Genomic DNA, 144,179 nt, shown 5'->3' with positions numbered 1-144,179 from the left:
AACCACTGAAGTATTTGGCCCTTTTAGTTTTACCACTGATCTTTCAATTTTGTTAATCCGACCACTTAACTAGTTAAATGATGTTAATCAAGCCCTCGCTGTTAATATTTAATGGACGTGAAATTTTACAAAATTTATATATTATATTAATTTCGTCCTAATTTTTATTAGTTTAACAAATTTGATCATCTATTCATATGGTGATAAGTTTTCTTTCGGGGCCATGACACCCTGGCCGCAATCTATTCTATTAATACTCAAGTTGACATTACAATTCACAACCTATTTCCTTTAGAACCGTGATTTTTTGGGGCGTAACCGTTTCTATTTTGCCTAATTGTAATACTTTGTGCGCTTAACCTATTTGTTTGTCGTGCAAAACACCAAAGCTCCATCGACTAAAACTTTCATAAAACTTTACGTGCAATCGCTTTTATTTTTTAAAATGATAATATTCCAAATTACAACGTACTTTCTTTGGGGGCCATGACACTATAAAGTTATCTATTCTGTTAATACACAAGTTGACATTACAAGTCACAACCTATTTCCTTGAGAACCATAATATTTTGGGGCGCAACCGTTTCTATTTTGCCTAATTGTAATTGTAGACACCCATTTTTGTCTGAGTCTACAAAATCATTTTATTATATTTATTTATTATTTATTTATTATTTTTACAGTCCCCACACTTAACAACTCCGATTTAATGAGATTCAGAAAATAAACCAACGTATTTGAGTCCTATTGAAACACTAAAACCGAAGTATTTTGAGTCCAAGTAGGACTCTAAATCTGAGCTAAAAATAGGTTTCTTTAGATTATAAATAGACTCAAACATCAAGATAAAATCACAGAGAGAAAAACGTGGAACCAAAATAGGAGGAAGGGGCAACGATATGAAAAATCCGAGGGAGGAAAAGGCGAAACCTACCGAGCAAAAAATTGATAAAGCGAGCAGAGATGTGGCGCTGTGTTTCTCGTAGCCTTCGAGTTCCACACTTGAAGAGATCAGTTGCCAGTGATTCTCTTATATCTCACATTTCCAGATTATTATCCACTGATGCTGGAAAATCCCTTTATACAATAGTGGATCATACCTATGATGCCGTGGTGGTTGGTGCTGGTGGTACGGGGCTAAGAGCAGCCATCGGTCTTTCAGAGCATGGATTTAATACTGCTTGCATAACTAAGCTTTTCCCCACTCGTTCGCATACTGTTGAAGCTCAGGGTGGCACATGTATGACACAGTTAAAGGAAGTGATTGGTTAGGTACATGGCTTGTTTGAACTTGTATCGTTTTTTATTTTATAGGTGGTACACGGAATGTATATAAGCATATCCTTTTTCTTGATATTTGGCGGTGTAAGAATAGTTTATTTTTAATAGCTTTCTCTTCTCCAGTAAAGTTGCATGTTCCCCTTAAGTACACTTTTGCCATGTCTGATGTAGTTTATTATATCTCCATGCGTTTGTGGAAGCGGTTACCATATTTGTTAACACCGGTTCATATATATATATATATATATATATATTATCTATATTCCCTTTTTATTTTTTGGGTTCTGTTTTATTATCATTATATATATATATATATATATATATATATATATATATATATATATATTTCTTTAGTTTTCTTGATCTTTATTTATTTATTTATTTTTTATGTAACGATATTCATATATATTTTTACCTTTTTATATGTATATATTAGTTTTGCTTTATTTTATTTTATTTTTGTCTATTATTATTATTCCTCTTATTTTTTAGGTAGTTATTCGAATTGAACTTTTAAATTTAAATTTAAATTTTGATTTTCGTGATTAAGACAATCGATGAATTAATTGGTACCGAAAGGGCAGTTCAAGGGTGCTAATTCTTCATTGACTGTAACCGACTCCCGAACCCGACACGTTTATGGTAAAACACAGATCAGGTAAGATGGTGTCCGATCCACCTAAATGTTTTTAAAGTGATCGGTGGCAACTCTAACTCCAAATCATTTTCCTAAGTCGAAGCCCAATTTCGTGCCCAACCGAAAGATAGTTCCGACAGCTTGGCGACTATGCTGTGGAGAGGTAACTGAGTCAGGCCGAAATTAATTTCGGGTTGTCTTTTTTAGCAAAAAGTAAAAGTTTAAATTTTAATTTATTTATTCGACTCTAATTATTAATCTTTGATTATTTTTCAAATAAATAGTTGTACTGACATTTTTTTTCAATGATTTCAGATTTTCAAAATTTTCATCTCAGGTTCTATACCCGAGCTCCAAACCCTTTTTAAGTAGGGGTGAAAATGACGCATTCGTGAGAATTTATTCTCCGTGTGGGCCTAGCAAGTAACCTTCGAGATTCATATACCTTATGTCTTCGTGTGAATTTATTCACCATGCGGGCATAAGGGAATGTTTCCTCTCGAGTTTAACTTAGTCCACATAAGCTTGTAATGAGCTTAGGGCTAAGGGTCTGGCAAGCCCAAGTGGGCACCAACAAAGAGAACTCGGGCACCTTTTTTAGAACCTAAACCGGGTGATTGCAAAGAATTAGAGCCCACCCAAAACCTCATTTCAAACCCTAGAATGCTTGAATTATTTCATGCTTTATTTTTTGTTCAAATCATATGAACTAGAAATTTATGCGGTTAGGACTAGTTCAAAATTAACATGCGGGATAGAAATCATGTTCGGTAGGAATACTAAGTATGTTCGTGTATATATCATGTGGGTATGCTTTTTTTATCTTCATTATTGTTTTGGTTATTATCCTTATCTCACTAACTTTTTCCTTTCATTTTTTGTTTTCTTTCATTTTATTTTTATCATTTGCATCATTCAAAAGAGGTGTTGATCCACCAAACACATGTTTGTTAAACATGAATAATCTGCATTAATGGAAAAATGAGTTATAATAGAATAGATGAAAAGCTCAGAAGTCCAGTTATGGCCAGAAAGGATTCAGAACAAACCGGGATTAAACCGAGCACACCAAAAGTCAACTTTTTAAGTTAGCCAAAAGTTGCAGGGGTAGATGAAAAGGTTGCAGAGGCAGATGAAAAGGTTGCTGACCTGGAGAGTCCTTTCAAAGACAACAAGATGGCGAAATCCTAGCTGAGCTGGAGTCAATTATTGACAAATTCAAGAAACAAACAGCTAAACTTTGAATAGTTCTTATCGATGGAGGTTTCCAATGGCGTTGTCGTTAGGAACAGACTCAGCAGAGAGTGAAAGACGGAGATGATGTCATTCGAGACTTTTAGGAGAAAGCATCTCGTCACTTGTACAATTTAGCTAGAGAAGTCGGAACGGTTCTACAGGGCATTCAACTAGTGACAGAAAAAAGGAGGAAGATGAATCAACCTGTCAGAAACTGTTCGGGGTCTATACCTTTAAAATGTTTTTTGTCTCCTAAGACGTAACACTTTTGTCCCCAATAAGGATTATTTATAACAACAAACACATTTTTGGATCAATGCCTCGAACATTTCATGCATCATGCATTCTTGCATATTTCACATTTTTTTTTATTTCATTCAAGAGTTGGACACACCTCATCCACATAACACTCATTCAAATAGAAAAGAGCGGAAATTTTACGATGAAAGCAAGGACACTTCCGAAATAGAAATCTGTTCATCTAATAGTACATCAAAAGGAGCCCCGGCAAATGAAACAATTGAAAGATGGGAGCAAGTACATATGAAGGCCCTAATCCTCGACATTTTGGAAATAGCAGGGCATCCTAATGAGGATTTATTCTATTTTTCAGCATCCTATTTGGACTTGTTTATTTTAACTTTCTCATATTTCTTTTTGTAACATGCTTTTGAACTTTGACATATTTCTTTTTATGAGGATGTTTCAATGAATTTATACTGAGCATTGAATCAAATTTACAACTTTCAATTCTTTTAATATCAACTGAATTAAAAAACTCTGTAAATGATTTAAAGTTACAGATCTTTGACAAAGTAACACGATTTAAAAGTGGTAGAAAGACCTTACCCTAGAAAATACGCTCAAACATCGTACCCTTCTCCTAAAAATAATCAATATAGCATTCTCCTTTCACAAAGGAATAAAAAAAGGCTTCGTATTTAGATGTGCATAGGTGCGGACAACATGGGACATATTTTGCATATGACATTATTATACTTTTTGTTTAAGACGTTTGGTGATGATAATGATCTTCACAGATGGAATAGTCGAGTAATCAAATCTAGTTTAGGTCAGTTGTTTGGAAATTGAACTCTAAAAATGAGATTCCTTGACTTTAAGAAACACCTAGACTATAACAGGTTCTTCTTGACAATCTTAAGAAAGTAAATCCGTAAAGATGAGCTATTCCACTAAGGCAATTGGTTATAGAGGAAACTTGAAAGCCCTGGCTTTATGAATAGATTACATTCAAACCATAACATTGCTCGAACTCTTGGCAATTCAGTGTTTGCTCCACTGCTATTGTCCGGCCGAAGACTTTGTGATGAGATGAACCCATCAGTTAACTTGATAAAAGTGATTATAATGTTAAGTTGTCCCTCTAAAGCAATTGGTTAAACACCCCGGCTTTATGGATTCAGCTAGCCAGATAATGGCAAATTAAATCAAATTTATCTAAGCAAGAAATTTTTGATAATGATGGGCTAAGGGAGTTAAGGAACACCTGTTATAGTCAACTTCACAAGAGCACTCAGGAATTTCATTTTTAGATTGATATTTCTGCACTGTCATTGTTAGAGGAGCCTACGAAGCTCGAACAAATGAAATGTTTTAGAGAACCGAAATAGAAGGTCTAGTAATTGATTATGCCAGTTGCATCATTTTGTCCGCATCCAATTAAAATGCCAAGCCAAAGAAAAAACATGTTGCAATAACCGAAAAATGACATTTTTATGGTTGAAACCTTAGGTCAACCTAAAGGTAACTCATCCACTTGAATATTTGTCAAAGAGCTATAACTCTGAAAGCATTAAAAGAGCCATTGATTCCTTTGATATTCTTTGAACTTATGTTTATAATTTGATTCGATTCGATTGCGAGCCAGAATTAAGAGGCAATGTTTTACAGAATTCTTGCATTGCGAGCCTGAATTAAGTGGCAATGTTTTACAGAATTCTTGCATTTTTATATCTTTTTTATTCCCTCCTGAAATAAGAGAAATGAGAAAAACATTTTCAAATAAGACAGTCTCAAACATGAAAGTTCATGGAATGTGCTAAGGCTCATTTTGCCTCTATTGAAGAAAGAACAAACAATATCAAATCTCAAGCATTTCACAAGACAATCAGTCCGAGAGATCATATAGAACTTGTGACATTACCAATAACTTGAAGAGAAAATGGGGCATGGTCGATTCCAAGGAAAATATCAGCAGACAAAAATGAGGCCCCATCCAAGAGATAAAACATAACTAATTCATGTTGCATGCATCTTAAACAACTTAAGAGCATCACATTTATCATTTTTAGCATACATAATTTTTTGCAGAGTTTTGAGTCAAGTTTGAACTTCAAGACGAAGTATACTCGATTCAAAAGCACATTCAAAAGTTGATGGTGGTTGCTCTACCTCACAGCGAAGGGGCGACTGTCTGACGATAAAACAATTTTCCGAGTCTCATTCAGAGTCAATTTCAACTTCATAGAGAAGAATATTGAACTCGAAGCGACACAATTTGTTTGAAATTGGATTTCAACTCCACGACGGAGGATATCCAACTCAAAACCAACTTTCTCAAGATTGGATTTCAACTTCACGACGAAGGATATCTAATTCAAGGCTCAACTTCACGAAGAAGGGGCCATCCATAATTTCAGCTCCACGATGGAGGATATCGTGCCCACAAATCCATGATTTCAACTTCACGAAAGAAGGATATCGTGCCCATCTACACAAGATTGGATTTCAACTTCACGATGAATGATATCAAATTCAAAGCCCAACTTCACGGCGAAGGGGCTTCCTAGTTTCATTCAGAGCCAATTTCAACTTCACGGCGAAGGATATTGGACTCGAAACAATAAAAGCTTGGATTTCAACTTCAGGACGAAGGATATTCAAGTCAAGGCTCAACTTCACAACGAAGGGGCCATCCACGATCTCAACTTCACGACGAAGGATATAGTACTAACTCTATATTGGATTTCAACTTCACGATGAAGGATATCCAATTCAAAGCTCAACTTCAAGGCCAAGGGGCTTCACAGTTTCATTCAGAGCCAATTTCAACTTCACGGCGAAGGATATTGGACTCGAAGCAACATTCATCTTTAGATTGGATTTCAACTTCACGACGAAGGATATCCAATTCAAGGCTCAACTTCACAACGAAGGGACCATTCACGGTTTCAACTTCACGACAAAGGGAATCGTGCTCACCAGTAACATTCATCTTTAGATTGGATTTCAACTTCACGAAGAAGGATATCCAATTCAAGGCTCAACTTCACAACGAAGGGGCCCTCTACAATTTCAACTTCACGACGAAGGATATCAAGCCCACAAGCAGCAATGTCATCCACGATTTCAACTTCACGATGAAAGATATTGTGTTCATTTGCAAAATAGCTCAAGAAAAGAAGTGATATTTTCCAACAAAAGACCTTCGAATTCGACTACGCTCAGCTCCAAGGCACATCATTTGCAACATAGCTCAAGGCAAGAAGGGTTATTTGCCAACAAAAGACCTTCGAGTTCGACTACGCTCAGCTCCAAGGTACATCATTTAAAGCATAACTCAAGGCTAGAAGGTTTATCTGTTAACAAAGACCTTCGAGTTCGACTCCACTCAGCTCAAAGACACCATTATTTGCAGCATAGCTTAAGGCAAGAAGGGTTATCTGCCAAAGACCTTCGAGTTCTATTTCATTCAGCTCGAGGGCATATCTACCGCATTGCATCAGCAAGAAACTACTTTCCAGTCAAATTTTTACACCCAGATCTTTAAATCGAGAAGAAGACCAATGTCGACCAAGTTTGGAAACAAAGAGTCATTTTCCGATTCACCCACGATTTCAACTTCACGAAGAAGGATATCATACCCAATGGATCGACTTAGTGTCACAACAAACACTATCAAGTCTCAAATCAAAGAGAACCTATAACAACCCGGAAAAATTTAGAATAATATTAAATTAAAATTGGAGGTTAATTGTGAAAATTGGTAAATTTTGGGGACTAAATTGAAAGATTTTAAAACTTGGAGCTTGTTTTAGAGTTAAAGGAAATTCAGGGACCAAGCCCTAAATTTATCCTAAAAGTGTCGGCAGCTTTGGTGATTTAAGCGTGTTTCTGGTTTCAAATCAGAAACCACAAATGTTAAATTGCTTAAGTTTTTCTCCTCCCGTACTCTTACTTCCAAGTCCGATTCTGAAGTTGTTCGACCTCCAATCGTAAAATTGAAACCACCGTCGTGTTCATCTTCGACCCATGAACAAAACCCAGTAAATCAATTATAGCGAAACGCTGCCAAACGACGTGAATTTCGAGTCAAAGTCTCGACGTTTATTTAGCACTACCGCCGAGAAAATATTAAATTCATCTCCGATCGTTGATCGGTTTTCGACACCTCCTGCACCATCGTGTTCCTTGTGCCGTTTCGAGTCCGCCGGTGTCAACTTTGTTCGCCGTCGAAGGCGGCGCGTGAGGAGGTGGAACAATCAAAGATTCGGCCGAGTTGAAATTCGTGCTCTCCGCCGTTCAAAAATTTGAACCGATCGTTGTAACTATCTCGAAATCGCTCAAAATAATTTTTAGAAATTTTTTCGGAATTTTTAGACCACCGGAGGAGTCCTCACGCGCCACACGCGCCGCCGCAAGGAGAGTGAATTGCTGGAAAACCGGTTTGACCGGTCTGACCCGACCCGACCCTACTGACCCGACCCGACCCGACCGTTGACCCGACCCGACCGTTGACCGTTGACTTTCTTTGACCAAATCTTAAAATGGCTTTGACAGAGCATTAAACGACCGTTAATCTTTTCCGAGTATACATATCCTGATAGTTTTCGACGTGCCGAATTTGTTTCCACTGTCCGTTTCGTCAAATTCGAACTCGAAGGCCTCCAAATCGACGGTCAAAGTGGTTGACTTTGACTTTGACCAAGAATCCGAATTTTCAGAAAGTCATACCTTATGTTTTTCGATATCCTTATTCCGATTCCGCAATCCGTTTGGCCAAATTCAGACTCGAAATACCCCAAATTGATAGTCAAACCCAAAAAATGCTTATATACTTAAGAATTCTAGCTTTGAACAATTAAATAAGATTTGAGGCTGATTAATTATTATTGTTTGAAGGTACAAGAGCCTCTCCGAATCGTTCGACAGCTCGACCCATCCCTTCTAGACCAGTTAAACCACGTGTGCCAGTATTCACCCGTAAGACCCATTAATTTTATGATTTTAGAGATCTATTTATATTACTCATAAGTAATATAGTGTTATTGTAAAATAGGTTCGAAAACTGTAGCAGAGCGTGGTGAAACCAGCAATCAGTAGATTTGCTATTTGAACCTATTGTCGAGGTGTGTTCCCTACTTATTACTGAACTGTTTTATTGTTTTAATATGTGGTACACCGAATTCATTGGTTATGGTTTTATGGATGCACCAATTTAATGTGACAATGTATGGAATATGGCTGTTATCTAATTTTTGTTTTGAAATGGTATATGATTACCATGTTTTTGGATTTATGGAATTTATGTCACGGTGCAATTGAATTTTGGAATTGAATTACGATGGAATAGCTTTGATCAAGCTAAATGGGCCTAATGTGACTCTTGAGGGCCCAAGATGTTTCATTAAGTCGGCTTTCCTTTGTTGTGTGCTTAGGGTAAGCTATATGGACTTATTGACTTGGGCTTAAGGATACAAGCTTCATAGCCTATCCTTAAGTCGGCTTTCTTTTTTGCTATGTGCATAAAGTAAGCTATATGGAAAATAATTTTGGGAACTACTGATGGTGTACCAGAAAAGGGTTTAAACTATGATTTTCAAAAGTTAAACTCTTTTACGAATTTGTGAGATTTACTGGACTATGATTTGTACCTATTATGATTTTATGGAAATGTTGGGACACACTGAGCCTGGCTCACCTTTCAAAAATGTTTTCCCCTTTCAGATACTGTTGGTTAGATACCTCGGTTCGAGCACTTGGAGGATCAACATATTTCTTGAAGTAAATCAGATTGTAATGTTTTTATTTTGCAAGTTGACTTTATTCTGGTGACATGGACCTATTTTAAAGTATTGGATTTTATAATGATGATTCTTTTGCTATTACTATTCAGTTTATCATGGTTTTGATTTTTAAGATATGTTTTAAATTAATTTATTACTGATTGGTTTTATATTTAAGAGTTGAGTTTTAATAGTATAATTTATTATAATTTCATGTCATGAATAAATGTGATTTTACATTGATTGGATAACGGTTTTGGAAAATGTCTTTGTGATCCACTAGACTTAGTCGAAACGCATAGGCCGGGTCTAGGGGGGTTATATTTATTGGTATCAGAGCCTTTGATTTTTAACCCTCGGACTGTGTATGAGTCCACATTGAAAATATGGTTTTGAAATATTTTACAAACAAGTTACAAAGGCAATGTCACAAAATTATTAAGATTTTTAACTGTGTTTGAGACTCCAAGTGCTTATCTAACCCTAAGTTTTATCTTCTATAGTAAACTTGAGATCCATCAAAATGAGTGCTAGACGTGGTCGTCGAATTAGCCGTGGACGAGGTCGAGTGGCTAGATTTGCAGATCCGATCGATGAGATACGGGTAGATCCCCCACCTCCGATAGGTGATCATGCTCCTACGACCCCAACGGATCTGCCCTCTGCCACTGGTATTGGTATGACTACACCGAACATAGGAGCAACGGATATTGAGCCTGAGTCTACCAGAGTTGCATTGGATGATAATTTTAGTAGACAGTTTCTGTAATTAATACAGGGAGTAGTCAGAGCTACTGGTGTTTTATCTGAGGTTCCTATTTCACAGACGTTGATTGCCAATAGAGTTAGAACTTTTGGGGGACAGATTGGTGGAGCTCCTACTGAAGCTGAGGATTGGCTCCAGGATACAGAGAGACGCATGGATCAGTTGGGTTTGGACTCAACTAAGAGATATCAGGGTGTTGTGGCGATGTTAGATGGTAATGCCTACACTTGGTGGGAGTCAGTGACCAGTAGTGTTCCTACCGATCGTTTGACCTGGAATTTCTTTAAGGCTCGCTTTCGGAGTCATTTTCTGGGAGAGCGCTACTTAGCTCAGAGACGACAACAGTTTCAAGACCTGGTTCAGGGAGACATGACTGTTTCTGAATATGAGATCGAGTTCCTGAAGTTGCTGAAGTATGGATTCAGTATGGTACCTACGGAGAGAGATCGATGTCGTAAATTTACCCTTGGACTCAGATACGAGCTGCATAGGCAAGTTGTAACCCATCAGGATGAGATATTTGATGTGCTGGTGGGCAGAGCCAAAGATGCGGAAGAGGTTGAGGTTTTAGCTTCTGGTAGAGAGCGTGTTGATCAAGAACGATCTAAGAAATTTTCAGGCCCTGTTGAGTCATCAGCACAGTCCGGGAAGAGGACTCATACTTTGGCCCCTCAGAGAAGCAATACACGTTTCAGGCCTGCAGCATCCTCACCTTTAGCTGTCAGTCGAGGCAGTTCCTCGTCATATTATAATGAGCCCCTTTGTGAGTATTATGGTAAACAACACACAGGAGAGTGTCGTAAGAAGATGGGTCTATGCTATCAGTGTGGATCTAGTGGTCATTATCGGAGAGATTGTCCTCAGCTAGCTTCGTTTCAGCAGACCGCTACCCAAACTTCTGTGCGTTCGCAAACTACAGTACATACCCCAATTAGAGATCGTAGTCAAGGAAAGACTCGAGGATCAGCGTCTAGGACAGACAGTAGAGCCCGACCTCAGCAAAATAGAGGGCCAACAGCTTCTGAGGCTAGACAGCCAGCTTTGGTTTATGCCACTAGACGTCGTGATGACAGAGATGAGTCTGAGGTTATTGCAGGTACATTTACTATTTATTCTACCCCATACTTTGCATTATTGGACAATGGCTCCACTCACTCCTATGTATCGAGCTCGGTATCTCGAAACCTTCAGATTTCGATCGAGAACACTGAAAATACTGTTACAATTACGAGTCCAGTTGGATAAGTGGTATTAGTGAATAAAGTATTTCGACGTTTTCCTCTCGAGGTTCAGGGAGAAATTTTTCTCGCTGATCTTATGGAACTTCCTTTAGAGGAGTTTGATCTAATTCTTGAGAAGGATTGGTTGAATAAACACAAGGTAAATCTGGATTGCGAATACAAGCGGGCTACTATAAAGACTTCAGATGGTCGGACCATGGTGTTAATTGGTGAACGGCGTGGCTATCTCTCCAATATAGTTTCAGCTATTGAAATTGATCGTATGATCCGGAAGGGGTATGAGACTTTCATTGCTTGTATTTTGAACACTAAAGGTTCATTGTCCACGATCGAAGAGATCCGTACAGTTAGCGAGTTTCCTGATGTCTTTCCAAAGGAGTTGCCTGGTTTACCTCCTGATAGAGAGGTAGAGTTCGAGATAGAGACTTATCCGGGATCTGCACCTATTTCTATGGCACCTTATCGCATGGCTCCAAAAGAACTTACGGAGATAGAGGCTATTATGAATTGGAAACGACCTAAGAACGTATGTGAGATCCGTAGTTTCTTGGGCTTGGCTGGTTATTATCGACGTTTTGTTGAGGGCTTCTCGATCATTGCTTCTCCTTTGACAAAGTTGTTAAGGAAGAATGTGTCGTTTGACTGAGGTGAGGCACAACAGGAGAGATTTGAGAAATTAAAGGCAGTTGTGACTCAAGCACCGATGTTGATTCAACCAGAGTCCGGGAAGGATTTTACAGTGTATAGTGATGCGTCACATTCAAGACTTGGTTGTGTTTTAATGCAGGAAAGTAAGGTGGTGGCTTATGCATCCCGTCAGCTGCGACCGCATGAGTGTAACTATCATACTCACGATTTGGAGTTGGCAGCAGTAATTTTTACCTTGAAGATTTGGAGACACTATCTTTATGGAGAGAAATGTTACATTTTCATGGATCATAAGAGCTTAAAGTATCTTCTGACCCATAAGGAGCTTAATTTGAGACAGCGTTGCTGGTTAGAGCTTCTAAAGGATTATGATTGCGTGATTGATTATCACCCTGGTAAAGCTAACATTGTAGCGGATGCTTTGAGTCGAAAGACGGTATCGGAGTTGAGGTCTTTAATGGCCAAGATGAATTTATATGACGATGGCACTTTGTTAGCAGAATTGCAAGTTAAGCCGACCTTGGTTGATGAGATCAAGGCTAAGCAGCCCCTTGATAGCTCCTTGCTTTCCATTTTAGAGCAAGTAGAGCAAGGGACAAACTCAGATTACACCCTTGATCAGGATGAAGTTTTATGCTTCAAAGGTCGGTATTGTGTGCCTAATGATGTTGAGTTGAGGCAGACTACCCTTACTGAGGCTCATAGTAGTCCATATGCTATGCACCCCGGTGGAGATAAGATGTACCGGAATTTGAGAGAGAGGTATCATTGGGTCGGCATGAAGAAGGACATTTCGAATTTTGTGGCTAGGTGTTTGACTTGTCAGCAAGTTAAGACAGAACATCAATATCCATCAGGTTTGTTACAACCTATCAAGATTCTGGAATGGAAATGGGAGCGTATTACTATGGATTTTGTTACTGGTTTACCTATGACTCATTCGAAAAAAGATTCAGTTTGGGTGAATGTTGACAGACTTTCAAAGTCAGCTAACTTCATTCCTGTGCGGGTAAATTATACTTTGGACAAGCTGGCGAGATTGTATATTTCAGAGATTGTCCGATTACATGGTGTTCCATTGTCAATTATTTCTGATCGAGATCCGAGATTTACTTCGAGATTTTGGAAGGCGATACATATGGCTTTGGGAATAAGATTGGATTATAGCACATCCTTCCATCCATAAACTGATGGTCAATCTGAGAGAGTGATTCAGATTCTGGATGATATGTTGCGGGGTTGCATAATCGATTTTCATGGTAGCTGGGAGAACTTTTTGCCTTTGGCTGAGTTTGCTTACAATAACAGTTATCAGACCAGCATTCGTATGGCACCTTATGAAGCACTCTATGGGCGTAAATGTCGCACTCCGATCTGTTGGACTGAGTTACGTGATAGGAAAACGTTGGGACCTGAGTTAGTGCGAGAGACGGAGTACACAGTCAGATTAATCCGTGACCGTCTGAAAGAGGCATTTGATAGGCAGAAATATTATGCAGATCAAAGGAGGAAGGATATACAGTTTGAGGTTGGAGATCAGGTCTTTTTGAAAGTTTCACCCTGGAAGAAAGTATTGAGATTCGGGCGTAAGGGTAAATTGAGTCCAAGATTTATTGGACCATTTCATATCTTGAAGAGGGTAGGACCTGTTGCATATCAGCTTGAGTTGCCTTCTGAGCTAAGTCGTATTCATGATGTCTTTCATGTATCAATATTGAGGAGATACCATCCAGATCCAGGTCACATTATTCAGGTTGAAGAAGTAGAGCTGAGACCTGATTTTTCATATGAAGATGAGCCCATTCAGATCTTAGAAAGAGATGAGCGAGTTCTTCGGAATAGGCGCATTCCAATGGTCAAAGTTCAGTAGAGTAATCGTAGCCCCTCAGAAGCTACTTGGGAGACATTGGAGTCAATAGAGACTCAATTTCCTCATCTATTTTCATAAGGTAAATTTCGAGGATGAAATTTCTTGTAGAGGGGGAGAATTGTAACAACCCGGAAAAATTTAAAATAATATTAAATTGAAATTAGAGGTTAATTGTGAAAATTGGTAAATTTTGGGGACTAAATTGAAAGATTTTAAAACTTGGAGTTTGTTTTAGAGTTAAAGGAAATTCAGGGACCAAGCCCTAAATTTATCCTAAAAGTGTCGGCAGCTTTGGTGATTTAAGCTTGTTTCTGGTTTCAAATCAGAAACCACAAATATTAAATTGCTTAAGTTTTTATCCTCCCATACACTTACTTCCAAGTCCGATTCTGAAGTCGTTCGACCTCCAATCGTAAAATTGAAACCACCGTCGTGTTCATCTTCGACCCATGAACAAAACCCAGTAAATCAATTATAGCGAAACGCTGCCAAACGACGTGAATTTCGAGTCAAAATCTCGACGTTTATTTAGCACTACCGCCAAGAAAATCTTAAATTCATCTCCGATCGTTGATCGGTTTTCGACACCTCCAGCACCATCGTGTTCCTTGTGCCGTTTCGAGTCCGCCGGTGTCAACTTTGTTCGCCGTCGACGGCGGCGTGAGGAGGTGGAACAGTCAAAGATTCGGCCGAGTTGAAATTCGAGCTCTCCGCCGTTCAAAAATTTGAACCGATCGTTGTAACTATCTCGAAATCGCTCAAAATAATTTTTAGAAATTTTTCCGGAATTTTTAGGCCACCGGAGGAGTCCTCACGCGCCACACGCGCCGCCGCAAGGAGAGTGAACTGCTGGAAAACCGGTTTGACCGGTTTTCAACCGGTTTTCAATCGGTTTTGACCGGTCTGACCCGACCCGACCCTACTGACCCGACCCGACCGTTGACCCGACCCGACCGTTGACCGTTGACTTTCTTTGACCAAATCTTAAAATGGCTTTGACAGAGCATTAAACGACCGTTAATCTTTTCCGAGTATACCTATCCTGATAGTTTTCGACGTGCCAATTTTGTTTCCACTGTCCGTTTCATCAAATTCGAACCTGAAGGCCTCCAAATCGACGGTCAAAGTGGTTGACTTTGACTTTGACCAAGAATCCGAATTTTCAAAAAGTCATACCTTATGTTTTTCGACGTCCTGATTCCGATTCCGCAATCCGTTTGGCCAAATTCAGACTCGAAATACCCTAAATTGATAGTCAAACCTGAAAAATGCTTATATACTTAAGAATTCTAGCTTTGAACAATTAAATAAGATTTGGGGCTGATTAATTATTATTGTTTGAAGGTACAAGAGACTCTCCGAATCGTTCGACAGCTTGACCCAGCCCTTCTAGACCAGTTAAACCACGTGTGCCAGTATTCACCCGTAAGACCCGTAAATTTTATGATTTTAGAGATCTATTTATATTACTCATAAGTAATATAGTGTTATTGTAAAATAGGTTCGAAAATTGTAGCAGAGCGTGGTGAAACCAGCAATCAGTAGATTTGCTATTTGAACCTATTGTCGAGGTGTGTTCCCTACTTATTACCGAACTGTTTTATTGGTTTTAATATGTGGTACACCGAATTCATTGGTTATGGTTTTATGGATGCACCAATTTAATGTGACAATTTATGGAATATGGCTGCTATCTAATTTTTGTTTTGAAATGGTATATGATTACCATGTTTTTGGATTTATGGAATTTATTTCATGGTACAATTGAATTTTGGAATTGAATTACGATGGAATAGCTTTGATCAAGCTAAATGGGCCTAATGTGACTCTTGAGGGCCCCAAGATGTTTCATCAAGTCGGCTTTCCTTTACTGTGTGCTTAGGGTAAGCTATATGGACTTATTGACTTGGGCTTAAGGATACAAGCTTCATAGCCTATCCTTAAGTTGGCTTTCTTTTTTGCTATGTGCATAAAGTAAGCTATATGGAAAATAATTTTGGGAACTACTAATGGTGTACCAGAAAAGGGTTTAAACTATGATTTTCAAAAGTTAAACTCTTTTACGAATTTGTGAGATTTACTAGACTATGATTTGTACCTATTGTGATTTTATGGAAATGTTGGGACACACTGAGCCTAGCTCACCTTTCGAAAATGTTTTCCCCTTTCATATACTGTTGGTTAGATACCTCGGTTCGAGCACTTAGAGGATCAACATATTTCTTGAAGTAAATCAGATTGTAATGTTTTTATTTTGCAAGTTGACTTTATTCTGGTGACATGGACCTATTTTAAAGTATTGGATTTTATAATGATGATTCTTTTGCTATTACTATTCGGTTTATCATGGTTTTGATTTTTAAGATATGTTTTAAATTAATTTATTACTGATTGGTTTTATATTTAAGAGTTGAGTTTTAATAGTATAATTTATTATAATTTCATGTCATGAATAATGTGATTTTACATTGATTGGATAACGGTTTTGGAAAATGTCTTTGTGATCCACTAGACTTAGTCGAAGCGCATATGCCGGGTCTAGGGGGTTACAGAACCAGACAAAAACTGGTTGTCTTTTACATCTTTGCCCTATTCTTGTTAACATAAAAATATGCAAAGAAGGGCAGCTGTAGACACTCATTTTTGTCCGGGTCTACAAAACATTTTATTCATTTATTTATTATTATTATTATTATTATTTATTTTATTATTTTTATAGGACCCACACTCAATAACCCCAATTTAGTGAGATTCAGAAAATAAACCAATGTATTTGAGTCATATTGAAACACTAAAACCGAAGCATTTTGAGACTTTAAGGAACAGGCTCAGCAGAGAGTGAAAGACGGAGATGCTTTCATTCGAGACTTTTAGGAGCAAGCAGCTCGTCACTTGCACAGTTTAGCCAGAGAAGCCGGAACGGTTCTACAGGGCATTCAACCAGTGACAGAAAAAAAGGCGGAAGACGAATCAACCTGTCAGAAGCTGTTCGGGTTCTATACCTTTACAAAAAAATTGTCTCCTAAGACGTAACACTTTTGTCCCCAATAAGGATTATTTATAACAACAGACACATTTTTGGATCAATGCCTCGAACATTTCATGCATCATGCATTCTTGCATATATCACATTTTTTTTATTTCATTCAAGGGTTGGACACACCTCATCCACATAACACTCATTCAAATAGAAAAGAGCGGGAATTCTACGATGAAAACAAGGACACTTCTGAAACAGAAATCTGTTCATCTGAGAGTACATCAAAAGGAGCCTCGGTAAATGAAATAATTGAAAGATGGGGGCAAGTACATATGAAGGCCCTAATCCTCGACATTTCGGAAATAACAAGGCATCCTAATGAGGATTTATTCTATTTTGCAGAATCCTGTTTGGACTTATTTTTTTAACTTTCTCATGTTTCTTTTTGTAACTTGCTTTTGAACTTTGACATATTTCTTTTTATGAGGATGTTTCAATGAATTTATACTGAGCATTGAATCAAATTTACAACTTTCAATTCTTTGAATATCAACTGAATTAAAAAACTCTATAAATGATTTAGAGTTACAGATCTTTGAAAAAGTAACATGATTTAAAAGTGGTAAAAAAAACCTTACCCAAGAAAATACGCTCAAACATCGTACCATTCTCCTAAAAATAATCAATATAGCCTTCTTCTCTCACAAAGGAATAAAAAAAGGCTTGGTATTTAGATGTGCATAGGTGCGGACAACATGGGATATATTTTACATATGACATTATTATACTTTTTGTTTAAGACGTTTGGTGACGATAATGATCTTCATAGATGGAATAGTCAAGTAATCAAATCTAGTTTAGGCCAGTTGTTTGGAAATTAAACTCTAAAAATGAGATTCCTTGACTTTAAGAAACACCTAGACTATAACAGGTTCTTCTTGACAATCTTAAGAGTGTAAATCCGTAAAGATGAGCTATTCCACTAAGGCAATTGGTTATAGAGGAAACTTGAAAGCCCTGGCCTTATGAATAGATTACATTCAAACCATGACATTGCTCGAACACTTGGTAATTCGGTGTTTGCTCCACTGCTATTGTCTGGCCGAAGACTTTGTGATGAGATGAACCCTTCAGTTAACTTGATAAAAGTGATTATAATGTTAAGTTATCCCTCTAAAGCAATTGGTTAAACGCCCCGGCTTTATGGATTCAGCTAGCCAGATAATGAAAAATTAAATCAAATTTATCTAAGCAAGAAATTTTTGATAATGATGGGCTAAGGGGGTTAAGGAACACCTGTTATAGTCAACTTCACACGAGCACTCAGGAATTTCAGTTTTAGACCGATATTTCTACACTGTCATTGTTAGAGGAGCCTATGAAGCTCGAACAAATGAAAGGTTTTAGAGAACCGAAATAGAAGGTCTAGTAATTGATCATGCTAGTTGCGTCATTTTGTCCGTATCCAATTAAAATGCCAAGCCAAAGAAAAAACATGTTGCAATAACCGGAAAATGACATTTTTTATGGCTGAAACCTTAGGTCAACCTAAAGCTAACTCATCCACTTGAATATTTGTGAAAGAGCTATAACTCTGAAAGCATTAAAAAAGCCATTGATTCCTTTGATATTCTTTGAACTCATGTTTATAATTTGATTCGATTCGATTGCGAGCCTGAATTAAGCGGCAATGTTTTACAGTATTCTTGCATTTTTATGTCTTTTTTCTTCCCTCCTGAAATAAGAGAAATGAGAAAAACATTTTTAAATAGGACAGTCTCAAACGTGAAAGGTCCTGGAATGTGCTAAGGCTCATTTTGCCTCTATTGAAGAAAGAACAAACAATGCCAAATCTCAAGCATTTCACAAGACAATCAGTCCGAGAGATCATATAGAACTTGTGAATTACCAATAACCTGAGGAGAAAATGGGGCATGGTCGATTCCAAGGACAATACCAGCAAACAAAAATGAGGCCCCATTCAAGAGATAAAACGTAACTAATTCATGTTGCATGCATCTTAGACAACTTAAGAGCATCGCATTTATCATTTTTAGCATACATATTTTTTTGCAGAGTTTTGAGTCAAGTTTAAACTTCAAGAAGAAATATACTCGATTCAAAAACACATTCAAAAGTTGATGGCTGACGATAAAACAATTTTCTGAGTCTCGTTCAGAGTCAATTTCAACTTCACAACGAAAGATATTGAACTTGAAGTGACACAATTTGTTTGAAATTGGATTTCAATTCCACGACGGAGGATATCCAACTCAAAACCAACTTTCTCAAGATTAGATTTCAACTTCACGACGAAAGATATCCAATTCAAGGCTTAAATTCACGAAGAAGGGGCCATCCACGATTTCAACTCCACGACGGAGGATATCGTGCCCACAAATCCATGATTTCAACTTCACGACAAAGGATATCGTGCCCATCTACATAAGATTGGATTTCAACTTCATGACGAATGATATCCAATTCAAAACCCAACTTCACGGCGAAGGGGCTTCCCAGTTTCATTCAGAGCCAATTTCAACTTCACGGTGAAGGATATTGGACTCGAAATAACAAAAGCTTGGATTTCAACTTTACTACGAAGGATATTAAAGTCAAGGCTCAACTTCACAACGAAGGGGCCATCCACGATCTCAACTTCACGACGAAGGATATCGTGCCAACTCTAGATTGGATTTCAACTTCACGATGAAGGATATCCAATTCAAAGCTCAACTTCACGGTGAAGGGGCTTCCCAGTTTCATTCAGAGCCAGTTTCAACTTCACGGCGAAGGATATTGGACTCGAAGCAACATTCATCTTTAGATTGGATTTCAACTTCACAACGAAGGATATCCAATTCAAGGCTCAACTTCACAACGAATGGGCCATTCACTGTTTCAACTTCACGACGAAGGGAATCGTCCTCACCAGTAACATTCATCTTTAGACTGGATTTCAACTTCACGAAGAAGGATATCCAATTTAAGGCTCAACTTCACAACGAAGGGTCCCTCCACAATTTCAACTTCACGACGAAGGATATCGTGCCCACAAGCAGCAATGCCATCCACGATTTTAACTTCACGATGAAGGATATCATGTTCATTTGCAATATAGCTCAAGGTAAGAAGTTCTATTTTCTAGCAAAAGACCTTCGAGTTCGACTACGCTCAGCTCCAAGGCACATCATTTGCAACATAGCTCAAGGAAAGAAGGGTTGTTTGCCAACAAAAGACCTTCAAGTTCAACTATGCTTAGCTCCAAGGCACATCATTTAAAGCATTACTCAAGGCTAGAAGGTTTATCTGTCAACAAAGACCTTCGAGTTCGACTCCACTCAGCTCAAAGGCACCATCATTTCCAGCATAGCTCAATGCAAGAAGAGTTATCTGCCAAAGACCTTCAAGTTCTATTTCATTCAGCTCGAGGGCGTATCTACCTCATTGCATCAGTAAGGAACTACTTTCCGGTCAAATTTTTACACCCAGGTCTTTAAGTCGAGAAGAAGACCAATGTCGACCAAGATTGGAAACAAAGAGTCATTTTCCGATTCACCCACGATTTTAACTTCACGAAGAATGATATCGTGCCCAATGGATAGACTTAGTGTCACAACAAACACTATGAAGTCTCAAATAAAGAGAACCAGACAAAAACTGGTTGTCTTTTTCATCTTTTCCTTATTCTTGTTAACATAAAAATGTGCAAAGAGGGGCAGCTGTAGACACCCTTTTTTGTCCGAGTCTACAAAAACATTTTATTATATTATATTATATTATTTATTTGTTTATTATTATTATTATTATTATTATTATTATTTATTTTATTATTTTTGTAGGATCCACACTCAACAACCCCAATTTAGTGAGATTCAGAAAATAAACTAACGTATTTGAGTCATATTAAAACACTAAAACCGAATCATTTTGAGTCCAAGTAGGACTCTAAATCTGAGCTAAAAATAGGTTTCTTTAGACTATAAATAGACTGAAACATCAAGAGGAAATCACAGAGAGAAAAACGTGGAACCAAAATTAGAGGAAGGGGCAACGATTTGGAAAATCCGAGGGAGGAAAAGGCGAAACCTAACGAGCAAAAATTTGATAAAGTGAGCAGAGATGTGGTGTTGTGTTTCTTGTAGCCTTCGAGTTCCACACTTGAAGAGATCAGTTGCCAGTGATTCTCTTATATCTCACATTTCCAGATTATTATCCACTGATGCTGGAAAATCCCCTTATACAATTGTGGATCATACCTATGATGCCGTGGTGGTTGGTGGTGGTGGTGCGAGGCTAAGAGCAGCCATCGGTCTTTCAGAGCATGGATTTAATACTGCTTGCATAACTAAGCTTTTCCCCACTCGTTCGCATACTGTTGCAGCTTAAGGTGGCACATGTATGACACAGTTAAAGGAAGTGATTGGTTAGGTACATGGCTTGTTTAAACTTGTATCTTTTTTTATTTTATAGGTGGTACACGGAATGTATATAAGCATATCATTTTTCTTGATATTTTTAATAGCTTTCTCTTCTCCAGTAAAGTTGCATGATTCGGGGATGTCTCAGGAAAGGCGGGTTAATATACGGCTAATATACAGCATTACCGGATACATTAAAATGTATTTAATAAATTCGGTTTAGCGGTACCTATTATGTTGACAACTAATAATGTTTTAGGTAGAAAATATGAAAAACTATTAAAAAATTTGGTAACCAGTAAACTTTGGTTATCGGTAAGTATCTATCCTTTTTATAAAAGTGTCCATACGTTTAACATATCAAGTAAATTTTACCGGTTTTGTCATAATGAATCTGGTTTTGTCATATTTTTACTTGTTATATTGTAAATTATCTATCCTTTTTATAAAAAGTGTCCATACTTATTTCACTGTGAAAATATATTTATTATTATCTTTAGTTAATATTGTTAAATTTAAAATCTAAATAATATTTTATAAAATATCAAAACAATCAAATAATTTTTTGTGTAAATGAAATTATTAAATTAATATTGTAGGTGGAAAACATGAAACACTATTAAATAAATTGAAACATAAATTACATAACTTTAAAAGCAGTTTTAAATCCTAAAAAGTGTCGATACTTTTAAAAAATATATCGATCCAAAACGATATACCAGGTAAAAATATGATAAAACCGGTAACAAAATGATAAAACCGGTAAATTTAAAAGTGTCGATACGTTATATAAGGATCGACACTTTGTGAATTTAAAAGAGAAGCAATTATAGCGCCTATAATGTGTCGATACTTTAAAAAAAAATATCGATCCACAACGATATAACAGGTAAAAATATGATAAAACCGGTATCAAAATGATAAAAACGGTAAAATGATACCGGATATATTGAAAGTGTCGATACTTTCGTAAGTACGTGTAATAAATTATCGACACTTTCAAAGAAATAGGTAATTATCCTTTCGAAAGTATCGACACCTGACATAAAAGTATCGACACTTTTGTATTTGTATCGATTAAATATAAATAACATATCCGAAAATATAAGCTAAATATCCTCTGAAAATAGATAGAACGGACGAGTTTTTGAAATCGAAGAGTAATTGTTGCTGCATTTCAGAAGGCGTTTCTAAAGCGAAGTTTGTTTGTTTGTTGCTGCAGTCGAATCGAAAAGTATGTTGTCGAAACCCTAATTTTTTATTATTACAGTAATCGCGATAGGGTTTTTTATGTGTTGTTTAGGGTTTTGGAGTAAGGAAGCATTTGGGACCGATTGCAGGTAGAAATAGATATTCAAGGAAAAATATAAATGTCGATACTTTTATTAAATATTATAGGTAGAAAATGATATTATAGGTTGTATAAATGTGCCGACACATTTTGGTGTGGCCATTCAAATTCTTTTGAAGAAAACCGTTTTACCACAAGAGTAGTTATCTATATTTGTATATTGAAAAGTGTATGTAACAAAATAATTTGATTTGCGTAAACTGATATATGAAGGAAAATGGAGTCAATGGGTTGGAAAATTGTTGGTGGAGCAGATGACTTTGAAATTGAGGCCGAGACTCGAAAGCAACCAAAGGGTGGATATATGTACTTCTAGTAAGTATCAATGTCTTTTTGTTATTATTGTTGAAATGGTAATTGGATTAAAGTATCGATAAACTTTAAATTGATTACAAATTTTAAATGTTAACAGTATGGCCGAATGCAAAAGGATGAAGGGAGATGGCACACAGAGCGGTTCGGTATGTAAAATGAAATTGACATTGAGTAGTATTAGTATTTAGTGTTAATGTATTGATTAAGAAACGTTTATGTTTAATATTAGGTGAAAAAAGATGTGAGGTCCAAATGGAATTCAATGAGTGATGCTGAAAAGGAACCTTACATCACACAGTCAAGGAATGATAGTAAAGAATACAAAGAACGGAGGAAAGCACATGAAAATAAGGTATTCATTAAACTTGTAAATACGTTGATACAAAATATATAAGAACTATAACATTATATATTGTTAAAAAATGTAGGAAGTGTCGACAAGATGCAGCATTAAAAGGGTGAATTTATTAATTAAACACCTTAAGGAGAAGGGTCAGTTGAATGTGCTGGGAGAAATAGGTTTTGGATCGTTGATCGGAGTAAGGGATCGACCTATTCGGAGGGAATTGTGTCGATCCTTGATGGCACAATTTGACGTCAGTCAATGTATGGCTAAGTATGGTGATTATTCATTCCCTCTGGGGGTATCGACTGCTGCAGCCGTATTGGGGGTACAAAACAAAGGCAAAAGTGTTATAGAAGTCTGTAGGAGTAAGAACTGGAAAGCACTTGCCTCCAAATATGGTTTGAATCATAAGGTGACATATACTGAAGTTGAAGAGGATATCAAAAGTGGATATTACTTGGGGGATGAGCTGAAGGCCCGAGTTCTATTGTACCTTGTCGGTATATTTCTATTGTAATAGGTAGCCCTTATATAATGTAATAGGTATCGTTTATATAATGTAATAGGTATCTATCTCGCATGTGAGTACTTTATTCCAACCATGTGACAAGTGTGACAACTCCATCAACTCACAACTCAGCTTTGAACTCAATCAATATTGTCTTTTAGCTTGATGGTTCATAAAGCATGTTACTTGAACAGTATGAATCAATTATGCAATTTTCATGTTCAATTTAACACTGCATTTCAAATTCATTTCATATGTAATTGGAGTTTGAATTTAAATTTCAATTTGAGTTTGAATTTCAATATATATTTCGGCTCCACTATAAATATTAGCCCAAGCCAATATGCATGTTATCATTGATTATTCCTAATTTCCATTGTTTTTTTTCCAACGTATAAACGCGAGGGAAATCCCGACCATTTTATTTTTTGGTCAACTTTAAAGCGTCAGAAACGTTTCGGGCGTATGATCTGGGTGGTATACAAGAAATGTAACAAATAGCAACTAAAATCATAAGTTGAGTACCACCCAAATCATAAGTCTGAAATACTTCCGATGCTCATCAAAATCCAAAGCTCATATGGTGCCAAGCAAAAGGAAATCAAAATCCAAATCTCATATGATGCCAAGCAATAGGTAGTGGTTATATTGTAAAGTGTCTATCCTTTTTATAAAAGTGTCCATACTTTTTTCACTGTGGAAAACATTAATTTAAGGTTATCTTTTGAGTGAGTTTTAAGATATTAATTTAGTAATTATAGGCGTCTAATGATTTATTTTTTACGTTACGGTATATATTATTATTAAATTAAAAATTCTAAATAATATTTTATAAAATATCAAAACAATCAAATAATTTTTTGTGCAAATGAAATTATTAAATCAATATTGTAGGTGGAAAACATGAAACACTGTTAAAGTATCGATCCTTTTTATAAAAAGTATGGACACTTTCAATATAATATAATGTAATAGGTAAATTTGCAATGCTATCGGTATAAATATACCGGTTTACTTATAAAATAGGTAAATATAAGCGCTACCTATTACATTATATAAGCGCTACCTAGTATGTTATTGTACTTTATAATATTTCCGGTTAAATAATATAACATAACCGGTCTAAATTTTAACCGGTCACTTGTTTAACCGGTCACGCCGTATATTAACCGTTTTTTAGGCGCCGCACCGCAGAACGACCCGCATGATTCCCTTAAGTACACTTTTGTCATGCCTGATGTAGTTTATTATATCTCCATGCGTTCGTGAAAGCGGTTACCATATTTATTAACATCGGTTCATATATATATATATATATATTTATTATTTATATTCCCTTTTTATTTTTTTGGGTTTTATTTTATTATCATTATTATTTTATATATATATATATATATATATATTTTCTTTAGTTTTCTTGATCTTTATTTTTTTTATGTAACGATATTCATATATATTTTCACTTTTTTTTTACTTTTTTATATGTATATATTAGTTTTTGCTTTATTTTATTTTATTTTTTTGTCTATTATTATTATTCCTCTTATTTTTTAAGTATTTATTCGAATTGAATTTTTAAATTTCAATTTATATTTTGATTTTCACGATTAAGACAACCGATGAATTAATTGGTACCGAAAGGGCAGTTTAAGGGTGCTAATCCTTCCTTGACTGTAACCGACTCTCGAACCCGACACGTTTCTGGTAAAACGTAGATCAAGTAAGATGGTGTCCGATCCACCTAAATGTTTTTAAAGTGATCGGTGGTGACTCTAACCCCAAATCATTTTTCCTAAGTCAAAACCCAATATCGGGCCCAACCGAAAGACGGTCGCGACAGTAATACTTTGTGCTCTTAATCTAGTTGACTGTAGTGGGGAAAGCCAAGGCTCCTTCAGCTAAAACTTTCATAATACTTTCATAATACTTTAGGCGCAATCGTTTTTATTTTTTAAAATGTTAATATTTTAGATTGCAACATTACAAGTCGCAACATATTTTGCATAATCGTAATAATTTGACATATTTCCTTTAGAACCGTGATATTCTGATGTGCAACCATTTCTATTTTGCATAATCGTAATAATTTCAACTCAGTGAGTCATCTTTTCAACTCAATTTGCTTTATTCACAATATCATAATTTAATTTTGATTTTTATTCTTTGAGTGTCTATCTAGATCGTAACGTTGCGAAGTATCTAAAAAGAAAATAGTAGAAAGATGAAATATAAAGCTCAATGAGATCAAAGGGTGGAGAGAAAGAGAATAATTAGAATATCAAACATGCACACATGGAAAATTCAAAACACATGTAATCGTAATGTTTACAATTAACACATGTAATCTCAAATAAATAAACATTGGATTCCAATTTCAAAAAAAGGTAACGACACCAATAATATCAAAGTAAAACAACGTTTTATTAAAGATAAACCTCGATGACAGATTTTGTTGATGGAATCAAATTGAGTTCCCATGTGGCTGACTGTTTATCCAGTTTTATTTAGACGGAGAGCTATAACTTTATTATCAAGGATAAACCTCAATAAGGGATCTCAAACCTATAATAGGAATGATTTTGTAACCACTAAAACCAGCAGCAGAAAACAGCGTAGCCCATTCTTCCTCGTGTCTCTCTTTTCCGGCCTTAGATCTTTGGTGGATACATTGTTTCCAAAACAATAATAAAATAAGCCTTAGATCTTTCCTGTCTATGGTATATATTCTATATGAAGGTTTCTTTACTCTTTGTTTGGGAAAGTTGTCTCTTTGTAAAATTTGAGGAAATGTTCTAAAATTTACGGAGTTATCTCATAGGCTCCTCCAAACTTTGTGTATTTCCTTATTAAGGGCAGTGCCTTTGGAAAATATTTTTCAATTTTTAACTAAATGTGGCAAAGTTATCTTCAGGAACATATGTATTCTTTGGGGATGATGCACAACATTTTTTATTGGGATGTTTTAATTTAGAGTAATTAAGGTAGACAGAGTTGCCTTCAAGACCTTATGCGTTCCTTGAGGAGGATTCTCAATGCTTTTAGGGTGTCTTGATTAATTTGGGCGGAGTTGTTTCGAAGCCCCTATGCGTTCCTTGCTGAGGATGCTCAACGTTTATGGGGTGTCTTGACTAACTTGGGTGGAGTTATTTCCATGCCCGCATAAATGCCCGTAAGAGGAGTAAGAAGCGTTGTCCGATAAGTGGTAACGCACTCTTTCGATATTTGTCAATAACCGGTTATTATATAATAGCCACAATAGCATCTGAACCCATATAGTCCCATAAAATCCGTAATTCTTCTCCATACTCTAGCCTCCACCTCATCGGGGATTTGTATGCGATTTCGGAGGACACTTTTTAAAGAGAACAAGTCACAACTTATTTCCTTTAGAATCGTGATATCCTGGAGCGCAACTGCTTCTATTTGTCTAATTGTATTACTTTGTGCTCTTAAACTATTTGATTGTCGTACGGAACACCAAGGCTCCGATGGCTAAAACTTTCATAATATTTTACATGCAATCGATTTTATTTTTTAAAATGATAAATATTCTAGATTGCAACGTGCTTTCTTTAGGGGCCATGACACTTTGGGCACAATCTATTCTATTAATACACAAGTTGACATTACAAGTCGAAACCTATTTCCTTTAGAACTGTGATATTCTGGGGCGCAACAGTTTCTATTTTGCCTAATCGTAATACTTTGTGCTCTTAACCTATTTGATTGTTGTGGGGAACGCCAAGGCTCTATCGGCTAAAACTTTCATAAAACTTTAAGCACAATTGCTTTTATATTTTAAAATGATAGTATTCTAAATTGCAAGTTGCTTTCCTTAGGGGCCATGAAACTCTTGGTTCAATCTATTCTATTAATACACAAGTTGACAATACAAGTCACAACCTATTTTCTTTAGAACTGTGATATTCTGGAGTGCAACCGCTTCTATTTTGTTTAATTGTAATACTTTTTGCTCTTAACCTATTTGATTATCGTATGAAACGCCAAGGCTCCATCGGTTAAAACTTTCATAATACTTTACACGCAATCTCTTTTCTATTTTAAAATGATAATATTATAGATTGCAACATTCTTTCTTTGGGGGCCATGACACTTTGGGTGCAATCTATTCTATTAATACACAAGTTGACATTACAAGTCTCAACCTATTTCCTTTAGAACCGTGATATTATGGGGCACAACCGTGTCTATTTTGCCTAATCGTAATATTTTGTGCTCTTAACCTATTTGATTGTCGTGTGGAACGCCAAGGCTCCATCAACTAAAACTTTCATAATACTTTACGTGCAATCGCTTTTATTTTTTAAAATGATAATATTCCAGATTGCAATGTGCTTTCTTTGGGGGCCATGACATTCTGAGCGCAATCTATTCTATTAATACACAAGTTGAAATTACAAGTCGCAACCTATTTCATTGAGAACTGTTATATTTTGGGGCGCAATCGTTTTTATTTTGCCTAATCGTAATGCTTTGTGCTCTTAATCTATTTGATTATCATAGGGAACACCAAGGCTCCATCAGCTAAAACTTTCATAATACTTTAGATGCAATCATTTTTATTTTTTAAAATGTAAATATTTCAGATTGTAACATGCTTTCTTTGGGGCAATGACACTCTAGGTGAAATCGATTATGTTAATACACAAGTAGAAATTACAAGTCGCAACCTATTTCCTTTAGAAACGTGATATTTTGGGGCGCAACCGTTTCTATTTTGCCTAATCGTAATATTTGTGCTCTTAACCTATTTGATTTTCGTAGGGAATGCCAAGGCTCCACCGGTGAAAACTTTCATAATACTTCACGTACAATAGCTTTTATTTTTTAAAATGATAATATACTAGATTGCAACATGCTTTCTTTGGGGGCCATGACACTATGGGTGCAATCTATTCTGTTAATACACAAGTTGACATTACAAGTCGTAACCTATTTCCTTTAAAACCGTGATATTCTGCGGCGTAACCGTTTCTAGTTTAAATAATCATAATACTTTGTGCTCTTAACTTATTTTATTGTCCTACGAAACGCCAAGTCTCCATCGACTAAAACTTTCATAATACTTTAGGCGCAATCACTTTTATTTTTTAAAATGATAATATTCCAGATTGCAATGCGCTTTCTTTGGGGGGGCATGACACTTTGGGAGCAATCTATCTATTAATACACAAGTTGACATTACAAGTCGCAACCTATTTCCTTTAGAACCGTTATGTTCTGAAGTGCAACAATTTCTTGCCTAATCGTAATACTTTGTGCCCTTAACCTATTTGATTGTCGTGGGGAACACCAAGGCTCCATCGGCTAAAACTTTCATAATACTTTAATTGCAATCGCTTTTATTTTTTAAAATGATAATATTCCATATTGCAACATGCTTTCTTTAAAGTCCATGACACTCTGGGAGCAATTAATTATAATAATACACAAGTTGACATTACAAGTCACAACCTACTTCCTTAGATCCCTGATATTCTGGAGCACAATCGCTTCTATTTTGTCTAATCGTAATACTTTTATCTCTTAAACTATTTGATTGTCGTACGAAACACCAGGCTCTGACTGCTAAAACTTTCATAATACTTTACATACAATAGCTTTTATTTTTTAAAATGATAATATTCCATATTGTAACGTGGTTTCTTTGGGGGCCATGACACTCTGGACGCAATCTATTCTATTAATACATAAGTTGACATTACAAGTCGCAACCTATTTCCTTTAGAACCGTGATATTCTGGGGCGCAACCGTTTCTGTTTTACCTAATCGTAATACTTTGTGTTCTTAACCTATTTGATTGTCGTGGGGAACACCAAGGCTCCATCGGCTATAACTTTCATAATACTTTTAGTGCAATCACTTTTATTTTTAAAATGATAATATTCCATATTGCAATGCGATTTCTTTGGGGCCATGACACTCTGGGCACAATCTATCTATTAATACACAAGTTGACAGTTCAATTCGCAACTTATTTCCTTTAGAACCATGACATTTTGGGGTGCAACCGTTTCTATTTTTCCTAATCGTAATAATTTGTGCTCTTAACCTATTTGATTGTCATGGGGAATGCCAAGGCTCCATCGGCTAAAACTTTCATAATACTTTAATTGCAATTGCTTTTATTTTTTAAAATTATAATATTTCATATTGCAATGAGCTTTCCTGAGAGGCCATGACACTCTTGGAGCAACCTATTCTAATAATACATAGGTTGACATTACAAATCAAAACCTATTTTTTTAGGATCGTGATATTATGGGGCATAACCGTTTCTATTTTGCCTAATCATAATACTTTGTGCTCTTAACCTATTTGTTTGTTGTGTGGAATGCCAAGGGTCCATCAACGAAAACTTTCATAATACTTTACACGTAATTGCTTTTATTTTTTAAAATGATAATATTCTAGATTGCAACGTGTTTCTTTGTGGGCCATGACACTTTGGGCGCAATCTATTCTGTTAATACACAAGTTGACATTACAAGTCGTAACCTATTTTCTTTAGAACCGTGATATTCTGGGGCGCAACCATTTCTGTTTTACCTAATCGTAATACTTTGTGTTCTTAACCTATTTGATTGTCGTGGGGAACGCCAAGGCTCCATCAGATAAAACTTTCATAATACTTTAGATGCAATCACTTTTAATTTTTAAAATGATAATATTCCATATTGCAGTGCACTTTCTTTGGGGCCCATGATACTCTGAGCGCAATCTATCAATTAATACACAAGTTGACATTACGAGTTGCAACCTATTTCCTTTAGAACCGTGATATTCTAGGGCACAATAGTTTCTATTTTGCCTATCGTAATATTTTGTGCTATTAACCTATTTGATTTTTGTGGGGAACGCCAAGGCTTCATCGACTACAACTTTCATAATTCTTTAATTGCAATTGCTTTTATTTTTAAAAATGATAATATTACATATTGCAACGTGCTTACCTTAGGGGCCATGACACTCTGGGAGCAATCTATTCTAATAATACACAAGTTGACATTACAAGTCATAACCTATTCCCTTTAGAACTGTGATATTTTGGGGCGTAACCGTTTCTATTTTTCCTAATCGTAATACTTTGTGCTCTTAACCTATTTGTTTGTTGTGCAGAACGCCAAGGCTCCATCAACTAAAACTTTCATAATACTTTACATTCAATCGCTTTTATTTTTTAAAATGATAATATTCTAGATTGCAACGTGCTTTCTCTGGGGGCAATGACACTCTGGGCGCAATCTATTCTATTAATACACAAGTTGACATTACAAGTCGCAACATATTTCCTTTAGAACCGTGATATTTTGGGGCGTAACCGTTTCTATTTTGCCTAATCGTAATACTTTGTGCTCTTAACCTATTTGTTTGTCGTGCAGAACGCCAAGGCTCCATCGACTAAAACTTGCATAATACTTTACGTTCAATCGCTTTTATTTTTTAAAATGATAATATTTCATATTGCAACGTGCTTTCTTTGGGGGACATGAAATTGGGTGCAATCTATTCTATTAGTACACAAGTTGACATTACAAGTCGCAACCATGATATTATGGGGCGCAATCGTTTCTGTTTTGCTTAATCGTAATACTTTGTGTTCTTAACCTATTTAATTGCCATGTGGAACGCCAAGGCTCCATCGACTAAAACTTTCAAAATACTTTAGGCACAATCGCTTTTATTTTTTAAAATGTTAATAGTCCATATTACAACTTGCTTTCTTTGGGGCCATGACACTTTGGGTGCAATCTATCTATTAATACACAAGTTGACATTATAAGTCGCAACCTATTTCCTTGAGAACCATGATATTCTAGGAAGCAACCGTTTCTATTTTGCCTAATCATAATATTTTGTGCTCTTAATCTATTTGATTGTCGTGTGGAACGTCAAGGTTCCTTCAGCTAAAACTTTCATAAAACTTTCATAAAATGGCTATGAAGGGAATTGTACCTAAATTATAATGAACATCTAGGAGTACTAAGCCATTCAAGCAGATCATACATTTGGTTTGGTTCATTGTTAGATAAATATATATAATTTTAACCTATTTCCTTGAGAACCATAATATTCTGGGGTGCAACCATTTCTATTTTGCTTAATCGTAATACTTTGTGCTCTTAATCTATTTGATTGTAGTGGGGAACGCCAAGGCTCCTTGAGCTAAAACACTCATAATACTTTAGGCGCAATCGCTTTTATTTTTTAAAATGTTAATATTTCAGATTGCAACATGTTTTCTTTGGGGTCATGATACTATGGGCGCAATCTATTCTGTTAATACACAAGTTGACATTAAAAGTCGCAACATATTTCCTTTAGAACCGTGATATTCTGGTGCATAAATGTTTCTATTTTACCTAATCGTAATACTTTTCAACTCAATGAGACGTCTATTCAACTCAATTTGCTTTATTCACAATATCATAATTTAACTTTGATTTTTATTCTTTGAGTGTCGATCTAGATCGTAACGTTACGAAGTATCTGAAAGGAAAATAATAGAAAGATGAAATATAAAGCTCAATGAGATCAAAGGGTGGAGAGAGAGAATAATTAGAATATCAAACATGCACACATGGAAAATTCAAAACACATGTAATCATAATGTTTACAAAAATATAAACGTGAACTAATAAGTCACTAACTATTCAACCATCCGCTAATCGCCATAAGATGAATCTCACAAAATTCATAGCCAACTGGACGCAGAAAACGATAAAAAAAGAATTACATAAACACGAGTGGTGACTTTAAAGCGTGGATGTTACCATCCAGTACATAAAAGAATTCTGTTTAAGCCTACATTTTCAAAATTAAAGAACTCCAAAGTTCAATTAATATTTGGGTAAATATTGACTTGGGAAGATATTCATGTGCTTGAAGTTTTAATAATCTTGTTAAAGTTGCTAGAGCGTATAAAGTGGTTGTGCAAAGGTTGAATGGTTACAAAGTGTGCTTTAGGTGGAGAATGGTTCTGTGTAAGTAGCGTTGGTATTCATGGCATAATTTGTGCTAGCACTTATATAGGGTAGGGGTGTATTTGGTTTGGTTCGGTTCGTTTTTTTTATCAAAAATTGAACCGAACTGAAATAAACGGTTTTTTTAAAATTTAAACTGAAACCGAATGGTTAAAAAATCAAAAAAATCGAAACCGATTTTTTCAGTTCGGTTTTTTAACGGTTCGGGTTTTTCGGTTTGGTTCGGTTTATCGGTTTTTCAATGAAAAAATCACTTGAAACTATAATTTTTTTAAAAAAAAAAATTGCATATTCGGTTCAATATGGAACAAATGGGTTCCATATGAAAAACCCGAAACGAACCGAATCAAAAGAATTGAGACTTTAAACCGAACCGAAAACCAAACCGTATAATACCAAACAGAACCGAATCGAACCGAACCGTTTTACTCGGTTCGTGTCGGTTTTTCGATTTTCTCGGTTTCGTTGCTCAGCCCTAATATAGGGTATTTTTCGAAATATTCACGTGCACTCTTTTTCCTCTATTTAGGTTTAGAGAGGTTTTTTAACGAGACCCACGTTTCTGAGTTGTTTTGTATAGTTTTCGTTAGTGATGCTTATCGCTGCTCGTCGAGCACGGTAGAATCCATAAATAACCCCTGATCATTGCTATAGGTTTACAATTAACACAGGTAATCTCAAATAAATAAACATTGGATTCCAATTTCAAAAAAAGGTAATGACACCAATAATATCAAAGTAAAACAACGTTTTATTAAAGATAAACCTCGATGACAGATTTTGTTGATGGAATCAAATTGAGTTCCCATGTGGCTGACTGTTTATCCAGTTTTATTTAGACGGAGAGCTATAACTTTATTATCAAGGATAAACCTCAATAAGGGATCTCAAACCTATAATAGGAATGATTTTGTAACCACTAAAACCAGCAGCAGAAAACAGCGTAGCCCATTCTTCCTCGTGTCTCTCTTTTCTGGCCTTAGATCTTTGGTGGATACATTGTTTCCAAAACAATAATAAAATAAGCCTTCCTCAGGTTATTTTTTCTGAACTTGTTGAAACCGTAAACCTCGTTCCTAATAAGAAAGTTTGTACATCTCTAGTTTATGGTTGTATTCTAAGTAATCTGTTTGCCAAAACCGAGCTTAGGGTAGGCCTTGATGCCGCCATCCCTCTGAAAAATCAAATCAACCTCTTTTCCTTAACTAAATCGGGATGGAAGATAAATGAAGAAACTGGCCAATAGGTTCGTACCAGTGAGCAAACTTCGGGAGCTAGTTCTTCAAGAGCTCCACCGGCACAAACTGAGGACGATGATCCTGAACTTCAACAATTGATGCAAGATATTGACGAAGTTCCCGACGATGAGCCGAAGTAGCACGAGGAACAAGCACAACAAGAGGATCAAATGCCTCCATATTTTTCGATCTTTTATGGAGACATTTGACTTCTGGTATGCATCAATGGATTCTCGGTTTACATCTATAGAGTCCCACTTATCCGCTATGGGGGCTCAACAATTTAAGCATCAACAAGAGACTCGAACTAACTGTGAAGTAATGAATAATCAATTCAATGCTTTGGACGAGAGGATCGATTCACTTTCACACGATGTGGCCAACATTTGGACATATTTATCTCCTCATGATCCACCAATGGACGATTAGGCTTTGTTTCTTGCTTAGCTTTATTAGATACATCTTTGAACAAACATTTTGATGCTTATGGATGTTTGAATTTGTGGATGTTTAAATTTTTTTGGATGTTTGAACTTATTTATATAAAATTGGTTTGTCTTAAATTTTCATTTTGTGCATCATTTACATCTTTTTAGATATACGACACCCATTTTTCCATTTCACATTCATTTATGAATATTGAATTATGAAACTAATGGCTAACATTTCTATTGCTTGTGATCTTAGCAGCTTAAGCTATATTATAAAAATCAATTGGCTAAGTTTTTCAAAACCTTGTTTAAACAGCGTTTTAGAGTCTTCTTTTTGATTTAACAAAAAGGGGGAGAAGTGTTAGAGTAAGGGGAGAAAATTTTCAAACTTAATTTTTGTTTTTCAAAAATGATTTTCTTTAAAAATCTTAAAATTACACAAAAGTTTTGTTATATCAAAAATGGGGAGATTGTTGAAAACATTTTGATGTTTCGATATAACAAATTAAGTTAAATGAATTTTAAGATTTTACAAATGATTTTCTAAGTATATTCGAATATCAAAATATTACTCCAAGTTTTTTCAAATAACAATTTCAATCATTACTCAAGTGTAAAAGTGTGTTTTAATCTTTTAAACAATTTTGCAAAGTATTTCGAAACCTTAATCGAACCAAAAATATTTTGTTAATAAATATTAAATTGAAAATTACAGTTTACTCAAAGGGTACTGATACCCCCCCCAAGGAGGTACCGATACCCCCTGAATGGTTTTGGCTCCGAGAAATAACAGATTACTCGAAGGGTACCGATACCCCCCAGTAGGTATCGATACCCCCCATCTCATAATGGTCGAAATATTTGAATTTTACATGGAAGATATCGATACCCTCCCACGCTCCAAGCTGTTTTATTAATTGTTTTTACACACTAACGGCTCTATTAAGTTCTCTAATTATCCCCAACGTTCAGAACTGATCCAAGGAGTATTTAAACAAGCTTAGAAGCCATTGATCAACAACAATTATCAAGAATCAAGAGAGAATCAAAGAGAAAGCATCAAACCTCAAGTTTGAGCATTTCAAGCCAAATTTTCATTCAATATTCATTTTACTTTCAAGAACACTTGTTCTACTCAATTGTATTATTCTTGAGTGTTCTTTCTTTATTCTAGAATTGTGCAAACATCTTTCCTTGTGAGGATTTTCTTGTAAGTTTGCAAAATTTGTATTGTTCTCTTTGGGAGAGAGTGTTCTTAAGAATTTGGGGTATAATTCTTGAGGGATTTGTAAGGTTACTGTTGAAAACATTTTGATGTTTCGATATAACAAATTAAATATAAATGAATTTTAAGATTTTAGAAATGATTTTCTAAGTATATTCAATTTTATTACTCGAATATCAAATTATTACTCCAAGTCTTTCAAGATCAATTTCAAACCTTACTAAATGTGTAAAATTGTGTTTTATACTTAATATATTTTTGAAATAATTTTCACAGAGTATTTTGAACCAAAATCAAGCCTAAAATCAATTTTTCAAAGGAATGCACCGATGCACCAATCCATGCATCGATGCACTAATGAATAAATTGAACATCAAATACAGTTTATGCATCGATGCACTTTCTATGCATCGATGCACTCAGGTTTTAATGAAACATCGAATGCATTTTATGCATCAATGCACACACCATGCATCGATGCACTTAGGCTTATTCAAAACATCGAATGCATATTATGCATCGATACACACTTAATGCACCGATGCACTAAGTGTTCCAAAGGTTAAAATATTTGAAATTTACACTTGATGCACCGATGCACCTTGTGTATGCATCGATGCACTGACGCTCCCAACTGTTTTATTAATTGTTTTCACACTTAAACGGCTCTATTAACTCCACTAATCATCCCCAATGTTCATAATCAATTGAAGAAGTATTTAAACAAGCTTAGAAGCCATTGATAAAAAAAAGAAACAACAAGAAACAAGAATCAAGTGAGAATCAAAGAGAAGGCATCAAACTCATTGTTTGAGCACTTCAAGCCTATTTTTCATTCAATATTCATTTTTCTTTCAAGAACACTACGTGTAATCAATTGTATTCATTCTTGAGTGTTCTTTCTTTGTTTTAGAATTGTGCAAACAATCTACCTTGTGAGGTTTTCCTTGTAAGTTTGTAAATTTATGTATTTCTCTTTGAAAAAGAGTGTGCTCAAGAATTGGGCTTGAGGGAGTTGTAAGGTTACTCTTTGTCCTCAAAAGAAAGAACAAATTAGTGAATTTGTTGGAAAATCCTTAGTGTGGATAGCTAAGGTAGTGGACGTAGACTTTGGTTGAGAAAGTCGAACCACTCTAAATCGCTGTGTAACTTTTTTCAATTTTCTGCAAAAGCTTCCACCAATTTTTTAATTGCTAATTCACCCCCTCTTGGTCGATTCCGTCGATCGATTAACTCAACAGTTACTCTTTGTCCTCAAAAGAAAGACAAATTAGTGAATTTGTGGAAAATTCTTAGTGTGGATAGCTAAGGTAGTGGACGTAGACTTTGGTTGAGAAACTCGAACCACTCTAAATCGTTGTGCAAATATTTTCAATTTTCTACAAAAGCTTCCACCGAAATTTTTATTGCCAATTCACCCCCTCTTGGCTGATTCCTTCGATCGATTAACTCAACAACGATAGAGATGGAGAAAGGGATGAGAAATTGAGAATTTTATGAAATTGTAAAAAATTAGAGGCCCTAATTATAAAGGTAGAAATAGAGATTAAAAAATAGTGGCCTCAATTATAAATGTATAATTGAGATGCAAAAACTTAGGGGCATCAATTAGAATGTTAGAAAGTGAGATTATAAAAACTTAAGGCCTCGATTATAAAGTTAAAAAAGTGGGATTAAAAAATTAGGGACCTCAATTATAAAGGTAGAAATTGACTCAACATTTCTCTTCTGATTCACAATAAATTACTACGAAAATCACGTTTGTTGTTGAATTATTAATGTTAGAGAAAATTATGTTAAACATCATTAGGTTTTTCTTGATGACTCATTTGTACCACTAAACTTTCAATTTTGTTAATTATAAAATTAAATTTTAGTTTTACATTTAATTTTGTAATTATGTTCTTAAGTCACTATCGGGACGATGTCATAGTTAACAGTTGTTGATGTGGCATGCCACACCAAATGACGTTGTTTTGTTATTGTTGTTATATTATCTAAATCATCGTCATTTTAAAAACTAAACTTTAAAAGTGTATCAATTTTGCTGCTAAACTTTTAAATAGTTTATATTTTGACATTGTACTTTTATGTCGCCTCTGGCAACCAATCATCTCCCATCATCGACTATCTTTCGTGGAAAAATTGGTGCAAAAATATTTGCATTTCACTCCTCATTGTTCACTTATGATTATATTTCTATGAAACCCACTCAAAATCAATGAAATTAAACAAAAAATCTACCAATTTTAGATGTTTAAAAAATTTCTTAGATATATAGAATTTGTAGTGTTTGTTGAAAATATGAATAGTAAAAAATATTATATTGAAAAGATGAACAACATACCTCAAAACTAGTCACATTGGATTATCATTGAAAGAGATTGGAGTAACTAGTCACATTGGATTATCATTGAAAGAGAGTGGAGTATTAATATAATGAACTTTTAAATGAGTTTTCTTCGGTTTTTAGTTCATTTCGTGGAAAACCAATCTTAAGAGAAGAAACAGAAGTAAAATACGAACATTTTGATTCGATCTTGCTATGAAATATGATCGATGATGGGCGATGCTTGGCTATTAGCAACAGCTAAAAAGTGCAGTGTTAAAAAAGAACATTGTTTAAAAGCCCAGTGATAAAACTGATAAACCCCAAAGTTTAATGTCTAAAACAACGTCATTTTAGGCATCATAATAACCACATCAAAACAATGTCATTTTGGAGTAGCAGACCACGCCAGTAACTATTAGTCATATCATCGACATGTTACTGATCTAACAACGGTGTGATATAATTGAATGTAAAATTAAAATTTAGTGTTGTAATTGAAAAAAATGAGAGTTCAATGGTTTAAACGAGTTAACGTGCAAAGTTCAATGGTATTGAAATAATTTTCCCTTAATTTTATACGTTTGGAACGTGATGCCAATGACTCATTTTATAATTAATTCTAGGCTAAAATATATAAATGGTCCCCCAACTATAGGGTATTACTTTTGTAAAGTCCATTGACTATTAAAAGTTACAAAATGATCCTCTGACTATATGGTGTCCCTCAACTATTATAAGCTATAAAGTGGTTGACTAACATCTTTAATATTATTTTAGAGACTGCCAAGATGCCAGAGGAGTGGAGAGAGTCTACGGTGATACCAATCTATAAGAATAAAGGAGATCCCCAATGTTGTGGTAACTACAGAGGTATTAAACTACTCAGTCATACCATGAAGCTATGGGAAAGAGTGATAGAGGCTAGGTTGAGACAGGTTACAAGGGTTTCGAAAAACTAATTTGGCTTTATGCCAGGCAGGTCTACTATATAGGCGATTCATCTACTTTGACGGCTTATGGAGAAATATAGGGAAAAAATAGAGATCTTTACATGGCGTTCATTAACCTTGAGAAGGCGTATGATAGTGTACCCCGCGATACGATCTGGAAGACCTTGGAAATGAGATGGATCCCAACTGCTTATATCCAGGCGATTCGTGATATGTACTGTAGATCTATTATATACGTTAGGACTACATTTGGAGACACCGAGGCATTCCCGGTGGAAATCGGACTCCACCAGGAGCCGGCTCTTAGTCCTTACATCTTCGCCTTGATTATGGACGGCATTTATTGTGCGACACCAGACGATGTTCCATGGTGTATGTTTTTCGCTGACGACATTGTCCTAGTTGCTGAAACAAAAAAAATGAACTGGATAGTACACTTGCTACCTGGAAGACTGTTTTGGAAGAAAAAGGTCTAAGGATCAATATTGAAAAGATAGAGTATTTATGTTCAAACTTTAGTGGGAACCAAAACGATAAAGATGTAGAAGTATGCATCGAATGACACGTTCTCCCCTCCAAGGATTGTTTCAAGTACCTAGGGTCTATGATTTAAAGATGAGGGTCTAGATGATGACGTTACACACCGTATAAAGGTGGGATGGCTAAAGTAGAGGGCTGCTACTGGAGTTTTGTGTGACAAGAAGATGCCTCAAAAACTTAAGGGAAAATTTTATAGAATGGCAATAAGACCAGCGCTGCTGTATGGATCAGAATGTTGGGCAATCAAGAAGGATCACGTAAGAAGGATGGAGGCCGCAGAAATGAGAATGCTTCGATGGGCATGTGGTAGGACTCTGTGGGACATGACACCAAACTCTGCTATTATGATGTCCTTGGGGGTGGTGCCTGTATCCGAAAAATTGAGGGAGGGAAGACTACGGTGGTTTGGGCATGTCCTTAGGTGACAACCGTCAGATGCGGTCAGGAGGGTAGAGTCGATTACAGTCGACAGTGCCAGAATGAGAGGACGACCAAGGAGGAAGTGGGTAGACTGCTTGAGATCTGATTTGAAGGATTTATCCTTAACGAGGACATGACATCTGATAGAAAAATATGGAGACTTAAGACCAGGGTAGCCGAGTTGTGTGGGTCACAACTATAGGGTGTAGCATCTCTGTCTTCTTTTTAATTGCCTTTGTAGTAATTTCCATGACCTCTATTTTTTATACGTTTCTGTCATTGGAATTTATGAAGGCTTAGAACTAGGGTAGCGGAGTAGTGTTGCCTTAGTTTAGGTTTTAATCCATTTTGACTTTATTCATTTTCGTAGCTTGCTATCGCTGACTTCTGTGTATCCTTCTCTTCATGTTTCCTCTTTTTAAATTTAGTCGGGATTTACGTTTCTGTCTATATGCAGAGATTTTTATGCAAGGATTTATTTACAAGGATTACTTCTCATTACAGACGCGCATATGAATGACTGCATATGAAGACTGTTCAACTATGTATTTATTTATTTTTTTATACATGCATTGTATTTTATCTTTATTTTTAATTTTCTGACTGTTAGAGGTCTTCCACGGAAGTTGCTCTCAACCTGCTGTTGGGGACAACCTACTAACCTACCTCCCCCTTACCCCATTGCATATGGGAATAGGGTTTTGTTGTTGTTGTTATTGTTTGAAATGCGTTTGTCGTTATTTTAGAAATTTCATATGATATGTTGTGAAAAAGCAAGGGAGCGTGTAAATTATTTAATGCTGATTTTGAAATGCGTTTGTCGTTCGTTCTTTTAGAAATGTCATATGATATGTTACATCAAGCTAGATTTACTGAGGGGTTGTTTGTTTACTGTTGAATGGAACCATTCAGCGCTGAATGTTGAACTGTTCAACATTCAGCGTGTTTGATTCTCACCTCTGAATGAAGACTATGCTGATGAAACAACAAAACACTGATGAATAATTCAGCATTAAAGTACATTTTGAATCATTAAGCACCTGGTATTTCACCATAATACCTATTTTTTCACATGTTATCTTATTAAACAATCATATCTTATAATATAATAAATCATTATGAATGTAAAAATGAAAATATTTATAATTCAAATTATACATTCAGAACCATTATCAAACAACATGTCACATTCAGAGTCAATTCATACAGAGCCTTTGAATCATACAGAGTCTTTGAACCATTCAACGCTTAATCATTTTATTTTATCAAACAACCCCTAAATCATTTTATTTGCGACTACTTTTAAACATGTTTTCCATTGAAAAAAACCAACATATTTCCTAAATCTTTTCATTTGCTCGTCCTTTTTGGTGTTGTTCATTGTTCGATGTTATGTTTTATTAAATTAATCTGGGATAAGTAATAGATAATATATGTTTAAAGGTAATTCTCGTTATTTGATGTTATGTTTTAATTATATTTTTATGTACTTATATTGCGTATTAAGTTAAAAAAAATTAATCAGTAAATGAATATAAGTTGAGTGATCAATTATTTCTATCATATCATAAATTCCGTTTAATCCTTAAGGGTGCGTTTGGTTCACGGAATGTAAGATTACCAGTGGAAATAATAGATTACTAGAGAATAGGATTACTGGGAATGATGTATTTTGTGTTTGGTTGGTTTAGCAGGAATGTAAGATTATCGTGTTTGGTTAAAGGAATAAAAGATTATTGGAATGTATATTTGACCAAATTGTCCTTATTATATATTTGTATAGTATTACAAATTGTAAAATATTTATATATTTTCTTTAAAAAATTAAATTCATAATATTTATATAATTTATTTTACAAAATTAAAAATATAAAAAAGGTTTAATGAAAGGATAATTTTTTTTAACCCCTAAACTTCATATAAAATTTTAATTATAGATTTTTTTTTGTAAATCTAAAATAATTTAAGGATAAATTTGTAATTTAACCTTCGTAGAATTTTTATTATTCAATGACAGAAGAATGATATTTTTGAAATAAAAATAAAAATTTAAGGGCATTTTAGTCCAAAACGCCGGTAATGTTACAATACCTAAAGGAAGGGAGGTAATGACATTCCTGGTAATATACCCCAAAAAATCTACTATTGGTAATAAAACATTACCGGGAATGAGATTTCCGGCCAACCAAACATGGGAATGTGGGATTCCCATCCCATGGGAATCCCACAATCCTTGAATCAAACACCCCCTAATAAGTAGGTAGTTTTTAGTTGTTTACCGTTAAAGATTATATAAAAATGTAAATGATAAAAATATTATTATGATAATATTTATTGTTTTTTAATAAAGATATTTTTTAATTTTATAATTAAATTAATATTTGATAAATCGATAATACCAACCCAATTCAACTCTTATGTATATAGTACATATGTATTGATTTTAAAACATTTCCTCTTGTGCAGGGCGGATGTACATGGTTCCTTAGGAGAGCTATTGCACACCCATTATTTTTAAAAAAGTGTTAAATTTAGTTTAATTTGTTAATAGGAATAGAAAAAAATAAGAAAATTTACATACCTAAAATTTTTTAAAATAGGGTATTAAAATTTTGGACCCCTGTTTTTTAATTTCTAAATCCGTCACTGCTGCTGTGTGTATACAAATAATGTGGTAAGATCGGTTAACATAACGTAAAACTTATAAATTTATATTGTGAAAGTAGACGTTAAGTTATGTATATATTTTTTATCTTAATATTTTTCAATATTAGGTAGATTTTATAGACTTAAAATTATTTGTATAATTTATATTCGAGATTCATGTTTTTTTTAATTATATCATTTCTAAGATTTAGATTTAAATTTAAATCTTCTTTTAAATGTAATGCATCTCACTATTATATATACTATTTATTGATTAGATTGACACTTAATATATTACCTAGACTATGAACAGATCTCAGTGGTAACCATAAACTTGGACACGTAATCTGTGCACTATACAAATATGCCATGATTATAAATAATTAAAATGTGTATCTTTCCTAGGGTAAGGTTGGTTATGTCCATTCATAAAATTTTATTTTTTCATATTATTTTAGGATTTAACTTTTTAAATTTTATTTCGATAAAATAATTTTATTTTATAATTTTTAGACATTAGTTGGTAAAGTTTCCATGTTATTTTCATAAATATTTTTATTTTTTCAAGATAAAAATAATTAGTTAGTATTTTGAAATCTTAAATATAAAATATTTATTTTAAAATTATAAAATATTAAAATTCTATAAAACTTATATTAAAATTCAAACTAAATAACATATTAGAAATACATCTTAATATAGTAATTAAACTATTTATATTCCTCCAAATTAAATTAAGATTTATAAAGGCAAGAATCAAATAATTTCAATGGTTAAGAGATTGTTATTATCGCTTAAGATTTCGGATTCGAGCATCGCGTATGTCATAATATAAGTATTCATGCTCAAATTGTTGAGAGTCTTTAAACATATATTACTTTGTATTTATCATAAATTTATCCTTTTTATAATAAAAACAATTGAATGAAAATACGCCTGCAAATAGATCTCAAATACAATTGAATGAAATAAAAACAATCAAAGAAATTGAATTGCTCTTACATTTGGACAAGACATGGAGACATGGATTCCGGTTTGATAATTTTGGGGCTTAGAGATTGGAACAAAGGTTCTGATATAGCTGAAACTGGTGACGAAGAAGGCGATCGATTGGAGGAAGAGGAAGACGAAGTAGCTGTTCTTTCCGCGAGCCATATCGTAGCAGCCACATTAAGAAGAGGTATGCCCCGACACCAAGCTCAACCAAGTGAAGCCTGTAAATGTATGTTAAAATATATTCATTTTAGATTGTGACTCGATCAAGATTGTAATTGTTAATTGGTTGAGAGTAATTACTTGTCTGATTAGGACACGGGTTTTCTTCGGAGTTTTTGCAACTAGTCTAGTCTTGAGAGCATCTCCGAGTTTTTCGGACCCATTTGTTCACTCTTCCGACCTCCAGCAGACCGATAAAAGTCCCCTTCGTCCGATGTAGAGACGTGACCATCTCGAAAAGAATCCAGAACACCACCAGATGCAATGACCTACAACATCTTAGTAAACATGATCAATCAAGCTGATCACTCGGAGAATCTTACTCCGATTTATGTTTGAATATGCATTTGACAATTGACACAGGTCTTGAATACGTTAACGATCGAGGAAGTACCTCGGAGTTCCGACGGCATTGAGAATAGTGATGATGGAAGGAATGTACACAGCAGCCCACTTAGGAACATGGACTTCAGGAACGAACACAGTCGACGGTAAAACGACACAGTAGAAACTAAATGCGACAAGGTGAGCTTATTCAATACAGTAACTTTCTGCAATCAAAATGCAGCTTAATGAGTACAAAACAATCGATTTCGATCTCTTTTTCATTAACTCATAATCATTAAGTTAATCGGCTGAAAATGGAAGACCAATGCAGCATCAAGAAAAGTAATGGGTTAATGTATCAACATCATGTGTCTTTTTTTTTTTTTTTGACAAGTCTCTTTTTACATTTTTTTTAACTACGTGTATCTAATTTATTGATTAACTAATTCGGATCGAATAATGTAGAGATCCACTATGAGACGATCCTCCCAACCCAATGACCTCCATCCATAACATCAAGATTCGAACCAAGTAGTTTTTGGTCAAAGTATGTACTCTCACATGTTAAAATTGTAACAAAGAGTAAAATATTTATTCTCTTTCATTTCATATCAATAATTACACAAGGGTAAACTATTTATATACATACTGCTCAGCTAACCAACTAACAGAAATGCATGGATACAAAATAACTGAAATTTAACTGAATAACTACTAATCAACTCCAAACTTCTAACATCACATTTTCCATCTAGGTATCTAAAGTATTTTGGAATTACCATGTGTTAACTTTTAAATATATAAATAAAAAGAGGATATACTTTATATACCTATTTTAGTAAAAAGATACTTTAGATACCTAAATGAAAAATGTGATATATTTCATGTACCTAGTTTGAAAAAAAACCCTTAAAATATCTAAATGAAATTTAGATAACTTTTTTTCTAAAGAAGCCTACTTTAAAGGGTAAATTACAACACATCACCCAATTATTATTAAGATTACAAATGGGAGAATGAATGTCAAAACATTACAAATGGATCATTTTTTGGATAATTAATTTTTATTACCCAAGGAAGCAAAAACTGCTACATAAAACACCGATCTCAAGAATCAAATGTACATCCTAAAAACATAAGAAGATCAGTTTAAGCAATGTCCCAAGTGTTACAAAGGATAGTATTAATACTATCATATCTATTAATAGTTTTCCCCCTCAATTTAAAACCTACGTAATCTTTGATACAATTGAAGAGTTCTTCGGTTGTTCTTGATCTTGTTTGAAAAATTCTTCGATTGCGCTCTTCCCACAAAACATATATTTTTGCAGCCCAAGCAAGTTTAAGAATAGTTGTGAGGAGGGACCTTCCTTTCCAATTGTTGCTAGCCCAGTCAATCATGTCATCCCAAGAACTAAAATATTTCATGATTCCATTTTTGCATAAGATTTTCTCCCGTAAATGAGTGGCAGTGGGGCAATCAAAGAGAAGGTGGGAGTGTGTTTCAAGTGCTGCACTACAGAGAACACATGTTCCAAGAGTTGAAATTCCCATTCTTTATAGTCGGTCCCTAGTTGGGAGACGTTTGAGTAAAGCCATCCATGCTATCATACTGAGTTTAGGGATATGAAGAGGAAACCAAATCAAGGAATGCCAACGAACTTTGTCCCCATTAGTCCTAATTTCATGCCATATTTCCCTTATTGTGATAGTCCTATTCGATATTGCAAGTAAAGCTACAGCTCTTAGCTTGAGAAGTTTGATGAAACTCCAGCTGAAAATGGAGCGTTTTTCGATCTGCCAGAAATTATTTTCCTTTAGGACATATTTCTTGATCCATGCCACCCATAACGTTCCTTCTCCTGGAAGGATATTCTTGATGAGTTTTATCATGCATGCTTGATTCCATGTTTTTAAATTCTTCAGTCCCAGGCCTCCCTCGGATTTCAATGTGCAGATTTTTGCCCAGCTGATTCTCGCTCCTTTAGCAGCTGAATCGGATCCTTTCCAGAAGAAGCGAGAGCATAGCTGTTCGATCTTGTTGATAATAGCCTGGGGTAGGAGGAGTTGTCTGCACCAGTAGTTTGAAATGTTGAACATGCCAGATTTTATGAGCTCTAGTTTGCCAGCAAAACTCAATAATTTTCCAGACCACAGGTTTATCCTTGACTTAATGCTTTCTATAAGGTTATCACAATCTTTCACTGTAAGCTTTCTTGTAATAAGTGGAATTCCGAGGTATCTAATAGGCAAATATCCAAGATTGAAAGTGCTTGATAATCTCCACATTTCTATTCGAAACTCCAGCAGTGAAAAATACACATTTCGCTACATTAAGGTTCAAACCAGATATTTCATAGAATTTGTCAAGGACTGAAATAACACCTGCAATGGACTCCACATTACCTTTACAAAATATCACTAGATCATCAGCAAAGGATAAGTGTGTGAGCCCTATTTGCTTATATTTAGGATGATAACTATAAAGTCCTTTAACAACAACCAAATTAAGCAATCGGGTCAATACATTCACTGATAAAACAAATAGAATTGGTGAAAGGGGATCACCTTACCTGATACTTCTTTCTCCTTTGAAAAATCCTATCAGAGTCCCATTGAAAGAAATTGAGAATCTTGCCTCAGTGAAGCATGCTTCAATCCAGCCAATGAATAATTGAGGAAGGCCTAGAGATTTCAAGACAGTAGTAATGAAGTTCCAATGAAGAGTGTCAAATGCCTTTTGAATGTCAATTTTCATAGTGCATCGAGGGGATATGTTCTTCCTTCCGTAGCCTTTAACCACTTCCTGAGCTAGAAGTGTGTTGTCAACGATGCTTCTTCCCTTAATAAAAGTTGTTTGGTTGAGAGAAATCATTCCAGGGATGAGGCTATTCATTCTTTTAACTATAATCTTGGTGATAGTCTTATATATAACTGAGCAGCAAGATATTGGCCTAAAATCTTTGACTTTGCAAGGGTTAGGGGATTTGGGGATCAAGGCAAGAGTAGTTGTATTGAAAGCTGGCAGCAGAGATGAGTGATGGAAAAATATTTTATGGCAGCAATTACATCTTCTCCAACAATAGACCAAGAATGTTTGAAAAAATAAGGGGTGAATCCATCAGGACCAGGTGATTTTTCATTTCCCTGTCCAAAGGTTGCTTCTTTTATTTCTTCAGAAGTAACTTCTTTGACTAGAGAAGAGGTTGATTCTTGAGGAATTGAGTAATTCAGAATTTCCTTAAGAAAATTCTGGTCAATTTCTTTGATTCTAGGATCTAATTTCCCGATCAAGTTAGTAAAAAAATTTAGCACTTCAGCAGCCATAGAATCGAAAGATTCCAGTCTCGAACCCTGTTCATCAATAAGCAGTCTAATAGTGTCTTTTTTTGTTTTTGACAACTATAGCAGAATGGAAGAACTTAGAACACTTGTCACATTCCTTGATCCAATGTAATTTGGCTTTTTGCTTTAGGAATAGTAGCTCAGCTTCTTCAAGGGCAAGTAAGTCTTGTTGGATTTGCAATTCTTTATCAATAGTATCCTCTCCTTTTAAAGAGAGCAATTGTTGTTGTTCAAGATCAATTCTCTTTTGTTTAACCCGAGAGGAGATATTACTATAGGAGGACTTGTTTAAGGTTTTGAGGCTTGACTTGAGATGCTTGAGTTTGAGAAAAAGGATCTTCATGGGATTTCCATGGAATTCGGTCTGCCAGGATTGGTTAACTTCTCTTAGAAAGTTAGGGTGAAGAGTCCAGAAATTGAAGAATTTAAAAGGTTTTGGGCGGTTGGTTGGAATTTCTTTATCTAGCCAAGTGATAGCCATACAGTGATCTGAAACTCCCGAAGCTAGAAATTCAACAAAGGATTTATGAAAAGAATTAATCCAAATGGGGTTAACAAGGACCCTGTCGAGCTTCCTTGCAAGAAAAATAGCAGTTTGTTTGTTGCTCCAAGTGAACATTGGACCTATAAAAAGGGTGGTCTTGAAGATCCAATTCTTGAGTTACATCCTGAAAATATTTCATTTCAGATGTGGGAGAAGGGTAAAAAGCTCATAATCTGAGCTTTCATTAGGATGGAGAGTGATATTGAAGTCTCCTCTCAAGATCCAGGGGATGTGACCTATCTTACTATCCAATTCGTGCAACTGTTGCCAAAGCTGTCTTCTGTTGATGTCATCGTTGCTCCTATAAACTGCTGAGATGACAAAAGGATTTCCCATGAAACTTCCTTTAACAAATAAGATTTGATCAGAAACAACAATAGTAGTTAAATCCATATTTTTCTTCCAAAGAACCCATATTCTTCCGTTGCCAGCGAATTCGTAATTAACATTGACATTCCAGTTGGAAAGTTTACTGCAATGATGTCCCTGTATTTTTCATGTTTGACTCTAGTCTCTAATAAGCATAAAATGTCTACGTTATTTTGAGCGGCTCTTAGAAGAACTTTATTTTGTTTCAGAGGATTGTTAAATCCTCTAATGTTCCAGAAACATAAGATCATTGAGGAGGGATTACTGAGGATGAACCTTCACCCCCTACTGTAGAACTCTTGAGGTTATCCAGCTTACTCTTCTTTTTTTTGTTTGAGTTCTTTGACTATTTCACTAACACCCAATGAAGCCGTGCGGATCTTCCTTTGATGACCTTCAATGATAGAGAAATTCTCATCCATATAATTAAGCGCCTCGAACCTGATTTTTGACCCAGCTAAAGAGGCCTTGTCTTTTGTAGGCTTACCTCTTCCTTGTCGAGGAACTGATGAAAGGTTTGCTGGGTTAACTTCTTCGATTATAACAGAATTATCTGTTAGTTTAGACAGGATATCAACTTCTGGGTCTTTAGGTTCATTGATATCTTTAGAAAAAGGTTCTAGGATTTCTTCATTAACTTGTGGAACCTCAATTTGTGTTGGTTCAGAACTGGAATTGTCCTGCACAAGTTATGTAACTTCAACATTGGCATTTGATTTAGAGACGTCCTTTTTCACCCAAACTTGGGTTGAAGTTGGATTATGGTTGTGATTCGCCAAGTATCCCTTATATGTGTGACCGAAGACCTTGCATTTCTTACAACTGTGCGACATCCATGGTATCTCAACAAAAATAGTAGTAGAATGGCCATCTTGAAGGATAACTTCAATTTACTTTGGAATTTCATCATTAAAGCTGATTTCAACACATAACTTAGCGAATTCAAGTCTGGTTTTGGAAGCGGTAACTGAATCCACAGAGGAATTTTTGAAAAATCAAAATGTAATTGTTTTAAATTGGGTTCCCATTTTCTTAGGATAATTGGCTTGTTCAATATGTGCCAGGGTCCGTTTTCAAGGACCCAATCCCTAGCAGATTCTGATGTAAAAGAAAAAATGAAAAGGTTTGAACCAGTTTGACTGACCTGTAAGCGAGAACCTTGCAAACCCTTCCTCCATTGGTTTTCGATGATTCGTTGCACTGTCTGGAACTTTGGAAGCCGACCCAAGAATTGACCCACCAGTGAAAGTCTCCATTCTGAAATGCCAGCTTCAAGAATCTCTGATGGTAGGGAGATCGTTGGGGTTCTGTTTTTTATGGTCAGGGGATGGTAGGTTAGGGTTTGGCTATTGGAACCCCCGAACAAATTTCTCCAATCCATCAAGCAGGGAGGAACGATAGCAGGGAGAAAATAATTGCACAGTGACAGAAAGATTATCTTGATGATAAGGAACAGGTGCACGGAGAACCGCCGGAGACACGACGGACGGAAATCTCAAGATCCGTTAGACCTGCTAACGTGCGCCCATAGAGAACCAGTATCGTGCGCCAGAGAAAATAATAATATTGCAGGAGGAAAAAGGACGAGAAAATCCAAATGGATCATTTAATTAATTGATTGTCACAAATAGATTACCATGACGTTAAGTGTATGATAAGCGTTAATTTTTTTAATTATAATCAACTTGATTATGGCAATAGATAATTTAAGCAACACCATTATAACTAAAGTTTAATGTTTGTATCATTTTTAACAACAAAATAATTTATCTGTAACAATCGATTAATTTTAGTGACCCATTTATAGTGTTTTGGAAGTTTAGTGATATATTTATAATCATATTGCTAATTAAGTGACATCTGATGTAATGTATCCTAATTTAAAAGGAAAAAATTAAATATTTTGGCAGACAGCAGGACAACCGACACAAAGAGAGAGAAATTTAGTGTACAGCAAAAGTTACTGAATAAAGTTGAAGAAATTAAAGGCGTGGTAATGAATGTTACCAAATTCCCATCGTGCTTGAACAAGTGCGATCTCAGGGTTGTTGACAAGGAAAGGGATGGTTCACCATAGGAAGTCCGGTTCGGGCTGGAAATCAGCATCGAAAATGGCCACAAAATCGCACTGTTTCACCTAGCTACGCTTCATCCCTTCTTTCAAAGGATCCGCTTTGTATCCATTCCTGTTGTCCCTTGTCTCGTACTTTATGTTCATCCCTTTGCTTGTCCATCTTCGGCATTCTTGTTCCACCATGCTCTACGATCTGATTCGAACATCAAAATTCGAATAACCGCTGCTAATATTATGTATATATGCAACGTCACTCGAAGTACCTTGATGTATATGAGTTAAATTATAAAATAGAAATTAAATAACTTAAATTTTTTATTAATTAATAGATTGATTTTTAAATTTGAATCAAATTCATCAATTATGGTATGTGTATCACATATGAATAATATAAAGATATATAGTTATAAAAATTGTTTAAATTAGAATCAAAAGGTATCATAATATTATAGTATTTTGGAACGATTATAATTTTATAATATCAAATAAAAAAATCAAATAAAATTTGATTTCAAAAATAGAGACTTATCAACTCAAATAATTTGAAAAAAATTTACTCGACTTAATCAAACAATCACTCTTCGAAAAAACAATCTTAGGAACGAAGCAATCAAACTGGAGCCCAAAATTACAAAAGCCCAGCCAAGTAAAATGCCCCCTTTACCAATTTAATCCTTCGTTTGGTCTTAAATATCGAAAATGCCACTAAAACCACCACCCAAGAAAGCCTCATAAACCCTAGATGAATCTCCAAACCCGGCGGCTCTTTCCTTTCAATTGCAGAAACGACACTCTCAAAGGTTACATTTTCCATCACTTATTCAAAAGAAATTGTAAAATTAGAAACAATCTTTTTGTTAGATTTTGATGGCAAAAGGAGATGATTCAGTGAGAAGAAAGAAAAACAAAGTACAAAGAAAGAAGCTAAATAGGAAAAATGATTCTTCAACTGTCACGGCTCGAATTGCTTCCATTATCGCCGCCAAAAAGCGCCGAAAATCCGGTAAACGCAGCATGTGCCAGGTACTCGAATGACCCTTTTATTATACCTCATTGACTTTTAATGTTGGGTGTTTTTTTTCTGGGTAAAATTTGGTTCTTTTTTTTTTCTGTGAAGTGAAATGTGAAAAATTTGATTATCATATGCTATAGTATTGAATTTGTAGAGTTGAAGATAGGGGAACTGCTCATGAATGGTTTGCTTTCTTTCTTTAAGAATTTCTTTCTCCAATTTAATCTTATTATGTGGGAAATGTAGAAACATTATTGGTAGGGTTTATTATAAATTTTCTTAATAGCAGTCGGGGTTGAATTAGTAGTTTATCAGCATATCTGTTTTAGGACTGATGGGAAAGAACTAAATATTGATTTGTTTGTAATATAGAATGGGAATTTTGCATGACGAGCTTGAATCAGAAGTGATAGTAGGTTTGGGGATGGATTTTTTCATAAATTATAAGTGTTCAGGTGGATATGACTCATATGACTCAGAAAGGTTGTTGCGAATTTATTCTGTTTTCAATTGTTCTTTCTCTTTTAGTGATATGTAATTCTCTTGTTATCCTAATGATTTTAACTTGTTATTCAGGGGATGTGTTTTAGCCTTCCTACTCCTGATGATCCCTTCAACGATAGACTTGATAAGAAGGATGTCAGTAAAAGGGAAACCATCAAAACCATGCCTTCAAAATGGGATCTGAAAGTTTCAGCCAAGAGGGGGGACAATGTTCCAAGAAAGGGAGATGTTCTTGGGCATAATGTGAAAGTAGATAGTTTTGGAAAGATGATGGCTTTGAAGGATGGACTGAAAAAATCAGTTACATTAATTACAAATGTGGGGAACGAGACATATAGACACTGGAAGATTGGAGATTCAGCCAGATATAAAGAAGGTGGGTGTCCATAGTAATCGGAAACTAGCCTGTGAAAGTTCTGATTGTCCATCGAAGTATCTTATACTCTGCCTGGAAACAGTAGAGGTTTCATTGTATCCTGATGGTACCTGCAATGGAGAAGAGGGAAAGCGTCTGTTTGTAAACCCATGGGGTATTGAGTTCTGGAAATGTTATTATGCTGGAAAGGATATACTTGAGACAAGTGGACCACCTTCTGATTTTGAGCAAATTGCATGGATAGCTTCAACTGCTGCTGATAGTATTTCTAGGAGAGAGAAAGAAGGTCACTTATTCACTGGCCCTGCCCTTCTTTTCATTGTACCATCCAAAGAAAAAGCTCTCAAGGTTTGTATAATCCTCTCTATACCTTTCAATTATAAACTTATTTGTTTTTATATTTTATGGGTTTTTTTTCCTCCAGCAGTTTTTCCTCCATCATCTTTATCTGATATCTTTAGAAGCCTGACACAGTTCAGTAATTTAATATGATTGGCCTACTGTGATATGGGCTAATGCCAAGATATTCAATAGAAGGGACTTTGTGGCTACATTAATATTTCATCATCTGCTAAGATAAATGGAAATAAAACCAATTGAATGTAAACATATATATTCAAGTGTTACGAAGACACAAGCAAATTATCACATTTGAATAGAGGCTGTTTTGCTAATTTAATTGTTTATGCATTTGATGGGGTAAGCCTATTTTTTGTTAATTTGTTTATTTAATAATTTCTCATCAATCCTGCTCAGGTACGTTCACTCTGCAAGCCCCTGAAAGCTGTAGGCATACATACAGTGAGTTTACACCCAGGTGCTTCCATAAAACATCAGATCAGTGGGTAAATATAATCTAAATCTTTAAACCTTTTGCTGGAAAAGATTAATGTGGTCTTGTTTTACTCAGTTTCTGTGGTTTTCTTCTGTAGTCTGCTGAGTTCTGAACCTGAGTTTCTTGTGTCAACACCTGAGACTCTTGGAGCTAGTTTCCTTGAAGGCCATAGATATATCTGGGGTCTCCATGCTGGTAAACCTGTCTTTTTTATTTTAAAATTCTCTTGTTGGCTTGTTGCATATGATATTCTCTCTCATTACCATGCTCAGACTGTAATGTTATTTATGCAAACAAATATCTAAAAATGTTGGTCAATATTTGTGGTTATCAATTTGTCTTCTTAATCCCTTCTTTTTACTGAAATTTCTTATGTCATATTTTTTTCTTAGTTCCATTTGTGCAGGTATTGCTTGGTAGTTTGATTTTCAAATGTTGTTCTTGTGCATCAGGAGTAGTGCAATTCAAGCTTGTTTTTGAATCATACGTATAGGAAGTTTATATGTTATTTGATTTTTTTTCTATTTTGGAATGTTATCAAGTTTCATTCTGAAACATAACTTTTTGATCCATTCACTTCTACTTGTGTACCCATCCTTGTTACCTCTCTCCCTATACATATCTACATGTATGTTTGTTGGTATTTATGTTGCAATTAATAATCGTTTCTATCAACCTACTGTGACGGTCTTAACCATCAAATCACATTTCATTCAAGTTATTAAATTTTACTGTCTAATGACTAAATTCTTTAATAGGTTATTGATGGTATGGAGTCTACTTCTGGCGGTTGTTATCTTGATGCGGTAAAGTCCATCAAACAGGCTATTTCAGGAAAACCCCATACCACAGTATTCTTTAATGCCTTCTGTAATACTTCTGTTCCTGCTGTGCAAAATCTACTGAATGGATCAGTCTATAGATTATCACTCAATGGTTCTGTCGTCAGTCAAAGCGCTTGCATCATCCAGTCTATACATTTGTGCTCCTCAAAGGAAGAAAAGATAATTAAGGTGGGTTTTTCTTTAATGTGTTTGAACATTTGCATGCTGACTTTAATATATATTGTTGCTGAAAAATGAAAATAATTTATCCTTGAGTTTGCTTTATTTTAGAAAATGAAAACTGAAATTTATTTGGTCTCTAAACTTTAAACTAAAGCAATATGAATCAAGCAAATATTTTAGCGTGATAGAGGTTCCAACTGAGTTAAATTGGTTTGATTTTGAATGCAATTCACCGACCTCTGTTTTTCCCACATTGGCTGTCGGTAACTTTAGGATAAGACCAGTCAATATTTTACTGCGATTAGCTTTCTGTTTTTGGAAGGAAGATTTTAGAGATATGATTAGTTTTTTTTAATAGTTTAGAGATACGATTAAACTTCTTGATGTTGGGAGTCGTTCTGAAATATCTGATCCCATTGGTAATTGGTTATAGATGCTTTCCATTTTATCTCTGTTAATTCGTCACCTTGTTATCATCAGTTTGCTGTGCTTGATGTAATGGTTACTATTTACCATTATGCTTCCTCGGGTTTTCTACATGATATGCTTAATCGTTTTTCTATTTCATCTTCTTCTTTCCTTTTCTGGTCATTGGACAACGAGGAGTCCAAAAACCATGGCTTCAGTGAAGTGTGCTTTTTTGTGGCCTTGCTTTGAAGCCTAAGGCACACTAAAGCGTCAAAAGGTGAGAACCCCTTTAAACTCACCTCAGTTAAGTACCTCTGAAGTGCAATCCTCGTTTATCGCTGTGCCTTAATGCCTAGGCACGATCCTTGTGAAGAGTAGGGTAATTTGGATCATCATGGGACTTGGGGATGCCAAAAACACGTGGTTGCTATTTTTATCAAACAATGATAACAGATTTGTAGTTTCACTTGACATTGATCCGTATTTTGGATGTTAAGATTTTACTTTCAGTTTTCCATAACTTAGTATTCTGAAAAGCTTGTTAATAATGATATTTTACAGGGTATTCATGCTTTGGATAATGCATGTTGCAATCAAATAATACCACAACCTTTGAAGGTGCTGTACATAGTTGGAAAAAATAATAACGTTCAAAAGTTAGTGTCAGCTATCAAATTCAAGGGATATTCCATCTCAACCACCTCCTGCTCGAATATTATGGAATCTGAAAACAGGTAAATTCTGAATTATATGTTCCTTTTTGAACGACATAATGTCATGAAGATTCAACTTAAAAAATTTATGCATGTGGGTCTCAATCTAAAAGTCATGTTTGACTTTCTATATTTTTCCATGATACTTGTGCTTGATATTCAATGGATGTTATTGTTCTTTTCAAGGGGTTTGCCAACTATTTCTGGTGCTTGTATACATAACTGATATGCTGTTATTTCTTCCCCAGTCTTGATTGTGGCAACCAAATGAGACCTGCAGTCTCCATTATTGATACTGAACACATCAGTTCTGCAGATTTGGGAGAGTATGATGTTGTAATAGTTCCAGATTTTGTACCATCAGTTAATGATTATGTTCAAATTCTCACAAGGATGGCAAGGCACACAGTCAATGGTATGTTGCATAGCTTTTTAACTAAAGATGATGCACGGCATGCCGGTTCATTGATCAGAATCCTTGAACAATGTGGGCAGACAGTACCAGAAGAGCTAAGAAACTTGTGATTTTACCGATCACGTTAGCATATTCGAAAATTAAGTCTTGGTTCTTTCAAGACCCTCCAATCTCTTTGCAGGAAATGTTGTAAGGTGAACTGGTCATTCTTTTACATTTAGCGTGCACGTTTTGCGAAGAATTTGTAAAATTAGGATTGATGGGTCTGGACACGGACATGCCATGTTGAAGCTTCTTGAAGGAAAATTTTCCTGTGATAACGTGGCAACAGTTATTTTAACATATACTTTTGAATATTCTATGGTTGAGTTGACAATTAGTGGCGTTCTACCATACAACTACAATAGGCTATGTTTGATTTTTTTTACGTGATCAGAATGTAGTCTATGATGCATACACTCTGCTGCAGCGGTTTGAATTCGGGTTCTTTAACATTCCTTCTACAACTGACTATTTAACGTGTTCCGTGTGATGGAGATCTTGAATGTAGCCAAACTTTACAGCACTCCATTGTTTCTATCTATGATCCTCCTCTTCCCACTTTTAACTTGTGTTAAACTGGAAAAAAGGGAAAACTTGAATCTGCCTCCACCCTCACCGCTCTCTCTGAGACCTCTCGAGGAAATATGGTTCTCTTGCTTCTGCCGTCGGGGTATAATCTGACTTCACTAGTTTCATCAGTCGACACGGTTAGAGAGATTGTCAAAAACTATGACATCATTTTCTCAGACCGGCCAAAGATCACGGCATCGAATATCTTGCTTTACGGGTGCAGGGATCTGGTTTTTGCACCCTAAGGTGAGTAATGGAAACAAGTTCGGAAGATGAGTGTTGTTGAGCCCTTATGCCACAAAAGAGTCCTGCTTGTCTCAAGGGAGAGTCGATTAATCTGTCAGAGATGATCGTTATCAGCTGATTAAAATGTCTTTTTTTTTGGATAAATTTAGTGATTACATTATAATTTTTAAAAATCTGATGACAAAATAAAAAAAAGTTAAATGACTAAAATATGCGAAATTTACCCTAAAATATTATGCAATTGTATAACCTTTGAAAAGTTTATATCATTTTATCTAACAAAATAGAAAAACTGAAGTCTTTTGTGTTCTGATGCAGTTATTTTGCATTTAATTTTTTCTGTAAGCGCAGCAGTTGTGGGTTTTCCCGGTCATATCTCTGTATCATTTTTTTTTACTTTTCAATTTCTTGGTTGCTTATTTTCTCGATATTTGATTTCTTTGTTCGTTTGTGTATGATATTCCATTGGTTGTCAGTTTTATATTATTTTTGTTTTCGCTCATTTTAAATTGGTATTACATAATCATGTTTATCGTGCATTATTAAAATATTGGACAGCTTCATGTATCATATTATGTCTCCATTATAATTATATTAAAAAGATTGTATATTATTATAGAGGCCATAAAAGAGGCAAAGCAGTGAAGAAATTTCATCACCAAAATTGCAAATGGAGCTGTCTAAACTTTCCATCATCCCATTATTTCCATCTCTAATTCTCCTCGTCTCCCTTGTATTTTATTTCAAACTATCAAAAACCAGAATTCTTAACCTTCCTCTGTCACCCCAAAGCTCCAACATCCATCAACTCGGCAAACTCCCACATCGCTCTCTCCGAGACCTCTCAGAAAAGTACGGTCCCCTCGTGTTTCTGCAGTTGGGGTACAATCGAACTCTAGTAGTTTCATCAGTAGAAATGATCAGAGAAATTGTCAAAGACCATGACATCGTCTTCTCCAACAGACCAAGAACCACAGCCGTACATCACTTGTTTTATGAATAAAAAAGTTTTGGTTTTTCACCCTACGGTGAGTACCGGAGACAGGTGAGGAAGATGAGCGTCGTCGAGCTTTAGAACCCCCAGAGAGTTAAATCGTTCCAGTCTGTAAGAGACGAAGAAGTTGAAGCTCTTGTCCACAAAATCCGTCGTGCTTGTCTTAGAGGAGAGGCTGTTAATATGACGGAGATGCTCATGTCTGTTTTGATTAACATAGTCTCTCCATGTGTTTTTAGCAACAAGAGTGAAGATGGTTGCAGCAAGTATGGGCCGTTGGCAAAAAGTCTGACGACTACCTTCACCGGATTCTACGTCGGCGATTTTTTCCCTTGCCTGAGGTGGGTTGATGTGGTTACCGGACAAATTCCGCGCATGAAACAATTGTTTGCAGAATTCGATGAATTCCTTAATGGAGTAGCACGGGAGCATGGAGCTGGTGCCGATGAAAAAGATCTCTTTTATGTTATTATGCAACTCCGGAAGGATGGTACGTATGAGATGGACCTCACTCCGGACAACGTCAAAGCTACGTTACTGGTAATTCAACATGACAGTCAAAATTTACTCCTACGTTAGATTTTCAGATAAAATATCACATATTTGATAAAAATCGTTAATTAATTAATTGTCAATAAATGTTATGAACCAAATGCCAACCAAAGCCAAATCAGCATTACCAAGTCATCAACAAATTGCTAGTGAAAATACACGTCAAAAAAGGTATTCCAAGGCTTTGTTGGTTAGTCATAGTTGAAATCTGTTATCCTCTCTCCTCTCTAATTCTCTCTAGTGTTCTCTCTATTTTTTGTATCCTATATCCCTTTTATCTTCTTAGTTACTGTAATTCTCTTGTTCTTCAATGAAAATACAGCTTTAGCATTTTCAATTCATATCAGTGTGTTCTTCAGTTCATAACACAATACATAATTTTAACATAGCACATGTCATGTATTAATTGTAATGATATGACATATATCACGTGTTGATAATAATAACATGACACATATTATATGTTGACATGATATATATTATGTATTGAAAATGATGATAAGTCACGTATCTCGTGTCAAAAAATGATTGTATGACATATTATATATCAAAAGTGATGACATAAAAAATGTCACGCATTAAAAAATGATTTATGATACATGTCACATATTGAAACGATAATATAATATATATTGTGTCAAAAATGATGAAATGTCAATGTCGCATGTCGGTGACATGATAGTTTCACATTAGCGACAAATGTTAATTTTTGGTCATCTAACAGTTTTATCCAACCAAAAATCATTTTATCTTAAAATGAAACATAAACACCAAAATAATTATACAGTCAAACTTTTGTGGCCATTTTTTTCATATTATACATTGTTTCACTTTGTTTATTTTCATCCACACCTTCTTCACATTGATCTAAGTGTTTAATTTGAATGATCTCAGGACATATTTGTTGGAGGAAATGATACCAGTGCAACAACAACAAAGTGGGTAATGGCTGAGCTTTTAAACAACGCAAGTTCCATGAAAAAGGTCCAAGAAGAAGTAAGAAACGTAGTGGGAGACAAACCCAAAATAGACATGGAGGACATCAACAAAATGGAATACTTAAAATGTGTAATCAAAGAAGCTTTGAGACTACATCAGCCTGATGTTTTTGTTATTCGAAGAACATCAGCAAGTGTCAAACTGGGAGGCTACGACGTTCCATCAGATACCACGATCTGGATCAATGCATGGGCCATTAACAGAGATCCCAAATGGTGGGAAAAACCAGATGAGTTCATCCCGGAGAGGTTCCAGAAGAATTCCATTGATTTTCAAGGTCAGGATTTTCACTACATCCCGTTTGGTTTCGGACGATGGGGATGTCCCGGGATGTCGTTTGCAGTTACGTTGGTTGAATATGTGATTGCGAATCTTTTGTATTGGTTTGATTGGAAGTTGCCTGCAAGTGAACACTTGGACATGACTGAACTTTACGGCATTACAGTCGCCAAGAAAATCCCTCTTCATGTCCTACCTATATCTCGTTCATCTTACTAGGTGAATCACACGTACCGAATTACCTTTAAAAATCTTGTGTTCTAATTTGATATCATATTAAGTTGTAAGAGAAATGATAAATATATGCAAATTGATTAGCTTTTTATTAATGTAGATTAGTATGCAGTTAATTTTCTAAGGAAATATTAATCCTTCACTCGTGTTTAACAAGATCATATAATAAAAAATGAGAAAAAGACACTCGAGGTCCCTAAACTTTTTTTTTTAAAAACCAATGTGACTCTCATCCTATTTTTTTGATCAATGTGGCCCTCCAACTCGAAAAAATACCTCAAGTGGCTCTTTGACCAACATTTTCTGTCATTGATTAATTCCTGATGTTATAATTGGGTAAATTACACCATTCATCACTAGACTATTTTCTTCTCTTCTATTTTGGTTAATAAACTCCAAAAGTTTTCAATTTTAGAAACTTTAGAGACTTCAGGGACTAGGGATGTAGTTAACCCATTTTATTTTAAGGGTAAACTACACAAATGATCACTTTTGTTTCAAGGATAAAGTACTAATCATCGGTCTTTTTGTAAACCTAAAATATCATTTTATTTCAATTTCAGAAACTTTAGACCTTCAGGGACTAGGTTTGTAGTTAATCTGTTTTATTTTAAGGGTAAACTACACAAATGATCACTTTTGTTTTAGGAATAAAGTACTAATCATCGGTCTTTTTGTAGTTAACCCATTTTATTTTAAGGGTAAACTACACAAATGATCACTTTTGCTTAAGGGATAAAATACTAATCATCAGTCTTTTAGAAAACCCAAAATATCATTTTATTTCAATTTCAAAAACTTTAGAGACTTTAGGGACTAGGGTTGTAGTTAACCTATTTTATTTTAAGGGTAAACTACATAAATGATCACTTTTGTTTTAGGGATAAAGTACTAATCATCGGTCTTTTTGTAGTTAACCTATTTTATTTTAAGGGTAAACTACACAAATGATTACTTTTGTTTCAAGGATAAAGTACTAATCATCGGTCTTTTTGTAAACCCAAATTATCATTTTATTTCAATTTTAGAAACTTTAGAGACTTCAGAGACTAAGGATGTAGTTAATCTATTTTATTTTAAGGGTAAACTATACAAATGATCACTTTTATTTTAGGGATAAAGTACTAATCATCGGTTTTTTTGTAGTTAACCCATTTTATTTTAAGGGTAAACTACACAAATGATCACTCTTGTTTTAGGGATAAAATATCAATTTACCCCTTTCTTCGCCTATGTTTTCTTCCGCAAACCCATCTTCTCCGCACCCATCTTCTCCACCGCACCGCTTCACCTGCTTCAACTCCAAACATGCTCAGTCTAGCAAGGCCTTACAATACTTTAGTGAATTTCACAATTGAAGGCTTCGAGCACTTCTCAACCATCTTATTGAAGAAAAACAAAGCATCATCAACATTATCAAAATGATCATGCTTTTTTTGGGTTTTCCTTTATAGGCACTGAATTCTTGTTTAAAGCTTTAATGTGGGAAGCAGTGGTGTTAAAAGAAGAGAAGAAAATATTAGATTCCTTCCACCATTAGCAATAGAACGAAGGATTAATGGAGAATAAAACTTAGAAAGAGAGGATGGGGTTCTCTCTTTCGAAATAAGTGTACTATAAATTTAGATTATGGGTTAAGAAAAAGAGAGCAAAATTTATATGATGAAATTAGTATAGTAAAATATACTGCCGCAAGACTAAGCGGCTTTGGCTTATCCCTATCAGAAGAAGCGTCTCCGGTGAGAGCTAAATGTTTGGCGAGATCATAATTAAAGGGAGAAACCACAAGGGCATAATTCTCTTGCAAGCAAACTGTAAATGGTAAAACAAAACAACTAAGTCATCTCCCACATTTAGTCATCATTTCCCAACACAATCCATCAGCGAAGAAATCCCATTTCCACCATCACCAACAGAAGTCATCTCCATCTGCGCCTTGGCTAAAAACCAGAAAAAGAAGCCATTTTTGGTGGGATGTAAAAGCTCAACCTTTCTCTAAATGTGGAAAAGTGGAGATGAATACGAGATGGTGGGATAAAAAATGGATTTTGGTCGAAGAAACGGTGAAAGGACAAAAAGGATTGAAAAAAACCTTTAGTGACCAAAATAGAATAGAGTAGTAAGTGAATGATAAATGATGTAATTTACTTCATTCGTAACATCATTAAACCGAATGTTGAATTGCTTGACGTGTCACGTCAGTAATAACTAATAGAATCGTTCGTCAATGACGGAAAACGTTGGTCAATGACGAAAAACGTTAGTTAAATGATCATATTGATTTCTTTTTTCGAATTAGAGGATCATAAAATAAAATGATGGTCATATTGATTTTTTTCAAGTTTAGGGACCTTAAATACTTTTTATCTAAAAAAATTAATCAATTAATTAAAAAATACAAATAAACTCGTCAGTGAAATTATTTATTGTCAAAATCAACGTAATAATAAAAGCTTAATATCAAAATCAGTGTCCATACTATACCTAAATTTTTGAATAGGTGTCTAAACTATTTTTGACCCATCTAGGTGTCTAAACTATTTTTGACCCATCTAGGTGTTTAATGTTACAACGGTTATCCATTTAAGTGTCCGAATCGTCAATGACGTTAATTTTTCCTGTTAAATGTCACGTGCCACAATCTGGTGATTTTAAAAAGTTTATTCAAAATGGCTCCTATCTATAGATTTAGAATAAACAACAAAGAAATTGGTTCGTGAAAAAGATCACATTATCAAGGAGAATAATCTTTTCCAAAATTATATCCCATATGTAAAATTATTTTAAGGTTGTAACGACTATTATTTCAAAAAATAAAAAGAAAAAAATATTGTAATGACTATTTTATAATAATTTTATAAAAGTTAATAATCATTTTCAATTTTCAAAATTTTGAATTTCAAAAGTTTAATGATGAAAACAATCATTTGAATATAATTCAGTGACTTATAGTGTATTTCACCCTACTTCTAATTATAGTATAGTCAAAATCTATCGGTTGGACTTGTTAAATGTTGCCACCGGATTTCTTTCTCCCAACACAAGGATTTGTGAAGTGGTTTGCAATCTCCGACAATTTCCACTAATCCGCCGCTTAAAATTATGACATAAATAACATGTACGATGATTGTGTGTTAAATCATTGTCCAGTTCTGTCATTCCTAAGAAGCCATTGATTCTCTCTGAAAATGAATTCAAGTAACTTGTTTCTCGAAGAGCCCATGCGAATGGCTTCCATTCTTGAGCCATCAAACCCTGTAAGTTCCTGTTTTTAAATTCTTTTTTGTTTATACTGTTTATCGTTCTTCTGATTTTCTTGGTGAGGAGAAATCAAAATAAGAAATAAGTAAAAACAAGAGAATTATAATATTATATGTATGATCTGAGAATTTGTTTGATCTTGGCATAATAAACAATCAAGATCATTGTTTGTTTGATCTGAGACTTTGAACAGTTTTACTTCTAATTAGTTAAAGGAACTTATGTATATATGTGTGCATGTATGTACGTACGTGTGTAGGGATGGACGTAGAACTTTATGCTAGGGTTGAACTTATAAATTTTAGGGGCTAAAACAGATTAAAAGATATAAAGAAAATGCGAATTATATGAGAATTGGAATTTTTCAAGGCACTAACTCCTCTCGGTCCATCCATGTATGTATGTGTGTGTGTATTTTCTTTAATCTTTCGAAGTTTTTGGATCATATTACTATTTTTTTTTGAATGTGGATTGCAGAGTTTCTTTCCTGCAATGACAAAAATTGTGGGGACACTCGGTCCAAACTCGCGATCTGTTGAAATAATATCTAGTTGTCTTAAGGCTGGAATGTCTGGTATTACATTTTTTTCTTTTGGCTTTTGAATATTAATTTTGCATGATCATAGTCATGAGAGTGCAATTTTTTGTCTAATTTTGGCACGAAACCTGAGTCCTTTTGGCTTTTGAATATTAATTTTGCATGATCATGGTCATGTTCAATCTACTTTTCTATGTTGGTAAATTTGACAATGCATTGTTATTGTTTACGTGCTTCAGCAATAGATTAGAATCTCATATGCTTCTGAGATGATTGTGCTTTGTTTTCTTCAGTGGCGAGGTTCGATTTTTCGTGGGGTGATACTGAATTTCATCAAGAAACATTAGAAAATCTGATGGCTGCTGTTAAGATTACTAAGAAGCTTTGTGCTGTAAGCCTCCTTCGTACTTTCTTTAGAACCGGCCTTTTATTTTCCTTCTGTCATTTTACTTCATTGAAGTCCTTTGTATGTTCACATTTCACACTACGGTTCATCCTAGCCTAGACGAATTTGTTTGTTTTTGTTTTTCCTTGTGATTTCAGATTATGCTCGATAGAGGTCCAGAATTGCAAGTAGTTAATAAATCAGAGCACCCGATTACCCTCGAGGCAGATACAAAAGTAATCCTCACCCCGAATCAAGATAAAGAAGCTACTTCAAATCTGCTACCAATAAATTTTCATTGGCTATATAAGGTCAGAAACTTTTAGTGAGAGTGTAAAATGGGTAAAAAAGCATATGTATCAACTCTTTTGTGTCCCATGGAATTTTATGTCTCCATGTACTCGGTAATTCTTGTCCATATAGGTTGTATGTTAATGAAAGGGGATTTTCTTGTCCATCATCCATTTCTTGTCGTACTTGTTAACTGAATTTCTTTATCCATTGTGGATATGACCTTTTCGTTTTAGACTAGTAGTGCACCAGAAAGGAATTCGTTATCTCTCATATACTTTACCTTGTCGTCTGGTTTCTCTAGCTCCCCTCTCTTTCTCCATTCGAACTACAATAGTTGACTCTTTCCATTTGGTACTTGCAGGCAGTTAAGAAGGGAGATACTATATTTATCGGCCAATACCTGTTTACCGGAAATGAAACTACGTCAGTGTGATTAGAGGTAAGGGAAAAGGTTGCATCCCTTGCTAATGAAAAATATATTGCATAGGGGATGAGAAGTTAAAAAGCTGTGGAAATTTAAGGGCCATTAATGTGATCGTGTCTTGGTCCAGGTTGATGAGTTGAAGGGTGAAGATGTGGTTTGCCTAATCAAGAATTCCGCTACTCTGTCTGGGACATTGTATACCTTGCACGTCTCTCAAATTTGTATCGAAATGCCTACTTTAACCGATAAAGATATGGAGGCGATTTTCGTATTTCTATTTGATTTTGGATGTGCAATGGAAGAACGGGCATAAAAAATTACTAGACCTTGTGTAATACTAGACTAGAAACAGAATAGTCCATTGCTGTTAGATGCTTGTTTAAATTATGTGGCAAGCCAATCCATCGAGTTTTCGATAGATTTTTTCTCTTTGTTTCTTTTACTCCAAAAACCTAAATAAAATTATCTCTGTTATCTCTTTGCTTGAAATCATTACTTCTAGCATTTGATTCCAGCTCTTGTACCATCCATTTTGATAATAGGCTTCAGTTATGTAGCATTATTAGTAGATGCATATCTTGTACTTGTCGGAAATTACAAGATGCCGCTTGGAGTATGATCATTTTGTCTCCATGAGATTTTTTAATTTGTTTTGATCTAACTATACAAGAAAGAAATAACATGAAATTTCTACTTTGAAGGCACTTTTCGAGATTTTGTTTACATGATTTTTTTTCGTATCAGGTTATAAGCACTTGGGGTGTTCGAAACAACATAGACTTCCCGACAAGCGGAAGGCGTTCGTCAAGTAAGAACTTCCTTGCCTAGAGTTCATATTATTTAATTATTTCAGTTTAGCCCCCTTTGCGTTTTCATCATTCTGGTTTCTTAAAGTTGGCCCCAAATTCATAATATTTAGGCATGCAGTTATGATTTCTTTCCATTTTACTAGTTACTCTTATCGTTTCGTGTGCAGGCTCGTTCTTTTCTTTCTAAACTGGGTGAGCTCAACCAGACTCAAATTTTTTGCAAAGATCGAAAATACAGAGGTCAGATACATATGAAGGCAATTTCTAACACTCATTTGATTTTTACTTGATATCGGTTTTGAATCCAAACCGTGTCTTTTGTCAACTACTTGTAGGGTTAACTCATTTTGATGAGATCTTACAAGAAGCAGATGGAATCATCTTTGCTCGGGGAACTCTCGGGGTAGATCTCCCTCTTGAGAAGGTTAGCTTTTTTTCCACTGGCAGTGCACCAAATAATTGTCCGAATTTATAAGGCTTGATGATGTTGCTGATAGCTAGGAGGTATTGAGTGACCACTAACTAGTTTCTTTCATCGTTCTTCCGTTTCGGGTTTACAGGTGTTTCTATTTCAAAAAACTGCTGTTTACAAGTGCAACATGATGGGAAAGCCTGCGGTGATCACTCGTGTAGTGGACAGTATGACAGACAACCTGAGACCTACTCGTGCCGAAGCAACTGATGTTGCTAATGCTGTGTTGGATGGTCGATTTTTGTTCACTTATGCAATGCCTCTTTTCTGATACCTTGATGTCACGTTTGATGGATTCAATCTATTGGAATCTTATTTTTCTGTCTACCTTTTGGTTCAGGGAGTGATGCAATACTTTTAGGGGCAGAAACCTTGCGTGGACTTTACCCCGTTGAGACCGTCTCTACGGTCGGAAAAATTTGTGCAGAGTTGAGTTCGGTACTTCGGTTTACCCTTGATCAGGAAGCCTGTTTGGTTCTACTATCCTAAAAAGTTTTGTGGAACCACATATTGTGTCTATTGTACTTTCCTTATACATGAATGTTCATTCTTATTGGTTTCTCTTAGGTATATGTAAATGTCCAAGGGTTTGAATTTTCGTTTCGATGAGCCTAAGGCTGATCATTGTACTGAACTCGGCCTCTATATGAATTGCTTTCTGCAGGCAGAAAAAGTTTTCAATCAAGACGTATACTTCAAGAAAACTGTCAAACACGTCGGAGAACCAATGACTCATCTTGAATCCATTGCTTCTTCTGCGGTATTTACCTTTGATGCTTCCGCCTTTAAACTGTTTCTGTTTCCGTCTTTCCGTTCGATACTGTCAAAACAAGGTATTATAATAAAAGTAATCTCTATCCTATCTATTGCCATATAACTGATTTGTGTTCGTTGTAGAATAAGAATATGTTTAAATTGGATATGCTATTTTGGGGTCAATACATTTGGAATAGGCTTCCATAGTTATGGTATTAACTCGTGATTATGCGACTAAAGCGTCTGGAAGTCAAAATTTCGAGTCCCTCGTATGTATAAGCGAAGTTAATGTACTACAGGTACGTGCGGCTATCAAGGTCAAAGCCTCTGCAATTATTTGCTTCACTTCATCAGGACGGGCAGCGAGGTATGGAATCTTCGAGCATGGCATTCAAACATTATGCATATTTTCTTTCTTTGCTGACTGATGGCTAGTTGTAACTTCAAACATTGTTGTGCTAGTGCAGGCTGATTGCAAAGTACAGGCCATTAATGCCTGTGATATCTGTTGTCATTCCTCGGCTAAGGACGAATCAACTACGCTGGACTTTCTCCGGTGATTTCGAGGTACGCCACTGGTTTATTCGGTCGAAAGCTCGAAATGAGTATCTTCGTCACTCTTTTTCTTTTCTCCCAACCATTGCAGGTAAGACAATCCCTCATTGTTAGAGGCCTTTTCCTCATGCTGGCTGACCCTCGACATCCAGTAAGCCATTTCTTCGGGACCATAGCATAACATTTCTTTAGAATCTCGCAGCCTTCTCTACCGTACTCGGGTTTTGCAGGCGGAGTCGAAAAATGGCACGAACGAATCGGTTTTGAAGGTCGCTTTGGAGCATGGAAAGGCCTCGGGTGTTATAAAGCCGCACGACCGTGTCGTCGTTTGCCAGAAGCTGGGTGATGCATCGGTGGTGAAGATCATTGAACTAGAAGATTAGAATCCAAGTTTGAAGCTAATGTTGATGAGATGTGCCACAGTTTTGCCGAGTCCATGACCTCAAAAAGGGCGTTAGTAGACGTGTATAAAATAAAACCTGCATATTTAAATACCTTCTATATGTTAACCATGGTGAAATAAATGATATCTTCATAAATATATATTCGATTAATAGATAAAATCAACTCAATTGAAGTTTTAAACAATAGAATACGTAGTAAAATACCTTGAAAATACTAATAAAAATCATAAATATTACTAATATACGAATTTAATTTGATTGATATTATTATTATTGATTCATTACTTATAAAAAGATGTATGTTAAAAAAATATCTTAAAAGGACAAAAACTGGCACAAAATAAATAGCACGATATAAGCTTGACAATATAGAACAGCTAACTCAAAATAAATTGGGATAACTCACATTCTAATCCTTAAATTGTTCATTTTTCACATTGATATTTAAATATTTTTCAATTCACATTAGTACCCTCATTTTTTACTCGCATTAATGCTTAAACTGATCTACATCTATCACATTGGTACATTTTTCTATAACAATAAAGTAGAGTGATGTGATGCTATGAAACTACATTACATCATCATTCAAAAATTAAAAAAATATAATATTATAAGAAACGGTAAGAAATCATAGAAAATTATATATATATATATATATATATTAATTAAAAAATTATAATTTTATAAAAAGTATAAAAATTATAAAAATTAAAGCCTTTAAAAAATTATTAATGTGAGAAAAAAGATAAGCTCGGGTGCTCAACTGGATAAAAAAGTTAATATTAATGTGGAAAAAATAAATAAATTTGGGTACCAATTTAATTAAAATGGATACTAATGTAAAAAAAGGCCGAATATTGGGGGGGGGGGCTAAAATGTCTATTATCCCAAATAAGTTTGACAAGCGCCAATTTAAGAAGAAAGCTTGGTAATGGTAGGTGTGACACACACGAAGAAGACTGATGGATGCAAGTACCTAACGTGAGTAACCTTCGAGTTGGTTAGCTCAGTTGGTTAGATTGTCGTGCTAATAATAAAAAGATCTTCATGTAATTCTAAATATTAGTTGTTTGTATTAGTAGATGAGAATCTAATAATCTCCAACTGAATAACAGTGCGGAGTTGATTTGAGTGCAAGTCATACGCAACTGTTTCAGTCATCTAAACCTTCTTTATATACAAATGATGCTGCACTTGTATCTGATTTCGATAGTGGACAATAGGGTCGGACGCAAGATTTTATATTAAGGGAGATGAACATACAAGATTCTAAATGGTGAAAACAGATTTTTAATAGAAAATATAAAGAGATTATCTAAAACAAAGTTTTAAGGAGGGCGACTGTCCTTGCCCGTCCCCGCTTAGATTCATCCCTGATCCGCAGGTCGTGGTTGTTGTCTTGCTTGGTTTGGTTCCGGTGGGAGGAATTTTGGTCCTTTGGAACCCTGCAAATGCTGCTTTCGAGTTGATGTCTGAAATTGCAGACACTTGTGAGGAGGAATGGGCTTGCCAGGGTTTAATTTATGTAAAATTTGACATGTTTTTCCCTTTTTGGATTTTGTTTGTAGGTATAGCAGGTTGAGTTTGAAGTTAATGGCATAATGTACATTAAGAGAATCTATGGCATAATTTACAATGATGATAAACTGAAATTATTAGAGTAGAAATTAACCCTTTTTGCATATATATTCTAGCAGCAGTCATCTTTTTCTTCTTCCCCCCCCCCCCCTAAGCCTGCAAAAAGGATAATGGACAATTGAGTAGGCATCTTGGTAGCGATGGTGAAAAGAGTGACGGGAAGCAATAATGGTAGCCATGAATGATCGGTTGGTAGCATAAATCATGGTAGACTTGATTGTTTCTGTGGGCTTTTAGCCGTTTTGGGGTCATAAAGTTTGTTGTTTCAGCGGCTTGGTACAAATGCAGGAAACTCAAACCTTTTTTCCATCAGGGTTGTGTAAATGAAAGTTTCGTTAGTTGTTTTTAGGCTAGAAGAAGAACCTTTTCCATCAGGGATGTGTAAACGATCCCTTAGACTAGAAGAAGAAGAAGAAGAAAAATAAGAGGTTTTCCATCAAGGCTGAGTAAATGAAAGTCTCGTTAGTTTTTCTTAAGAAGAAGAAAGAAAAAAACGTGGCTTTTGTTTATTTTATCCGATAGTGGTCGAGGGACTAAAATCTAATTGACCTATAACACAAGGGATCAAAACTGTTTTTTTAACCAATGACCAAAACCAAACGAACCAAAAACATAAGGTACCAGTCTTTTAGTTTAACCTAAAATTTAAAATGAATAATAATAAAAGTTTAATTATAGATGGGGTTTTCCCCAATAATTATAAGAACAATTTAGTTAGTGGTGTGCATCGATGTGTCATATTAATAGTATATTTTTGTTTGTGATATGTGTCATAATTATAAAATCTAGACTTATCATATATATTTGTGTCAGTTCAAGTGTGAATTTTTATCTAAAAATTAGCTCGAGTCAAGCTTTCCTAAACCTAATCTGGGTCAATTGACGGGTTGAGTGAATCATACTTGAATCAAGTTCAAATCGACTGAAAACATGATCCGATCGATGCTCATCATAGAGATGACAATATGATGGATAAGAAAAAAAAAATTAATTGATTTGAACTCGATCTGACTATAACTATAAAATCTGATCTCGATCCAACATGAGTTTAAAATATTTTAGTTCATTTCGAATTTAACCCAAAAACTAAACCAAAATTTTATTTGATCTAATTTAACATGATTTTTATTTTTTCACATAATTTTTATTAAAATAAAAAATAAAATATTTAATTATTTAATTCAATAAATTAAATTTTAATTTGATATTATAAATTTTATACTATATATCAGTTTTTAGCTATATTTTTTCATTAAAATTGATTAATAATATATAAATTCATAAAAATATAATTTTATAATTATTTTAAGACGAGGTCAGACAAATTTATTTGAGTTGATTTGACTTAAAGTTTAAATTTTATAGAAATTAATTCTATCAGATTATATATCGCCCTCAAAAGCTCAATCAAACAATAACCTTTTGACTCATCACTAATCCACAGATTAATTTATTAAATAAATAAGGGTAAAGTTCACAAATAGTACTCCAACTATATAACACTATTTTATTGAGTCTCCTAACTATTAAAAGTTATAAAATAATCATCAATTATAGTACATTATTTTATTGAGTCCCTCAACTATTAAAAGTTACAAAGTGATCACCAAATGATTTATGAGTTAGATGTTAACTTACTAATTGAGATGTGTTAAAATATGATCTTAGAATCTCAAAAGACTATCATATTTCGATCAATATATTAACGTCTAACTTATATGAATTGAATATTTAAAAGAACATAACGGATTTGAAATGTAAGGAATAATCAACTTATCATAGTTTATAACTTTTAATAGTCGAAATATTTAATTTAGGGATTACTTTTAAAAGAACAAGTCAATATGCTATAGTTAGGGGATTACTTTAGCCAATAAATAATTATCGGTTTGTCACTGTACGGAAGCTAGAAAGTCATAAGAGAGCGAGAGAGAGAGAGAACAAAGGAGGCGAAAACTGAAGACTCATCTAGGGATGGCAATGGGTCGGGTCGGGTCGGGTTTTTGGGCCACCCGACCCGACCCGAGAAGAAAGGGTTCTCCACCCGTGACCCGACCCGACCCGACAAAATTAATGTTTCACCCGACCCGACCCGACCCGAATATATGACTTAGAAACCCGACCCGACCCGACCCGAAATAATAATAAAAAAAATTTAATTCAATGAAAACAGTGACTTAATTGAAAAAAATTATATATGGAGGGATATTATTGTAATTATCCCTAAATATAAGATAAAATTATATATTTTCGGGTCGGGTCGGGTCGGATTTTTTTACCCTAAACCCGACCCGACCCGACCCGAACAGTGCACTTAAAAAAACTCGACCGACCCGACCCGAACCCGAATTTTTTTTAAAAAAATCCGACCCGATCGGGTCGAGTCGGGTCGGAACCCGTCGGATTCAGGTTGAATTGCCATCCCTAGACTCATCATCTCTGAAATCCGAAGTCCAGAAAGGGAAAAAAAACTATCAACTTTCCACTTTATTTCTTAAGTCTCTTCTCGGTGTTCTTTTTCTTGAATTTAATTTCGAAGTGACAAAATGAATTTGAATCACTTACTTCTCGAAGAGCCCATCAGAATGGCTTCCATTCTCGAGCCATCAAAGCCTGTAAGTTACGCGTTTCTCCTTTCTGCAATTGTTATTTTAGAAATCTTGCTTATACTGTTGATCGATCTTCTGTTAGTTTTTGTGATGAGTAATATGAAGAGAAATCTAAAGAAAAAAAGTTTAGAAAAGCACGAGTATTATATGTGTAGCTTGTAATGAATTTATGTGGCCTAATTATGGGTTTTCTAAGGGGAAAAAATAAGATTGAAGCAAAATAGAACTTCGGTATAGATTGTGGGATACTTTCCTATATGGTTGTTTTCTTGTTTAATAAGAAAATTTGAAGAAATCCACAGAATTCTCCTGTGAATTAATTAAAGAAACTTGTTGGGGCTTGAATAACATAAACAGATTGATTATATATATATATATAGAATAACATGCCACGGTTAAGTTTTAGTAGGATTTATTTGTAGTTAATCAAAACTACTTCTTGGTTTGAATGTTGATTGCAGAGTTTCTTTCCTGCCATGACAAAGATTGTGGGGACACTTGGTCCGAAGTCGCGAACTGTTGAAATGATATCTGGTTGCCTTAAGGCTGGGATGTCTGGTATTCCACGTTTTTCTCCCTTATGTAATATTAATTTTAAGTGCTCATAGTCTGAAAATGCATTTTTTGGTTAATGTTTTTTCTTTGCTTAGGTAGTGGATGACAATTTTCATCAAATCTCAGTTCTTTCAGCTTAATTTTTGTTCATTTAAAGCCAGTTCAAGTTGCTTATGTATGTGTTTTGTTTACATACTTGACTAATAGATTAGAATTTCATATGCTTTTGAAATGATTGTGCTTTGTTTTCTACAGTGGCGAGGTTCGATTTTTCATGGGGTGATATTGAATTTCACCAAGAGACATTAGAAAATTTGAAGTCTGCTATTAAGAGTACTAAGAAGCTTTGTGCTGTAAGCCTTTTGTACTTTAGTTTGAAACTGACCCTTTATTATGCTTCTGTTATAATACTCCATTAAAGTCCTTTACTTGATATGAAATTATGAATTTTTTCCCTTGTAAATTTCATCACGAATACAAGTGTTACAAGTTTGGACCTTGGATTTCAGATTATGCTTGATACGGGGGGTCCAGAATTGCAAGTAGTTAATAAAACGGAGCACCCCATTTCCCTTGAGGCTGATACGAAAGTCATCCTAACCCCAGATCAAGATAAACAAGCTACTTCAAATCTGCTTCCGATAAATTTTCATGGGCTATCTAAGGCGAGCAACTTTTTTGTGAAATCTATAAATTTCGTGGACTACCTGAGTCTATTAACTGTCTCATTTTTGCATATTATGTTATTTTCTTCTTTTTTTTAATATCGGATTTTTGTTGGTTTTTGTTGAACTAAACCTTGTGTATTTTTTCCGCACTAGTGTTTTTATTATTAGGAATGGTTTCAGTTTGACATTCTTTTGAGAACTTTCTTTTGCTGCTAAATATTATAAACAAGAAAAATGGCCAGTTTTAAGGGTCAAAATTACAGGAACTAGTTTAAACAAATGAAGAATTCTTGTAAATATAAAATGGGTAACAAGCATATGGGTGAACTCTTTGTGTCTCATGGCATTCTTATGTTCTTTTAAACTCGGTATTTCTTGTTGGTACAGGTTGTCCGTTGATAGAAGGGGATTTTTTTTTATCGTACATGCTTCACGTACTAGTTAACTGAATTTCTTTATCCATAGCGGATGTGACCTTTTATTTTATGGATTAGTATACTGCAGGGGACTTTATCATCTCCCATACACTTTTCCTTGTCGTTTGGTTCTCTAGCTCCCCTCTCTTCCTCCAAGGTTTTATCATGAGAAGGAAGAAGGTAGTATGGTAACTTTTTTATTCTAGTTTCAATAGTTGAACCTGTTCTATTTGGTATTTGCAGGCAGTTAAGAAGGGAGATACTATATTTATTGGCCAATACTTGTTTACCGGAAATGAAACTACTTCAGTGTGGTTAGAGGTAAGGGGAAGTTGTATGGATGAGCTCATTCTGACTAGACAGAATAGTGGTTTACATCTTGTATTGGGCATTTCTTATGGACTTATGGTTATTGACACTTCATAAGAGCAGGGAAAATATTCTCTCTTGCTAATGAAAAATATATTTCCTAGAGGATGAGAAATTAAAAAGGTGAGGAAATTTAAGGGCTATTAATGTGATTTGTGTCTTGGTCCAGGTCGATGAGTTGAATGGTGAAGATGTGGTTTGCCTAATCAAGAATTCTGCTACCTTGCCTGGGAGTTTGTATACCTTGCATGTCTCTCAAATTCATATTGATATGCCTACTTTAACTGATAAGGATAAGGAGGTAATTTTCCTATTTCCCCGCCAAGAAGAACCTACAATAGGATGATATGTTTATTACATTGGATTCCAGATCTTGTACTATCCATGTTGATGATAGGCCTTGTTAATTATTAATAGATGCTATATTGCAGTTCACTAAAGATACAACATGGTTTAGATAGAATATGAACATTTTTGTCTCCAGCAGATTGTTTTGATCTAACTACACAATAGAAAGAAGAATGGCATGATATTTCTGCTTTGAAGGTACACTTTGTGATTTTGTTAGCCTGGTTTTTTTAATATCAGGTTATTAGCACCTGGGGCGTTCGAAACAATATTGACTTCCTTTCTTTGTCTTATACTCGACATGCAGAAGATGTTCGTCATGTAAGAACTTTCCTGCTTGGAGCTCATATTGTTTAATTTTTTTCAGTTTCTCACTATGCATCTTCATCATTATGATTTCTTTGAAGTTCTTCCCTGTTTCATAATATTGTGTCCTGCAGTATTGATTTCTTTCCATTTTACTTTCAACATTTCTGTGCATAGGCTCGTTCTTTTCTTTCTAAACTGGGTGAGCTCAACCAGACTCAAATTTTTGCAAAGATTGAAAATATAGAGGTCAGATTATAAAAAGAGAATTTTTAACACTTCTATTTTGCATTTTAGACGTAATTTGGTTTTGAATAAGAACCTTGTCTTTTATCAACTACTTGTAGGGGTTAAATCATTTTGATGAGATCTTACAAGAAGCAGATGGAATCATCCTGTCTCGGGGAAATCTGGGGATAGATCTCCCACCTGAGAAGGTTAGATTTTTTTTTAATCTTAGAAGTATTTATCAGAATGGGGCCATTGCTTCTATATGCATTATTTCCTTGCAAACTACCTTATAAAATGTTAAGGAGCATAGTATAGAAAAGTGCTGACAGGAAAACAATGGATATTTGCATCCTCAATAGTTAAATGGCCTGATGGTTTTGTTGATAGCTAGGAAATATCAACCAGCATATTGTATCTGTTCAGTGTTATACTTGATTGAAAGCAGATATTCACTCATCATCAAATATCAACTAGTAAATTGTAGGAAAAATGGTGCACCCCTACATATGAAGTGGATTCTTCATAAGACTGCTCTCCGAGTTGTGGAGTCATTCTTCATAAGAATGGATATTTATTCCTTTAATTTATGGGACCATATAAGCACCTCCAACTTGTTTCCTTGGTTGTTTTTCCATTTGGAATTTACAGGTGTTTCTATTTCAAAAAGCTGCTGTTTACAAGTGCAACATGGCTGGAAAGCCAGCAGTGGTAACTCGTGTCGTGGACAGTATGACAGACAACCTAAGGCCTACGCGTGCTGAAGCAACTGATGTTGCCAATGCTGTGTTGGATGGTCTATTTTTTTTTCATTTATACAACGCTTTTTTTCCTCTGTATTCCTGTAACCTTTGTGTCAACTGTCAAGTTCGATGGAATCTCTTAATTATTTTGTCAATATTTCTTAATCTCCTGGAGTCCTGTTTAATAAATGACTTCCAATATGCATTCAGTTTATTGGAATCTTATTTTGTCTACCTTTGGTTCAGGGACTGATGCAATAATTTTAGGGGCTGAAACCTTACGCGGACTATACCCTGTTGAGACTGTCTCGACGGTTGGAAAAATTTGTGCAGAGGTGAGTTCCGGTTACAATTGATCTGGATGTTTGTTTGTTTCTACTATCCTAAGACATCTCTGTTATATATGAATGTTCAATCTATTTACCAATATCAGTTTACTGGTTTCTCTTCAATATATTCAAGGGTTAAGAGGGTTTGAATTTACAATCCTATCAGCTTAAGGCTGATCATTGTACTGAACATAGCCTCTCTTTGTGCTCAAGCTAATAAACAAAAGGAAGTGAGGAAAACAATCAATGCTTTATTTCAACTTGTCAGTTTTGAGTTATAATTTCTAATTCTTGTTATATAGTTTAAGCATTACAAAGAAAAATTATTACTTACTGTAATTTTTAGTACATTATTCTAAATGTTGCCAACCTGGCGCACTTTCAATTAATTGAATTCTACAGGCGGAAAAAGTTTTCAATCAAGATACTTCAAGAAAACTGTTAAATATGTTGGAGAGCCAATGACTCATCTGGAATCCATTGCTTCTTCTGCGGTATTCATCTTCGATGCTTCCTCCGAATCATTTCTCTTTCTGTCTTTCCATACGGTACAGTTAAAACAAGGCATTATATCAAGAATAGAATAGTTACCTCATGGACAGGTAGATTCATCAAAGGATCCTCTATCCTATCTTTTTCCATCCGATTCATTTATTTTCGTTATAGGATAAGATGGTTAGAAATCCAACCAAATACAAATTTGGATGGTGCAAATTCCTCGCACCTTCTATGGGGTTTCGTATGATTCGGATATGGTATCTTAGGATCAATCTATTTGGAATAGGTTTACATAGTCATGGTATGCCTTGTAATTTCTGACTGACGTGTTCTGAAGTCAGATTTCCGTAGTTCCTCTTATGTACAAGTGAATTTAATGTACCACAGGTACGCGCAGCTATCAAGGTCAAAGCCTCTGCAATTATTTGCTTCACTTCATCCGGAAGAGCTGCAAGGTTACATTTATTATTTGTTTCCACTTCTATGTATGTATGTGAGAAAGTCTCTATTATCAGTATCTACAGTTTGCGTTCTTATAATTTATGCAAATACTTATAACTGGGGGATTCTACATGTTTTGCATATCAATCTTCCTGCATGGTGTGTGAACATGATGCTTGTTCTTCTTTCTTAGCTGATAAATTGATTGCTAGTTGTAACTGCAAATGTTTTTGTACTAGTGCAGGCTGATTGCGAAGTACAGGCCAACAATGCCTGTGATATCTGTTGTCATCCCTCGTCTAAAGACAAATCAACTACGCTGGACTTTCACTGGTGCTTTTGAGGTATGCTACTGGTGATATTTCCACATTGCCTACGGAAACGAGTCGGTTTCACAGATGTGGGAAACTTGGATTACATTTGGAATGGATGTTTTTATTTTTTAACTTCATTTCACAGGAGTTGAGTTTCTTCCTTGTCTCAACTTATTACCAAGCTGCTTTGTCAAATGCTTTTATGATAAACAGTTTAAATGACGCAACACTCGTCAAGATATTTTTAAAATTGTATTCCACTTATTGACATTTCATGCGATGGGTGTTAAAGATAGAAAAAGAAGGATCAATCAGAATAATCTTCATTCTAGTATTGCTGGTTATTCAGTTAATTCACTCTTTCTCTCCTTTGAACTGTTGTAGGCAAGGCAATCCCTCATTGTCAGAGGCCTTTTCCCCATGCTGGCTGACCCTCGACATCCGGTAAGGTTTATTTATTCTTGTTAGCGATGTTCCTCATTCGAAGAGCTAAATGTAATTGCTGCTGTATTCAAACCACTACTTTTCAATATTTGGATTGACATTGTCCTTAAAGAAAAGCCAGATTTCTTTGGGACCATAGCATAATATCATATGTTTCTCATAAAGCAGGTACTTTAACGCTTTTGTTTTACTGTACTTGCGCTTTGCAGGCAGAGTCAAAAAGCAGCACAAATGAATCGGTTTTAAAGGTTGCTTTAGACCATGGAAAGACCTCAGGTATTATAAAGCCACATGACCGAGTCGTCATTTGCCAGAAGCTTGGTGATGCATCAGTGGTAAAGATCATTGAACTTGAAGATTAGAAATAAACCCTGCACGCTAGTATGTACTATGTATAACATAAAAACCCCCCGAATGGCTTCGGGAACACATCGTATATGAGTTCGCCATGATGAAACGAACTGAGCTTTTATAAATATACTGTCAAAACTATGTTTTTTATGAATATATTAGGGAGTTTTGCGTCTCAGAAGAAAAACAGATTGGAAGACTTAGGTTGCAAAATCGAGAATAATTTGAAGCTCCAAATAACGCAACTTAATTAGTGAAATGGCCATTGACATGGTTGCCAGTTAGGCTGACCTTGTGGCTTCATAATCACGCAACAACATAACGATGAGAGGACTTCAAACAGCAACACAAGAACAACGAGATCACTCCTACAATGAACTGGGAGAACGGTCATTCTGAAATTGGACATTAGGACGACGGCTAAGAAGGGTAGAGCACAGAACCATCCGGTGTTTGAACGCACGGCAACAGCCAGGACTTAGGGCTCTAAACGTTCGAGTATTCTTGCGTTTGACTCGAAGAGTTTAAAGTCGAGTCTGATTTAACTTAAAGAGCTTAAAAGTGTCAACCTTAATTCGAACTTGAATTTTAAAATTGAAGTTTGACCCTTGTTCTAAAAAAAATTGAACTCGAAATATTTTTAGACTTAGTTCGATTGAAGTTTGAACTCAAACTTGAACATGAACTTTATAATATAAAAATTTTATATTATTGTTTTATTAAGTTATTTAATTTTTTTTAGTTGTTCAATAGCTTTTTAAGTTGAATATCAAATAATATTTTTCGGTTTATTAAGAATTCGAGTTGTATTGTTTTATTTACAATGCTAATGAGAATCTAACTCAACATCATTGTCTATGCAATGATCTTTGAATGTCTCACATCACCCATATTTGTACCCAGAGATATGAAGAAGACCTCTCTATTCATTCGTTCAATTATTGTTTATCATGTTCATTTAATATATTTATCAAAATATATATTTACAAATACCAACTAAACATTTTATTTTTAATTTTTTAGACGTACATTAGTCAAATATAAATACTAAAAATTGTATTTTAAATAAATATAACTGTTTTAAAGTTTTTTTTTTATCTAAAATTCACATTTCAGACAGATAAATAATTTGAGTTTCATAATTATATATGTAAATCAAATAGTAATCATGATTCATGTGTCAACTGCTTGAAAATGAACTCATTATGACATTGATTAATGATTATATAAAAATATGTGTCAAAACCTATCAATTTGCTTCAAACAACGCACTTCCAACACTTCATAACTCCCCAGGCGCACGCAACGTAGGTTGCACTCAATTGGGTGTCAATGGGGCGTGGTAGCAATACATGTTAGATGACACGTGGTATTACCAAAATCTAATTTCTCCATTATATAATAGTTTCAATGACACCTGCTATGTGCGTTTAATTATTATTATAATAAATTCATTGAATAATTTTATTAAACTATATAATATAATTATTAAGTTTGATATATATATTAAGTGGCCTTAGTAGTTAAAAAGATATATTATTCTTTCTTAAGATTTTGAGTTTAAGTGATTACGTCTGCAGGTGTATGTACGTTATCAATGATTAAAAAAGATTCTGAACATATGTTATACCTGTAATTACTCTAGACTATAAAAAAAGGATTAATTACACGATTAATCACTCATGTTTATGTTGTGTCCATTTTTTCTCACTTATTTAAAAAAAAAATATGACCACTCTCTTTTTTATTGAATTAAGATTTGGTCACCACGAGTTAATTGTTATTAACAGTTAACTTATTAGGTGATGTGATAGTTAAATATTTTAGTATAATCACACATTTGGTCTCTGTTATATATTTTATATATTTATATATTTCTAAATTAAAATTAAAAAAATATTTTTTAATTAAATTAATAATAAAATATATTTAATAAGTTAATATTAAAAAATTCTTAAAATTAATATATATAAAATATTATGAATTTAAGTGAAATATTTATACATTAAGATATTATATATATATATATATCACGTTGTCTATTTTAAACTAAATATTACTTGATTCAATGATTGAGTATATGTTTGAATTTTCAAGAGACCTAGGTTTGAATCCCTTCATCCTCAATTTGTTTTGCTTTGTTTTCTTTCAATAAGATGGTAACACGTGGCATTAGTGACAGATGATATCATTCAATTGAAGGATTAAATTTATTTTAATTTATTAAAAATATGATTAAATTGAGAGAATATGTAAATAAATAGATCAAATGTGTGATTATACCAAAATATTTAATTGCCACATCACCTAATCTATTAACTATTAACTGTAGTTAGCCCATGGTAACCAATGTCATAACGATCTTTTGCGGGACGATAACCGGGTTTTGAAAAAGTTTGTAAAGAATGGGAGTCGTCACTAATCATTTTTAAAGTGAGATTGAGCCACATAAAATCAGTTGATTTTAAATAAAATATTTATTTTATAAAAAATACTCAGTTTTGGTCTGTAAAATCATAAAATGAGTTCGAGAGTCGATTACGTGGGAGAATGATTAGCACTTCACAACGCCCAAAATTGATACCTAACTGATTACCCATGGTTCTAAAATTGAAAATTGCGAGTTTGAGATTTTATTTAATTTTTGACCCATTATGTATGCAGATTTGAAAAATGTATTTATGTAATTAGGAATAAATAATAACTACCTCCGGGCACGAGCGGAGGTTTACCATTTACCCCGTTACATAAATATTGCCTTAATTTTGAATCCTGCAAGAATTTGAAAATGATGTCGATTTATTTTAAGAGATAATAATGGTCACCCTCGAGCACAAGCAGATGATACAATATTAAAACCCTAATAAATGAACATTGTCTTTATTTTCTAAAAACAAATTATACAATCAAACAACCAAAATTTGAACCTAATTATGCTAATGAATAATTAAGGCTTCATCTAACTAAAGTGTCAAATTATGAATTTAAAAGACCTAATAAGACCAATCCTAAAATTGAGGCTCTAATATTAAACCTTAAGATTTCAATATCCTCCTGGCTAAGCTACTTATAAAAAGGACTAAACCTAAAATTAAAGCTTCATCTAAGCCGAGAATAAATTATTGAATTAAAGAACTTAAATCTAAATTGAGGGGCTCTAAGTATCAATCTTAAATAAATTTTAATATTTTAATAGAACAAAATAAATCCCAAGCAAAAGTGGAGACTATTTTAAAAATTCACCTAGTTCTAAGTGATAACCGAAGTACAAGTTTTAAGGTAACTAATAATAATTCAAAAAAAGAAAAAAAAAATAAGTCGATTAATATAATTCTAAGAAACTAATTACACATAGGGATTAAAAACAAATAAAACAAGGAAGGAACCATGAATCACGCACGTTAGAAGGTTTCTGCTTCTTCAAAAACTCCGGGCCTATTGGGCTTTTAGTGTGCTTAGGCCTCATTGAGATTGCTTCAGGCTTGTATCATTTGTAAATTGGGCCTGTATTAAAAACATTAACTAACAGTTAATTTTTATTTAATATTCATGCTGTTAAAACTAATTAGATTTATTTAAAAAAATAGAATTAAGTAAAAAAGAGCGTTTACAACCAAAATCTTAATTAAGTAAAAGCGAAAGTGATCGTATATTATATTTTTTGAAATGATGAGGAAAAATAACAAAATACAAATATAAGTGGTCAATGATTAAGAAGATTATGAACACATATTATACCTATAATGACCGTAGACTATTGAAAAACAAGGATTAATTATATGATTTATCACTTATGTTTGTGTTTGTCTATTTTTCTTACCGATTTCAAAATACATAATTTATGTCCACTTTCTTTTTTATTTAATTAAAATGTGGTCACCACGAGTTAAGTGTCTTTAACAGTTAATAGATTAGATAGCTTGTCAGTTAAATATTTTTGTATAATCACACATCTGTTATATACTTTGTATATTTATATATTTCAAATTAAAATTAAAAAAACATTTTAAAATTAAATTAATAAAATATATTAATAGTTAATAGAAAAAATATTTCTTAAATTTAATATATATAAAATATTATGAATTTAAATTAAATATTTATACATTAACATACAAAATATATACATATCGTTGTCTATTTTAGACCAAATATTGATCTTGACTTAATGATTGGGTACATGCTTGGTTCCTAAAAAGACCCAAGTTTGAAGCCTTTAGCTTCAATTTGTTTTGCTTTGTTTTCTTTTTTTTCAACAAGATGGTGACATGTGACACCATTGACATATGACATCATTCAATTGGAGGATTAAATTTATTTTAAATTATTAAAAGTTGGATTAAATTGAGAGGATATGTAAATAACATAGATCAAATGTGTGATTATATAAAAATATTTAATTGTCACATCACTTAATTTGTTAACTGTTAACGGCAGTTAACATGTGGCGACTAACATATTAATTAAGTAAAAATGAAAGTGACTATACGTTATTTTTTGAAACGATAAAGAAAAATAGACAAAATACAAACATAAATAATCAATCGTACAATTAACTCAAAAAACAATTAAAACTTAATACTATATAAGCAATTAAAATGTTATTGGAAAGTCATGGCGCCTGGAGCAACTTCTGGTGTGCCAAGAGCACCAGCTGGGGTGCCTGGATCCGCGGCGGCGATATCAAGAGTTGTTTCCAATAATACTTCACAACGGGAAAAATGGATTCTGTTCATAGACAATCTCAGTAAACGCGTCACTAGATCGGTTTTAAAGGAGTTGTTTAGCCATCGAGAGTTGTTCATAGACTGCTATTTATTTTAAAATAAAAAGATCTAATAATAAAATTCATTAGTTAACAAACTGTTGATGTTATAAATTAGATTTTTTTACCCTTAAACAAAATATTGGTGGCTAAAATACTATAAAATAAAAAATAAATATCAAAGTGATTGTTTAATTAAATATTATATATATTTTAATCTTAAAAATAAGACGTTAAATATCAATATACTCTAAAAAATAAGAATTAAAATGACAATTATAATAAATGTTGAAGGTTAATTTTGATATTATACCTATTCATAATAATGTATTTGTATGCAATTAAATTATTTTAATTTATTTACGTTAATGCAAAATTTATTACATGTTTATCTATATTATTTTGGTATTATAATACGTTTTCCACAAATTTTGATAAGGAAAGAGCGAAAAGCTGTTCATATTTAAATTTAGGGTAAATTATGTCGTTAGTCCCTTTTTTTTTGTTTGACTATTTTGCTCATCGATTATTTAATTAAGTGTTCTTGGTTTCTTACCTTATCAATCTATGTTCCTCAATCATTAACTTTTGTTAACCCATTAACTGCTTGATTACGTGGTAACTAAAATTTGTTTAAAAAAATTGACGTGCACCCATTATACCGTTGCAAATCCAGAATCCATTCCTTTCTCCTGGTTGAATAACCCCTGATCATACATTACGTCACCTCTTCCGGCACCAGTAGAAGCCATACCGAGAGCAACTTTTCGCTAATATCTCTCTATCACTCGTAATCTACTTTTTTTTAAACTATGGCAGCATCTTTGGCCTCCACCCTTCTCTCTCTCTCTCTCTCTCTCTACGACGCTCTTCACGTATTTTCCCTCTGCAACTGCTCCTCCCTTTCTATCTTTAACTCCTTTGGCATATCCCTTTCGCTTTCTCGTTCTCTTTCCCTCACTGGCTCATAATCCATTCTTGAATCAGTATCCATAGCGCTTATGTCAGACGACATTGGAACAGCAGTTGATGGTGCCACAGTCCCAGTTCTCTCGGAACGAGCTTTAGCTCGCAACTCCTGCTCCTTAGTCCTTCCTTTCCTTCTCATTCATCATCATTTCTTTCTGCACCTTCGATCTCATTGCCACAACTTCTCTAGCCTTCTGCTCTGCAACGTACAAAGCCTTCTGCGAATAAACAATCTTCTTCGCATTCTCATTCTGCTTCACAATGGCATCATAAGCCAAGTTCCCATGAGCATGAACAGTCACGGGAAGAATCTTCGATCCAGGTTTCGCCCCTTTCTCCCTTCCCATATCAAGAGGGTATTGAGCAATATGAATCTCAGGGAAAGCACCTCCATCTCTGAAGTCTTCATCTTTTCTAGGAACAAATCTGGCACGCTTCAAGTAAGGCGGTACGGGCTTCGCCTTTTATGGCCATGGATTTCTCTTCCTCCGACATATTGCTAAACCGCTGTTTAAACCACGGATCGTTCGCGTGTTCATAATATGTCGACAATAGTACTAAATTGCGGCCGCAACGTAATGCCCGCATCGTAACGTTTTTTAAGGCTACCGCGATGTAATATCGGCACAATGCGATAAGGGAACCACATGACAATTGTCGCGGTCAAAACCGTTACGTAGCACCGCAACAAACTTTAAATTATCTGAAATATAAAATTATATAGATGAATTGTTATAATTTAATTCTTAAAACTGAATTATAAATATATATCATTAATAATATCGTAATAGTTATTTTAAAATTAGTTACTTAAATTTGAATTAATTAAATTATTTATTAATGTTATTTTAAAATTAAAATTAAAATTTTCTCATATATAAAATTGACGTGATTAATTTTAAATTTAATTTTTATATTAACATTAAGTATCATAATTATATGTTTATTTATTACATTATACTAATACGTTATAAAACTTTTAAATTTAAATTGTGATATATTGTTTAGATATTTATTATGCTATTTTTTATGTAGAATATTTTCTAAATCTACAATTTATGTACGGAGACAATTCCATAAGTAAAGTGATTCGTGAAATTATGAATGGATTTAGAAATGTCATACAGATGATAGAACCCAACTTGAATGATCAAATTCTTGCAATGAACCAGATATGTATTTCATATACTTAAATTGTTTGAAAAAAATCATAAATTATCATGTTTAAACTACTAATTCATTTATTTTTTAGTTGTTGTTATATCAAGACAAAATGGATTCTTTTGGAACACCATTAGTTCAAGCTGCAATTTTGAAGACTAACTCTGGTAAACAAAAAGAATTTATCCTCTATAGTTTTGTAGATAATAAAGATATTTATATAAATACTTTATGAACTATATCTTAATATTTATGTTTTTTGTAGCTGAATGGTGGATTAATTATGGAAATTGTGCACAACAACTTCAACGCATCACTGTCAAAGTTTTGAGTCAAACAACTTCATCTTCAAATTGTGAGTGTAATTGGAGTACTTTTAGTTTGATTCATACAAAGAAGAAAAATAGACTCAAGCATAAAAAACTTCAAAAATTAGTTTATGTCCATTATAACATGAGGTTGAAGCTGAGACACATGCAAAGAAAAAGTGCACAAGAATTAGAAATGTGTTTTTGTAACACCCCAACCCGTATCTGACCTAGATACGAGTCCGAGATGTCACATTGACATTTCAAAACCTTTATTCTTCCAAAATAACAGAACATTTGAACTTATATTAAGAAAATACGATCATATATTGTTGAATTGTGTTTATTATAAAATTTTGAGGTAAAAACGTATTTATGAACAGTAAAATATGTTATGAACAGTATCGTGAACAATAATGAATAATACCTGAATGTTAAAATTTTTCATAGTGCAAACAGGGAACCGATTCCCCTGCTACAGGAAATCGATACATTGCAAAGCTCAATCATATGAATTTACAAAACCGATTAAAACATATCGGATTCAAATCTTTGCTTACATGCCAACCATTATGAGTATTATAAAATGCATACTATTAACTTCTTTTTTGATCTGATCTTCGGAAAGGAGAAACTGACCTGTAACACCCCAACCCATATTCGACCCGAATACGAGTCCGAGATGTCACATTGACTTTTCAAAACATTTACTTGTATAAAATAGTGAGTAATTTAAAACTTTTATAACATATAAAACTTATTCAAAATGTTTACAAAACTATTTAGAGCTTATATAATATATTCTTTTGAATACATGTCAACTAGAACTTTATATATATAAAATACATATTATTCATCTCTCTTCTGATCTGACCTTTAATAAGGAGAAATGACATGTCTTGTTCCACATTGCTCTTTACTCTTCTTGAAACCTACGTGTAAATCACTTACACGCTAAGTCTATGACTTAGTGAGTCAATAAACATATAATGTAAACTATAACTTGTAATCATGCATGAACAATTACTGTTATCACATCATACCCAAATATATATCCATTCATATATCAAATCCACACATGCATATAATTATCTTCTAATATATCATTATCATATTATTACCATTCATATTTCTATTCTCTTGTTTATATGATCTATTATGTTCATATCATATACAATAATCATTAACACACATATATCATATCATATAATTCATGTCACAAAAGACATATATATATCACCTACATTGTATTCAATGTTATCTCTTATTAGCCCATGAACACCTGTGAGAACTATAGATATGTGAGTTTATTGAGGTTGTGCACTATGCTGTCACCACAGCTCGTAAGGGGTCCCACTAGAGGCTATGAAATTTTGTCCCAAATGACCACTATGAAATATCCCGAAGGATCATTGTATATCCCGAAGGACCGCGTAGACCCTCGACTCTTGGCATGCCAACTATACTTATAGCTCTCGTATCATATAACATGAGCATTTTCACTTTATCATTTCACATGTACACTTTCATATCACATGTCATATAAGCTCATAGCTTCTTTTCATATTCTCATAGGATCACATAGCTCATATCTTATACTTTGTTTTCTCATGTTCACATATATCATGTCATATGACTCATCTCTTTCTCATGCAGTCATATAGTTCAGTTTCACATATGTTCATATATATTGTAACAACCTATAAAATTTGAAGAAAAAAATGAAATTAAGCAATTTGGTAAAAATTGGGGACTAAATTAAAAGTTCTCAAAACTTGTAGCATGTTTTAAAGTTTAAGGAAATTCAGGGACTAAACCCTAAATTTACCTAAAAAAGTGTTGACAGACACTCTAATAAATGGGAATCAGATACGCGGGGAGTTATCATAAGAGGAAAAAAAATTCTAAGCTTTTCTTCACTCCCGCACTCTAACTTCCAACCACTATTCCGACGCCATCTGACCTTCGATCATCGTTTTAAAACCACCATCGTGTTCATCATTGAGCGAGAAACAAACCCCTTAAAATAATTAAAGTGAAACACTACCAAACAACGTGAATTTCAAGTCAAAGCCTCGTTTAGCTCCATCGCCGAGAAAATCTTAAATTCATCGTCGATCGTTGCTCCGTTTTCGAAACCTCCCGCACCATCGTGTTCCTTGTGCCGTTTCTAGTCCACCTGTGTTATCCTTGGTCTCCGTCGGTAGCGGCGCGTGAGGAGGTGAAGCGGTCAAAGTTTCCGATTTGTTGAAATCGAGCTCTCTACCGTTCAAAATTATGAACCGAGCTTTGTAAGTGCCTCAAAATCATTTAAAATAATTTTTAGGAATTTTTCTGTAATTTTTCGACGTCGGAAAGTGGCCCACGCGCCCCACGCGCCACCACTGCATGTGGGGAATGTTAAAATGATCGGTTTTTAAACTGTTTGAACGGTTTGACCGGTTTTGACCCGTCCCGACCATTGACCCGACCCGTTGACTGGGTGCTATTTTTGTAATTATTTCTAAAAGGGTGTTATTTTCATAATTATTTTTAAAAGGGTGCTATTTTCGTAAAATGGTTGATCATCTATTGACCTCTTTTGACCAGAACTTTGACCGGCTATTAAACGACCGTTAATTTTTCCCGAGTATACATATCTTGACATTTTTCGACGTCCCGAATCCGTTTCACCAAATTCGAACTCGAAAGTCTCCAAATCGTCAGTCAAACCCGTTGACTTTGAATTTGACCAAGAATTTAAATATCCGGAAGGTCATACTTTATGTTTTTCGACGTTCTGAATCTGATTTCAAAGTCCGTTTTGCCAAATTATGACCCGAAATTCTCAAATAGAGCTTATGAACCCAAAAGGCTTAGTATTTTAGCATTTTTGATTATTTATTTGAGATTTGGTTAAGGAATTGATTGAGTAAAATATTTTATGAAGGTACTCGTGATTCACCTGAAAGGGGATCAGTTAGGTCCGGTGTTGTCCGTTCGTCAGATCAGCCCGAACCACGTACTACAAGAATTACCCGTAGGTTTTCATATATTATTTAAATAAGATTTAGATTATTTATATTAGGGTTCCAATATGAATTTTTCTAATTCGTAGGATCTAGCGTTACAACAGAGCGTGATCGACAGATCCAGTAATAGGCTTCCCTATCTGATTTCTCAGACTGTTACAGGTGTGTTTCCTGACGGTGTTATCTTACTGTTTTAAACTATCATATGAATAGTTTATCTGATTTTTGACAGGATTTTAATATGATACTTGACCTGAATTTTTATATGATACATGACATGGATTATGATCTGCTTCTTGACCTGAATTATGTTTTAAATTATATATATATATATATATATATATATATATATATATATATATATATATATATATATCCATTATGAGCGGAACATGATTTATTTGGGGGGATAATATTGGAGGAATTATACCTAGAGGCTCCTCTGTTGTGTGCTCAGGGCCTTACTTACCGCCTCCTCGGCTGTGTGCTCAGGGCCTTACTGGACTTGACGGATGGGGGTAGTGTTCATATTTTAAAACATGTTTGATAACTGGTGTTACTGGAATATTTTATTCGTATGTTTTTATACACTGTTTGGAGCACACTGGACTTTTTAGCTCATTCTATAGTTTTTACCCTTTTTCAGATAATAACAGACCGTAAGCTAGCAGATTTGGCATAAGGGGAAATCAATTACTTATTTTGTACGAACATATATCTTTATATGTTTTCAGTTGTATCTGGTGACATCTATTTGTTATCGTTTTGGATATATCTGTATTATTAATATTTTGTTATGTATTATATCTAATGTATTATAAGTTGTTTTAAATATAAAAAAAACTCTGAATAGGATATGTGACCACTTAGGTTTTGGTCTAACTTATAGACCGGGTCTGGGGGGTTACATTTGGTGGTATCAGAGCCTTTGGTTTTAAATACTCGGACTGTATATGAGTCCTAAACTTTGAATTTTTAAGAAATTTGGAAAAAAAATGTCACCTTATTTTATGAATTGAAGTTCTCTCGAGATCCCTGATGCTAATCTGACATATGTTTCAAACTCTTTCTGTAGAGCCTTATAGATCCAACGATGAGTGCTGCTAGAGGTCATAGGACAGGACGTGGTCGTGGTCGAGGGTGAGTCGCTCGACCTTCTGTTATGATCGACGATCCGATGTCTCCACGTGTTCCTCGTGTTCCGTAAGTAGATCTAACCCTTTCTCATGATGACCAATTTACTCCTATGAGAGATCCTCCCATCACTGGAGATGAGGATACTGACATGAACGAAGATGCCATTAATAGAGCTATATTCTGCATGTTTCAGAGAGTTGCCAGAGCCCCTAGTAATATGACTGCGGTTGAGATTTCAAATTCTCTGGTTGCCGTTGGTGTTGTTCCATTCGAGGGTAATACTGGTGGACCTCCGACAGACACTGAGTATTGGTTGGATGACACAGAGAGGATTATGGATGAGATGGACCTCAGACCTGAAAAAAAGTTGAAGGGGGCCCTAACTATGTTGAAGAAAGAGAGCTTCAATTGGTGATAATCAATTTCTGGTAGTATTATGAGAAACCAGGTAACATGGGATCTTTTCAAGACGCGCTTCCGGAGTTGCTACATCGGAGAGAGATACATGCAGGAGCGACGTCAGGAGTTTCAGAATCTGGAGCAGGGTAGCATGTCTGTTATGGATTACGAGGTTGAGTTCATCCGATTGAGCCGCTATGCTCCTGGACTTGGGGACACTGAGATATATCGATGCTTGAGGTTCGAGAATGGACTCAGGTATGAGATCAAGAGTCGAGTCGCTACCCACCGAGAGAGGAATTTTGATGCATTGGTTGAGATAGCCAAGACTGTTGAGGAAATAGAGTGACTGGGTATGGAGCACAAGAGAGATAATGATCGAGCTCAAACCCGATTCAGGAGGCCTTCTGGTTCTGTAGATTCTTCTACACACCCCAGAAAGAGAGACAGGGGTGAATCCTTTCAGAGAGGTGGTGCGAGTGTCAGGACTGTGTCATCTAATTCTTTAACTGTACATTCTTCTAGACATGGTGGATCTTCTGGGTTGCAACCTTTGAAGACATGTGATTACTGTGAAAAACAACATCTTGGAGAATGCAGGATGAAATTGGGCATATGTTATAAATGTGGTTCTGGTGACCATTTTTTGAAAGACTGTCCAGAGTGAAATCGATCATTTCAGACGCCAGCTCGTACTCCAGCTAGTTCTCATAATACAGTCCAGACTCCAGCACGGGGTCGTACTCAGGGGAGAGCACCTGGATCGCCTAGTAGAGGCTGAGCATATCATAGTAGGGGTCCAGTCAGATATGAGGCCAGACAGCCTACACTGGTTTACACTGCCAGACTTCGACAGGATCGCAATGGGCCTAATGTGACTGCAAGTACTATTACTATTCATTTAGTTCCCTACTTTGCATTGTTTGATAGTGGTTCTACCAATTCCTATGTATCACATTCCGTTTCTGAGGGTCTAAATATTCCTGTGGAGAATACTGAGCATTCGGTGATAGTTCAAAGTCCCTTAGGCAAGTTCATAATGTTGAATCGTATTTTTAGAGAGTGTCCTATAGAGATCAATGAGGAGATTTTTTTGATCGACCTGATGGAGTTATCTTTGGAAGAGTTTGATTTGATTCTTGGCGTAGATTGGTTGGACAAACATCGAGTAAATATTGATTTTGAGACCAAGAGAGCTGTTATGAAGACCCCAGATAATCAAAAAATTGTAATGATCGGGGAATACCATGGATTTCTGACGAATATTGTGTCTGCTTTGGTAGCTGAGAAGATGATCAGGAAAGGTTTCAAGGCGTTTCTTGCTTTTATATTGGATACTAGGAGTTCTCAATCTGATATTGAAGGCATCCGAATTGTCAATGAATTTTCCGATGTTTTTCCTGAGGAGTTGCCTGGATTACCACCGGATAGAGAGGTTGAGTTTGAGATTGAAGTTTATTCTGGTTCCACTCCCGTTTCAATGACTCCTTATCGTATGGCCCCAAAGGAGCTTAAGGAACTAAAAGTTCAACTCCAGGAGTTGTTGGACAAGGGATTTATCCGACCCAGTGTATCACCGTGGGGAGCCCCAGTTCTCTTTGTCAAGAATAAATATGGGACATTGAGACTCTGTATTGATTATAGGAAACTGAACAAGCTCACGGTTAAAACCAAATATTCTCTGCCTAGGATCGATGATCTATTTGACCAATTTCAAGGGGCTTCTATCTTTTCAAAAATAGACTTGAGGTCTGGTTATTATCAACTCAAAGTGAAAGACTCGGATATTCCGAAGACTACTTTCCGTCTCTCAGGATTGATTTTTTATTTGCAAAAATTAGTTTTTTAAATCTTTAATGCATGATATGAAAAATAAAAGGGGGTTCAAGATGTAAATTTATAAATAACGTGTTGAACCAAAGGAGGATTCGAGTTGAAAACCTGAAAAGGTGGCTCGAATATCGAATGGTGCAACAACAACATAAGAGACGATCTTAAGCTCTTGATGAAGCACTACACATCCCAAAGACGTTCTTGAGAGAGTGGAACCAAAAAGTATCTCTATAAGATGAGAATAACAACTATCTCTTCATATTAGTGGACGCTCAAAGAGACATATGTGCTGGACCAACCTGAGAGACCTAACTTTACCAAAATCAACCTATATCTTAAACGAGTCAATAATTTTGACACTTGTCATAGGACTATGATTTTTTTATTTAAAAGTTAGTTGATTTATTTGATATTCATTAAACTCATGTTTTATGATTTGATTCCATTGTAAGCCTAAATTAAGGGGCAATACTTTACAAAATCCTTTCATTCTTTGATAAAGAAAAGAGGAAAAACATTTTCAAACAGGACAGTCTCAAATAAGAAAGGTTCTTGAAGCAAGTTGTTGCATGTTCTACCTTTATTGTAGAAAATGAATAAACGAGACCAGAATGATGAAGCACTTCACATTCTTGAAAAAAAGTGGTCCAAGAATCCAGAAAGCCTGGAGAATTGAACTTGTAATGCTCTCTTGTGACAATATCAGCAACTCATCAAGAATGATTATCTTGTTCTAAAAGGACATGCTGAAAGTCCATTTTAACCAGAAATAGAATGTTGGGGCATTTTGAAGGCCCATTTTAGATAGAAATAATATATGTATGGCATTTTGAAAACTCATGTTAAGGCATTTTAAAGGATCATAATAGCAAGAAACAATTTTGAACGCATTTGAATGTTCATATCAGCAAATGTTGGGGCATGCTGAAGGCCCATATCATCATGTGTCAAGATCATTGATTTGAGCAAATATTTCCAATGAGACAGAAAGGTATGAGGAATGAAAATGGTGAAACAATGATAGTTGAGCTGACTATACATAACTGTTTTATTCATCACACATTTTTATTATTCTGGTAATTCGATGTTGGCAAACCAAAGCATCCTAATTGTATTATTATTGAGTTTTGTTTTTTGGTGTCCTTATGACGTCCTACAAAAGCTCTGAACACTATGCAAAGAACTTCACTGACAATAAATCTTGGCAGAAGCCACAGGAAATGATGAATGTGTTGTCAAATGTTTTATGAACCAGTGATTATGGTATTGAACCAATGTTGCGATCATATGGTATTTCCATTTGTTGATCCGAGATGAAGTTTGACTTCTTCAACTCCAAGGTTAAACGAAGATTTCTTTCCACAGAAGGGGAGCTAAAATTTTAACAACAAGAAACTAGTGAAGTCAACTAAGGTTGAATGATTGGTTGTTGTTAAGTATCTCGACATGATATGATCCAAGTTGCCTTGTTCAAGATCTGATTAGGTGTGGAGACATGAAAGGAATTAGGATAAATCTCCCTTGTGATGTGTTTCAAGAGTCAAATTAGAACAAACATTGTTCTCCTAATTAATCTCTGTTGAGTTTGTCATATCTACATCTACATTCTTCAAATATGATAGTTTTTTCTTTCAAAGATAAGAGCTTTATTGGATTTCTAAACAAGTCCAGACGAAGAAAACCAGTATTATCAAAGACAAAATAGGGCAACAAGGTCATAATTCTGACTGCAGCAAGAGTTCCATAAATGAAATATTTCTTTTGAGACTTTAATGAAGCAAAGAAGAAACAAAGATGCAAATGGATCAGATGGGTCTTCACAAATACAAGGTTGACATCATAAGTTGCTACACTGATATTTGAAGTAAAACCCTGGAAATGAATGATCAAGTGGAAAAAGACCGAGTTAGCCATTTTGAAATCAAAGATTGCATCAACATTTATACATTCATAATAACATCATTTGCAAAATAGAAAATGCATTACATTGATACATTTGATTGCATTCAAACATGAGGTTTTTACATATATTTAAAGAATATTCATGACGACAAAATACCTTACAAATAGAAGGTAGAATTCAAAACCTCAAATACAGGAATCCCATAAGGAGAGGCAAACATCTGAAGAATAGATGGTTACAATCCACAAAAGAATCATTATTTTGAAGTTGGGCATGTTACCCAACTAACAAGTTATTTCAAAAAATAAGAAAACGATTTCCAAAGTTTCTCATTTAATCTTTTCTGAAAATGAAATTATTGAATAGTAAGAAAAAAATTTCCAAAGTTTCTTACTTAGTAAACTATTTCCCAAATTTGTAAGTCCTACGGGCCATCCATAAGACCTTCAGTGCATGATGTTTTTAAACAATTTATCTCACTTGAGATTGATTTTCTTAAAACAAATTGTTTCTCACTTGAGAAAAGTTTCACTCGAAATAGCAATTTATCTCACTTGAGATTGTTTTTCTTAAAACAAACTTTTTCTCGCTTGAGAAAGTTTCACTCGAAATAGCAATTTATCTCACTTGAGATTGTTTTTCTTAAAACAAATTGTTTCCCACTTGAGAAAAGTTTCACTCGAAATAGCAATTTATCTCACTTGAGATTGTTTTTCTTAAAACAAATTGTTTCTCACTTGAGAAAAGTTTCACTTGAAATAGCAATTTATCTCACTTGAGATGGTTTTTCTTAAAACAAACTCGCTTGAGAAAATTTCACTCGAAGTAGAAATTTATCTCACTTGAGATTGTTTTTCTTAAAACATTTCCAGAAGGAGTTCATAATGAGAAGAACTCGTCTGAAGAGGAAGAAGAAGTTCATAATGAGAAAAACTTGTTCAACCTTTTGCTCGACTCTATCACAGAAGGAGATAGATCAACATCAACATTTCAACGGAAGGAGTTCGTAATAAGAAGAACTCATATAAGAAGGAAGAAAAAGTTCATAATAAGAAGAACTTGTTCAAACTTAGCTCAATTCATCGCATTTGGAGTTAAATCAACGACACCTCACTTGAGGGATCGTCATTCCCAGTGAGCGAAAAGTTCATAATGAGAAGAACTTATAGCTCAGAAGTTTGAATATTTCAAGCTAAAAATGATGCTTTATGTCTTTGCTCCATTCCTGTTCCATAGCAACGAGCAAAGAGGGGCAGCTGTAATCATCATTTTTACCTTCCCATTCCAGCAGTTGCCAACAACAACAATCGTCCAGTTGTTCCTCTACTCTAACTGCTTCATCGCCTCTACTCCAACTGCTCTGTCGTTATGTTCCCCAATCAGTTGCTGCCACGTTACCACAGCCGCAATGAAGATTCCAGAAGAGATGAGGACGACCACACACTTCATTGAAGCTAAGATGAGTCATCATCGTAGATCCGGTGACTCACCGAACAAACATCGTTTTGAAGGTCTATAAAAGCCTTTGATTTACCTGCAAATAAGAAGGCAAAGAGCAAGCAAGCAAGGACCATTGCCGAACACACATACAAACAGCAACCAACAACCAATTGAGAAAAAAGAAAGGAGAGAATAACTTACCTTGCTAGAGAACCCCAAACATAGTAAAAAAACCCAAAATACCAAAGGTATTTTCTTTAGATCTACATGATTATAAGGGTTTTTGGGAAAAACTAAGGTTAGAATCGGTTTTAGGACTTTGAGATCTTCGAGTTGGGTAAGTTTTGTAAATCTGGCCACCGTGGGTGGTGTCCGGCGGTGGTCATCGGTGTCGGAGCTCGGCTTTCAGCGGTGGCCAGATTACATCCGATGGGAGGATTTTAAAGAGAGTTCAGAGAGAATTTCCATATCTCTCTTTTAGAGAGAGAAGAGAAAAAAGAAAATGAGAGAGATGGTTGAGTTTAGGTCGGTTTTGGGTCTTTTATTCACCTTCCCAAACGACGTCGTTTTGGGAATGGGTGTTTGTGTATTTTCCCTCTTAGGAAAATCACGTCCGTGATCCCTTCGAATTTATATCCTTTTGCAATTTGATCACTAAATTGATTTTCTAAGTCTTTTAATTTTGTCTTCTTATTTTATTTTATATTGTTATAGTCCTTGCCATATTTATTAAATATTTAGGGTAAATACTAGATTTAGTCCTTTTAAATTTAAAAAATTACATTTTAATCTCGATTAATAATTATGGTTAAATTACAATAATAGTATTTATATTTCATGATATTTTTTAATTAGGGCTATTAATTTATATATGAATATGATGCTATATTTTTAATTTCTTTTATTTTAGTCACTATTTAATTATAATTTTATTTTATTATTTTCCTTTATTTTTCAATATTTTTAATTTAGCATTTTAATTTTTTATCCCCTATAATTTTAATAATTTTTATTTTAATCCCTTATAATTAATTATGATTAAATTACTATTAATACATATATTAAATGTTTTGTTTATTGATTATAGATGTTAGGTGATAAAAATTATATTATATAAATATATTAGTAATAAAATCAACATGGGAATAGTATGTTATTAAAGCTATTCAACTACTCTTGACTTTTTAAATTATTAGTCACTCATGTAGTAAGGTATTCAATGATTTTGTTTAAAAATATATATATATTTACTTTATTAGAATATATTTTATTTTATATTTTATTATTAGTCACGCACATGTAGTAATGTATTCAACATGGGAATATATTGGTAATTATTAGTCATGTTTAATATATATATATATATATATATATATATATATATACTTCATTTTTATTTAAATTGTTTTAGGAAAATTTATCATATTCTTATTAATATTTATTTATTTTTCAATATCAAAGAAATGGGTTGTCTAAAAGTAACTAGATGTTCTTTTCTAATATTTTTAAATAAGTAAATACCCTATTTATAAAACCTAAGTATATATATATACTTTAATTTTATAAAAATTATTTTAATATAGTTTTCCTTAGAATTATTCGATTGAATCTAGAATAATAGGATCGTAAATTAAATTCATATTTGAATTCTTCGATTTACATTAATAGAGACAATTTATAATCGATGGGTACCAATTTTGGGCGTTGTGGGGGTGCTAATCCTTCCCCAAACGTAACCGACAACGAATCCCTTTTTATTACTAAAATAAATGAATTTCTGGTTATACGCAGACTGGTTTATCTTTTAAATGATGTTTTCTTAAAAACTCTTTTAAAAGGTGATTTTTAGGTATTCGACCTACCTAACCCAAAAGGTTCAATGGTGACTCTAAAACATTTCATTAAAAACTATTTATTTTTTCACTCGCTTTTCCGCCAAGAAACATTCGTGCCCGGGCGAAAACCAATTACGATAATTTCTATACATACCTTGGGAACACATATACCATTTCACAACAGAGCATACATAGTATCATATCAATTGATTTATTTACTTTCTTTAAAGACCATGTATTAGCCCATGTATACTTTTGAGAACTTAAGGTATGTGAGTACATTGAGGTTGTGCACCACTATGTTGTCACCACAGCTCGTATAAATGTCCCAAAGGACCTGTCCAGAGGTCATAAAGAACATCGACAACTGTCCATAGGTCTCGAAAAACCTAGGTAACTGTCCATATGTTCCTTATAACATAGGTATATTGTCCATATGTCTCAAAAGACATAGGTAATTATGTCCATATGTCCCGAAAAACATAGGTAATTCTGTCCATATGTCCCGAAAAACATAGGTAATTCTATCCATATGTTCCGTAGAACATAGGTAAACCCTTGACTCTTGGCATGCCAACTATACAACTAGCTCTCATATAACATAACATGGGCATTATCATTTATAACATTTTTGTATTCATATCATTTCTCTTATAGTTGCATGTTCCTTCTATTCTGTCACATACCACATGTATGTGTAAACATATATCTCATATGCATATAACTCATAACTCTTTTATTTCATATCATGTAATACCCTTACAGAGTATCATATCTTTTTATCATGTATTTCATGTCACATGTTCTTGCTTTCATATAATCACATAGCTCATGTCAATTAGTCACTTATGTTCACATATCACATTCATATCACATCATTCTTTCACATACCTCTTTATCACACTTCATGTAATCACATGTTTCTTCTCTTCTATCACATACCATATGTATGTGTAAACATCTATCTCATATCATATAACATGTATCACATATTGCTTATTCATGTAATCATATAGATCATGTCACATAGCTTATATCATTTCTCATATTATATATATATATATATATATATATATGGTTCACTTTCACATATCACATTTAATCATGTAGTTCACTCGCACGTAACACATTTTCATATGATTCACTTTCGTATATCACATATTCCTTTTCTCATATTTTATTCTCAAATATTCACATAACTTGGATCAAATATACATATAGTCACGTAAATCACTTTTGCATAGCTTATATCAACTTTTCATGTCATTTCACACTTCTTGTTACATTGCTTATATCTTACTCTTATGTCTTCTTATATACATATATTCACATATACATATCATTTCATTATTCTTATTATTATTCTTATCATCACCATTAATCCCTTTTTCTTACCATACTCATATCAATAACACACACACACACACACACACACACACACACACACACACACACACACACACACACACACACACACACACACACACACACACACACACACACATATATATATATATATCATAATAAACACATACTTCTATTAATTTATGCGTTTTACTATTGGAAATATACTTATCACAAGTTTTATTTTTCCATTGAACATCATATACTAAATAATGTGCACTCACCTTAGCCTTGCTTTGATTCGATCCTAATTCTTTGATTGTTTCGGAACTTGTATAGGCTCTATTTCTACATAAATATAATTTTCAAAACAATTATCAGAAGCCTTAACCTTAAACTTGATGTTAATAACTTAAGCTAATTTAATGAACCAAAATTCCATTTTTCCTTTAGGGGGAATCTGTACCCATAATCTGGAATTTTTTCGTTCAAGCCCAGAAATCACTGTTCATGCACGAAAATTCACTATTTCCACTTCAATTCTTCATGTTTCATTCACTTTTCTATTCTTAACTCAAATATACGTACTTAAACTAATTTATATCCATTTATTTCATGTTAAACCTCAAAATTCTATTCTCTATATAGAAATCAATAATCATACCAAATTTTTCATGTTATCCAAACTTAATTCTAACACTTCTTATCCTCATAGATGACAAGTCAAATTCATCCTCCAAATTCATTTAAACCTTCCTATTCAAAATTTCACTTCAAAACCCATTTTCTTTAATCTTTCATAACTTCTTAATCTTTTAATTTTAAAACAAATTAAGCTTTCCTTAAGCTTAATTATCATCTAAGGATCTAAACCCAACCTTTAATTGAACAAATAATCAATTAATGAGGAAACTTACCTTTTGCTTGAGCTTTCACGTGGAGAAGAGAAGAAGATGAAGAAGAGAATTGCCTGGAAACTTATCTCTTCAATAATTCGCCACATGGGTATTATAATACCCATTAATTATTATTTAATTATTTTCCTTGTTCAATTACTCATTTGCCCTTTGACTCCTTGAATATTTACTAACAACTTCCAGGAAATATCTCCACATAAATCGTTGAACTATTCAATTATTCTACTTTTATCCCCAAATTATGAAATTTTATAATTTAATCACTAACCCTTAATTTGGGATATTACAGTTTTAATTCGATTAATATTGAAAATATTTTTGAAGAAAATGGCCTACTAAATGCATGGATTGAAGAAATAAAGAATGCTACACTTGATAGTGAACAAAATTTCTCATAGTTGCCTGAGGAGTTACTTAATGAAACTGATGAAGAAACTCAAGGTGAATATATGAACAGTTCACATACTCCAACTAATGAGGAAAATGTTTAATTATCTACTCCAAGTTATGATGATGATGATGACGACAACGACAATGATGGTGGTTGTGATGATCATGGTGGTGATAATGAAGGTACGTACCAACCAGAATATGAACATATTTATTCTACTACTTTTCATGGAGATCAATGTACATCCAGATATCCTTACGATGATAATTCAGGTTTGTTTAGAACAAATACATCACGAAATATAAGAGATGATGATGATAGAACTCATAGGAGGATGGGAGAACACTTTTATGATTCATTTGCAGGTTCATCATCATATAGTTCAACTACAAATGATAATAAAATTAGTGAATCATCTCATGGTTCTCATTCTTACCAACCAAATTCATGTTATCCACCTTACCTTGAACAAAATCCAAGTTATGGATTTTTTTTGTCATCATTTATCATACAACATGTTTCCTACCAATAATGCATCTTATGATGCACATAATGTGATGTCTTCTTCACATTGAATAGGAATGAATCAAAACCAAGACAATGACGAAGATGGAAATGCTCTAGGTCTGCCAAGCCATTCATTTTGGCGGTTAACTGTAAAATATAGAATTTTTATATTTATAGTTATGTATCTTTTTCTTTCTAAGGGGCTGTTTGTTTACCTCTTAATGGAACCATTCAGTGCTGAATGCTGAACCGTTCAACATTCATCGTGTTTGTTTCGCACCTCTGAATGATTCAGTGCTGACTGATTCAGCAAAACAGTGCTGAATGATTCAGCACAGAAGTACATTATGAATGATTCAGAGCCAGTAAACAAATAACATGTCACATTCAGAGCTAATTCATTCAGAGCCTCTGAATCATTCAGCATTTTAATCAGTACTTAATCATTCTGAAGTAAACAAACAACCCCTAAGTTATGTAAAATGAACATTTTTATGTTACAATATAAAAAAATTAATATGAATTTAGTGATATTGTTAATATGTTATTCATTAACATTATAATTATTATTACTCATTATCAAGTAAGATAACACTTATATGGTTATATTTGTTTTTAATAAATTTTTATCTATGAAATTAAATTTTTATTTTCAAAATAAAATATTTAAATAATATATTAATATTAGTATTTTAAAAGATAACTGTAAAATGTATAAATATATTATTTTAGTTGTATTGTGATTTTTGAGGAAGAGATCACGTCCCTGACAACCGCAACACATTACATAACGCCCGTAGCATCTGTAACAACGACACCACAACTGCATCTACAACAAAATCTGTAACCACAATTTGATACTATGACATCGACGTTGCATTTTTTGCTTAAGGTAAAAGCTCCTTCAAAGCCGCCATGGTGGATCCAAATCTACAAGTTCTCTTTCTATCAAAAACCCTAATTAAGCTAAACGAAAACCTTAATCTTTCTTAAACGAGCGATTTAGCAAGCGAATAACAAAAAATAAGAAGTGGATCAATACCAGGAGAAGCTCTTGATTCGACCAGTATGACAATCCTGATAGGAATCGAGCTGAGCAACAGCTAGCTATATCGATAGTCGGTTGTAAAATGTTTAAACGACATCTGATCAAAAGGAAGATCAAGAAGAAGAAGAAGCACGTGTAGAGGAAGAAGGAGAAGAAAGAAAGAAAGAAGTGAGAGGAGAGAAAGATGAAGAGGTTGGTGGAAATTTTTTTATTATTTTAAAATTATCATGTCACTAAAAGTTGATAAAAGTAGATTTTTTTTATATTTAAAATTGTCACTTAAAACTTTCATTAATATATTAACGGTCGAATGATTTAAATCTAACGAATCGATAACGTAAAATATCAAACATACTTAATTAAAAAATCGATGACTAAAGTCAGTCGGACTGAAAACAAAGAGAACTAATGAAATAATTTACCCTTAAAATTAAGATTTTAATATCAATCCAAATTAAAATGATATTTTTTATCAGCACATTGCAGATTTGATTAATGATTTTACAAAAAATTATCATATGAATTTAATTTTAATTGTAAATTTATTTTCTTATAATCAAATCATCCATGTTATTAAATGTCACGGTTTAAAAAAGAGATTAATAAAAGCTATAGGTTTATTTAGTCTTCTACCCAAGTTCTGGCGGATGATGAAATACATATAGCCCATTTTGGAGTGGCCACGCGTGTCTGGTGATGAAATCAGCTACTTCTCTTGGGATGTGTGTGATTACAACTTTAAACGAAATCAAAATTTATCAAAAGTTGAAAAAGTTTGTCCCTTGAAAAACTCAATTTAGCAGTTTTTACGGAGTATAAAATAAAAATAAATTTGCTGGTTGGGTTTCAAGTCGGTTCAGAGCTAGCGAAAAGCGATGAGTGGAGTTCAAACGGCGCGAGAAAACGAGACGCTAGTAGAGGCGGCGCTTCGTGTTCTCAACACAGCAGACCCTTTGGAGAAGGCTCGACTCGGCGACTCAGTTGCAAACAAATGGCTCCAAGGAACCATCACCCAACCCTACGACCCATCGCTCGACCTTCCCGTTCCCAACCGACCCGCCCGGCTCACCAACGTACGTAGCAGAAGCCCTAGATTTAGCTGTTATTAAAATATTTCAATTAAAAAATAATGGGTTTTTAATTTTTTTTTAAGGTTAAGTTGGTGTCTCCTAGTTTGATGCCAAAGCTTGGGAAAGCAGGTAGCTTGCAGAGCAGACAAGCCATTGTGCATACTCTCGTACACACGGAGAGTTGGGCTATTGACTTGTCTTGGGTACCTTTTTGTTCTCCCTTTGTTTTTATTTTAGTTGTTTTGGGTATGATTATGTCTGTTTTCATTGTTTCAAGGCATTTAAGATTGTTATGTATTTAGTTAATTGTTAGGAAGCAGGGTTTTCTATTTTCAAAGGTTTCTTGAATAGTTAAGTGCAAGTTTTCAGTTTTGAAGAGTTGATGATTTAGGAACTCCCCCCTCTATTTGTGTATCTATTCATTCTTTTATAGATTTGATATAGGATATAATTGCTCGATTTGGTAAGAAAGAAGAAATGTCAAGAGAGTTCTTCACAGATTAAGTGAAGGTAGCTCAAGATGAAGGCCGCCACTTCAGCCTGCTTGCAGCTCGACTTGAGGAGCTTGGTTCTTCTTATGGCATGTTACCTGCTAATGATGGGCTCTGGGATTCTTCAATAGCTACATCCAAGGACTTGCCGGAACGGTTAGCAATTGAACACTGTGTCCATGAGGTGCATGATTTTCTTGTACTCGTCTTCTATATTGGGCATTCAAGAAAGATCATGTTAGGAGGAAGGAGGTCGCAGAAATAAGAATGTTTCGATGGACATGTGATAGGACTCTGTGGGATATGACATCAAACTCTTCTATTAGGATGTCTTTGGAGTGGTGTCTATATCCAAAAAATTGAGGAAGAGAAGATTACGGTGGTTTGGGCATATCCGTAGTCGACAACCGTCGGATGCGGTCAGAAGGGTAGAGTCAATTACAGTCGACGGTGTTAGAAAGAGAAGACGACCAAGGCGGAAGTGGGAAGACTGCTTGAGATATGATTTGAAGGATTTAACCCTTACCAAAGACATGACCTCTGATAGGAAAGTATAGAGACTTAAGACCAAGGTAGCCGAGTAGTGCGGGTCACATCCGTAGGGTGTATCATCTCTGTCTTCTTTTAATGCTTTTGTAGTAATTTACATGACTATTTTTTATACATTTCTGTCAATGGAAATTATGGAGGCTTAGAACTAGGGTAGTAGAGTAGTGTTGTCTTTGTTTATGTTTTAACTCATTTTAATTTTATTCTTTCTCGTAGTTTGTTATCCTTGATTTTTGTGTATACTTCTCTTCATGTTTCATCTTTTTAAATTTTGTCGGGTCTTACGTTTCTGTCTATTGCAGAGATTTTTACGCAGGGATTTATTTGCATGAATTACTTCCCATTACAAACGCGCATATTGAAGACTGCATTATGAAAATTGTTCAAGTATGTATTTATTTATTTAATTATACATGCATTGTATTTTATCTTTATTTTTAATTTTCTGACTGTCGGAAGTCTTCCACGGAAGTTGTTTTCAACCTGGCGTTGGGGCGGCTTAATACCCTACTTCCCCCTTACCCTTTTGTATATGGGAATAGGATTTTGTTGTTGTTGTTGTCGTCTTCTATATTACTAGTTTGCATTGCATTAATGAAAAATTATAATAACTTAATTCTGTTTTAATATATGAATTCGATGAAAAGTACTGCTTGCAAATGGCCTTCGATACCAGGGGTGTAAACGAGTCGAGTCGAGCTCGAGTATTGCTGAGCTCGACTCGAAAACTCTGAAATAAAATTCGACTCGACTCGAAAATTCGCGAGTTTAAAATTTTCAAGTTCGACTCGAACTCGAAATCCTGAATTGAAGCTCGTGAGAAGCTTGAAAAGGCTCGAAATGAAAAAAAATTCTTAAACTTAATTCGATTAAAGTCTCAAACTCAAATTTGAACATAAATCTTAAATACATAAAATTTTATTGTATTTTTTTAAAAAAATCATTACATAAATATTAATATTATTAATAATTTATTTTTAAAAAAATAAAATTTTAATATATTATATTTTCGAGTTGTTTACGAGTTTTTCGAGTCGAATATCGAGTAGTTCGTTTCGGTTCGTTAAGAACTCGAGTCGAGCTCGATCTTGAGTCCATTCGATCCGAGTATTTATCGAGTCTTGATCGAGTCGATCTCGAATAGTTCGCGATCTGTCTAATCTCATTTATTGCCCTATTCAATACTTCCAATAGACATCTCATTTAGTGTACTTGTCATGTGGTGGAAAGATAAGGACTTTTAGGTGATTGCATACCGAATTATATATATAAAAAGGGGAATAATGCAAACAATAATGCATTTGAACTATGAAGATATTAATTTAATAAGTTCTTTGTGGTCTTAAGTACAGATGGAACAACTTTATTTCATGTGAATATCTTGGGAACCTTGTAATTAAATAAAAGACAGTGGATTTGATGCATCTAAATAAGCAAAAAGATCATTAATTCACGAAATGTTCACTTTGATGAAGCATCTGAAAATACGATGCAGGCTAGGGGACTTGATGTTCTGCCGACAACTATCTCTAGGTTCCGTAATGGAGGCGATAATGACACGGCTGATTTACTGGAGAGAGTAGTTTACCCCGAAGAGATTACGCATTGTGCTGCAGGAGTAAAGTGGTTTAAGTATCTTTGCCTGAGATCCCAAAATCCATCTTTGTACCAAGACGGCGTGGCATCACAAGAAAGTGAAGCCAAAGGCGTTGTGACTCCAATGGAGGAGGTAAGTGAAGAGGTGATTCAAAAATTTCATGAAATAGTGCGGACACACTTTAGGGGACCATTGAAACCACCCTTTAATGAGAAAGCGAGGGAAGCTGCCGGCTTTGGCTCTCAGTGGTATGAGCCCCTTGCCGTGAAAGGGTCTCACAATGCTAACTAGTAGACATACTCGAATTCTCCAAGCAGTTTTCATCAGATTTGTATTGCTTGTGAGCACCTACAGGTTGAGTATTGTTTTTTTCTTTTTTTGCTTAGATTGCCGATCAAGGTCTATGAAATGTTCCAAATGTGTTTGGCTAATATTCTTTTCTTGATTGAATAAGTCATGGTTTCATGCAGTGAATGGTGTTTGATCTATTTGCATTCAGTAGTGTAATTAGATATCAGTCATTGTGAGCCATGTATTGTATAGGTCAATTTGATCGGCAAAATATCCATTCAAACCATGAAAAAAAAGCTATGGCATTAATCAGAAAAGTAATTGGTACTTTCAGTATCTGCATTTTCCCATTTATCTTTATTCATCGCATGTAAACATGAATTGCAGGAGCACCCTGAAGAAGGCATAAAAAAAACTGATGGAAGTGGTAAAACTAAACAAATTCATGCAAAATTTTACATCTGAAACAACTTGGTTCTTGTGAATAAGTCAAATGAGTTGAACAAATTTCGGCAATCATTTCGGTAACCAGGATTGCACAATAGCCTCTCTGCCGCAATGGAAATTCCGGGAAAACTGAAAATGATCAGTTTGGAGAATTATTATCAAGCTTTTAAGAAAGTCACCTCTCCACCATAGCTCATTCTGATGGGATTTCAACAACACAAATGTTATTATAGAAGCAGCCTCCGAATATCACTGAAGTTTGTTTGTAACGCTGAAATAAATGCACCTGCAACAAATATTACAGAAATCTCATGCCATACCGAAGTATTTTAGGTTTTATATTAGGGGATGTCCCTCGTCCATAGGAAGATCCGTATTAAGAGCAGTGGTTAAAAGACTGGCACCATCACGTAACTCCGACTTTGCCGCAAAAAACATGATGATCGGCAGATAATGTCAAGTTCATTTTTGTCACGACTGCTGGCCTCTCAATACTTGCGCATGAATCAACAAATGAAATGCGAAACACTTAGAAGCATAAAGTTTAAAGAAGCATGCTGGACAAGTGTAATTTACCATCACTTCCTGTCACCGGTTCGACAAATTCGTTTCCTCTACCAACAGCAAGGATACCGGCCTGCCATAAAATGAACAGAGTTTTATTGCACCTTACAATGTCTGGATTACTTTATAACAGCATCCATTACAGTTGTTAAATATTCTAAAGAGTGCCTATGGGAAAAAGTGCAGAAAAGAAAAACGACATTAGTAGTTCACTGTTTTCAATCAACAAACGGAAAAGAATGTACTACGCTTTTTCCAAATTTATTGCTTTCTGTAGGAAAAAAATGTCATTAGACCAGCTACTTTTGCCTTCTGAGGACTGAATGTAACAGTATTCATGGATGGAATAAGCTGAAGCTATATTTTAATGCTCTCTAATAAAGGCACAGGGTGTTTGACTTGTAATAGACTTTGGTGTGGGTGCACATCTGAGCAAGCATGTAGCACATTCTCAGCATATATATATGTACAAACATGTGCATGCACACGTGTCCGTGTGTGAGAGAGTACCTGTGGGGGATTTATAATTGCACAAAAATGGTCAACAGGAAACATTCCCAGATTTGAAATGCTGCCGAAGATGACAATTTCTCAATATTTCTTTCAACTATTAAAAGACAATGGAAAACTAATATCCAATAGGTATATAATAAAATTCATACCTGAATGTTCCTCCTTGAAATTCGTTTGGTAAAATTTTCCCGGTCCGAGTTTTTTCAGCTAGTTGCTTGACCTGAAGGCCAAGTTATAGAAGATGAGCATGATAAAACCAAAACTAGAATGTAAATCGATAATTACTAAAAATATTAACCGAAAAGAACCAGGCCAAAGAATGGAAATTAGCACATAATTCTGACCTTGTCGGCCATCATCTAGTACATTGCAGATTGTTTTAAACATCTAGCTAGCTTCGCTTAACCTACATCTACACGGAGTTTCAGATTAGTCAACATAAACGGAAAGGTGAGATGAAAGGAAAATCGAAGGTAGGAGCCCAGAATGAAATGGTTGGCTCGTCAAGATTTGCAGTATTAGCGGAGCTCCAAACGGAGGATCAACAAGAATATAGGGAGGAAGTGGTCGAGGGTAACCCAAAGGAGAAGAAGGAAAGATAAGGATCAAAGGGTAAGCAAAAGAAAGACAGGCCAAAGATGGACCAGGGTATCGGATGGGGTATATATGGTACCTTCAATAAAAGGGCAGATTACTGAGGTAGTAATGCATGCCACAGGACATCTACCAGACAATCATAGTGCAATCTTCATCAAGGAAACTGGTACGGACTCCAAAGGAAAGAAGGGATACGTACGGCTAACGAATCCGAACGGTGAGGTGATTAAGACACAAAGAAAATATAAGGGGAGGAGCAAGATCGACTGGCCATAATATTATGACGAGTGGGTGGGAGAACAATCTATCGCAACACATTGAGGATATTGGAAACACCAGAGTCGTCACTGAAAGAGCAAATTGACACTCGGCTACTAGAGGTGGGTCTCATTAACGATAATGATTCGATGGAAGATTCAAAGGAAATGGGGGAAAGGATGTTGAGACTCTGGTATGAGTCCAATTGGTTCGCAGTTCCTATATTTCCTCCTACCAAGGTAACACCTTAATTTAGGGGTTAAATTTAAGAAATTATAAAGTGGTGAAATTAATTGGTATTTTTGGAAGAAATTGAAGATTAAATTGTAACATTTCAAAGTTGGCAGACTATTTTAAGAAGTGCAGGAAGTTCAGTGACTAAACTTATGATTTACCTATTTTTATTATGGGATAATTATAAACTCCATTTTCCACGCCCAGTTTTAGTTTGTTTACCGTTTTTCACTTCCCTCAACCCCTCTTTCAACTCCGATCTACTCGTCGTCCGACCTCCGATCGACGAGCCGAAACCACCATCGTGTTCGTTGTCGAGCGAGGAACAAAACCCCTCAAACCTTTCATCGTGAATCGTTGCCGTTCGTCGTTAATTTCAGTCGGAAGTATCGTCGGTAATAACTCAATTTCAATTGGTTTTTCGTCGATTCACGACGATACGAGCATCCGTTTACGACACCTCCCGCACCATCGTGTTCATTGCATCGTTCCGAGTCTGCCGGTGTCATCCTTGGTCTCCGTCGACGGCGGCGCGTGAGGAGGTGAAGCGGTCAAAGTTTTCGATTTGTTGAAATCGAGCTCTCCGCCGTTCAAAATTGTGAACCGAGCTTTGTAAGTATCTCGAAATCGCTCAAAATAATTTTTAGGAATTTTTTCGGGAATTTAGAACTGTTCACACGCCCCCACGTGCCGCCACTGTGCGTGGGGAAGGAAAAAGTGACCGGTTTGACCGATTTTGGAACTGTTTTGACTGGTTTGACCGGTCACAACCCGACCCAACCCGTTGACTGTTGATCGGCGTTGACCAATGTTGACCAAAACTTTGACAGGCTTTGACCGGGCATTAAATGACCTTTGACTTTGACCGAGTATACCTATCTTGACATTTTTCGACGTTCCAAATCCGATTCTACAGTCTGGTTTTCGAAATTAGAACCCGAAGGGCTCGATATTGACAGTCAATCCCGTTGACTTTGATTTTGACCAAAAATTCCAAATTTTCGAAAGTCATATTTTATGCTTTCGACATCCTGAATCCAAATCCAAAGTCCGTTTCGGCAAATTCAAAACCGGTAAGCTATTTTTCACTGATTTATCACCCGATTCGATCCGTTTATCGTAATTAAGCTATGTTTTTATATAATTTATGTTGATATGTATCTGAGGAATTATTGGAAGTTGAATTCAAGATCGAGGGGGTTCAAATGGAATTTATTGGTCTATTAGTATTGCATGGAAATCGAGGTAATACTTTACTACCTCTTTATGCTTTATAGAACATGTTGGTATTGGTAAATGCATGAATAGAAATGTTTTGTCTCATATGTGTAATTAATAAAGATCTACACTAGATACGAATACGATAGAAAGTATGTAACTTAATATGGCTCAGATGACTATTATAAGAAATTGAAGGACAGTTGGAATTAAATTACAAGTTCTGGAATTAAGTGATAAAAGAATCAGCCATAGATATGTAGATTATAATTTATCTCATTAAAGGTACTTTGATGATAAATTATGAGAATATTTTGATTAGGTAAAATTATGAAATTACCCTTATGCTGGAAAATAACAAGAATTATCCCTGGAAGTGGATTAATAAATCTGAAAAGAATTACTGATCTGCTAAAACTATTGATGTGCATAAGAAATGTTAGTTTTACTTGGAAATTATGGATAACCGGTTTTTTAACCCCAAGAAGGTTTATGCTAGTTACTAGAAGTCTTTTAAGGAATTATTTGAAGATCAAAGAATGTTTGAGGAAGCAATTAATCATAGGATCTCTATATTATATTATTTTCGTTAAGAGCTAATATCGAAATTATCTGGTTAAGAAATTACGAAAATGCCCTTGAGAGGTAAAATAGTCAGAGTTGACCCTGAAGGAGAAAGTACTTTGAGGATTTGTACTTAACTCGATTAAGTACAAATTTAATTATTAAGATCCTGTCTTTGTAAAGAAAAATTCAAGATTTTTCGTTTGTAAAATCCGAGAAGGCACTTGACCCGAAAATATCCGAGTTATGAGTAAATACCTAAAGAACAATTTATCGGAGGGTGCTCTTTTATCAGAATTGTTCGAAAGGACTGGAATAGATGATAAATTGGAATTAAATAATAAGACCGGATGGAGGGAAAAGATTGAAATACCGTAAATCTGTAAAATGACCAAAATACCCCTGTCATGGAAATGACCCAAGAATATCACCAAGCTTAGGAATGATTGGATATCCTCGAGCTCTGAAATGAATGGAATAAAACTGAGATCAAAATGACCAAAATACCCTTATGGCCTATATTAAGTAAATATCTTGGATTATAAGCATAGGTGTTGGACTACCTTTAGAAGTTATGGAACAGAGTTTTAAGTGAGTTCATCAATCTTAATGATATGTCAGTACCTGAACGACATAGATGTTACTTGAATATTTGTTCGCCTTCTCAAGTTTGGTTCGATGATAATTTTGGAAGTACTCAGCCCAGCCCAACTCTATATCGCATTCGGTACTAAGAAATATATATATTCATTAGACAAATAAACCTTGAAGACCAAATTGAATTGAATGAAAGTACAATATGTATATGAATTTCAAAAATGTTTGGATTATCTTAGAAAAACCCCCGAAGTATCTGAAATGGACTTGAATGCTAAATGAACTAAGTAACCTCAAATACTGAGGATTAAGTAAGAGATTGGAATAAGTTTGGAAATTCGGATGAACTTATATGATGTATCATCCATATGGATTATGAACCACAAATCAAGTACGTCAACATTTCCTGGTATAGTTGAAACATGGAAATGAAATAAAGACCATTAGAATATTTGTTTGTCTCCTTAAGATTTATTCAGTGATGACTCAGAAGATGATCTGTGGATAAGAATATTTGGTATTAAAGAGTAAATACCCTGGAAGGTTAATGAATTGACAAGTTGGTAAGTATTGGTTCTGAGAGGTATTCATCTGTAGTTGTTCGATAATCAGATTAATCGTCATAGATTGTAAAGATTTTGAATACCTTCAAATTTTGTAGAGATTCAGAAAAGTGTTCGAATAAGATAATCCCGATAAATCATATCCTGAATAACTGATGATTCTATTAGTTAATGAACTTTTTCAAATAGTTTTTCTAACTTCCGACATTCTATCGGTAAACTGAAGATTTGTGTCTCTCTACCCTATAAGATTATACAATATCTCTGAATAATATCTGTAAACTCTGGAGTGTTCCCTAATCATATAAATATTTTATCTGATTTCTGACTTGAATTTTGTTCTGATATATGACCTGAATTCTGTTCTGATTTCTGATCTGGATTCTGTTCTGATATCTGTTCTGAATTCTGTTTTGATTTCTGATATCTCCGTTTAATGACGGAAAAATGTTTTAATTGGGGGGTATTGTTGAAGGAAGTATTTTCGCAGGTTCATCGGCTTTGTGCTCAGAGCCTTATATGATGTGTTGGGTTGGGTGTATGGTTATGGTGAACCTACACATTCTGATGTGATGGGATGGGGGTATATATATATGTTTTAAAAGATCTGTATCTTTTTACTGGTTTTACGGGAACACACTAGATAACCTATTCTGATCTCCTGAACTCAGTCATCCTAAATATTTCTCTGAAACGAAAGCTCATTGTCCATTACCACCTGAAATATCGGTAGGATCTCTGCTCAGCATAAAAATCTGTAAATGTTCGGAAACAATAAGGAAATATATATTTATCTGTATCTGCACGTTCATCAGTATCATCTGGTAGTTCTGTATTACTGGGCTTTCCGAAGCTCACTCTATTACTCACCATTGCAGGTTAAAAGAATTGTAGCAGTGCAGCTATCGACATCAGTAAGGGAGTTCTTCCGGCGTTGTTTGCAGAGTACGGTACATGTGATTAGGGGGCATGTAATTGTATTTTATTTTATATACAAGTCTGAAAATCTGTTTTATTTTTTAATAGTGCAAATGATTTTATAAGTTTACATGTTCTGATAGAAGGTTTTAAAATTTCCACTATTTTTACAGTGGGTCGCTCCGGTGGCCCTAATGTGACACCTCAGATCTGATCGGGTTACCTGCATCGGTCTGAGAGGGTTACATTTAGTGGTATGAGAGCTTTGGTTTGAGTCAAAATTTTTCAAGATAGACCGGCCGATTGAATGTCAAAATATGTCTGATCAGTACATGCCCCTAGACTGCAATCGTACCTCTCTGAGCCGAAACTCCAGGGCTGAGTCCTTATCTGTAGCGAGTAAACCAAAGTTTCTATCATTTAAGGCTATACTTGTAGAAAAAGGAATACCAGTAACATCTGTTTAAACGCTGTGAAGTACCTCACGATCCATGTGAGAGTTATTTATCTGAAAAATTCTGACTTGACTCCGAAAATGGAATTGGGATATGCTACTGCTCTATGAGCCTATTCTCACGACCAAGACTAAATTGATTAATCAAGAAAATTTTCGTTCAGATTCTTTTATTGAAATGAGGAAAAGTTATGATAAGAATGTATGCTCAGCTGGTTAAGGATTAGTGGAGGATTCATACTTTTGTAAAAGGTACTTAAAGATATGAGAGAACTGATGGAAGTTTTATTTCTGCAATTATGTGATATGAGTGAATTTCGAGGACGAAATTCTTTTAAGGAGGGGAGAATTGTAATACCCCAATTTAGGGGTTAAATTTAAGAAATTATAAAGTGGTGAATTTAATTGGTATTTTTGGAAGAAATTGGGGATTAAATTATAAAATTTCAAAGTTGGCAGACCGTTTTAAGAAGTGCAGGAAGTTCAGTGACTAAACTCATGGTTTACCCATTTTTATTATGGGATAAATTATAAACCCCATTTACCGTGCCCAGTTTCCAGTTTGTTTCTAGTTTTCCTCTTCCCCTCAACCCCTCTTTCAACTCCGATCTACTCGTCGTCCGACCTCCGATCGACTAGCCAAAACCACCATCGTGTTCGTTGTCGAGCGAGGAACAAAACCCCTCAAACCTTTCATCGTGAATTGTCGCCGTTCGTCGTTAATTTCAGTCGAAAGTATCGTCGGTAATAACTCAATTTCAATTGGTTTTTCGTCGATTCACGACGATCCGAGCATCCGTTTACGACACCTCCCGCACCATCATGTTCCTTGCATCGTTCCGAGTCTGCCGGTGTCATCCTTGGTCTCCGTCGATGGTGGCGCGTGAGGAGGTGAAGCGGTCAAAGTTTCTGATCTGTTAAAATCGAGCTCTCAGCCGTTCAAAATTGTGAACCGAGCTTTGTAAGTATCTCGAAATCGCTCAAAATAATATTTTGGAATTTTTTCGAGAATTTAGCACTGTTCACGCTCCCCCACGCGCCGCCACTGCGCGTGGGGAAGGAAAAAGTGACCGGTTTGACCGGTTTTGGAACTGTTTTGACCGGTCACAATCTGACCCGACCCGTTGACCCGGCCCGATCTGTTGACCTGACCCGTTGACCGTTGACACGCATTGACCATTGTTGACCAAAACTTTGATAGGCTTTGACCAGGCATTAAACGATCTTTGACTTTGACCGAGTATACCTATCCTGACATTTTACGACGTTCCAAATCCGATTCCGCAGTTCATTTTTTGAAATTCGGACCCGAAGGCCTCGATATTGGCAGTCAAACCCGTTGACTTTGATTTTGAGCTAAAATTCCAAATTTTCAAAAAGTCATATTTTATGCTTTCGACGTCTTGAATCCGAATCTGAAGTCCGTTTCGCCAAATTCGAAACCGGTAAGCTGTTGTTCACTGATTTATCACCCGATTTGATCCGTTTATCGTAATTAAGCTCCGTTTTTTATATAATTTATGTTGATATGTATCTGAGGAATTATTGGAAGTTGAATTCAAGATCGAGGGGGTTCAAATGGAATTTATTGGTCGATCAGTATTGCACGGAAACTGAGGTAATACTTTACTACCTCTTTATGATTTATAGAACATGTTGGTATTGGTAAATGCATGAATAGAAATGTTTGGTCTCATATGTGTAATTAATGAAGATCTACACTAGATACGAATACGGTAGAAAGTATGTAACTTAATATGGCTCAGATGACTATTATAAGAAATTGAAGGACAGTTGGAATTAAATTACAAGTTCTGGAATTAAGTGATAAAAGAATCATCCATAGATATGTAGATTATAATTTATCTCATTAAAGGTACTTAGATGATAAATTATGAGAATATTTCGATTAGGTAAAATTACGAAATTACTCTTATGTTGGAAAATGACAAGAATTGTCCATGGAAGTGGAATAATAAATCTGAAAAGAATTACGGATCTGCTAAAACTATTGATGTGCATAAGAAATGTTAGTTTTACTTGGAAATTATGGATAATCGGTTTTTTTAACCCCAAGAAGGTTTATGCTAGTTACTAGAAGTCTTTTAAGGAATCATTTCAAGATCAAAGAATGTTCGAGGAAGCAATTAATCATAGGATCTCTATATTATATTATTTTCGTTAAGACCTAATATCGAAATTATCTGGTTAAGAAATTACGAAAATGCCCTTGAGAGGTAAAATAGTCAGAGTTGACCCTGAAGGAGAAAGTACTTTGAGGATTTGTACTTAACTCGATTACGTACGAATTTAATTATTAAGATCCTTTCTTTGTAAAGAAAAATTCAAGATTTTTCGTTTGTAAAATCCGAGAAGGCACTTGACCCGAAAATATTCGAGTTATGAGTAAATACCTAAAGAACAATTTATCGGAGGGTGCTCTTTTATCAGAATTGTTCGAAGGGACTGGAATAGATAATAAATTGGAATTAAATAAACCTCGAAGACCAAATTGAATTGAACGGAAGTACAGTATGTATACGAATTTCGGAAACATCTGGATTACCCTAGAAAAATCCCGAAGTATCTGAAATGGACTTGAATGCTAAATGAACTAAGTAACCTCAAAGACTGAGGATTAAGTAAGAGATTGGAATAAGTTTGGAAATTCGGATGAACTTATATGATGTATCATCCCTATGGATTATGAACCATAAATCAAGTACGTCAGCATTTCCTGGTATAGTTGAAACATGAAAATGAAATAAAGACCATTAGAATATTTGTTTGTCTCCTTAAGATTTATTCAGTGATGACTCAGAAGATGATCTGTGGATAAGAATATTTGGTATTAAAGAGTAAATACCCTGGAAGGTTAATGAAATGACAAGTTGGTAAGTATTGATTCTGAGAGCTATTCATCTGGAGTTGTTCTATAATCGGATTAATCGTTATAGATTGTAAAGATTCTGAATACCTTCAAATTTCGTAGAGATTCAGAAAAGTGTTCAAATAAGATAATCCCGATAAATCATATCCTGAATAACTGATGATTCTGTCAGTTAATGAACATTTTCAAATAGTTTTTCTAACTTCCAACATTCTATCGGTAAACTGAAGATTTGTGTCTCTCTACCCGATAAGATTATCCAATATCTCTGAATAATATCTGTAAACTCTGGTGTGTTCCCTAATCATATAAATATTTTATCTGATTTCTGACTTGAATTTTGTTCTGATATATGACCTGAATTCTGTTCTGATTTATGATTTGGATTCTGTTCTGATATATGTTCTGAATTCTGTTTTGATTTTTGATATCTCCGTTTAATGACGGAAAAATGTTTTAATTGAGGGTATTGTTAAAGGAAGTATTTCCGCAGGTTCCTCGGCTTTGTGCTCAGGGCCTTATATGATGTGTTGAGTTGGGTGTATGGTTCTGGGGAACCTACACATTTTGATGTGATGAGATGGGGTATATATATATGTTTTAAAAGATTTGTATCTTTTTACTGGTTTTACGGGAACACACTAGATAACTTATTCTGATCTCCTGAACTCAGTCATCCGAAATATTTCTATGAAACGAAAGCTCATTGTCCGTTACCACCTGAAATATCGGTAGGATCTATGCTCAGCATAAAAATCTGTAAATGTTCGGAAACAATAAGAAAATATATATTTATCTGTATTTGCACGTTCATCAGCATCATCTGGTAGTTCTGTATTACTGAGCTCTCCGAAGTTCACTTATACTCACCATTACAGGTTAAAAGAATTGTATCAGTGCAGCTATCAACATCAGTAAGGGAGTTCTTCCGGCGTTGTTTGCAGAGTACGGTACATGTGATTAGGGGCATGTAATTGTATTTTGTTTTATATACGAGTCTGAAAATCTGTTTTATTTTTTTTATAGTGGCAAATGATTTTATAAGTTTACATGTTCTGATAAAATGTTTTAAAATTTCTGCTATTTTTACAGTGGGTCGCTCCGATGGCCCTAATATGACACATCGGATCGATCGGATTACCCGCATCGGATTGAGGATATTGGAAACACCAGAGTCGTCACTGAAAGAGCAAATTGACACTCGGCTACTAGAGGTGGGTCTCATTAACGATAATGATTCGATGGAAGATTCAAAGGAAATGGGGGAAAGGATGTTGAGACTCTGGTATGAGTCCAATTGGTTCGCAGTTCCTATATTTCCTCCTACCAATTTGTTCATGGCCGCTTTAAAATGATCAGGAAACACTTATGGCTGTCGTTATTATCGCTAGATCCTGGGAGCGATAAGCCTTGGTTGGCGAGAGGAGATTTTAATTCTATTATTAGTATTTATTTCTGCTGAGAAGGAAAAAGCTGGAGCCTGGAAGCCAACGAACAACAAGGGGCAATAGAGCGTTTGTAGACTTTCTTTTTGAAACTGGATTGCTGGACATGGGTTTCCAAGGACCACCGTTTACATGGCCAAGGGAAGCCTCCACCAACGATTAGATCGGTGCTTAGCTAATGAAAAATTAGGATCCAGGTTCCCTAGTTCCTATGTGCTACACCTTGATCGACTGGGTTCAGACCAGACCGATTTTATTCCAAACTAGCGTGGAAGGTGGAGCTGCGCATGACCGACTTTTCAGATATATTATGGAGTGGAACAACCACCCCCAATTCCAAGATATCTTGCAATCAATATGGAAGGAGGGATATGACCTCAACACAAACTTAAATGAATTTATTTCGTAAGTTAAAATCTGGAATGTTGAAGTCTTTGGTCACATTGCCAAGAAAAAGCGAACATTAATAGCTCGAATCGTGGGATCGAGCGAGCTTTAAAAATATCAACACTCGGAATTTCTATGTGAACTCAAAACGGAAGTACGAGCTGAGCTGAACGTAGTACTCGAACAAGAAGAGAGTTTTTGGAGTCAAAAGATTTGTTCGAACTGGGTACTACAAGGCTATAAAAACACAAGGTATTTTCATGCATCCGTTAAGACAAGAAAGAGACGGAGCAAAATTACAACCTTTAAGGCAGAGAATGGTGAGTGGTGCACGGAAAGGAGGAACTCAAAGCCTTGGCAGTGAGATATTACCGTGATTTATTCCAAAGCGAGACGAGGAATGAGATTGATTACCCAAGGGGTCTGTTTCCAAGTGTCTCTCAAATTGATGATCTAAGCCTACCTTTAACAAATGATGAGATGCAGTCAATTTTCTTTGAAATGGCACCATTAAAATCACCCGAAATAGATGGAATTCATGCAGTTTTCTACCAAAAGAAATGGCATATAATAGATAAACGGTATGTAATTTTATCCGTGGGATATTTTAGAACAACCAGTGGCATTCTGAACTTAATCAAACACTTCTTGTGTTAATTCTCAAGATTCCAAAAACTGATTAATCAATTTCGACCCATGAACTTATGCAATTTGATTTATAAAAGAATTACGAAGATTACAGTGAATTGGTTAAAGCTTTTCTCCCACGATGAGTCTCAAAAAATCAAATGAGCTTTATTTCAGGTCGTTCTATAGTAGATAACATCCTAATCACACATGAGGTAATTCACCAAATTAAAAGAAATAGGTCGAAAGGGTTGGATGCGATTAAAATTAACTTAGAAAAGATTTATGATCGATTAGAATGAGATTTCATTGAAGATACGTTGGTGGATTTGAGCATTTCGGACACTTTGATACATATCATTATGCCTTGCGCTACATCCGTAAGGCGATCTGATCTCGCCTTATCTATTTATGCTTTGTATGGAGAGATTGACAAAGAAAATTTAAGTCAAAGTGGAAGTTGACAGATGGATACCATTTAAAACCTCGAAAATAGCACCCAAAATATCCCATTTGATGTTTGCGGACGACATGGTATTGTTTACCGAAGCTACTAGCGAACAAAGTGAGATAATTATTTCAATAGTTTCAAAATTCTACAGTGCTTCGGGCCAAAAAGGTAAGCGTGTCCAAGACCACTTTTCTCTAAGAATTTGAGCCCAATCTTGCGTGAAGAAATCAGCACCGAACTGCGATATAAAGTAGTGCCGGATCTTAGAAAATACCTCGATGTAATGCTAGTCCATGGTCGTGTTACACCAGCTTCTTATCAATATCTTATGCAGATGATACATGATAGGTTAAATGGATGGAAAATGCGAACACTCACCTCCCCTGGGCGTATCACACTCGCGAAGTCTGTTTTAGCATCATTTCCTATCTACACAAAGCAATCAGCGGCTCTCTCACAAAGAATAGTGTAACAACCGAATCCCTTATAAAACAATTCATTTGATGTGGCAAGAAAGACAAAGGTGGTGTGCATCTAGTCAAATGGGAAAACGTATGTCAGCCGATGAAGTGTGGCGGTCTTGGATTCTGAAGACTGGCACAACAAAATGATGCATTTTTTATGCATTTCGGGGCCTTCAAAAGGTGAAAATGTTCTTATGGCTGGTGTGCTGCGACTGGGTGATGACCAACGCCGAGCGTAAACGACACCATATTGCCTCGGACAGAAAACGCCCATTATGTGCGGAACCGATGCAAGACATTAACCATTTACTACGCCTTTGTCTTTCGGCGGTAGTGATTTGGAGTGCAGTAGTGAAGCGCGATCGTTTGCAAGAGTTCCTGCAGATGGAAATGAAAGCATGGATAACAATGAACCTGAGGGAAGTTTGTTGGTCAGATCGAAAACTGGGATATCCTTTTTGGCGCAATCATATGGAACATTTGGCTCCAGCGTAATGCGACTTCTTTTGACATCCCTTTAGAAGATGAAAGACCGATACTGGAAAGAAGCAATGGATGGAGGTAATCAGAAAGGCCTTGATTAGGGGCGAAACTCGAACCATTTTAATGGAACGAATGAATACAGGCAACAACCGGTGGCAACCTCCACCAAATGGGTGGCTCAAGGTGACTCGGACGGAGCTCGACAAAAGGAATCTGGCCTCGCATCATGTGGAAGTGTGGTTAGAGATCATGAGGGGGTTAGCTAATAGGATTCTCCAAGTTTCTTAGAACGTGCACGATGTAGAAGCTGAGCTTTAGGGATTTTACATAGGACTGCTATGCCCATGGGAGTTGGGTGGCATAGATTATTCTGGAAACGGACAGTATGGAGACCACCAAGGCAGTGCAAAGGATACGAACCAGAGACGCTTGAGTAGCAAACTTGAGCAGCAGTAGCTAAGAACATATTGATATAGTTATGTAAAACTATTTGTGATAATAAAAACGTCGGCCTATTACCTCAGCTGGTTAGAGCGTCCTGCTAATAACGCGAGGTCGCAGGTTCGAGACCTGCATGGGCCATTTTTGTATTTTCATTTTTCCTCCTCCAAATCCCACCGTTTTTTTTATTTTGCATGTTGGTTTTGGCTCTGGGATTCTCCTCACAGGATTTACTTTGACTTTATCTCTGTGTAGATCCCTTTTAAAATGAATGAAAAGGGTTATTTTAAAATGCATTTGGTTTGGCAAGAAGTTGAAGAGAAAGGGTTCAAAGCAATCGTTTCAGTATGTTCAATTGTTTATGGAGGTTGAGATAGGGAAAGAAAATTTAGGCAATTCTAAATTTGTAACTCAGTAGATAACTGTAGACATTAGTTTGGGCTTGAAGCAAATTGGCACTTTGGTCTGTCCATGTAGATGGTAAGAGGAAATTGATATACGATTTGTTTCGGGAGCTATATTCCAAACAAATACATAATAAACAAGTAACGGTAGAAGGCCTCCAAACCTTGTGCTTAAGACTTCCTTTTGTCAACTTCCCTTTCTGCAATTGTGTCTGTTCTAACTAATTCTGTAATTTTATCTGAACATAGCTAAGACACTCAAACTCACTTGAAAGTACACATGAATCACATAAACAGTAAACGGTTTGGTAGATTGCAAATATGCAACAAGCAGTCTAGAACTTTGCCTCAGTACGATAAGCATTTTCAATTAATTTGCTGTGCACCGTCTTTTTCGAGGCTGACGAAACCTTCTCATGTCTGTTCCGGAACCAAGTTAATAGCTTTGATTCCTTGGATGGTTCCTATATATAGAGAATTTCTCCCCTCATGACGGGGTTCAACCTTCACCTGGTTTTCGAACTAGTTCTTTCTTTGGATCCTACTCTTTTAACGACTCTTCGAGGTCAAACCACTCCTCCGGTTCTGCAAGTCATTCTCATAACAACAAAGAAGACTTGAATCAGGCTTCACATCTTCTCCACTGCGTAATGCTGGTTCATCTAAAGATGTCTTGGAAGCTGCAGAAATCACAGTAGGGAACAAAATGTGATTGCTTGAAGAAGGAGATCAAATAAGTGAAGATCTTATTGGAGGAGTCACAGATAAAACAAACAGGCCGCCGCCAACAATTCAAGGTTTCAGGGTAAAAATACCGATACCGTTCAAAAAGAGTTGGAAGATGAGGTAAAGTTTCAGAGAGGAGAATTCTGATTTGGCCTCACAGTTGAAAAAAACCCCAAGGATCAAATTGAGCTCTCTTTACCCGATCATCCTGGAAAGAACTCTATTTCTCTTAAGCTCAAAGAATCAAGCAAAGATCATAGTTCTACCTCTAATTCCATTTTACCCGACATCCTGCAAAGAAGTCTCTTTCAAGACATGAACCAGAAATTAAGGACCAACCAGCTCTTACCTTTTGAAGAATCCATTATTTCTAAATCACCTGAGGCCATTGAAATCTCTACACTGCTTGCTGAGTTACGTGAACAGATTCAACTTTCTTTACCTGAGTTAAAAGCGACAGTCTGGCCCTTCTTAGCTCACATGCAAATCCTGAGGAAACAGTTTCTGATGACTCGGAGATTTTGAGAAGTCAAAAACAGCAAGTGAAGAGACGAGAAACTTAAATCCGATAATTTGCTAAAGGACGATGAGCCCAAGGCTTTAAGACACAACCAAATGGAGTTAGAAGTTCAGGAATGAAAATTGTGTTTTAGAAGAGAACTGTTCATCTGTTCACTGTCTCAAACTCCATAAAAACAATTGAAAAAGCAAAACAACAAGGATTGCTTTCAACCCCTTCTCTCTTCAATTTCTTGATTAGGGGCGCAACTCGAACCATTTTAATGGAACGAATGAATACAGGCAACAACCGGTGGCAACCTCCACCAAATGGGTGGCTCAAGGTGAACTCGGACGGAGCTCGACAAAGGGAATCTGGCCTCGCATCATGTGGAAGTGTGGTTAGAGATAATGAGGGGGTTGGCTAATAGGATTCTTCAAGTTTCTTAGAAAGTGCACGATGTAGAAGCTGAGCTTTAGGGATTTTACATGGGACTGCTATGCCCATGAGAGTTGGGTGGCATAGATTATTCTGGAAACGGTGAGTATGGAGACCACCAAGGCAGTGCAAAGGATACGAACCAGAGACGCTTGAGTAGCAATCTTGAGGAATATTGAGACATTGCTGAAATGAGAGTAGGAGTGAGGATCCAACACATACCAAGACAAGAAAATTCAGTAGCAGATTCCATGGCAAAACCGCAGAAGAAACAGCTTCGGGTATGGAAGGTGCGCATGATAGCCAACACTGGCGTTTACTAGTTTAGGTTTTCTTTGTTTACCAAAAAAAAATATGTGCTCAACACTTGTCTCCCAGCCTTCGAATCCCAACCATAACGTTGGTAAACTCATAAAAGTAGCCTTTATTTTGTAAATTGTATCTCAAGTCTCCCAATATTTTATAAATTTTCAATTAAATCCTGATAAAAGATTTTGAATTAACACACGAATCTCAACTTTAAAAGGACTTGAACCTCCAACATTGTGGTTAACGGCTACACGCTAGAACCAACTGAGCTATTCGTTTCACTATTATTATTTTCTTCAAATCGATAACCTCGAATGTTCTAATCTCTCCTGGCCAGCTACAATCGTAAAAGATACTATTAAAACAAGAAGCGCGCGCATGAAATGTTCCCTGCTCGAATTCCACGGTAAGGGAAGTTATGTGAGGCAGAACGGAATTTAGAATTAACTTGTTATAAGAAATAAAGTCATGCAGAACAACAAGAACTATCTTGGATGACACTTCTAATGTAAAGCACATAGGGTATATCCAAGCTTAAGGCCAAGCTTCTGAAATTTTGTAGCTTAAGGCTAAGCTTCTGAAATTATGTAGCTTAAGGTTAAACTTCTGAAATTATGTACTCCTGGTACATATTGTTAAAAAAAATTAATATCCATGCGTAAGTTATCTACTCAGTTGCAAATTTACAATCGCCTAACCTGTTCATCAGTTCACTGTCTCAAACTCCATAAAACCAAAACAAAAAGGATTGCTTTCAATCCCTTCTCTCTTCAATTTCTTGCCAACCCAATACACAGGAAAACAACCCTTTTCATGTTGCGGAAGACAGCTATCGGATAGAGCAAAATCGTAACTGATAATTTGAGAAAATAAAAATAAAGATAAAGAAGACACAAAATTTACGTGGAAAACCCCTAAATAATATAGGGTAAAAACCACGGGCAACGGTAAAAGAATTTCACTATGAGAAAATAGGAATTACAACTTCTCTCGATCTACCAAGGAGAAAACAATGATAATTCTCTCTTGATAAAAAGGAGAAAACAACTCTCAAGAAACTCTCTAAATTCTCTAGTATTGGGAGAAAGCTATAATGCTTTGGGATGGTTTTGAAGCTAAATGAGTTAGAGTATTTATAGTTGAAGCTTAAGGATTAATTTATAAATGCCCTAAATTACAATGACTAAAATTTAGGATTTTACCATTTGTTTCAACAAAATCTGCACCTTTCGGTGCCCTTTTTTTTATAATTCATTTACTTTTTTTGTTTTCTCATGCAATTTCGGTGCATGTGCCTCAATTTTCAACAATCTCCCACTTGAAGATTTGATTTGAACAATCATATCTTTACACCATTCTTTCTACCTTGTACCATTATGTTTCTTACGTCTCTGACAGACCACAAGAGGATCGACACCAAGTAAATTTATCAACATTGATCGTCTTCGTCATGAAATCTGTTATGTTGTCTTTGGTATGGATTTTCTGCATATATGTTGTCCCTTCTTCCACCTTTTCACGAATGAAATGGTACTGAACTCATATGTACTTTGTCCTTGAATGAAATGTTGGATTCCTTGTTAGATGCAAGGCACTTTGACTGTCACAAAATAGAGAGACATACTCTTGATTGTGCCCAAGCTCCTCCATTAGCATCTTCAACCAGCTTACTTCTTTACTAGCTTGTGTAACTGCTACATATTCTGCCTCTGTTGTGGATGTAGCCACAACTGACTACAATTTTGAAACCCAGCTTACAGCTCCACCAGCAACTTTAAACACATATCCTGTAGTAGATTTGTTTTTATCCAAATCCCTTGCATAGTCAGAATCAACATACCCATTGATAAGTAAGTTTGATCCTCCGTAATATAATACAATATTTGAGGTCCCTTTGATGTATCTCAGGATCCTCTTTACTGTATTCCAAACCTCTTTGCCTGGATTTGCCATGTACAGACTAACTACTCCCACTGCTCGTGCAATGTCTGGTCTTGTACATATCATAGAGAACATTAAACTTCCCACTGTTGATGCATATGGTACTCGAGACACCTCCATCCTCTCTTCTTCAATGTTAGGACTCATACTGGAGGATAATTTGAAGTTAATAGGAAGAGGGGTAGAAATTGGCTTACAATCTTGCATGTTGAATCATGACAAGATCTTCTTCAAGTAATTCTTTTGTGAAAGCCAAATCTTCCTATTACTTCTGTCTCGGTGAATTTGCATCCCTAGAATCTTGTTTGTTGATCCCAAGTCCTTCATTTCAAATTCCCTAGCCAGTTGTGCCTTCAATTCTTCAAGATGATCTTTGTTGGGTCTTGCAACCAACATGTCATCCACATACAACATCAATTTAATAAAATTGTTATCACCAGACCTCTTGAAATAAGCACAAGGGTTTGCATTAAGTCTATTGTATCCAAGGCACATAATGAAGGAATCAAATCTCTTATACCAACACCTCGGCCCCTGCTTTAGACCGTACAGAGATTTGTTCAACCTGCAAACCAAGTTCTTCTTTTCTTTTTCTTCAAAACCTTTAGGCTAGAGCATATAAATATTTTCTTCAAGATTTTCATGAAGAAAAGTTGTTTTAACATGTAGCTGCTCTAGATATAAGTCCAATGTAGCACACATTTCCAAAACTATTCGAACTGTTGTTAGTCGAACCACAGGAGAAAATATTTCATTGAAATCAATACATTCTTTTTGAGCATATCCTTTGACCACCAGTCTTGCACGATACCTCTCAACTTGATCGTCACCATTTTGCTTGATTTTGAAGACTCATTTGTTACCAATTGGCTTCCTTCCTTGTAGTAGTGGTACAAGTTCGCATGTATTATTTTTTATGAAGGACTTTAATTTCTTCTTGCATCGCTATCATCCATAGTGAAACATTGAATGATTGGTATCATGGGATTTGTTCATATAATATTCCTTCTATAATATAATCTGAGTGCCAATTGGGACATCTTCTCACACGATCTGATTGACGAGTTGTTGGAGCTTTAGAACTCTCTGGTTCTTGTTCATCATGTGTTGATTCTGCTTCAGAATAATCTCCTTGTTCAACCTCCTTTTCCACATGTATCTGTGTAGTCTCTGACTTTTCAGTACTATCATCGTCTTCTTTTCTTTGTAGTTTATCTTCTACAAAGATAACATCCCTACTGATGATCACTTTGCGGGCAGTGGGATCCCACAAGTGATACCCCTTTACTCCATCAGCATGCCCCAAGAATTTGCATTTCCTGGATTTTGGATCCAGTTTTGAAATTTCTTGGGAGTTGTACATCACGTACATAATACTTCCAAATACATGGAGGTTTGAATAATCAGCTGGTTTACCAGTCCACATCTCTATTGGTGTCTTCATCTCTATTACAGTTGATGGAGCTCGATTCACTAAATAACAGGCGGTATTGACTGCTTCTGCCCATAATGATTTTTCTAGGCCTGCATCCCTCAATATTGCTCTTGTTCTTTCTAACAAGGTTCTGTTCATCCGCTCTGCCACTCCAATTTTTTTAGGAGTGTTCGCCATTGTGAACTGTCTTTTGATGCATTCTTTCCTGCAAAAGTCATCAAATTCTTCGCTTGTGTATTCTCCTCCATTATTTATTCTGAAACACTTGATCTTATTTCCAGAATCAAATTCCATTCGCGCTTTGAAGTTTTTGAAAGTGGAAAACACATCTGACTTCTTCTTAATAGGGTACACCCAACATCTCCTAGAGTAGTCATCAATAAATGAGACAAAATATTTTTCTCCTCCTACGGATGTAATTGGTTCTTGCCATACGTCAAAGTGAACCAATTCTAGAACACTTTTGCCTCTAGAATTTGATGTGTTGAATTTCAACCGGTGCTACTTACTTGTTATGCAATGCTCACACAAAGTAAGTGATACATTTGTTAAGCTTGGAAGTAGTTTTGCTCCACAAGGACTTTCATTCCTTGTTCTGACATGTGTCCAAGTTTTCGATGCCATAGTATTGCACAATCTGAACTACATGAGGCAACATAGACTTTTGCTTCTAGTAAAGTCTCTCCCTTCAGCATGTACAAGTTTGTAGCTATCTTTTCGCCTTTCAGCATCACAAGCGCTCCACGAAACACATTCATGATTCTTTTTAGTATTTCAATCTTACTTGCATTATTATCCAACAATCCGTATGATAATAATTTTTTCTTCAGGCCTTTTACGTGTCGTACATCTCAAACAACTTTAATTGTTCCATCATACATCTTCAATTTGATGGTTCCCACGCCAACGATCTCTAAGGCATTATCATTGCAACTATACACAGATCCTCTTGAGATAGGTTCATAATGATGGAACCATTCTTGTAACACCCCAACCCGTATCCGACCCAGATACGAATCCGAGGTGTCACATTGACCTTTTAAAACATGTACTTGTATAATCTCTTTATTAACCCATGTACACTATTGAGAACTTAAGGTATATGAGTACATTGAGGTTGTGCACGCATATGTTGTCACCACAGCTCATATAAATGTCCCGAAGGACCACATATCATTCCTTAAGAATCATATACATATGCCAAGGATCAAGTATATGTCTCACCAGACTTCACACATGTTCCAAAGAATACATATATGTCTCGAAGGACCTATCCAGAGGTCATAAAGATCCTCGGTAACTATCCAGAGGTCATAAAGATCCTTGGCAACTGTCCATAGGTTCCGAAGAACCTAGGTAAACTGTCCATATGTTCCTTAGAACCTAGGTATACTGTCCATATGTCTCGAAAGACATAGGTAATTCTGTCCATATGTTCCGTAGAACATAGGTATACCCTCGACTCTTGACATGCCAACTATACCCCTAGCTCTCATATCACATAACATGGGCATTATCATTTATAACATTTCATATCACTTGTTATTTCTCTTCTGTCACATACCACATGTATGTGTAACCATATATCTCATATCATATCACATGTATCACAAGTGCATGTATTCACGTAGATCGTTTCATATGACTTATATCATTTCTCATTTGTTCATGTAACTTGCATGTCATATCATGTAACATATAACACATAATCATATAGGCTCACGGTTTTATCACCTATCATGTTATTTCACATATACACTTTTATATCGCATAAACTCATATATATCATATCACCTATATTACATATACACATATACCCATAACTTCATATCACATACTTATATCAATTCACACTTAGTCACATGGGTCATTTCTCATAACATTTATCACATCACATATGTTCATGGTTATATCCCATAGCATATAAATAACATATTTATATATTTATTCATGTGTATACTTTCATTTAGCCTATATATCAATTTCATATAACTTATCTCCTAACTTATTTGATATTCATATATATTCTCATCTTATAACTTATATTACCTATGCATATAACCTTATGACTTATTATCAAGTACTCAACTAATGTTCCTATATGGTTCCATCTTTATCATATAACCTATAAGCTATTCTTATATTACCCTATATCAACCATACTTTGTTTATCTCACTTTTCATATCATTCATTTATCACATATATGTCACTTTTCACTTATCACATAGTTTACATCCTATGATCATAGAATTATATCAATAACACATATACTCATGCACACATATAAATCATAACAAACACATACCTCTATGAATTCATGCATTTTACTATTGGAAATAGACTTATCATAAGTCTTATTTTCCATTTAATATCATATACTAAATAATGTGCACTCACCTTAGCTTTGCTTTGATTCGATTCTAATCCTTCAATTGATTCAGAACGGGATCACATTCTATATCTACATAATCATACATAGATCTATATTAGTATTATAACTAATATACTCTAATGGTTCACTCTTTAGTTAAGATAAATGTCAATTTCTTCTTTCAATAAGGGTATGCATCGATGCACTACTGATGCATCGGTGCATAAAATACATTCGATGTTGTATTATTATTGGGATGCATCGATGCATGTCTTATGCATCGATGCACTAATTGCATTCGATGTTTTTATTTTAAAAGAGTGCATCGATACACTACCTGTGCATCGATACACCTTCAAACAAATTTCTGGGTTTTAACCTTGATGCATCGATGCACAATGAATATGCATCGATGCACTCTGCCCAGAATCCTCTTTTGAACCCGAAAATCATTCATTTTGGCTTAAATCCTTCATGTTTCATCCCCTTTTTCATTCTTAACTCTAGTACATACTTAAACCAATCTATACTCATTTATTTCATCTTAAACCTCAAAATCCTATATTCCATATGTAATTCAATAATTACATCAATTTTACAACATGTTTCAAATTCAATTATATTACTTCATATCTCTTACTTAGATTGATGACAAGTCAAATCCAACTTTCAATTCTTATTATAAACTCTATTTCAAGATTTCATTCAAGAACCACTAATCTTTAATCTTCTCTATCTCCTCCTTTATCTTTTGATTTTAGGACAACCTAAGCTTTCCATAAGCTTAGTTATAATCTAATGATCAAAACCCAATCTTAAACTTAACAAATAATTAACTAAGTAGAAGACTCACCTTTGAGCTTGGAGATACGGGAGGAGAGGAAGAAGAAGAAGAAGAAAAGAGAGTTTCTGGAGAAATCTCTCAATCTTATCCCATATATATCATTATCTTATCCTTTCCAAGTCAAATGACCACTTTGCCCTTAAAATCCTTTAATAATTACTAACAACTTTTAGGATTTATTTTCAGATAAATCATTGAACTAATTCATTCTTCTACTTTAATCATCAAATTCTGAAACTTTACAATTAAGTCACTAACCCATAGTTTGGGATGTTACAATTCTCTTCTTGAGGTCATGTGATATGTTGCTCCCGAATCAATGAGCCATATATCTGCAAATCTTTTTCTACCTTCCACGGTGGTTGACGCTTCACAACATAGAGCATCTCCATCATCTGAAGTGTTTGCGGTATTGCCTTGTGGCTTAGAGTTTTTATTCAGACTCCAAAAATCCTTCTTCAAGTGACCCTTCTTTTCATAGTTGTAGCACTTTAAATTCTTCTTGTTTCTCAACTTTGATCTACCATGTTTATGACTGCCGCTTTGGCCACGTTCTGTTGATCTCTCTCTCATCGTTGTCAATGCTTCTGCTTGTTGCAGATTTACTTGTCTATCTTTCTTGTTCTTGCGTCAATTTTCTTCTTGTAGAACATCAGCTGTAACGTCATCAAAAACTAGACTGGTGACATTACTGTTTGTCAAGTTGATGATGAGTTGATCATACGAATCAGATAGACTTTGAAGTAGAAGTTCATCACGTTTTTTTTCTCCTATTGTATATCTTGAGGATGTAAGTTGAGAAAATAAAGTGTTTAGCGTGTTTAAGTGCTCCGTCACTGAAGTAGATTCTGGCATACGGAGAGTGTACAATTTCCTCTTAAGGAAATTTTTATTGTGCAACGATGTGGCCTCGTACAATTTGGTGAGATGATCCCATATCTCCTTAGCTGTCTTCTTCTCCTCGATGCTTGACAATACTTTATCTGCTAATGCTAGATGAAAGTTTGCCATAGCATTCCCGTCCATTTCGATCCATTTGTTGTCATCTGTGAAATCTACGGCCTTTCACTGATAGCTGCTAGACAATCGTGTTGAATTATGTTTCGATATAACAAATTTAAAGGCAAAATGTTTTTGGAATTGAATTGAATTTATTCAAAATTTTAAAAAGGTTTCAAAAATAATTCAAAGTCCATTAAATTCGGATTTGAGCAAAAATGCTAAAGGGTGTCAAAGTGCATCCATGCACCCCTGCAATACATCCATAAACCCCTGTAGTGCATCTATGCACCTGCCACTAGTGCATCGATGCACCATGTAGTGCATTCATGCACTACATTTCGAATGCAATTAGTGCATCGATGCACCCTGCTGTGCATCCATGCACCCTGTTGTGCATCCATGCACCAAGGCTGCAACGGCTAGTAACGACTAGTTTATTTGAATTTAATGAACGGGTATCGAAGTACCTTGATAGTGCACCGATCCACCATGTTATGGGCAGCCTTTTTGAGTAGAAAAATCATCCCCAAACGACTTCAAAACATCCCCAATGGTTATATACGACATCAAAAACATTCCAAGCTATAAATACAAGCTAAGGACACTTGAAGAAGTAAGAGAACAACTATCCAAGCAATCAAACACAAGAGAAGCGTTTTTCATTCTTATTTCATCTTTCTCTTATAAATATTTTGTTATTGTGAGCTTAATTCTTGTAAACACCTACCTTAGAGAGGTTTTATTGTTTACATTTCTTATCCTTTTGTAAAGGGGAAAGGTTCTAGTTTAGCCCGGAAAAACTAGGGAGTTGTAAAGTTATCTCTTTGTCCTCAAAAGAAAGAACAAATTAGTGAATTGTTTGGAAAATCCTTGGTGAGGAGCTAAGGTAGTGGATGTAGACTTTGGTTGAGAAAGTCGAACCACTATAAATCGTTATGCAATTCTCTATCTTTCAATCTCCTTACTCCTTAAACACAAAACCATTCTGACCCCTCTTTGCAAACCGTTCTGGTTATCGATTCGAGCTTTCGAAAATCCCAACAAACCGTATTTCCTCAGGATGACATTCATCTTCAATTTACAAAATGAGAAATTTCTCCCATTGAATTTTTAAATATCAAATTTCGTTGCCATAGCTTCTATTACAGATAGTTCCCACTATTTCACTATAATGAATAGTTCTCTGGAACCTTCAAAGAATGAGTAATACCTTCTTACTTTCTTATGTTGGAGGATCCACCTTTTGGTGGCAACCACAAAGATAATAAGCAGATATTACACACTAAAATCTGGCTCTGATACTAATTGTTGCGGAAGACAGCTATCAGATAAAGCAAAATCGCAACTGATAATTTGAGAAAATAAAAATGAAGATAAAGAAGACACAAAATTTATATGGAAAACCCCTAAATAATATAAGGCAAAAACTACAGGCAACGGTAGAAGAATTTTACTATGAGAAGATATGAATTACAACTTCACTCGATCTACCAATGAGAAACAATGATAATTCTCTCTTGATAAAAAGGAGAAAACAACTCTCAAGAAACTCTCTAAATTCTCTAGTATTGGGAGAAAGCTAGAATGCTTTGGGATGGTTTTGAAGCTAAATGAGCTAGGGTATTTAGTTGAAGCTTAAGGACTAATTTATAAATACCCTAAATTACAATGACTCAAATTTAGGATTTTATCATTCTTTTCAACAAAATCTGCACCTTTCGGTGCCTTTTTTTTAATTCATTTATTTCTTTTGTTTTCTCATGCACTTTCGGTGCATGTGCCTCAATTTTCAACATTTCATTCATTTTAAAGGGAACTCAAAAACCATTTACATACAGACACACACACAAAAAGAAAAAATCAAAGTAAATCCTGGGTTTGAATCCCACAGCCAAAACAAACATGCAAGAACAAGAGCTAACCAAAAAAGAGGATGGGATTTGAACGAGGAAAATTGAAAGCACAAGAATGGCCCATGCAGGTCTCGAATTTGTGACCTTTTCGTTATTAGCACGACACTCTAACCAGCTGAGCTAAAAGTCCCGTGTTCCCTAAAAGTTTTGTTGATTAAAATTAACAACGCTAGAAGGAGGGCTTGAACCTCCAACCTTGTGGTTAACAGCCACACGCTCTAACCAACTGAGCTATTCCAGCAGCTTGTTTCTTGATATATCTACTAGGTTGAATCGTTTAGTTTAGCAAGGTAGGATAAGGGTTATAGTAAATTATTTCTTTAATAATAATATTTATATTTCTTAAGCTCTAGTAAGTAATAATATTTGGATTATTATAAAAAGAATTGTCCATTTTATATTTTTTAGTTTTTCCGATTAATATGGGTGTTTATCGTTTTTAACGTTACTATTTTTAAATATATGGTTTATCACAATTATAAAAAAATTCTTTAAAAATGAGTCAATCAAGTAATTTTTGATACATGATTTAATATTTTGGTTCTTTTAATTTATTTTTTAAAAATTATAAATTTCCAAAAAAATCTATTTTTTTATTTTTTTTAGAATATACACAAAATTCATAAAACTCTAAAATATCCTTTCAATTCCACCGTTGACCATTATTAACGCCTGTGATCACCAATCGATTGAAATGAATGTGTTTTAGAATTTAAGAATTTATGTATTTGAATTTAGAGATTTTGAGGATTAATCTTATGGATTGCGATCATAGTTTATTGTTTTTAATTAATCAAGTTGATCATAGTTTAATTTTATCAATTGTTTTAGTTATTGGTTCGGTTATGATTAAAAAATTGAGTATTTTAATTTGGAAAAAACCAAATTAAATATACTACTACATTTTAATTATTGTTTGAAGATTAAATATAAAATTAATATACACGAAAAAACTTACCTCAGTGGTTAAAGGAATTGTTATTGTTCCTAGAGGTCACGGGTTTGAGCACCAACGGCATCAGCAGGGTGATTGAACATTTATTGTCAAATGTTTGAGAGTATTTAGAACATATACTACTTTGTAATGATCTGTTAATTAAAAAATATAAAATTAATATATTTATATACGCTTAATTTTGAAAATAGGTATTTAAATTTTATCACAATTTATATTTAAGTACATACAATATTTTTTTGTTAAAATAGATAGTTAAAGTATATAAAATTTTATCATTTAAGATACGAAAGTTAACACATGACATTGACTAAAAAAATATTTGAAGTGCCTAGATGAAAAATATAATATATTTTAGGTACCTATTTTGATTAAAAAATAATTTAAGTATTTAGATAAAAATATAAATATTTTTTTTTTTTTCTTTCACTCTGTTTTCTTTTTCTTGTTTTTGGATTTTTTTTTTATATTTTCTGAATTATTACTTGAATGTAACGTTAATATTGAATCCGCTGTTATATCGGGAAAACTCATCTTCAAGCATTTTTCGTTTTTTTTTTTCTTTTTCAAGTTTACGTTCTCATTGTCAGTTCGCCGCAGATTTAAGTTTCCTTTCTCATTTTAGGACGATGATTTTTCATTTGCATCATTTCATTTCTGAATGCATTCGTGGAAGGTTAGTGATAATAATCTTTTATAATTTTAATTTATCGATGAATTTATTTCTAGTTTAATTCTAATTTCCTTATACGAAGATCTATGATAGGCAGTGAGGATGGCTACATTTCAGTTTTAATTTTCTTTTAGTCATAAGGCTATTGCAAAGAGTGGAACTTAAACCTGGGTGTCTCCTAGGATAAGAGGTCTCCTTAGATAAAAAACCCAACGCCTACCCGAGCTGAAAGAACTACGCCAACGGTACCGATGAATGCTATACGGTCTTTACGTATTTTGCTTGCCGGCGGTTTGTTAAGCGAAGAAGTAAGCTTAGATCCAGCTGCTTCGGAGAAGTCGACCGGTGAAGGTGCTGCAACATAAGAGGGATGCCATTGCCAGCCCGAGCTGAAAGAACTACGCCAACGGTACCTACACATGAGCCTCAAATACGCAGAGGTAGAAGACCAGCGGGAGCAACTCAGAGCTGCCAGCAGTCGAAAACGCTGCTTCTAATGACTCGTACGATAAGTTTGGTCGTGGTCGTGGTCGTGGTCGTGGTCATACGTGTCTTCGACACGTTCGCGCGGATACTATCTTTTTAGAGAAAATTCTTAAGAAACAAAATCTTTTTTTTTAACTATCACAACGAATTCTATCAACGAATTTGGAAAATCGCAACGACAACTGTAGACTATCGCAACGAATTTAGAAAATCGCAACGACAACTGTAGACTATCGCAACGCGAAATGCAACGCGAATTTAAAATTGCATGAAATGAGTCAATGATGTCAATTGTTATTCCAAATATAAAATTGCATAGCATTATGTTGAAAGTCAAACATTTATTCGGTGCATTAATGCACCGAAGGTGCAGTGGTCAAAAGTCTGCAGAAATTGTTGAAATTGTGGCAGCAAATTTTGTTGAGTTTGATAAGGGAAAATTATTAAATTTAGTCCTTGTATTTTAGGTATTTATAAGATTAATCATTAAGTTTCAATTATAAATACCTTAACTCATTTAATTTCAAAATCATCCCAAATTATTCTAGTTTTATCCCAATACTAGAGAATTTATAGAATTTTCTTGAGAGTTGTTTTTTCCATTTTTATCAAGAGAGAATTATTATTGTTTTCTCATTGTTAGATCGAGAGAAGTTGTAATTCCTATTTTCTCATAGTAAATTTCTTCTATCTTTGCCCGTGATTTTTACCCTATATTATTTAGTGTTTGTACGTAATATGTTAATTTTATTTTTTTTCAAATTATCAATTGCGATTTTACTCTATCCGATAGTCGTATTCCGCAACACATTCTGCATATAATGGGGGGAACAGGCAAGATACCTTAATAAGGACTCTCTACAGCTTGGAGCCTTTTTAACTATATACCACTCACTCTATTGAATTCTTATTCTGTTCTTTCCTCTTTACAGTATAGAGAATGCACGGATTACTTCCACGAAGGTGCTCGACACAACGGGCATTTTCCTCCGCCACGAACAAGCTCATTTGCACATTTTGTACAAGTGCACATGTGTCCACACCTGTAAAACCAACATTTTAATGAAAAATACACGATTGTGATATATAATTAAGATCAAACGAGTTTAATATCATGCTTTTGCGTGTGATATCGACAATGATAAGATTCGGCAGTGTTTAATAAGGCAAACCTGTACAATAGTGAATCGATATGGCTATCACAACAGACACACAAGTCCCTTTCTTTACACGACCCCAATCAGACCTATCCTCTGATGTTCCTGCACTCAAAACTGCAATGAAAGTGAAATAAAAGCGGAAACAATCTAACCTACCTGATGAACAAAAGAATCCAAAATAATGCTTTCCGGAAAAGAAAAGTCGGGAGGATTTAAAACCTTTTTCACCAGCCGAACGATTCAGAGCAGCAGAGACTTCCTGCCTGACAAGTCGCTGTAACTCCAGCTGCATATCCATGCATGCTTCCAACATCCTCTGCATGTTGTTCATGCCTTTGCTGGAGTCTTTCCATATCAGCTCTTATATCATTAATCATCTCCCATTCCTGCTGAAAATAGAGAAAAACTTAAAGATGCAGCAGATCTAGGCCACTTTCGGAAGAATATTCCACATCTATTGAACTACCCTCAACTGGCGACATAAAATGATAAAAAGAAGAAGCATCATTAAATCCATCGGTTGCCTAAAGTGTTTGGTCGATATTGATTGTTATGACAGATTTAACCTTCGGATTATCTTCAGTATTGAACTCACAATCACAATTATTGGGGAAAACATAATAATAGAGAATTCTTTTTCTTTTTTTTTTATAGAAGTTGGAGGTCTTATTAAAAACTCCCTTCGTATTCATCCACATACTAAGAAGTATGTTAACGAACATAGAAAGGAAGAAAAGAGTACCTCATATTTCATTGAATAAAACGTCTCGTTACATATGAAAACACGAAATACCTTCAAACGAGGATAAACACCATTACAAAAAACATAATCACCTAAAACTCTCACCTTCTCGACCACAAAAATCAAAAGGCAATCACCCTATACTTAAGATAAACCTCCATCAATAGGAAAACAACCCAACATTTAATGACATAACATACATAAAAACACCTAAAACCATTTAAACCAAAAACATCCGCCTTTGAAGGGAACTCCACAAAAATGGCTTACAATTTCTGGTCTATGCATGCTGTGCCTGGACCATCTAGTGTGATGTAAAGCGTGATGCTACAGTGGCTGTGGTGGTGGCACTGAAGGAGAAGGTAACAACAGTGAAGGTCTGTTAATAGCATCATTCTGATCGTCATTTGTTTCACCCCTCTGCTGCTCTTGATCAGGCTCTGGGGAGGCTGGAGTTGGCAAGTTTCTATGTAGATCCCAATCAATGGGGAGAATGACCCTGTCTTTCCACATAAGACTGAATTAACTGGTCTAGACTTTCCCGGAAACCACTTCAAAGAAGATTAGAGACACTCCTCCTACAAATTAAATAAGACCAACCATCAAATACTCCTATTTGAAGTTAAAAGAGTAAAAAGCCAAATATGTGATCAAATACCTGCTCAGAAGTTCTCGAAGTTCCATACCGTACAGATTATCATCTTCAGGTGGGTGAAATCTATTTAACCTTCTGAGTGGAACTGCACGACGTGATCTTGGACGATACGAAGGCCCTTCTGACCAAGTACCAACTGCTTCTTGAGAGTGATCCTCACGCCAATCCCTCCGGGCGTCCTCTTGATAAGTCACTTCTCCATTTTCATTTCCAGGATTGTCTTGGTGGAGATGCTCGCCAACTGAATTTTCCTGCCAATTTGTATCCGTTACTTTTGCATCGCCCTCTCTCCATTGATTGAACTGAGCATATGTTGGTCGTTGCAAGTTTCCACTCTCATCACTGGCACCCGGTTCCCGCCAATTCCCACCTTGGTTAGCATTTTCTTGCCAACTTATGCTCTCAACAGCCATGTTGCTAACCATATCTCCTGTTTGATCAGGCAACTCCGCAATGCCACTTTCCAAACTCCTAAATTGTAATTGCTCGTTGGTTTCACTTTGGATATCTGGCGACATGTTTGTTCAGGGAAGTTCATTTCTAGAATCAGAGATGACATTGCTAGATGTGGTTTCAAAATTGACGTCAGCTTGGCTGCAGACAATTGTTGCTAATCTGTTATGGACTCCTTCCCTAAATGGTAAAATAATTAGCAGTTATGGAAATGAAGGTAAAAGTACGTGAGCATTGCACAGAATTGTTTGAACCATAATCTAGAGGCATGTAGATGAACTGCAACAAAAAACCATACACAACACATTTCTCTCATTGCTTACAGGCGATATCTAATTTTATGCTTCTCAAACAAAAAGCACAAAAGGGAAAAATCAAACTAAGTTGTTCCAATTTTCCATGAATAGGAGAATGTTATAGATCAATAAACATAAAAAACACCATATCCCAAGTATTATTCGAGTCGTGCATCTTGCTATATATATCATATGTGAAGCAGGGTTTCAAATCACGGTCCAAAAACGTGATAGCGCCCGCGAAATAGAAGTTTCGTCATCGTCCTAGTTACCCACTACACCTGTAATAGCGCCCGCGACGACCACAATCACAGTAAACTCGAAATGACCGAAAACGCGACCGCGATTTGAAACCGAAGTACCTCAACGTTGCATGGCTGGCCGTTTCCATGCATGTTTGCCCAACCCCCCAAAGACGCATTGGGAGCCATGCGTCTCTCCCCTACCCCCAAAGATGCATTGGGAGCCATGCATCTCTCCCCTGCCATGCATGCGCTCCTCTCCCCATGTGAATTGCACCTGTGACGCTGCTCCTTCATGGCAGTCTACCGCCTGCATGGGGGCAACAATAACAACTCCAAAATGCAGCAATAATGTTGAAATAATAGCAAGAATAATACGAGTCACGGGTTGGTTGTGTAATAATGGGTTGTTTGGGTTGTTATTATATAGGGGAGTGAATGGGAGGGAGGGGGCACCGGGAAGAAGAAAGAAAAATAGGAGAAGGAAGAAAGAAAGGAAGAAGAAGAAAGAAAAGAAGAAGGAAGAAAAGAAGAAGGAGAAAAGAAGAAGAATGAAACAATCATGTAATTTTTTTTTTGATGTTTTAATCTCTTACTTAGTTTAGATTAAATTAGTTTCGTTTACAATATTGTTTATATTAAATTGTTAATGTTATTAAAATTATTTTTTTCTACAGATTCGTTGAAATGACAAAACAAAATCAACTACTTCATCTTGATGCTCAACATATTTCTAGACATTTGGGAGCGATAGTGTTATTATTATTTAATAAAATATTATTATTTGAGAATAAATTATTATTATTAAATGATAGAAGTTTATTTTATGATTAATTGATTAATTTCATGAATATTATAATTATAGGAAGACGAGCAGCGAGTCCTCCGTCATCATATCAATATTCCCACTAAGCCACACCCTTTTTTTGAAGATCACCTAGAAGAGGCTGAATTTTATTATGTTACATTTGTTCGAGAGTATAAATTGGTCACGGGTTTGATAAGTGCATTGATTGAACATTGGAGACCAGAAACACGTACATTTCATTTTTCGTGCGGAGAATGCACGATAACCTTAGAAGATGTGATCTTCCAACTCGGGGTTCCAACAAATGGGATGCCGGTGGTGATGAGAAATGATTACAATAACGTGGAAACACTTTGCAATGAGTTTCTTGGGCAGACGACAGTAAGCCCAGATTTAAAAGGGTGGTGCTTGAGGCTGTCGTGGTTGGAGAATTAATTTAAACTCCAAGAAAATAGTACCCAAGAAGAAATTGTATATGCAACTCGAGCATAAATCTTGTAGTTGATTGGGGGAGTTTTGATGCCAGATAAATACGGTAATATGGTTCACAGGTAGTATCTCTCGTTTTTTAGAAATTTTGAGAATACGCTTTAGTACAGTTGGGGATATGCGATATTGACGTTCTTGTACCGTGAGATGTGCAAGGTGTTAGTAATCGTCAAGAATATTAATACAACAGAAATCAGTGGATGTCTAATGTTGCTAGTATCTTGGGCTTGACACAGACTTCCATTTTTAACACCGATTAGTCGAACAACGATTGATTTTCCTATAGCCGAAAGGTAATATTTATTTTATCTATTTTAATTTAAATTATTAATTATAATTTATTTATTGTGATTAAAAAAAGTAACGAATATTTTTTTATATACAAATGGAGGCGTAAAATAGAAAGGACGAGACTAGTGCATAATAATATTAAAGAGTTTCGGTTAAAGATCGACATTTGTAGCAAAAAGAATGTATATTTTATAATATAGTATAATATAATAATAATACTATTTAATTTAATTTAATTTATTTAACTTCATTTATTTATTTATATTTATTTATTCATTTATAATTTTATAATTTTGCCTAATGAATTAATTTTTGGAGGCCTAATTTTATAATATAAATATAAAATAATATTTATTTATTTATAATTTTATAATTTCACGTCTAATTAATATTTATAAATTTTAATTTTACAGTTTAATTAGAGGTCATACATAGAGCAAAAAGTTTTAGCTTGTGTGCCGGTAGATGTTTTTGAGGGTTGTCAAAATTGGGGAGCAGTTACACCGTTGATTCATTTTGCTTTCATTGAGATACAGTTTTCGGATCGAGTGTTGAGACAGTTTGGTTACCACCAACCTATTCCACCCATTCCATGGGATCATTATCCCTTGCACACAGGGTAAGCACAATATGAATTAGGTTGCGAAGCACGTATACTACATTAATGTTTGGAACAACAGAGCTTCATACGTCCCACCTCTTGATCCAATGCAATATGATGAATTTAATTTTGAGACTTCGGCTTACCTTCAGTATTATTGGGGTCATGGAAAGTCGTACCAGACGACGTTGGGAGAAATGCAACAATTTAAGAAATATAAGAAAAAATTTGGTACAACTGCTAAATTTATACCGAATGGAAATGGGACCTCATCTCAACAACATGAAGCGGAAATAGCACAACCATTTGATGATTATTCTATTCCAGCATACATGCCGGAGTTGATGCATCCTCATGCACCCATCTACTCTCCCATGATCGAATTGATGTATGACTTTGAGCAAATGACATCTACGATGTCAAATACGACTATTTATCAGTCTACGATTCCAGGAGGGATGGAAGAGCAAAGTGGTTGAATGAGAGAGCATTTAAGTGATATATATTTAAAACACCAACTGATATGCCCCCAATGAATGAGAGAGCAACGACCACAACGCATTAGACATCCGCTACGACATTATCATTCCACAACACCCAGACATCAACAAGAATTATAAAGTCAATTGTTATTTGTATAAAAATTAATAGTAAATAAAATGTTATTATATGTTAAAATTAAAATTTTAAATTATATTAGTATTTTTTAAACATAAGATGAGATAAAATATAAAGTCAATTATATTAAATATTTAAGTGACAAAATTTTAAAAGTTAAGATGAGATAAAATATATATTTTTATGTTAGATAATAATAAAAAATTATATTTTTAATAAATTCAACCAAAATTATATTTAAATTTAATTTTAAAAAGTTTAAAATATATAAATTAATTTTAATTTTTTAAAATTACGGCTAAATTGATAGAGTTGTGTAATTATATCAATCTTATTAATTTTTAAAAGTTAAGATGAGATAAAATATATGTTTTTATGTTAGATAAGAATAAAAAAAAAATATTTTTAATAAATAACAATAAAATATATTTTTTAAACTTAAAAAACATAAACTATTATACTTAAAAAGTACATAAATTATTAAAAAAATAAAGTTAATTATTAATATAGTATGATATCAAATATATGCATAAATTATTATAAAAAATTCAAATATATAAATACAAATACATATATGATTATTGATGAGGCCTATATCTTGGTAGATTTAGACATTTTTTTAATGACCTTCACCCTTACATAATACGCATCTCTTTGGTTGACCTTTCTCTCTAGCATGAAAATTCATACTGGTATGAACACGATTGGACTTAGGTCGACCCTTTGGACTTCTACGAAGCATTAGATTTGGCATCCATTCGTCATGATCCTTATTCGACCAATATGATTCATTTGAGATATGTCTAAACGTAAAGTTGTAGACATTTAATATCTTATGTAGGTGAAATCACTCATCAACATAATTGTATACACTTACTCTAGCATACATACATGCATCAACTGCATGAGCACATGTATATCTCCATGCCTAAAAGTGATCAAAATCACACCATTTGTGTCGTAAATCAACTCTAAATGTTTGGCCTTCTTCTTCTTCGTTGCGGCGTATGCATGGCACAACAAAAGTATGACCAACTCAGTCAAAATTATGAACAAGCATTGAGGTTGTCAATCACTCGTTTGCTTCCATTGTTTCCACCATTGTAGGAGCCCAAGTTTGACCTATATTTATAAGACATTCAATCTCCTTGCCTTTATAGGAACAAACCTTAGCTAACCTAAAGTATGTCTCTTTCACCACACTTACTATTGGGAGATGACGTGTACCTTTTAGTACTGAATTAATGGCCTCAGCAAGGTTTGTGGTCATGTATCTATATCATCGACCCTCATCGTATGCTTGCGACCATATTTCTCACAGTATTTTGAAGCCCACTTCCAAACACGCTGATCATCATAAAATACCTTCAAATTCTCTAACCTCTTATCAAAATTTCCTGTTTCATAATATATATTGTGTTAAAACTCAATAAAAAAACCACATAAATCAATACACACATGTTTAAAATAAAACTTACTCATGCTTACTATCTCGCTACGAATGTTGGTGTTATGAAACTGATCGATACTATTCTTACCAATATAGCATATACAAAATGTGGGATATACTTGTGGAGGTATCCAACAACTTCCTGGTCGTTCAATTGTTGTCAAAAATGTATGTTCCTTGATCTGGTATCAAGCAAACTCCATCTTCTTGAATGACATATTGACGTAGATTGGTCAAAAAGAAATCCCAAGCCTTTGTTGTCTCTCCTTCAACAATGACAAATGCAATTGGAAAGATATTTCGTTCACCATTTTGCACAACTTCCATCAATAATACATGTTTATATTAACCATACAACCATATACCACCTACTTGGACCATACATTTGCAAAATGGAAATTCTTCTATGCATGACTTGAATGCCCAAAAGAGTCTATGAAATATTTTATTCCTTAGAACAAGTTGACATTCTTCATCATATGCAGGCATGGTTTGAGACTTCACTATGGTTCCTGGAATGAATCGTTTCATTTCTTGCAACAAATGTGGTAACCATTGTATGATGTTTCCCAATCTCTATATGTCAGCTTCATTGCCTTTATTTTTGCATTCCAAACCTTGTCGTATTTTACTTGGTATCTAATTTGGCTTCGAATAGATGCAGCTAACACTGAACAAGGGATCATTGGATTCTTCTCAACCAGCACCTTCACGTATTCTCATATTACATCGGAGTCCAATAATCAGTGGTCTTGTTCAATTGAGTTTCGCAAACATGTGTGAGGACCATTGTACCTTGTGATGACCCAAGCATCGTGCATCTGAATTTTGGACACCCTAATCTTCTACTTGCACTTTGGGTCATTTTTAACAACACACTTCACATATATGGTTTGTTGGTTGGACTATGCAACATGAACATCAACATGGCCTTTGATGCAGTACTCTTTAATCGCCAACGTAACTTTATTTTTCCTCTAAATTGCATCCCAACCGAAAATTCACTAGAATTTTTTAATGCTTTAACCATGTCGTATGGAGGTATATGTGGCATGTTTGGGAATTATGGTGCCCTCATCATATCATAATATATCTCGTACATGTGAGGGGTAGGTTGATAAGGTGTCAGAACTTGATCAGTGGCCAGGTTAGGTGCACCATCATAACATAAATTATCATCGTCGACCAAAATTGGTTCCTCAATTTCTTCATCTTCGCTGGAATCATCATGGATTTCTCCCCATTTATTTCCAACATCAACATCAATAATCAATTCCGAATGATATATGTTTCTCTCCTCGTACTTTGCTGCTATGGATGTTCTACCGACTTTTTTCGACTTTCCAAAAGCGACATAAAATTTTTTATCGATCTGTATGTCGGGTCCTCAAACTCACTTCCGAAAGCCATATGATATGAATTTCCAGCCACATTTCTTGATGACCCAAGAACATCAGATATCTTACGCACATCAACATATAACTCAATAACTGAAATATTTGTTGAATCATGTAATCCAATCATGGTTCCAATATCATTATCTTCATCAGCTGGTACTGCAACATATCTAACTAGATTGGGACATACCATAAACCTGTACTTCAAACCATCAATTGTAGTTTGAATTTTCCTTTCTATCCTTTGTTTCATTTCTACAAATGTGATGTCCCTTTTGAACATTAAATTTATATGTCTTTCAGACTGAAAAACAACTTCGATCTCATTTTCCATAATATGTCCATTATAATGGACAATCATGAAAAAGTTGTTGCTCATTTTCTCTACAAATTAATTTTTTTTTATTTAGAATAAAAATTATATTACACCATGATCATAAATCGTAAAAATGATATTATACAATATAAAAATAATATTAATATAACAACAATAGTAAAATTAACAAATATTAATAAAAATAAAATTAACATAATAATCAATAGTAAAACACCTTAAATAAAATTTCTTCAAACTCAATTCACATTCTTTCTGCAAAAAAAAAACTATTAGACTAATTTCAAACAAAATAACAAAAATTTAAACCAAGTTACCATACAATACATACTCAAATTAGAATAACGAAAGAAAAGAACACACTAAATTTTCTGAAATGCTCAATCTGTTAATTTTCTTTGCAATTGTTTCTGCTCATTCTATCAAATTTCTTAATTGCAATTGCCCCGATTTCATTCTTATATAGTTGAAAGAATTTTTTTTAAGTTCAACTTGTTATTACAGGGTATGGGTTAGGATAGGGGTATGAGATAGGATAGGGGTATGGGTTAAGGTTTTATCATTCGAATGCCAGTTACCTACCAACTTGCACCTACGTAGGCATGCAAGGCCACATAAGAGGGAGACGCATGCGACTTTGTCGGTCACACGAAAGGACAACTTCGCATGGAAGGTCACAGGAGGGAGACACATGGCTCCCAATGCGTCTTTAAAGGGTAGGGTGGCCATGAGAGAGACGTATGGAATACCATGCGACTTCCATGCATAGAAACCGACACCATGCAACCTTGAGGGGCATAAAAAACACTACACCACCCTTTACCCTTTTTAATTTATGGAATATCATGCAGCGGGGGACGTGGGGTTTCTAGAGCTAAAACACATGGAATATCATGCGACCTTGGTGGGGGTAAAACGTATGGAGCACGGTGCGACCATGGTGGTTCCAGCTAGGTCATGGGGAGTACAATGCGTCTCCCATATATACTGTAGCATTCACGCTCTTCGACGAAATAATCTCTCACTACCATTATCTGATGAAATATTTTTTTCCTGACATATTATTTGAAAAATTTAGCCCGCTACACCACCCTTTACCTTTTTTAATTTATATATATCACCAAAAACATTAGTTTATTAGATTTTACTAGACATGGCAAGCTTGACCCGAATCGATTTATTCGACCTAATACTAGATATTAACTCGAATATGATAATCAAATTTGATTTGATACCCGATCCGAACAACACCCGACCTAAAATTTAGCGAAACCGAAAGTAAACCTAAATTAACCCAAATTGAAATCAAAATTAACCCAAACTTAATTTTAACCCGATCCGAAAGCAATCCGAATCGAATTGAACCTGACTCGAAAGCAAACCAATCATAAATTAATCCGAATAGAATAATAAATTCATTTAAATAAAATTGATAATTTATTGAAATATTAGATTTATAATAAAAATTAATCCGAACCGAACATAAGAGGAATACAAAAATAAGAATCTAATTGTAAGATTGAAAACAATAATAAATAAAGTTTATGTATCTTACTTGTAAGAAAAATATTAGATTTATAACAAAAATAATAGAAACAATTAAAATAAAGGAAATAATATTAGATTTGTAATAAAAATAATATAAAGTTTATTTATGTTATAACTAAAACTTAACCAATAAAGTTATGTATTGTTTTTTAAAATTTAATAAAATTTCAAATTTATAATTGAAAAAAAAAATTCATAAAAATTCATTTCTTTATCAAATAGTTTTCATTATAAACTTTATATACAATATTAATATAAAATTTTGATAACAAATTTTAACACTAATTATAGGATCGAATTTGTGCCAAATTATCAATTTATCATCTCTAAATGTTGGTTTAATTCAAAATATTGAGCGATTGAGAATTGAAATTAGACCTAAATG

General features: G+C 34.8%; 4 protein-coding genes, 1 long non-coding RNA gene, 1 other non-coding gene and 4 pseudogenes across 6 annotated transcripts; 6 read left to right on the top strand and 4 right to left on the bottom strand.

The window, feature by feature from the left end:
* Positions 1–45,513: 45,513 nt before the first annotated feature.
* LOC120172831 lies at positions 45,514–46,852 on the bottom strand. Its single transcript, XM_039180190.1, has 2 exons — positions 46,530–46,852; positions 45,514–46,198 (listed from the first exon to the last, which is right to left on the bottom strand). The coding sequence occupies exons 1-2, from the start codon at positions 46,850–46,852 to the stop codon at positions 45,514–45,516; spliced, it is 1,008 nt and encodes a 335-aa protein (XP_039036121.1).
* A 4,268-nt stretch (positions 46,853–51,120) lies between these two features.
* On the top strand, positions 51,121–55,793 carry LOC120172810 (pre-mRNA-processing ATP-dependent RNA helicase prp5-like). Its single transcript, XM_039180174.1, is given in 9 exon segments — positions 51,121–51,311; positions 51,877–51,990; positions 52,166–52,528; positions 52,937–53,025; positions 53,113–53,151; positions 53,153–53,210; positions 53,774–54,028; positions 54,992–55,164; positions 55,392–55,793. Coding segments are annotated over 9 exon segments (1,524 nt in total). The 5' UTR covers positions 51,121–51,155; the 3' UTR covers positions 55,669–55,793.
* Positions 55,794–57,593: 1,800 nt separating this feature from the next.
* LOC120172830 (cytochrome P450 71A1-like) lies at positions 57,594–59,459 on the top strand. Its single transcript, XM_039180189.1, has 2 exons — positions 57,594–57,950; positions 58,857–59,459. The coding sequence occupies exons 1-2, from the start codon at positions 57,594–57,596 to the stop codon at positions 59,457–59,459; spliced, it is 960 nt and encodes a 319-aa protein (XP_039036120.1).
* Positions 59,460–62,624: 3,165 nt separating this feature from the next.
* LOC120172878 lies at positions 62,625–67,434 on the top strand (annotated as a pseudogene).
* Positions 67,435–71,445: 4,011 nt separating this feature from the next.
* Positions 71,446–77,761, top strand: LOC120172877 (annotated as a pseudogene).
* A 23,636-nt stretch (positions 77,762–101,397) lies between these two features.
* On the top strand, positions 101,398–104,682 carry LOC120172812 (annotated as a pseudogene).
* Positions 104,683–105,623: 941 nt separating this feature from the next.
* LOC120172870 lies at positions 105,624–106,338 on the bottom strand. The gene is made up of 3 exons (XR_005521004.1): positions 106,272–106,338; positions 106,120–106,180; positions 105,624–105,682 (listed from the first exon to the last, which is right to left on the bottom strand). It is a non-coding gene; the product is annotated as an uncharacterized LOC120172870 (long non-coding RNA).
* An 11,670-nt stretch (positions 106,339–118,008) lies between these two features.
* LOC120172828 lies at positions 118,009–118,538 on the top strand. The gene is made up of 2 exons (XM_039180188.1): positions 118,009–118,280; positions 118,415–118,538. Exons 1-2 carry the CDS (start codon positions 118,009–118,011, stop codon positions 118,536–118,538), a joined length of 396 nt encoding a protein of 131 aa, XP_039036119.1.
* A 12,225-nt stretch (positions 118,539–130,763) lies between these two features.
* TRNAN-GUU lies at positions 130,764–130,837 on the bottom strand. Its single transcript has one exon. It is a non-coding gene; the product is annotated as a tRNA-Asn (tRNA).
* Positions 130,838–133,636: 2,799 nt separating this feature from the next.
* Positions 133,637–135,899, bottom strand: LOC120172859 (annotated as a pseudogene).
* Between the last annotated feature and the right edge of the window lie 8,280 nt (positions 135,900–144,179).

This window comes from Hibiscus syriacus, unplaced genomic scaffold, assembly GCF_006381635.1.
Source record: "Hibiscus syriacus cultivar Baekdansim isolate YM2019G1 unplaced genomic scaffold, ASM638163v2 tig00111881_pilon, whole genome shotgun sequence".
Lineage (NCBI taxonomy): Eukaryota > Viridiplantae > Streptophyta > Magnoliopsida > Malvales > Malvaceae > Hibiscus > Hibiscus syriacus.
The sequence above is the reverse complement of the archived record's forward strand: the minus strand, read 5'-3'. Positions and strand labels throughout refer to the sequence as shown.

Coding starts and splice junctions, on each gene's coding strand:
- LOC120172831 (XM_039180190.1), bottom strand. CDS start 46,852: ATGAATAGCCTCATCCCTGGAATGATTTCTCTCAACCAAACAACTTTT. Junction 46,199..46,529: donor AAAGGAGAAAGAAGTATCAG/GTAAGGTGATCC, acceptor TTTGCCTATTAG/ATACCTCGGAATTCCACTTA.
- LOC120172830 (XM_039180189.1), top strand. CDS start 57,594: ATGACGGAGATGCTCATGTCTGTTTTGATTAACATAGTCTCTCCATGT. Junction 57,951..58,856: donor ACGTCAAAGCTACGTTACTG/GTAATTCAACAT, acceptor GAATGATCTCAG/GACATATTTGTTGGAGGAAA.
- LOC120172828 (XM_039180188.1), top strand. CDS start 118,009: ATGACCAACGCCGAGCGTAAACGACACCATATTGCCTCGGACAGAAAA. Junction 118,281..118,414: donor ATGGAACATTTGGCTCCAGC/GTAATGCGACTT, acceptor GAATGAATACAG/GCAACAACCGGTGGCAACCT.